The sequence below is a fragment of the Balaenoptera ricei genome, chromosome 9 (genome assembly GCF_028023285.1).
Source record: "Balaenoptera ricei isolate mBalRic1 chromosome 9, mBalRic1.hap2, whole genome shotgun sequence".
Lineage (NCBI taxonomy): Eukaryota > Metazoa > Chordata > Mammalia > Artiodactyla > Balaenopteridae > Balaenoptera > Balaenoptera ricei.
This window is the reverse complement of record NC_082647.1, coordinates 17506049-17650227: the sequence shown is the minus strand read 5'-3', so window position 1 is coordinate 17650227 and position 144179 is coordinate 17506049. Positions and strand designations below refer to the sequence as shown.

Sequence of the window (144179 nt, the reverse complement as noted above, 5' to 3'; positions counted from 1 at the left end):
TCACATATTTTATCTGCTGTGAGGTGAGTTCACAAAGTGTGGGCATACTGGTTAAGATCCTTCGTGTATTGTAATAAGAAAGGATCACAAGGAGACAGGTGTGCCGTTTAATTTTGCCCTAAAAATTAGTAAGAGTCAAGGGCCTTACTACATTACTTTTTTCCTCTTATGGGCACAAGTGTTTGGAATCAACCAGTTACTCTTCCATAGTGACTAAATAGTCTGAGGTTCGCTATGAACCAGTGTTTTCCAGATCATTCTGGGGGGGAGGGCTGTCAGCCATTCCTTCCCCTCGCCTCACCTCCCAGTCCGCTGATCCCGGCATCTCTCCAACCACAGCTCACTCCAGCTCTTTGTGTTTCACTTCCCACGTTACCACCAACTCCAAGCTCCACCCTCCCAAGCAAAAGTGGCAGAGTTGCATCTTTATGTACCTAAATGAGATGTAAGTTGGGAAACAAAACTACAGTGAAGTATTGTTTGTGATGAATGTCTGTGTGTACATGTGTGTTTTCTTAACATCACTGCTTTTGAAGTGTGAGGGGATGTTATGGATTCTGCCCACGTAGGGCAGATGCACCTGGACAGGATATGTAACTGTTGGTCCCCTCCCTCTGCTCACCCATTGGTGGCTTCTTAGCTTGTAGATACAAGCTGTTACCTGCAGGCCCTGTAGTCATTTGTGATTCTGCCTTTCAGACTTAAAGCAGAACTGGAACCTTTTCTTAACATTACCTTCTTTCTCAGCACTGCAGGATTACATAGATGTGTTTGTGGTTTTCAGCGTGTGGTGTTAAAAGTTTGACAACCAAGAATCAAATGGAACAAATGGCTTCAGATGTGATTCTTTTGAGTCCCGGGGGGCTATGTAAGAAGGTGGAAATATGATGGACTTTTGTGTTGCTCAAATCTTATTCATCCATCCATTAGCTGTGTGGCCTTGGACAAGGTCTGTGAGCTTAACCTCTGTGAGTTCGCTTGTAACAGGGCCCTTATACTGCATACCCCACAAGGTTAGTGCGAGCGTTAAATGTATGTCAAGCACCCAGCCTGTGCCTGGAGATGCTCAAGGTGTATTACTTTTCTTTCCTCCCTCCCCTGGTCTCTCAATAGCTAGATGTCAGCCCTCAGCAGTCATCCCATCCCCCGCACCTCGTCTTTCTAGGCGTCAATGTAAGACATGTGAACCCAGCAGCTTGACTACAATGATGTCCTTCTGTTTCCATAATGCTGCGGCTGCCATCCGACAGCTGTTGATCAGGCTATGTAGGCGGTCTGTCTGGTTTGTCCCCCTCCTCCCGGGGGAGCTAAGGAGCCATGCAGTTGTTTATGACTATTCTGATTAGGAGAAAAGAAGAGATCATTTTAAAAAGGCTTAAAGGGAAAAGGGGGTTGGGTTAGAACCTGTCAGCAGAGGGTGTGAAACTTGAAATTGCTGAACACAGCAATGGGGACATCCCTTCTCCACGCTAGAAGGCTGACTGAGCAAGCGAATCTCTGCTCTTGGAGAACTGGCTGGGAGGACGGGCGGGAGAGCCGGCTTGCTATGCTGGCACGTTTTCCCAGGTATAAACCCTGGGAAAACTACAGAAAAGTTGGATTCTGTCCTTGACACAATGCCCCCTCCTCGTTTTGTGTCCTTCCTCCCCTCCCCTTCATTCTGTACTCTGTGGTACCCCAATAGGCCTGGCTTCCTCAGTTCTCACAAAATTTACCTCTTCTTCCCTCAAATTAAGTATTCTCTCAGTACCCAATTGTCAGGCTTCCCACAGAGGAAGGAGATCTGAGAAATCAATTCCCAACTAGGTTCCTCTCTATAGTGTTATTTATAAACTCTTCCAGAGGCATTTACATATTTAAAGAACTGCTTCTTAATGGAATGTTATAGTTCACTGGGCTATTCCATACTAATTGTGAAAGGAATTAATAGTATGATGTGATTTACCTTAAGAAGGCTGCATTAATATAAACACAATGTGAAGCAGGAAAGAGGAGTAAATCCCAATCTAACTCCATGGGGATCAGACTTCTCTTGGAGTTGTTACATATGGTCTTGGACTCCTTGCTGTAAGAAACACCTAGACATAATGGGATATGTTTGGATCAGTGAAGAGTAGAGAGATTCAGCATGGCCTGGAGAACTGCCTTCCACTCTCATGAAGGATGGACCTGTTCAATAGCATGTTGCCAAGAGGTGGAACAAGGACCATTAGGTGAAACATACAGGGAGATGTGTTCCCCCACCCCCCAGTGTGAAGATGGCTGATTTTTGCATCAGAACTGCCCAAAGAGGCAATGGGCTGTGAGAAGGGTCAGGGAGGTCCCAGCCCAGATGAGTGATCTGACCCATTCATTCCCGGCTCTTCCAACCCAAATCATCAAGGCTCTCTTTGAGTGAGATCCTGGAGATCAGCATGTGGATGGCGTAAAGTTTTGGACTGGGGAAGATTCCTTCCCAGGGATATATGTCATTTTCTCCAGGCAAGTGCAAGGCTGAGCCTTGAACAGGGCTGGTGTTATCTAGAAGAGAGGAAAGAAGTGACTGCCAGGGGCAAGGATTTTATTTCCTGCATTCATATAACAACCCAGCTGTGGGAAAAGGACATTTCATTTATTTGCGTTGGTGGCAACTCTCTGTAGGCTGCTGAATGTTTATGAGTATGAATCATTTTTATTTCATCTCTGTGGACTGAGTCCCTAGCAAGATAAGAAGACATCTTGACAAATCTAGATGTGCTGTTTAGGTGATGGAATAAATTTAAATTTTTTGAGAATCGAGTTATTTTTACTTTTGACCCCAGACAAACTCTCTCTTCCAAAGAAAATTAATCTGAAAGATTTATATAAGGTATTCAAGGTTCTTTGGATCTTATGCAAGCCTGAGTCAGTCTTACCCAGGTGAGTTTGTAGGTATAGTAGAACTTTGAGAATTACATTTTCTGTGAATTAGCAAGAAATGAGAGGAAGCAGTACTTGATATGCACTTGGGACTCTCACAGTCCAGAAACTTAAAGCCAGTGTCGTTTTATGGGCAATATCTCAAGCTCTGTATATACAATTGTGTTCTTTTCATTTTTTCTCTCTTATTAGAATTCTTTCTTTCAAGAATTTAAATTGGTATTTAATAAACCATTATTTATCAGAATGAAGCTTTCTGAAGTGCTTATGACTCAAATTAACCAGATAATACATTACTTAAAATCACATAAAATCAAACATATAGATGTCGTTACAATTTAAAATTCCTACTTGACTTTTCTACTATCCCTAAGTCCTATAAATAATACTGACAATACTGAAAATTAAATATCTTTTATGAGTAACAGAAGTTCTTCCTAATAAAAATTTTTTATGATTTACTGATGGAAATTAAGAATATATAAGGATAAAACAATAGATGCATGAAATCAATATCCATCATAATGAAAACTCTTAGCAAACCAGGAACAGAAAGGAACTTCTTCAACCTATTAAAAACCTGTATACACATCTATCAAAAAACCTATAGCTAACATCATACTTAGTGATGAAAGACTGAACGCTTTCTCCTTAAGATAGGGAACCAGGCTGATATTTGCTCTCACCATTCCTATTTAACAACGTACTAGAGGTTCTAGTTGGTGCAGTATGGAAAGTAAAAGAAATAAAAGGCAGACAGATTAGATGAAGAAGTAAAATAGTCTTTACTCACAGGTAAAGTCATCTTTTATGTAGGAAACCCCAAGAATCTCCAAAAAAAGCTACTAGAACTAATATCTTGTATTTGCAGGATAGAAGACTGATAAAAAAGGTAATTATATTTCTATATTCTAGCAATTGGACACTGAAATTTTTTTAAAGTGTCATTAATAATAGCATCAGAAGTATAAAATATTTAGGAGCAAATTTGACACAAGATGTAAAAGACGGACACGCTGAAAACTATAAAACATTGCTGTGAAAAATTAAAGAACCCCTAAGTAAATGGAGAGAGATGTCATGTTTATGGATTAGTAGTACCAACATAGTTAAGATGTCGATTCTCCCAAATTGACTTATAGATCCAAAGCAAACCTAATTAAAATCCCAGCAGGCTTCTTTTTTGGGTAGAAATTGACAAGGCAATTCTAAAAATTATAAGGAAATTCAAAGAATATAGAATAGTCAAAACAACTTTCACAAGGAAGAACAAAGTTGGAGGACTAACACTACCTGATTTCAAGACTTATAAAGTATAATAATAAAGACAGTATGGAATTGGCATAAAATAGACATGTAGATCAATGCAACAGAATTGAGTCCAGAAATAGACCCACACATTTGTCAATACCATATGGTCAATTGATTTTCAACAAAAATGCCAAGACAATTCCATTGGGAAACAATAATCTTTTCAACAAATGGTGCTGGAAAAATTGGATAGCCATATGCAGAAAACCAAACCAAACAATCAAAAAGACACCTTAACCCCTACCTTATACAATCTGCAAAAAGTAACTTGACAGTCATCATAAACCCTAATATAAGAACTGAAACTATAACATTTCCAGAAGAAAACATATGTGAAAATTTTAGTGACTTTAAGTTTGGCAACGATTTCTCAAATAGGACACACATTAAAAAAATCAATTAATTGGACATACTCAAGATATGCTTATTTTTCAAAAGACACTGTTGTGAAAATAAAAAGGCTCATCATATATAGGGAGATATTTGCAAAACATATACAAAGAATATATATCTTATAAATCAATTATAAAGAGGCAAGTGACCCAATTTAAAAATAGAAAGTTTAAACAGACTCTTCACGAAAGAAGATGTACAGATGGCAAATAAGCACAAGAAAAAAACAACATCATTAGTTGCTATGGAAGTGCAAATTAAAATCACAAGGAGATTCCCTTATATACCCACTAGCATGGTTAAAATTAAGATTGAATATGCCTTGTGCTGGTGAGGATATGGAACAACTGAAACTCTCGTACATTGCTGGAGGCAATGGAAAATAGTATAGCTACTTTGGAAAACAGTTTAGCAGTTTCTTAAAAAGTTAAACATGTCTACCAAAATACATAGCTATATATTTCTTTTTACTCCTAGATATTTATTCAAGAGAAATGAAGGCGTATGTCCACCCAAAGACTTGTACACAAATGTTCATAATAGCTTTATTTGTTTTTTTAATTGAAGTATAGTTGATTTACATGTTAATTACTGCTGTACAGCAAAGTGACTCAGTTTTACATATATATATATATACATTCTTTTTTTATATTATTTTCCATTATGGTTCATCATAAGATATTGAATATAGTTCTTTGTGCTATACAGTAGGACCTTGTTGTTTATCCCTTCTATATATAAAAGCTTACATCTGCTAACCTCAACCTCCCACTCCATCCCGCCCCCAATCCCCTCCCCCTTGGCAACCACCAGTCTGTTCTCTATATCCCTGATTCTGTTTCTGTTTCATAGATAGGTTCATTTGTGTCATCTTTTAGATTCCACATATAAGTGATATCCTTTGGTATTTGTCTTTCTCTTTTTGACTTACTTCACTTAGTATGATAATCTCTAGGTCCATCCATTTTGCTGCACATGGCGTTATTTCATTCTTTTCATTATTTCATTCATTTCATTCTTTTTTATTTTCTCACAGATCTGGAGCCTAGACGTCCAGTATCAGGGTGTCAGCATAGTTGGGTTCTAATGAGGACTATTTTCCTGTCTTTCAGATGGCTGCCTTCTCTCTGTGTGCTCACATGACCTCTTCTTCATGTGTGTACATAGAGAGAGAGAGAACGAGCCCTCTGTAGTCTCTTTTTAGAAGGGCACTAACCCCATCAGACCAGGACCCCACCCTCATGACCTCATCTAACCCTAATTACCTCCCAAAGACCTTGTCTCCAGAGATTGTCACTTTTTGGGTTAGGGCCTCAACATACGAGTTTTGGGGAGGCACATTTAGTCTGTAGCACTTGGTATTCAGTAGTGCTCTTAAATTGAATATATACTGAGTAATGAAAACAGACTAAACATACCTTTAGGAAGACCTGTGTATAAGACAACTTATTCCATCTAAAGATATTGTTTGGTGCACAAATGGATTTTGAATAACTCCTTGGACCTAAGTCAAGCCCAGATGCTGGGAGCCACTACGGTCTTTGCCCCATTCCATCAGTGGAGCAGCACCAAGCTACTATGCACCTACTCATCATGGGTGCACTGAGAATTATGTACCAGAGACACAAAGGTGAATAGGCCATGGCTGTTGCCCTTAAAGAGTTCACATCCTGCACAGGGAGCCCCTGGAAGGCAGGTGTTGTACCTGGTTTATCTCTGTGCCTCGATAGAGCCTCAGCACAGAGCCTCACACAGCATCGCTGCTCTGTTGACATTTATTGAATGAATACATCTAAAATATGACAGTTCCTACTCTTTGACCAAGACCTCTTTCTCAAGCAAAGGAAAAACCTTCTCCCAATCTTTTGTGATTTCCTCACTGGCTTAAGGTTATATTTTGTGAGTCAAATAATCCAGAAAATTTGGGAATAAGGCTCAGAATCCAGGCAAGCATGTAAATGGGGAAATTTCCCTAACTTCCATTCTCCTTTTCTGTGTCTTATCCTGAAGAACTTTATTCATCTAAGGCGAGAGTCAGCAAGTATTTTCTGTAAACCGTTAGGTAGTAAATAAATTAGACTTTCTGGGCAATTGGACCTCCTTTGAAACTACTCCGCCCTGCTGCTATAGTGCCAAAGCAGCCATTGACACTACAGAAACAAAGGAACACGTCTGTGTGCCAGTAAACTCTATTTATAAGAACTAGCATTGGGCTGAATTTGGCCTACGAGCCATAGCTTGCTGACTTCTGCCCTAGGGTTTGAATCTATTAGCCAGCATTTGTTGAAGTCATGGAAGCTAGACTTTAGCCTTTAGGTAATAGAACTGATATTCAGTAAAGGCCATCTGGTTTTCTGAAGAAATTTCTTGAGACATATCTTGAATCATACATGAAAGTACATGATCCAGGTGGTTGGAAAGCCATGCTGGGACTGACTACACTGATACTCAGGACATACTTATGATACCCAACTCCCACAACTCATGTGTGTTGTTTGATACAGATGTCCACGGTAAGCACTGTTTCAGTGGAGTGGTATGAATGGAAGCTGGGTTGCATTTGGTAGCAGAGTAAATGGGAGGTGACACCAAAATGGGAGGCAGGTATAGACCATGTGTCAGGGGTCCCCAAGTCTTCCATGTTCAGAGGTATGTTAGAAGCACAGGCTGCCCGGACGTGACTTCTAGGCTCTTATTGCTCTTATGTTGCTGCTTGTATTAAAAAATCTAAACTATCTGTCTACTTCCTATTTTACTGAGGTCAAGGCCATGTTATTTTCTTAATCTCATTTACTTATCTCATTCCACCATTCCCTTCATCTCTCTTGACTCAGAATATAGCGACCCTCTTTCTGTGGAAGGTCGATGCCACTGCCTGTGTCCTAGATCCCATCATCTAACCCTCCCCTCCTCTCTAGGCTCTTGCTCCATCACTTAGCTCCCCTCTCCTATATTCAACCTCCCCTTCTTTACTGGCTTTTTTACCCTTAGCACACCAACATACTGTATTTAAGTCTTTCCCATCATTAAAAGCATGCTCAAACAAAACCTTCCTGTGACCTCTTTAGCTGCTGTTCTTTCTCCTTCCATTCTCATTCAAACTTCTTGAAAGACTTATTCTTTGATCATCTCCTCCTCATTATACCATTTTTTAATCATCTCCCCGATTCGATCTTCATTATACCACAATTTGACTTCTACTTACACAGTTCTATTGAATGTTAGGAGCCTATGAGCACCTAATTGCTAAATCCAACGGGTACTTTCCATTCATTATCTTCCTTGACCTCTCTGCTAAATCTAACACCATTAATCACTCCGGTTTCCTGGAAACTTTTATGTTCCCTTGGCTTCCCTGACATACAGAAAAATGTCCTGGTTCTCATCATCTCTATTTGGCTATCCCATTGTGGGCTCCACTTTCTTTACCTACTATCTAATTGGTGTACCCCAAGATTTTATCTGTTGTGCATTCATCTTCTTCTTATATGTATTCTCTCTGAGCAGTCTAACCACTATCTGGATACTGACAAATCCCCAATTTATATCCTCAGTACAGACATCTCTCCCAAGCTCCAGACCCATATATTCATCTCCATCTGGATATTCCAGAAGAACCTCAAATTCATCTTATCTATAACTGAACTCATCATTCTCTAGTTCTGGGATTCTCTACCTCATTTAGTGGCACTGCCACTCACTAATGCATAAGATAGAAGTCATCAAGTCATCTTTATTTTTTCCTTTGTTCACATGTTCCATCTCTCTTCAATCACCAAGTCCTATTGATTCTGCTTCCTAAATGTTTCTCAACCTATTATCTCTTCATCTCTGTTACCAATACCTTAGTTTAGGCTTCCTCTATTCTTGTCTGGATGATTCCAAAAGCTTTCTAATAGGTCTCCTTGGCACCCGTCTTACCTCCAGCAAATCCATTCAGTCAAAGCATTTATAGAGCACCTACCATATGTACTACTGGGGTTGGGGATTTACTGGTAAACAGAATAGAGCATGTGTTGGAGTGATATGTAAGTTACTATATAATTAAATCTATTATACATTAAATAAATCTACATTAAATAAGATAATTCCAGATACTAGTAAGTGCTCCAAAGACAAAATAATAGAATAGAAGCTAACTGATGGGTTGAATGAAATTTGGATATTCAGAGTAGCCTTGTCTGGGTGGGTAACATCTGAGCAGAGACCTGAATGATGAAAAAGAACCCGTCTCTGGAATACCTGAAGAATGAGGATTCTGGGTAGAGAGAACAGCAAGTAGAAGGGCTCTGAGGCAGGTCCATGTTTGGTGTGGCTGGAGGATGTCAGGTGAAGGGAAGAATAGTCTCGGATGAGGTAGGATCGTGTTGGGCCATATAGGCCATGGATAGGTTTGGGGATTTAGGATGCAAGGGGGATCCATTGGAGGATTTTCATCAGGAGAGTAGCCTGATCTGATTTACCTTCAAAGCAGATTACTCTAGCTGCTGCATGGAAATAGGTTATAGGAGCACAGTTAGAAGTAGTTAGGAGGTGATTGCATTATTCCAGGTAAGAAATGATGGCTGCCCTAAGGGACTAGCAGAGGAGATGGAAAGAAGTGGATGGAATTGAAATATAATTTGGATGCAGAATCAATAGGACTTGAAACGGAAAGAATCAAGGATGTCTCCTCCAACCTCCATCAGTGGCTCCAGAGTGATTTTCTAAACACAGCTTAAGCCATATGGCTTCCACAATGCAATAACGCTTAGGGTTTCCTTGCTGCTTATCAAAATAATTCTAAACACTGTAACCAGAGATATTGATACAAAGCCATCCCTGGTTTTTTCCTCCTTTTCTCTCCAGAAGACTTCCTTGGCATCCTTCCCTCCCTAGCTATTAGATGTCTCTTTTTGGTGCCCCAGAGTCTGGGTATTTGGTGTCTCTATTGTAGCACCAACATTGTATTGAAATTTCCTATGTGCCTGTTTATAATCCTAAGGTGCAAAGACTTTGTCTTTGTTGATCTTTTTATTTCTGTTGTCAGCTCTTTGCTGCTTGAAGTTTGGTCCTTGGACCAGTAGCATTGACATCATCTGGGAGCTTGTTTGAATCTGCATTTTAGCAAGGAGATGCCCAGGGGACTCATATGTACCTTACAGTTTGAGAAGCTGGCTGTTTCCTGGAAAGAGTAGGCACTCACTGAATGTTGAAATTAATGGAACCAGTGATGCAACGCAGACTCCTCAGAGCACGGCAATGACTTCCTTTCACTGAAATAGATCCAAGTCACACAGTTAACATCAATGAGGTGGATTAAGTCCTACTAGGTGCTATGGATGTATTGAAAATGTCTGTCATCACATGGCAGATAATATCTGTTTAAAGTAGCATGGGACCCGTGGTTACATTTACTTCAAGCAGAGGAACTAGAGTATCAGCCATTTTAGACTGCATTGACTTAAATGTACTTTTCTTATAAAATATTCTGTAATTTTTTGTAAAGTCACCCATATAATCTAACACCTAACTTTTTCCTTTGAATAGTTAATACTCTATTTAATTAAGTGTCGAGAACAAACTTCTAAGTACCAAAGGCAGGTACTCTGGTCCCATATGAACTATGAACAAACAATCCACAAGTGCTAATTAGCTCGTTAACACTTCACTGTTATTCTTTGAGATGCTCTCAATTATTTTCCAGCCTAAATAAATCCAGAAGGTCAGAAGTTCCCAGTTTTGCCTTGTCTTTCTTGTAAACTTGGAAAAGTTGTTGAACCTCCTCTGCCACAAACCACAAAATGGGACTCAGTCCATTCCCTACCCAGCTCCCCAAGCCCTCAGGGTGATGAAGATTTAGGGCCCTTACAGGCAGGGATTCTGATGTGCTTCCCAGGCTGCCAACGTGGGTGGCCTGAGGATAGTTGTGCCAGGTTAGCTTGTAGTAGAAGAAGAGGCAGGGACCTTATCTCCTCAGCATTATAGGGGCTCAGGGAATTTAGTACTGCTTGAACTCAGACGTGTCTCTTAGATATTAACTTTTAAGACTCCAGCAACCTGAACTAGCCCTGCAGTGGACTGAATGCTTATGCGTCATAAAACGTTCATATGTTGAAATCCCAACCCCCAGTGTGATGTATTTAGAGGTGGGGCCTTTAGGAGGTAATAAGGTAATGAGGGTGGAGCCCTCTTGAATGGGATTAGTGCCCTTATAAAAAGGACCCCAGAGAGCCCTCTTGTCCCATTTCCACCATGTGAGGACACAATGGGAAGTCAGCAGTCTGCAATATGGAAGAGGGTCCTCTCCAGAGCCTGATTGTGCTGGCACCCTGATCTCAGATTTCCAACCTCCAGAACCATAACAAACAAATGTCTGCTGTTTATAAGCCACCAAGTCTATGGTGCTGTGTCACAGCAGCCCGACTGACTAAGACCATTGCCTAGAGGCCAATGCTTCACCTGCTCAGAACAGCTCTCTCTCCCCATCTGAAAATCTCAAGTGAAGCAGGAAGTGGCTCTTTTCCATGAAATGCTTGGGAAATTCTTGACCCACCTACTGCTTAGCTTGAGGAAAGTCATGGTGAAAATCAAGTGTTCATTTTTAAGATGGGAAAATTTACTTCCTTAACAATGGAGTGAAAGCAATGACTGTCTTTTGCTTGTTTTTTTGGAGTCTGTTTGGGACTTTGCAAAGAATGGTGACCTGGAGATGAGGGATCTGGGTCTTGTCCTCTTTGTCTGTAACTGGCAGTGTGACATTCCTGTCACTTCTCTTGGCCACAATATTTTCACTAGGTGACCTCTAACGTCCCTTCCAATCCCAACATTTTAGGACTCTTTGTTTCTATCTTTGCTGGTCTTTTCTGGAGAGAATTTAAAAATAAAATAGCTCAAGCTTTGACCCTTTCTGAATGTCTATAAAATCCCAAGAATTCAGTAACAAGCGTGATGTGCCGGTGAATGTTTAAAAACTGGCACTGATCTGTCGTATCTGCCAATTTCTGTGGTGTAAATCATCTCACCATGGCTGATTTCCAGCTATCACGGTGATATCAACCTGCTCACAAAATTCTTGAAAATTTAACAGTCAGCTCTTATGAGCTGCACACCATTGTGAACAAGCCTCCTTGTCCATTATTCTGAGGGGAGCAGGACTTACACAGTAAGGGGCAGAGATCCTCACTCAATCTTGGCTGTATGCCTGGCTACTGGGAAAAGTCAGTGTGGACATCAGAAAATTATAGAAGATTGTCATTGAAATGTGTGGTCAAACACTGAAAATGGGAATGATTCCTATTTATCAGGATGTCTGACAATTCTCCTGGGGCCTTCTGCCAGAAAGTCATTGTGTCTTTATGCTTGTAGAAGGGCACACAATGACACTCAGAAATTGGATTGCCAATAAGAATTGTTCCAAGTTGAGAGATGGCATCTTTTCCCAAGTGCCGGGTGGAAGAAAGATTGGGAGTCAGGTGGGGCTCGATATTATGCTCCGTGGAGTCTCACTTATTTAGTCTTATACTCATAAACTGAAATCAACTTTTTATTCTGGGCTGGCATTTATTTTCCTATATATATGCATTCCTTTCTTGTTGCTATTTCTGAGGGCTGGTGCTCTAATTTTACTGTCTTTGTTAAAAAAAAAATTAGTTTCCAGGATATGCTCAGGGAAGGCCTCATATTTCCCTCTTATTTAACTGTAACCAGAAGCATAATGGAGGTCTTATTTCCAATTCAGCAGCCAGTGAGTTATACTGAGAACAACCTTGTCCCCTGGCCATGGATGTGATGTTTAACTGAAAGAACTTGAAGTAGAAAGGGTGTTCCATACATACTCTGTCTCCTAATGGGGACACCAGTGTCAGGTGGGGCCCTGTCCTCAGCAAACCAGAGCTTAGCAGACCTGTAATGTCAAGAAAGAGCTCAGTTTGCAGATGCTAAACACTGACGTGAATGTTTTTGTGACAACTGGGGAGGACGTCTTGTTTAATGCAGAGCCTGGCAGTTCTTTGTTCCCTTCCCAGGGTAACATGGAGCAACCATTAAGGTTCATGGTCAAGGCATACTGAAAACTGAGCAGGTGAATTATGAGTCCATATCTAGGTTGATTAGGAGGCAAGGAACAGGGACCCTAATCTGAAAACAAGAAAGCTTTGAAATAACATTGACCATCCATCTTATACATAAATGTTGTTGGTTTCAAGGAAGATATGGCAAGATGAGGTAAACTGGCTCAATGAGTCCCATCTTCTTACTGGACAGACAAACACACCCCTCAAACAGAAGTACTCTTTCTCTCTTTTCCAGACTATGGATGAGGACTCCAGGAATAATCTGTGTAGGAAGGATAGTACACTACTGAAGATTTGCCTGAAAGGTAGAGATGAAAATTAGCTTGTGTGTGAAGAAGTGTTTCAATGAGAAGGGGAGTTTACAAAATGGTGCCTGTGTTAGGATTATAATAATTGCAAATATTTACACACATGGATAAAATTTGGAAGAGGATGCAGAGAAATGAAAGTGAAGGTGGACTGGTAAGATTGAATATTTTACAACCTTTTCTTTCCTGATTTTGTCATGTTATTTGAATATATTTAAATCTTTTGTGAGAAGGATTTTCTATCTTCAGAGAGAAAAAATGAGCTGGAATTTCCCTGGAGAATTTGAAATCAGATGTAAGAAAAAATTTCTTTGTGGGATGTTTAGACCCTGGGAAGTACTTATAGGAGAGTTGAGAAACACCTTCAAGAATGGAATTCCTCCTTCACCTTGTGGAGACCGTGGTGGCCCCTGGCGTGGGGGATAAACCAGATTGCTGCTGGAGGATTCTCCCATCTGAGAGTCTTACATTATTCCCATTTCACAGATGGGGGTCCTGATATGTAGCGTTAACTGAGATGCAGATGTGACTTGGTGAATTGATGGCAGAGCTATTAACAAGCAAATTTATGAGCTAGGGAAAGACCGACTCTGATAACTGCTTTAGAGTTGCTCAAGCTGCATCCCCTATTCCTGTAAATGATCTAGATCCTCCCAGCAGCCACAGCAGTGAGGAACCAGATTAAGCAATCCCTCCCCACTAGGTCAGTCTAACATGAGAAATTTGCAGAGACTCTTGCAGTTATAAATATTTTAAACAACCTAAAGGGACACCTCTTCGGTGCAGGGAAAGACATTAGGAGCAGCTTTCTAGGGTGGGAAAGTTTTTTTTTCCACCACAGGGGGAGGGGGCTACCGCCTCTGTACCCTCCCACTCAGGCCATTCATCTGCTCCAAGTTCAGCGCTCCCCAGTATAAATAAACTCCTTGTTTTCCCAGATAGGAAAGTTGTTTTGTTGTTGTTGTTTTGGTAACTTGGATAGTACTATGGACATATCTGGTTAGAAACATGTTACTTTCCTGAGATATAAAGTTCCCTTGGAGATAAAGGGCACTTGTCTTCCCATAAGGCACATTTGTGTAACAAAAGTTCATGTCTGAGCTTCGGATATGACAGACTCGATTTGAAGCTGAGCCTCACCACTTGCAATCTCTCAGAGCCTCAGTTTTCTCGTTTGCAAAGTAAGGATATCAGTACCTACCACACAGGGTTATGGAGGTGAAGTGTGCGAATAAAGTGCCTGGCATGTAATAGGCTCTCACTAAATGTTAGTTTCTTGAATGCTGTAAGCGTCAACAGAGAGGAGATACACATTTGGTGCCCCTGCACTGCTTCCTGTACTCAATCATGACTCATTCTGAATATCCAGAAGGTGTCAAACAACAGACCTCACCAGCTCTAGAAAGTAACACATGTTTTGGGTGACTGGCACCCTTCACCATGACCCTTGGGTTTAACCACAGATATCACCAAAGTCTGTTTCAAATTCACTGTGGGGCCTCCTCCCCAAGAGCCCCTGTGAAATCCTGTGAATGCATCTGTTCCTGGTCCTCAGTCAGTCTCCACCAGGGCCCGGTGTTGGCTCTGAGTGCTTGGCACACCCTTGGGACAAGATGGCTATTTTAGACTTTCTGGGCCAGAGCTCGCCAGCCCTTGCGTGCTGGCGGATGAGGACCGGCAGCCTCAATGCTGCTTAACCCTGCGCAGGAGCCCAAGGTACGGACGCCGGTGAGCGGGAGAGAATGGGAGGCTGCATTTCTGAAGCTGAAGCTCACCTGGATCTTCTCTTTGTTGGGTTGGGAAGGACAAACGAGTCCATCAGAGCAGAATAGGCAAGGACAGCCCAAGAGGTTGACTATCCCAGATTGATGTAAGACCCCAAAATAGTCATCTTTCAGGAATAGTGGTTAAAACACAGGCTTTGACGCCAAATGGACTCCAGTTGAATACTTGGCCATTTCCTTGGTATGGGACCTTGAACAAGCTACTTAACCATTTAAACCATGAGACTGGATGATCTGACAAGGGAGAGAGGGTGAATGGAAAAGATGAGAGATTGTCTAAGGGTGAATTGCAGGGTTCGCCAACATTTATAGAAAAAAATCCAGATGAAAGAGGCCTTTAGGGGCCACGCTCCTTTGGGGCCTCCAAGTTACATGCTTTAGCTGAGCAGTTATTGTTGTTAGTCAGGCCAAGAGTAATTTTTAAAAAGTTTCTTGTTGACTTAACATAACCACAACTCCTAGAGCCTCTCCTTGGTGTCTTGACTACCAGACTCTGCTCGTACCTGTCTCATGGCTGGAGTGGGTCATGGGGGGCAGACAACGCAGGCCACATAGAGTCTTGCAGTCTGAGACCTGGCTTAGCTTTGCCAGAGAGTGTACTGAACACACGTAGTTATGAAGCCACCTGTCTCCGTCAGGGCCCAGTGAGTCTTCAAGTCTCTGGAGACCAGCCTCAGTGGTTGTGTGAATGCAGAGGGAAACTACAAGTATTGCTAGAGGCCCCAAGAGGCCCCTGAAGCCACCGTTTACACGTGGCCCAAACCCGTGGGGAGAGGCCTGCAGAGGCCACTCTGTGAAGTGGCAAACTGAGATGACTGAAGTCAACTTGGAGATGCGGGCGGGGGTTGGCTGCAGCAAGCTCTGGTTTTGGTCCCCAAGAGGAAACCTGCCCTTTTGCAGGAAGGGCCTCCTTTGGTTTCAGAGCTTTGAAGAACAGAAATAAAGAGTTTGAAACCAAAACAGGGTTTAGTGTTCTTGTCCAGTCTTAGGCCTGGTGGGGTCTAAAGGCGCTTAGTGCTTTTCTTTACATAGACACGGGCCACCTGGTTGTGCCGAAGACTTGCTGGCGAGAGGGATGCGGCCTCTGTGTCCTTTCGGTGTGACATTTTTAAGAGGAAGCTGGTAGAATGGTTGGGCGTGGGGTGGAGAAGGTGCACTGAGGTGGCATCATATAACCTTAACTCATGGAGACAATTAGTCCCTGCAGATCTCTTTCAGTCTTCTTGGTTACATCAAAAGAGTTATCAGGGCGCTGGTCTTTAACACCTCTCTATCTTTGCTAGTCTTCCTTCTTCATGCAGAGGAAGGCTCCAGGATCAGAGCCTTGGGAAGCCAACAGGAGCCATTCAGAACTTGAAATCATCGCTTTTGTTTTTTAAAATTATTTTATTTCATATTTGCCTTTTATTTTATCACAAAAGATAAAAGTAAGAAAAAGTGACTTAATTTAAGGAAGAAATGGATAAAAAACAGTACAAGCCGTTTGTGGTTGTGGCAAACCCGTGGCGGTAGAAGGTGGGTGACTGAACCCTGGTGGAGGAGAACAGCGCCGCAGTAAAATCTCACATCTGGGTGCGTGCGGCACAAGTGCCTTTAATAACAGAAAAGATTTCTAGGGCAGAAACCGTTGTCCCGAACTACTCTGAAGACATTACTCCATTGTCCACCGGCTTCCAGAGTTGCTGGGGAAAAGTCAGAAGTCACCCGGACTCCAGAGCCTTTGTATGTGATTTTGTGTTCCTCTCTTTGGAAGCTTGTAGGATCTCTGTCAGTCCACAGTGCTCTGAAGTTTCCATGATCATGTGCCTTGGTATGAGCCCAGCTCACCTGTGTCGGCCCTGGGATATTTTCTTTACTTTTTTAAAATTTGAGATTTATTTGCCATACAACATTGTGTAAGTTTAAGACATACGACTTACTGATTTGACACATTTATATTGCAATGTGATTGCCATTGTAACGTTAGCTAACACCTCTGTTGCATCACATAATTATCATTTCTTCTAGTGCTGGGAACAATTCAGATCTAGCCTCTTAGCAAGTTTAATGATTATAGTACAGTTTTATTCTCTCTAATCACTGTACTGTGTACAGATATTCCTTGACTTACGATGGGGTTGCCTCCTGATAAACCCATGGTAAATTGAAAATATCATTAGTCGAAAATTACTTTAATATATCTAACCTACTAAACAGCATAGTTTAGCCCAGCCTACCTTAGACGTACTCAGAACACTTACGTAAGCTGACAGTTGGGCAAAATGATCCAACACAAAGCCTATTTTATAATAAGGTGTTGAAAATCTCAGGTAATTTATCAAATACTGGGCTGAAAGTGAAAAGCAGAATGGTTGTCTGGGTACAGAATGGTTGTAATTGTATTGATTGTTTACCTTTGTGTTCACATGGCTGACTGGGAGCTGCGGCTACTGAATGCATATTGCTTTTGCACCATCATTAAGTCAAAAAATTGTAAGTCAAATCATCGTAAGTTGGGGACTATCTGTATAAGTTCTCCGGGATTTATTTATCTATTAGTTGCAAGTACGTACCCTAAACAACAGCTCTCCCATTTCCAGGTACCCCCCTCACCCTCCAGCCCCTGGTAACCACCATTTTACTCTCTGCTTTTACAATTTTAGGTTTTTTTTAGATTTCACGTATAAAAAATATCATAGAGTAGTTGTCTTTCTCTGACTTATCTCACTTAGCCTAATGTCCTCTAGGTCCATAGATGTTCTTGCAAATGGCAGGATTTTCTTCTTTCTTATGGCTGAATAATATTCCATTGTGTATATATATATACCATGTCATCTTTATCCATTCATCCACTGATAGACACTTAGGTTGTTTCCATATCTTGGCTGTTGGGAATAATGCTGCAACAACATGGGAGTGCATACCTGTCTCTTGGGTAACCTGTTTTCATTTCCTTTGGATATATACCCAGAGGTGGGATTGCTGGATCATATGGCAATTTTATTTTTAAGTTTTTGAGGAACCTCCATATGGTGCTTCATGGTGGCTGACCCAGTTTATAATCTCACCCACAGTGTGCAAGGGTTCTGGGAAATTTTCTTGATTGTAATAAAAATTTATTTTCTGTTATTATTTATGTTATTTTATTAATATTTTTGTTATTTTATTTTCTGTTTCCTCTCTCATCTATAGAGCTTCTGTTTGCTCAGATGCTACCTCTCCTCTTTAGGGTTTCTATTTTTATTCTCTTTCCCCCCTATTTTCATCTCTTTGTCTTTCTATTTTCTGGGTGATTTCCTCAACTTTTAAAATGTTTATTCATTGAGCATTTTATTTCTGTCCTTATACATTTATTTCCTAAGAACTACTTTTGTGTTCTCTCTGAAAATTCCATTTTTAGAGCATACTATTCATATTTTATAGACGCAGTGCCTTCTTTTCATCTTTCTTAGGATATTCACAGTTTTTTTGCTTTGTTTTCTTCTCTCTGGATAGTCTTTGTTTCCTCCAAGTTTCTTTTTTTTCTGTTTGTGTTTTGTCCCTCATTATAAATGCTTTCCTCAAATGTCTGGTGATCCTTGGTTGTCACTTCATGACTATGAAGAATTAAAAAGTGATTGGAATACCCAAAAGAATTGAAAAGAGGGACTCAGATGCTTGTATACCTGTGTTCACTGCAGCATTATTCATAATAGCCAAAAAGTGGAAACAGCCTAAGTGTCCATCAACAGATTAATGGATAAACAAAATGGGGTATGTACATACAATGGAATATTATTCAGCCATAAAAGGAATGAAATTCTGATACATGCTACAACATGGATGAAACTTGAAAACATTATACTAAGGGAAATAAGCCAGAAACAAAAGGACAAATATTGTATGACTCCACTTATATGAAATATTGAGACTAGGCAAATTCATAGAGACGGAAAGTAGAATAGAGGTTACTAGGGGCTGAGGGGGAGTGGGGAGTGGGAATTGTTGCTTGATGAGTGCAGTGTTTCTGTTTGGGGTGATGAAAATTGTGGAAATAGATGGTGGTGATTGCGTAACCTTGTGAATGTACTTAATGCCTGTAAACTTAAAGTTTACTGAACTGTAAACTTAAAACTGGTTAAAATGGCATATTTTATGTAATATATAATTTACCACGATAAGAAAAAAAAAGGTGATTGGCAGCCCTGAGCCCATTAGTAGGGTTTATTGACTGTCAGGGTCACTGTAACGGGTTCTGGCTGGGCCAGTTCCTGGGGGACCCTGAATTTCAGAATCCTTAGGTTGAGATTTGCCAGTGAAGCCTCTTTCAAGGTCTTGCCTGAAGCATACAAACCTGGCTACTGGCATTCTGAGAGTCCAGGAAGACCGCTAGGGCTGAGAGGAGAGAGTGTCAATATTCAGTATAAGTTTGACTGAATCTGCTGTTTTCGGTATTAAAACCTTCAGCCATGCCTAGTGTGCCCTGGGCCAGAGACCCACTGCCTTACTGTCTCCAGCAAATGCATGTCCATCCGGGCTGTTGGACAGGAGGAGATGGGAGGGGCGGTCACTGGCTGAGCAGAGGGAAGGTACCCTGAGGGCTACATGCTTCCTAAACCCACTTTCAGTCAATCCTCCTATTTGCAGACCTTTCTCCATCCTTGCTTCCTGGTTCCCATAATGTCTAGATCTTTTGGGAGTCCTGAAGTCAAAAATAGGCTGCTTCTCACTTTTTCCCCATTGCAGCTTAGGAATTAGATTTTGTGGATAAATATATAATCAGTTTGTTGTTTTAATGAGACTTAACTTTCTTTAACCCATGACTTATTTATGAGCACATTAGTTTAAAATAAGTTTCAACTATCTTTTTATGTTTTTTGGGATGATTTCGGATTTAATTGAGTTATGGTCAAAGATGTGATCTCTTTATAAGAGTCCCTGAAATTTTAGGGAATTTCTTTGTGATCTACTATGTGTTCACCTTTTATAAATGTTCTCTTAGGTAATAGATCCTTTGATGTAGGCAAGATGGAATTATTATCCCCTTCTTATAAGCAGGTAATCAGGGCCCAGAGAATTTTAAAGACTTGCGCAAAGTTCCTCAGTCAGGTTGGAGCAGAACTGAGGAATGTGAAGGAAGGGGAGCCTAACGGTTAAGCGCATGGACTCCATTCCATTTACCTGGGTTGCAATCCAGGCTCTGCTAGTTACTAGCCATCTGCCAACTGGGGATTATAATTGTTCTCGCTTCACAGGGTTCTTGGGAGGTTTACATACATGGCACACAGTAAACACTCAATAAAAGCTATTATTATTATTACTATTTTTTACTTTTTATCTAGGGTTCATGGTGCATCTTGTACAGAGGAGTCATTCCATTAAGGATCACATCTTTAGAAATGTTTACAGCTACTCCTCAGCGCAGCAATTTATTTTATAGTCTGGCCACTGTGCCTCAGAGATTATGGACAGAAATACCACAATGTCAGTAGAAAAGCTTTCTGGACGTTTTGCACCGAGGGCACGCAAGTCCTTTTTTGAGAGCCTACTATGTGTTGGTGCTCCATTCCTAGCCGAGAGGTATTTTCTATCTTCTGGGACTTCTTTATGCCTTAATCAAGGTAGGTACTCGAAAAAGGCTTTGTAAAATGAACAACAGCAACGACAGAAATGCTTAGAGGCACAGAGTTGAAAGATGGCGGGGAGAGTTGGGGATGGGGGAGGGGGTTGGCCACCCACTTTACGGCGGATTGTCCTAAATAAGCAGAATTATCTGGGCTTCCCAGACCGTCAGGTGCTAATCCCCACGATAATCAGGCTCGAAGCCCTCAGAGCCACAGAATCAACCAGCTGGGAGGGAAAGCGACCACAGGGCTGTTCACGTGGAAGCAGCGTCCCCTCTTTCTCTTTTGTGGACACAAACAGCTGACAGTCTTAAAATAAAGGCGCCTGGCCCGCCTCTGAGCTGGACACCTGGAAATAGGCCAGCGCTCAGCTCCCTTACTGCGGATTCTGTGTTCCACATCAGTCTCCATGAAATTAGCTTTTAAATCTGTCTTTCGCTTTGAATCTTTCCGTTTCTTGGCTCCCTCTCTCCTCCTGTTGGGTGGAAGAACTGTGCAGTTACTCCCTTCTGCACCATCGCCCCACCCCACTCCCCAAAGGAAACATGGTCGATGATTTAGTTCTCTATTCCTACCACTATTGCAAGGTATGGGATGTGAAGGGACATTTAGAGAAACTTTTTATTTTGAAATCGTATTAGACTTAGAGAAAAGTTGCAAAAAGAGCACAGAGCATTTCAGATATGCTTTACCCAGCTGCCCTAATGTTGACATCTTATCCAACCATAGGACAATGACCAAAACCAAGAAATTAACATTGATACAACACAAATAACATAAATATAGACTTTATTCAGATTTAACCCGTTTCTCTGTTACTGTCTTTTTCCTGTTACAGGATTCAATCCCAGATCCCATGTTGCACTGAAAGGTCCTCAAATCCTTCAACCTATGACAGTTCCTCAGTCTTTGTCTTTCATGACCTTGATGTGTTTGAAGAGTACTGTGTTTGAAGATGTGTTGTTTTACAGACAATGTGCATTTGTCTAATGTTTTTTCATGGATAGTTTGTGGTTATATGTTTTTGGAAAATGCTGTGGATGGAATTGTCTCCCCTCCAAATTCATATGTTGAAGCCATACCCACTGTGACTGTGTTTGGAGATAGGGCTTTTAGGAGGTAATTAAGGTTAAATGAGGTCAGAAGGGTGGGGCCCTGATCTGATGCCCCACCCTGGTGACATGACCTCAATAAATTTTATGACTAGTGCTTTTTCCTCAATCCCTGATTTAAGGCATGTCTGAAGGGTGTTTCCACTGTAAGGTTACTGTATTTCCTTTTGTAATTAATTAATGTCTTCGGGGGATACTTTTAGACTCTGCAAATATTGCTTATCTTAAGCTTTTGCCCAATAATTTTAGCACCCATTGGTGATTTTTTGCCTGCAGTAATTATTACTAATGGTGATTTTATATTTCCTTCTGCGTTTATTAATTGGAATTTTTTTTTGTAAGAGCTATACCTTATTGCCAATTTACTTATTTGTTCAATTATTTTAAAATATGAGAATAGACTCATGTATGTTTACTTTAGTCTATGGATTACAATTAAATATTGTTATTTATTTTATTGTTCAGAATGTGCCAGCTTTGGCCATTGGGAATACTTTCATGTTGGTTTCTATGCTCTTTCATCCTTTCTGAGCACATTCTTACCTTCTGGCACCACAAGATGCTCCAGGATCATCTCGTGTTTTTCTTGCCTAGACCTGGAATCAAGGTCCTTCTTCAAGGAGCCCTGGTTCCTTTTGTTGGAGAATCGTATTTAGAAACCAAGATCTGGGTGCTGGGTATGCTTGCTGCTACTGGGGTGTCAATGATAAAGAGACATTTTTTTTCTTCTAAAAATGTTTGTCTTTGTTCCCATTTGCCACAGTGCCTAGAATTCTGAGTCTTCTAGAAACCTGTGTGATTGAAAATAAGGTATCCTGCTATATTCCAGCTACCTTAGGGATGAACTATTGAGTCTGGAAGGTTCTTCAGTCCCCAGTTAAAATGCAAACATCCCTGGATTACAAGATGGTATGATGATGTAACACTAGGTGAAAGCAGATTCCTTGTGAAGGAGGCCCAGGAGTAGCCCATGGCTGAGGGCACCTGTGACACCAGGAGCAGGAGATGGATGTTGAAGAGGAAGTGTGTGTTCACCTTGAGCCATTACAGTTTATGCACTTCTGGAAGGCCAAATCTACTCTTCATCCCAGCTTTTCACGTTCCCAAAACAGAGAGTAGTTCTCCTTCACTCTTTTTTGGGAATGTGCAAATTATTTTGAGTATTTGTGGTCAGAAAGTTGCTGAGAACTAGCAAAAATATCTAGGGAACGCTTCGATAATGCTTTGAACTTATCTTTGTTCCTCTATAGGTATTTTTTTCCTCTGGCTTCTTTCAGAATTTTTTCTTTATCTTTGAATTTCTGCAATTTGAAAATGATATGCCTAGGTGCAGTCTTTTTTTTTTTTTTTTTTTTTTTTTGCATTTATCCTGCTTGGTGTTCATCCTCTGTGCTTCCTGAATTAGTGGTTTGATGTCTGATATTAATTTGGGGAATTCTCAGTCATTATTGTTTCAAATATGTCTTCTGTTCCTTTCTCTTTCTTCTTCTTCTGATATTCCCATTACGTGTGTATTACACCTTCTGTAGTTGTCCCCTAGTCCTTGGATATTCTGTTGTTGTTTTTTTTTTTTACTTTCAGTCTGTTTTTTTTCTTTCTGGTTTGAAGATTCGGTTGATATAGGCGCTAGCGCCAAGATTATTTTCTCAGCTGTGTCCAATCTACTAATGAGCCTATCAAAGGCATTGTTCATTTCTGTTACAGTGGTTTTTTATCTCTTGCATTTCTTTTCTGGTTCTTCCTTAGGATTTCCATCTCTCTGCTTACACTGACCATCTGTTCTTACATGCTGTCTGCTTGATCCATTAGGGCCCTTAGTGTAATAATTAGAGTTGTTTTAATTGCTAATTAAAACACTGCCTGATAATTCCAACACTCCTGCCATATCTGGTTCTGTTGCTTGCTCTGTCCCTTCAAATTGTGTTTTTTGCCTTTTGGTATGTCTTGTAATTCTTTCTTGATAGCTGGACATGATATACCAGGTAAAAGGAAGTACTGGAAATAGGCCTTCAGTAATGTGGTGGTGAGGTGTGGGGGAGGGGAAGCATTCTCTAGTCCTATAAGTAGGTCTCCGTGTTTTAGGGAGCCTGTGCCTCTGGACTGCGAACTTCACAAGTGTTTCTCAGTTTTATCCTCCCTTCTTAGGTGGGACATGAAGGCTAGAGTGGGCCGGACTTGGGCATTTCTGTTCTTCCACGTCGAAGCTAGAGCCAGCTGGAGCTGGGTGTTTCCCTTCCCCAGGTCAGTTAGGCTCTGATCATAATACCCCAGCGGGTCAGGCTCTGGTTAACTGGCTTCACCTGAGGGCAGGCCTTGTTGAGAAGAACAGCAGCTGCGGTCAATTTAAAAATGGTTCCTTTGCCCCTCCCTCTGCGGGAAGCTCACGGGAATTTTTCTCATATATTTGCTGCGGGAACTGGTGGAGCTCCTGGCGGGAAGTCTCCCCGTATGTTGTGGGCCCACCGTGACTTGGTCACCCTGAAGTTTTTAACTGTCAAGAGTTGTCCACACTGAGCCTCCAGCAACTCGTTCATTGCACGCTTCCTACCTGCGCACTGGTTCCTGCTGTTTCTTCTCCTGAGTCTCTGCTCTGGTAAGTTGTGACTCACCCGTCTCTCTAATAAGGGCAGTGGTTTGCCCTGTGTCCCCCGGTCTTGTACCGATTCAATAAGTATTGTTGATTTTTTTCAGTCTGTTCAGCGTTTTACTTGCTGTTAGGAGTGCTGACTTAAAAAATATTCACAACCTAAATGTTGAGAGTTACGTTTTATTCAGCGGGAGTTTTTCGGACTTCAAGCCTGGGAGGCAGCATCTCAGTAACCCTGAGAGAACTGCTCCCGAGGAGGTGAGGGGGGAGCCAGGTTATAGAGAAGTTTTGCAACAAAGGGCAGGTAGTCTGACCGTCAAAAGATGATTGTTAATTAAAGAAAACCAGATATCTCAAGTTAAGGAATTCAGCGCTTTTCTATGTATGGGAAGATGCAAGAGTCTGGGCTCACTGAAATCATACCTTTGACATGCACCTCAGCTCTCTGGGGCCAGTGTCCCTGTGTTTTCACATCCTGAGTTTCCTCAGGGCTCACTGGCTCACGTTGGAGGGCAGCAATCACTGATGACCATGACATCCTTTTTTTACTGATATGGCAGGTAATATTCCATTTCTCAGGATGGAGTGGTGACTTCTGAGCTCCTTACATATGGACCTGGAAACTGGAAGTTCCCCTCTTTCTTCTTTGGCTCCTAATTACTTTCCAAGGTTGGATTCGCCACACTGCACCTCTCCTCCCCCATCCTAACCCTCTAAACATCCAGTGGATGATCGGAGGATTTGTATCCTGAGGGTACTGCCCAGGAAATCGCTATCTCGCCGTCAGGGAGGCTAATTCACATGCTTTGGAGAATGTGGGTAGAAGAGGTGGTGGAAGAGGGGCAATGATAGACTGACAGAGTTGGAACAGCAGTAATGTTCCTCTGGGCGCCTTCCCTTGCTCTGACCCTCAGAGTCACATGGTGGACCCTGCAGGCTCTCTGCGTGTAGCATCTTGGAGGTCTGGACAACTTCCTTGCTGAGCAAAGGTCTCCCACCTGCAAAGCATTGGGCTGTTTGAAAAGCCCACTGCACAGCTCTATCACCTGAAGATTTGTGACACACGTTAGTCTGCCTGACTCTGTTGGAAGGAGTTGGCACTTTGAATTATCAAGCACCCCTATGAATAGGAGAGGACAGGAACTCCCCCACTTGGCATTTGTAGTGGCAAATCATGTCTTGGAAAGCTTTCAAGATTCTCAGCACTGGCAAAATCCTGGGGAAAGGAGATCAGTCAACTATCATTTATTTATGCTTTCAAAGGGCTCTGGAAACACAGGTAACAATGGGGTAGAAGAACAAGCCCTATCATGTATTATTAAACACGAAGCCTGATAGCAGTTAGGAAGACTCCCCTCTTGGATGGGTCATGGGGGACTAATAAGGCTCCCTGAGGCTCCGGGCTGGGGCCCTTCTAATGACTTCTTAGGCTACTGGAGAAAGAGAATGGCATTTCCCCCTCTTCAGCCACTTTTGTCTGAAGAACTTTAAGGTATTTCATTAGTAATTTCTTTAAAAGGAGGCAGATACTGCTTTACTTAGGATGGACCCAGAACAGATATACCTGGAGGCTGGATTTTTAAAATGAATTAAGTAAAATATTTATTGAAAGTTTATGAAATGCTGGACATGGTGTGAGGCATTGGGACACAAAGATGAACACAATGGTCCCCGGCATGTTGCTCATAGCCTACCTGTGTATCCCAGGTCAAGGGCAAAGCATGTGTAAAGGCTACTAGATCAATGAATCTATGAGTACTTTTAGAGTATCTGTATGCTCAGGGGAGGTTAAGAAACTTTCATAGCCCATTTCTCCAGGTGCTTCTGAATTGCTAGGGAAAACAGAATGAAATCTACTTGGTAGAGTAAAAGGATACTTTAGTGGAATCACGGGCAGCAGGACTTTGAAGAAGGGAGAAGTCAGTGTAGATTGGAGTTTAGAAAAGGCGAGGAAGAAATAGTGGGAGATACAGTTGTAAAGGGAGGATGACGTGGGAAAGGGCCTCAGGAGCCAGGCCAAAGAATCGCACTTGATGTAATGAAGGAATAGGAAGCCACTGAGGGTTTTAGAAGGGAAGGGGGTTGTATTAGTCTCCTAGGGCTGCTGTCACAAAGCAGAACAAACTGGTTCACTTAACACAACAGAAACTTATTGTCTCATAGTTCTGGCGGCTAGGAATCAAGGTGTCAGCAGGGCCATACTCCCTCTGAGACTCTGGGTAGAATCCTTCCTCGTCCCTTCCTAGCTTCAGGTGGCGGCCATCCATCCTTGAGGCTGCCTCACTCCAATCTCTGCCGCCATCTTCAAGTGGTGTCCTCCCCTCATAGCTAAGCATCTTGTAAGGGCACCAGTCATATTGGATTAAGGGACCATCCTACTCCAGTATGACCTCATCTTAGTTAATTACATCTGCAACCCTTTTGCCCAAGAAAGTCATATTCTGAGGTACTGGGGCTTAGGACTTCAGCATTTACCCTTTTGGGGAACACAATTCAATCCATAAGAGGGATGAATTGGTAGAAGTGGGATAATGAAAAAGTTAGTCTAAATGTAGTGTGTTAATTGATTGGAGAGGGAGGGCCTTTCTGCTGGGGGTTGTGACAGTATCCGGACCTTCAAGGGGAGGGGGCAGGGGCACTAATGTGAATGGAGAGTTAAGCTTGGCCATGGAGGGTTTTTAGGGAAGAAATGACTACAAGAGAAGCTGAAACTTAGGGTGTGTAATCAAGCAATTTTGATGAGGTTTTGAATCTACATGATTAAAAAAATGATATTGTGATATATATTCAATTGATTTTCATAAACGTATTTAGCAGGAATGAAATGTTTTCTTTTTGTGAGTGGGTGGGCAGTGAGGATCATAGGTTTAGTTGTGGATGTAGAAAGTAGTTGGAGGTCAGGGCCCAGAGCTTGGGTGAGATTTCAAGAAAGATGTGGATTTGGGAGTCATTCTCCTGGTGAGGGCACTCCTGGAGCTCTTGAGTTATTGTCTGTACCCCTGAGCTGGCTTTGGGGTTGCTGTTTCTTGTTTTGATATTAAACATCTGTGTAAGGAACTCTTCTAGTTGTGTACAACTTCTCTCTGCAACAGGGTGGAGAGTCCTGGCATAACAAATGAACGCTAGGTATCTTGGGTTGATGGTGTGCTGGGCTTTTTGTGGAGATGTCTCCTTGAGAATGAGATGAGATGTTAGGAGTTAGGACGCAGAAGGGCTCTATCAAGTTGGCCTGAAACTCTTGTTTCCAGGGTATTCTTGTTCATGCCTCCATGCTCCTGGAACCCTCCCTGTTGGGATTGGAAACAGGATGTTTTCAGATCTCCTAAAACCTCACACAACTGCTTTCTCAGAATACATTGTCTGTCTTTAAACGTCTTGAATCATTTCATAACCATTTTGTGCTGCAAAACTGGCATTCTATCAGAGCTCTCAGTGCCTTCTTCTTGCTTGATCACCCACACGTTTGACTTCATTAGTCAATCCAGTTTAAATCTGGCGGTACTGCTCATCAGCTGTTTACGTTAGTCCTTGGAGGCCTGGGGGTCTTTTTTTTTTTCTTTTTTAAATTAAAAAAAAATTTATTTTATTTATTTTTGGCTGCGTTGGGTCTTCTTTGCTGTGCACGGGCTTTCTCTAGTTGCGGCGAGTGGGGGCTACTCTTCGTTGCAGTGCGCGGGCTTCTCATTGCAGTGGCTTCTTTTGTTGCGGAGCACGGGCTCTAGGCGTGCAGGCTTCAGTAGTTGTGGCTTGCAGGCTCTAGAGTGCAGGCTCAGTAATTGTGGTGCACGGGCTTAGTTGCTCTGCGGCATGTGAGATCTTCCCAGACCAGGGCTAGAACCCGTGTCCCCTGCATTGGCAGGCGGATTCTTAACCACTGCGCCACCAGGGAAGCCCCAGCCTGGTGGTCTTAATGGATCCTTCTAAGACCCATTAAGCATCATCAAGGGAGGAAGCAGGATTGGGCAATGAGGACCTCTTAATTCAATTTTGGTTGGATGGATTTACTTATGGACACAAGGAACTTGGTTTGTCATTGGTGTGAGAACTGTGTCTGAGTTCCTGGGAATCACATTTCAGCTCAGCCGGGTGTTCAGCTCCTGGACAAGTTTATCTAGGATGCAAGTTCATCTGTATGTTAAGTCTCAACCTGTGCAGGAAAGGACAAAACACAGTATGAGCAAAGGAAGTGCTTCTCCACGGGGGTCTGCTTGAGTTCATCCTCAGGCAGCCCCTCATCCTATACCTGGAATCTGCTACTCTTTGACATGTCAGCCAATAGGCTTGTGAAAGCATATTTTTTCCTTCTTAACAAGAAGACAACAACATCAAAGAGAAAGACTGGGGCCAAAAGTATGGATGTGATTTTTGGCAAAAAAGATTGTCAAGTTAATTCATGACATGGCAAAGCTCCGAACATAATTCTTTCCTAAAATATGTCAGGAAGCACAAGGTAGTATAACTCAAATAACTGTGGCAGGAGAAAAATCATAATAAAGATATTTTCTCTTTGTTCAACACTCCACAATTTAGGAGGCATGTGAAGTCACTCTTGTATAGCAAAATGATTCAGTTATACCTACATTCTTTTTTTATATTCTTTTCCATTATGGTTGATGGTAGGATACTGAATATCGTTCTCTGTGCTATGCGGTAGGACCTTGTTGTTTATTCTGTATATAAAAGCTTACAACTGCTAATGCCAACCTCCCACGCCACCCCTCCCCCAACCCCCTCCCCCTTGGCAACTACAAGTCTGTTCTCTATAAGACCTCCTTTTAAAACACACACCTTTAATCTTAAATGAGGGAGTTTAAATTTTTAAGATAGAATCCACTGGGTCACACAACCAAAATATACGCAGTTGGTTTGCTTATCCTCAGGAAGAATTCCCTTTTTTCTTCCACGTCGTCAAACCTCAGCCATACCTCCTGGGTGAGTGGTTCGGTTGTCTGTGGCAACTGGGTGGCATATATCCAGGTTTTAACTGGGGTTTGTACTGATTCTTATCATCATGAAAAGAACTGCTGATAATGACATGAAACAAGATTTAAGCTCATAGTTACCGAAATGAGATGAACACAGGATTTATGTAATGGTTCATTCAAAATGAAAAGGGGGTAAGAAAAAGATGACAAGCAACTCTCTAGCATTTTGTGCTTAGTGTGAGGAGTAGATATTCGAAAGCACATCCTCCTTGAGGCGACAAAGCCTGGGGACCTCGTTCCTGTTTTGTAAAGCAAGCCAAGCGCTGGTCGACCTCTCCCTGGACTTGGAAGCATTAGTAGCCCCCTACAGAGAGCGCTGAGCTTCTGTCTCCCGCGTGGTCCCATTAGGACAATCGAGTTAGAGAGCTTGGGCAGGGCCCTGCTGCTGATGCTGTTTGATCAGCGAGCACACACAGCGCAGAGAGATGGCCTTGGAGAACTGCTTCAGGGCAGGCAGGGTCATTAGTGGGGTGCCAGGCGATCCCCCCCCGGAGGGCCTGCTCAACGTCTTGTCTGGTCTCAGCGCTGCTGCCATCCGCCACCTCCCTCCCGTGTCTTAGCCTGCATCAATGTTACCCGACAAAATAAACCGAAATGTGGAAAAAATCTAACCACGTGGAGCTTTACTTACCTGAGGCCCAAACATTTCCCTCGAAGGTATAAACACCTTGAACATCAGAAACCAGTAAGACGTAGGCGAGCCAGGAGGTCCTCCAGCACCCTATGGTGTGTACTGGTTTTATTTAGGGAGTAGCCCTTGTCTTTTCTCTCCTCCTAGGACGTAAGCCCTATCTGGGTAGGAGTCATGTCCGTAGTGTTGACTGTTATGGCTATAGTGCCCACCACGGGGCCTGACATATATAGATCCGCAATAAATATTTGTGGAATGAGCCAATGAGCTCACAATTTAGAGAAATGACTATCCTCACTACCTCCCTTTTTGCCCCTGTAACCCGAGGCATTTTTAGCTTCTGGAGCCACTGTGGCTGGTTTGGGTCTCAAGAAGGCTGCTTTGAAACGATTCCACAGGTCTTGACTGAGAGAGAGAGTGCTGGGAAGTGATAAACAATTAAGGGTGAGGGACGTTTTGCTGCTCTTGCCATTCTGGATGCAGCTCTCACGCCCACACCCTGATGGCCATGGTTGAGGGCCCCCTTGCCTTCATGTCTGGCAGGAAGGCCAGCACTGGCTCACCTGGCAGTTAGTGTGGGAATCACAGACGAGAGTCTTAGCCCCTGTGGCTCTTCTTTATTCCATGCCATGCTGCCCCCTTTTTCCACCCCCTCCCCATACTATTTAAGCTGTTACTTTGCCATAAAGCCACTAGCTTGGCATGGGTGTTTGGCTCATACCAGCAAATTCCCATTAGCCTTTGACTCCTCCAAGGGGCAAAAGGAAAAACCTACCAGGATGAGAGAGACTTTTTCTGTCTGGGCACATAGAAAGGGATAAAAAGGATTCTGTAGAAACACAAGAGTTTGTTATTTATAGCACTTAACCTTTCCTAGACAGAAAGCCAAAGGTTTTTGCTTTTAACCTATTTTTCTTTTCTTCAAGAGTCTGAAAGAACAGGAAATCCTGGGCCCTTAATTGTATTTGTTTGTATCTCGCAGGTGTGTGTATTTTAAAAATTCACTTTCTTTTTAATTAGACATGTCTTCTTGCCCCCAGGTAATGCTCCTGATCTCTCCTCAGTAGATTTCCTTCATCTAGGGTGTTGTATCAGTTGTCTCTTGCTGCATAAAAACACCCCAAAAGCTAGTGACTTAAAACAACCACTGTATATTTGTCCATGATTCTGCAGTTTGAGCTGGGTTCAGCTGGTGGTTCTTCGGATCTCACCTGGGGTCACTTGTGGCTGCAGTTATCTGGGGGCTAAGCTGGTGTTGGATAGTCCAAGATGGCTTCACGCACCTGTCTGGCGGGTAGCTGGGGCTGTGGACTGGGACACCTCAGTTCCTAATGTGGTCTCTCCTGAGGTATAACTCTGGACTTCTTTCCATGCTGAGACCTAAGGGGGCATGCCCCAACAAGGAAACACCTGTTCATGCTTCTGCTGTCCCATTTGGCCCTGGTAGGTCACATGGCCAAGCCCAAGAGTCAGTTTGGGAAGGGGTTGCACACGGGCCTGGATACCCAGGCATGATTCACTGGGGATCATTACTGTAACAATCTACCCTGGGTATGAAGAGAGGTGCATTATTTATAGGCTTGGCTTTTAATTTGCTTCAATTAACAGGTTACATTCTCCCATGACTTGCTAATCACTCTCTAATTAGGTCCTGGCCAATCCTACAGAGTTTTCCTCAACCTATCCCAACTAAACATCTATATCAGGAGTTGGCAAGCTTTTTCTGTGAAGGGCCAGAGAGTAAATATTTTAGGCTTTGTGAGCCATAAAGTCTCTGTTGCAACTACTCACCTCTGCTAATGAAGTGTAGAAGCCATAGATCATATGTAAGAGAATGGGTATAAGCTGTGTTCCAATAAAACTTTATTTATAAAAAACAGGTGGTAGGGCAGGTTAGAGCTGTGGGCCATAGTTTGCTGATTCTTGATCTATATCATAATAATTATAGACTGTCAAAAAAGTATATTACATTCAAGTATTGTTATTTCTCAAACTGAAAACTAAATTTCATCTCTGCAGAATTTGATTTCATCATAAGTGATTGATCAAGGCATGTTACATGATATTTTTCATCTAATTGCTTAAAATCATAAACAAACTCATAAAATTTTTGCTAAGTATCTTTTTAAGAACTTGGAAAACACTGCGTTTACTGAATAAAATGTCATAGGTTGGTTCAGTGAGAGTTGGAGAGGCAATATAAGGTGCAGAGAGCACAAACTTTAGAGTCAGACTGAGTTTAAATCCAGACTACCACTAACTGGCTGTGTGACCATATGCAAGTTACCTGACTTCTCTGAGCTTTAGTTTTCTCATTGGAAAATAGATAACAATAGTCCTACCTCATAGGGTTTTTATGAAGATTAAATGAGTCAGTTCACATGAAATACTTAGCATGATGCCCAGACCACAATAGATGATCAATTAAAATGGTGAAACAAACATCAAAACGTCATAAAACTCTAACTCCCTTAAATAGTAATTTTTGATAAGCCTGGGTATATGATAGGGTTTCCAGGTTCATAGTGTTACAGTTTAATTTCAAGAACTTAATTTTAATTTGTTAGAACTAATAGGCAATTTCAGTAAAGTCAAAGGACATGAAAATCAACCTACAAAAACGAGTTGCATTTCTATACACAAACAACTATCCAAAAAGGAAATTAAGGGGAATTCCATGGCGGTCCGGTGGTTAGGAATAAAATTAACCAAAATGGTGAAAGACTTGTACACTAAAACCTACAAAACACTGACAAAAGAAATAAAGACAGATGGAATGATGTCCCGTGTTCATGGATAGGAAGAATTAATATTGTTAAAATGTCCGTATTTACCAGAGTGATCTATAGATTCAGTGTAATCCTTATCAAAATCCCAATGACATTTTTACAGGAATAGAAAATCTTAAAAGTTCATTTGGAATCATAAAAGACCCTGAATAGCCAAAGCAATTCTGAGCAAGAAGAACAGAGCTGAAATGCTCCCTCATTTTAAAACGTATTACAAAGCTACTGTAATCAAAAACAGTATAGTACTAGCATAAAAACAGACAGACTATGAAACAGAATAAAAGAGACCAGAAATAAACCCTGGCATATACGTATGGTCAACTAATATTTGACAAGGGAGCCAAGAAGACTCAATGGGGAAAAGATAGTCTCTTCAATAAATGGTGTTGGGAAAACTGGATATCCACATGTAAAATAATAAAATTGGATTCTTATCTCACACCATATACAAAAATCAACTCAAAACGGATTAAAGACTTAAACACAAACCCTGAAACAATAAGACTCTTAGAAAACTTAGGGAAAAAGCTTCTGACATTGAACTGTACAATGATTTCTTTGATATGGCATCAAAAGCACAGGCAACAAAAGCAAAACAAGACAAGTGGGACTACATCAAACTAAAAAGCTCCTGCACAGCAAAAGAAACCATCAACAAAATGAAAAGGCAACCTACGCAATAGGAGAAAATATTTGCAGACCATGTATCTGACAAGGGGTTAATATTCAAATATATAAGGAACACCTATAACTCAATAGCAAAAAAAAATCCCAAAATAATCTGATTAAAAGATGGGCAAAGGGCCTGAATAGACGTTTCTCCAAAGAAGACATACAAATGGCCAACAGATGTATGAAAAGGAGCTCAGTGTCACTAATCATCAAGGAAATGCAAATCAAAAGCATGGGATACCACCTCACGCCTGTTAGGATGGCTATCATCAAAACAAAAACTCACAAAGGACAAATGTTGGCAAGGATGTGGAGAAAAGGGAACACTTGTACTTTGTTTGTGGGAATGTAAACTGGTGCAGCTACTATGGAAAACAATATGGAGGTTCCTCAATATGTTAAAAAAAGAATTACCATTTGATCCAGCGATCCCTTTTCTGGGTATATAGCCAACAGAAGTGAAATCTGGATCTCAAAGAGACAGCTGATAGTTGAACGCACTCCCACGTTCCTTGCAGCATTATTCATGATCACCAAGGCATGGAAACAAATGTCCACTGATATACAAATGGATAAAGAAAATGTAGTATGTACATAAGGTGTAATATTATTTAGCCTTGGAAAAAGAAGGGAATTCCGCCATTTGCAACAACATAGATGGACCTTGAGGGCATTATGCTAAGTGAAATAAGCCAGAAAAAGAAGTTATGTGTGGAATCTAGAATAGTCAAACTCATAGAAGCAGAGACAGAATGGGGATTGCCAAGGGCTGGGGGAGGGGAACATGGGGAGGTGTTGGTTAAAGGTTACCAAGTTTCAGTTATGCCAAATAAGTTCTGGAGATCTATTGCTAAGAGAGAAAAAAAAAAAAGGGCACCAGGGCTGAAGAGCCTGTTTGAGCTTTCTGCAAGGGAGTAGGTATGAGCATTGGTTTTGGATATATGGGTGAGAACAGCTTTTACTCTTCATTTAATTTGAAGGAATGTGGGCTCTAAAATCGGACAGAACTAAATTGTACCATTCATGAGCTGTTTACTGCAAGTTTTTTAACCTTAGTCTGTTTTTTTTTTTTTAACATATGATTATTGTAAAAATTGAATAACGTAATGTGGTAAAAAGTTCTCAGCACAATTAACTGTAATACAATAACTATTTAAAAAAATTTTAGTAGTAAAATTAATATAAATTAACTTAGATCTGAGTACTTTCAAGCCTACTGAAATTTGACTAGCAAATCACCAGCAGTGGCACATAGCTAGACTTGGTGGCCTGCCACAGGGGGTGTGCATAAACACATGGGACATTACTAGATATCCAGAGAAGGATATACAGATACATTCTCAGATTTGTTAGTAAAACACAGTTTCTTTAAAAAAAAAAAAAAATTATCTAGTAGTATCTTCAGTATCAGCATCCAGTTGCTAGGAATTGTCTATGCATTATTTTCCTTTGTGTGATAAGATGCTGTGGCCTGTCAATGTTGCCAGACATGTGACCCATCATTCTATCCAAATGGTGTGAATAAGACTACCCTTGCTGCTGCAGCTGCTGAATGCATAGAAGTTGCTGGGGTGACCAGACAGTCCTTTGTGTTGCTACTCTATTTACAGCTGTGCTTTAGTATATGCCACAAATAGCTCAGTGACCTGCATTTGACCCCATGGTCAGCGTTTCCTCAGTCAATCTTTGTGACTGTGATATTTGTCCCTACTTCATTGATTTGGGTTTGCAATTTCAGTAGTACTTTTGAGGCTGCTTGGCCAATATTTGAGTACAGTGACACTTAGGTTTAGCCCCATGGTCCCAAAAGCCAGTAATCCTTTAGCCAGGATTTACTAAAACAAAGCTTACCTCGCATTTGACTGTATAATGGTTTGACATTAGTTCAGAACAAATACAGTGAATGTCTGCCATGTATCAGGTGCCATTAAAGCTGCTGGTAAATTCTATTTTCAATCAGTAATTATATTTCAACGAAGTAAAAGCCTTGAAGAAAGATATCCTATGGCTGATGTGTGACGATCCGGTTAGTGTCTGGGGAAGATGGTAAATTTAAAACAGGAAATGGTTCGCTGGCACAAAGGTGGCTGTTTCTGAGCCGGTGGTGCACCCACTGCAGTGGAGAATCCATGGCACTAATGCCAGCCCAGGGGAGCAGAGGTGAAAGCAGCAACTGGTCTCCCAAAGGGCTCTCCTGCTGTAGGACTAGCTAGGCAGAAGCTGACAGGGGCACAGCTAAGTGATTAGAGCCCTGCCAGTGACCCACAATGTGCTCAGCATGAAATAAGGACATTCATGACATTATCTCCCCAATGTCCTTGCATGCTCCCCTCACTCCACTTTGGAATTCAAAGAAAGGACTTGGGCAAGGCTCAAGCCTCAGCAATTCAGCTATGGGGACTGTAATCCCAGAGCTGGGGACTATGGAAGTACTGTCCATGGCAGTTGATGGGACATCCTTCAGGGAAAAATCCCTAATAACAAAGGGTCATTCTTACCACTGTTACATTTTTGAAGCCACTGTTATATCTTAACCCGACTTCTTTTGCCCAGGACGTAGCTTTGAAGCTCATCTTAAGATTTTCTTGGGTGTCCAGAGTTTTGCTGTCTCATGTGTTACGGCTTCCATTTACTCTCTAGAAAGCCACCCTTGATGACATCCTATTTAGAAGCTTTTTGACTATTTTTTTCTCTTAATTGTCTCCTACAAATTTGTGTGCATCAGAATCACCTGGAGGGCTTATTACAACACGGATTGCTGGGCCCGGCCTGGGCTGGGCATTTCTATCAAGTTCCCTGGTCATGGTTGCTCGTCTAGAGACCACATTTTGAGAATCACTGGTCTTAAAAGGAAGAGGAAAAAAAAAATCTAACAGTCTGATATACTGTGCTACATGAAAGTTCTGCGATAGCTTAAATGAGCATATGAAAGGATTAAAGAGGTTTACTGTGACCCTGTTTTCTTTAACACCTATTAAGAACCTGACAATCTAGCATTTCCTAGCTACAGCTTGCTCCTAGTAACTAACTACTCAACATTTATTACAGGCAAACAATTTGTATCAGGAAACTGTGAGAAGAGCAAAACCTCTAGATGAGATAAGTAATATAGTTTATTTCTATTAAATCTTTCCTATGTCCTATTTTCTTTCCACTTATTTTTTTCCAGAAGTGGGATAGAGGAGGAAAATTCAGATTAATTAAAAGTTTGAGTCAAAGCACCGATACAGTTGTAGAGAAGACTGGAGGAGGAAGGCGATAGTAACGGAGTGAGGAAAACGCTGACACGTTGGCTGTAGCACAATTCAAGTTTATTCCATTTGTTCTTGCAACACAAAACTTCAACACAGTATTATTTAGCATTCTGATGTACATGAACTAGGATAATATGAGAAACTCAATTGTGTCAAATGCATTACATTGTGGAAAAAATGAACTCAAATATATCAAAATGCACAAAGCACTAGTCTTCCTCCATTACTGCTTAGAAAGATATGATTGTTTCTCCATTTACAAAATAGAATCAGGACAATTTAAATTTTTTAAAATTTTGCATGCAAAACACTGCAGTTGCTTATGCAGGAGGGCACTCTCACCAGCTTCTTCTATACACAATCGAGCATACAGTATTGCATGGAAGAAAACAGCAGCTCAGTTGAAGATTTAGGAAAAAAAAATCAAATAGGTACATATAGATTTGAAATCCATTATTTGGGGGAAAGAAATCAATGAATGAAGGGCCTACTTGCTGGCAGCTTCCACTCATTGCACCCACCTACCTCTCCTTCATGCCCCACTGGGTTTAGAAGGTGAGCTGTGAACTACTGCATCGATTCTGGTGCCGTAGCTCAACTGTAACTCTACAGATACCAGCCTGAAGCCACAAGGGGGAAGCTGTTAGTACACTAATGTAGACAGGTAAACCACCTGTTTTCACCTGATACAGTGCATACGATATGACTGACTTAATACAAAACTACAGAACATGCAAGATTTTTTCTGAGATGTTAAATATTACTTCAGTGGAGAACAAAACTTACTTAACCTTTTACTAATGCATGTAGTACCAAAAAGCAGACAAGGTTTTAGCTTCCTTTAGTCAAAATATGAACATTAAGTGTTGTGAATTTCTCTGCCAAGTGGTTCAGAAGTACATTATAAATAACCTAGTTAAAAAAAAGAAACTGTAAACCATCTTGGTCAGTCTATTCTATGTTTATCTGTTATTTTCTCAAGCAACTGCTTCATAATTATGGGGTTTACAAAATGGCTGAGAAAGAAGAGGGAAGGCAAAGTAGCCTCTACTGCATTACAAGGAACATGAGGATAAACTGTACAAAGAATCACGTGGTCTCTAGACCAGGTGACTGTGAAAGCAGACCAGGTTTAGGAATGACAGGACAATGCACTCTCTGCAGCAGCCAACTACAAAAAACACTTTGAGAGTAAAGGTAAAACTGCGTCGAGAGTAAAATCCAAGCCTTTTAAACAGCAGTATGCCAAGAAGTGGAAACAAAGGTATCAAAACATCTTGCCACTACGCTGACAGTTACAGTCTGATAGAGTGCCCTCCATCTTCAATGAGGATAGCTCTGTGTTTCAGTTCAGTGATGTTATGAAGTACTGATTACTGACTCTTAATCCAACTCTAATAGGCTGTATTAAGACAGCAGAATTAGCCAAATGTATCAAAGTATTTAAACCAGCATTTTGTGATTGTTTTCTTGGATGCAGGAAAATTACAGGGTTAGGCTAGTTTTAAGTGAAAAAGCCACAGGATAAAAAAAGGGTTCATGGGGAAAAATACACACACACAAACCCACACACCAACCAACCAATCAGCAAGTGGTCAATAAGACTTGTTGGCCAGGCTGACTGTTCTTGGTACTAGTTTAACCCTGCTGTAGAATGCTACATTGCCTTAAAAAATCATCATTAATTCTTTGTTATCCACAATCTGAATAGAAGTCCCTCACCCATCCTCCCCCCCTTTTAAAAATTTGAGGTACATTCAATTATTGCATGACATGGCTAAGGAAAAACCCTTATATTTTTAGTAAGCTTATATGGATGGCAAGTCAAAGGAATCTTAATATTTTATATGCAGGACAGCAAATTTAAGGGTATATGTTTTAATTAGCTGTACTGCTCATGAAATAAACATTAGAAAATGTGTCTAAATATTTTCTGCAGGTCCTAAGAACACCATTTTAGGGCACTGTATTTTAAGAACACAGAATATAATTTGAAGTTCTCACATTTTATGCAATGCATAATATAGAAAAGAAAAAAATATATATTATGCAGGTGGGTTGGCATACATTCAGCAGAAGCCTATCAACACCTCAGGGAAACTTGGTAACACGCATATTTTTAAGGGATGGGGTTAAATTTGTCCAAACAGTAAATCTCACCCCAGTGATAGCTTTGGTGCAATAAGTAATAAGCATCCAAGACGGGTCTGAGAGAGGCATTCCAAAGAATGTTCCTTGATTCTCCAAACGTAACTGAGGCCAATCCATTCAAATAGCAAATGAAGAAAATCCATAGGTACTAAGACAACAACTGTTCTCTCTTTATGATACTAACAGGCTTATGGCTATGATTCTATTTTTAAATCCCCTTTTACTACCAGCAGGAGTTTGGAAGTGTTTTCAATGTTCTATAAATGTCTGAATCTAGAGGAAAAAAAAATATGTATACTGGAATGATTTCTCCTTTAGACTTCCAAAATTTGAGACTTTTTATAAATAAAACTAGTCAGTTTTATCTAAAGATACATGAAATCCATGTGAAGGGGGAGAGGAAATCCAAAGTTCAGCCGCCCAGCAGTTTAGGAGTGTGCCCCTCCTCGCCTTAACTGAGCTTTCACATAAAGCTGGAAGTCACCGAGGGAAGATTTGGTCACCAACCACAGGCAGCGCTCTTAACTATGCCGGGAGATCCCCACGAGAGTGAATCTTAAGGCAGAAGGCTAGAGCTAATTGCTTATCTCAGCACCCTAAGTTACGTCACAGCAGCCGCTACTGCTCGCACAGATGGGGCTACCAAATGTATAGTTGGTCTTGGTACAGACAGACCCTCAATGCAATCTAATTAATAAATTAGCTAGGGAGCTGAAAAGGTCAAACGTTAATGGTGTATTTTGTCTTTGCTCTCCCATGGGTATAAGCTGTGTTTTTTTTTTTTTTTTTTACTGGAAATGGAAAAGAGGCTGACCTGATCAGGAATCCTAGTAAAAGCCTGATCTTGTTTTTCTCCTCTCCTCCCAAACATTGTTTTTTTTTCTGGTAGTCTGATTTATTATGAATTTCTCTCTCCCCTCACCCCTCTAGAAGTATTTTAGCTGAAGAAGCTGGCAGATAGAGAGTGACAGACAGACAGGCAGCAGTGTGAGGCCACAGGAGAGTCATTCTTCCAGAGCTGTTAGCCCATCCGTCCATCACTGAAGAAGGGCTTTGATTGCCTGGTTGTCAGTGGCTTCAAAGGCAGTCAGTCCATCTGGACCTTTCACAGTCTTATCAGCACCCTGGAAAAGAGGAAAGAGCCTTTATCATTAAACGAGGCCCATAACCAAGAGAAGAGAATGAAAGCCAGGTTGCTTGGCAAAGGCAAAACTCCTTTACTACCGGAGTCCATTCTATTGAAGGAAAAGCCCCAAACAGCTGGCAAGGTTAGAGATTAAGCTGTAAAAACACCAGATTATTTTTCAGGCACTAGAAATGTAAACTAGAAACACAACTTGCCAATAACATAGGCAATGACTGACTTTTATTTATACTATCATCATATATTTACTCAATTAAGCTTTAAAAAAGAAGATCCCTATGTAGTATAAAACGGAGGGTTGGGAAGGAAATCACTTTTGCTAAAGAAGAAAGTATTACTGCGACAAAATTATCTTTTTTTCTTCTTTGCAACACTTTTTGGGGAGTGCATAAGTAATACACACATATTTGTAAAATCTAGAACTTACAAACCTTTTATTTTAGACAAATTCCTAAAGAACATGTACAATATTGGTCATTATACTTACAAATACTTAGCAGTAAATGGCTGGGATGTGGGCTAGGAAAGGAGGGTCCCTGCTATACTCTAGGGAAATTCTCTCCAGCTTGCTCTCAATGCTTCATGCAGAGTGCTGTCATGGAACCTTTTACTTGCAACATGGCACTTTAGTTTTGAGAATGTGTATGCATACGTTTGTGTCTATTGTTTTTATCTGTCTTCCCTTACTAGAGTAAAAACTCAACGGGAGTAGAAATCTTGTTCATATTATCCACTGTTGTGTCCCCAGTATCTAAAAAAGTACCTAGTGCATGGTGGGTGAATTTGCTCCCAAACCAAGTCTGAACCTCTCTAACTTCCACAGATAGCAACACTCCACCATGGAAAGGTTCTCTGCTAGCTCCAGCCCATCCTGTATTTATTCACCAAATAACCTCTTGTGTCCTGTTCTCCTCCCATTGCCAAGTCTCACTCATTCTTCTGTTCCTGAGGCCTACAGAACTGTCTAAACTTGGCATACATGGTCCTGTAGAGACAAACTCTAGTCAAATTCACCAGTCTCTTTTCCCATTCATCTTTCAATGCTCTAATCCTCTGGAATGTCACCATTCCTCAATGTACCAGGTGCCATGACTTTACACTTGCTGGAATATGGAATGCCTTACCCCCTTTCTGCTGGCAAATCCATTCACTCATTCAACAAATATTTACTGAATGTTTGATGCATAGACACTGTGTGTAAGGGGCTGGAGAATCAAAGAAAAACAAGATAGAGCCTACCAGTTTGGCTGGTGTGAGAGACAGACAAATCAACCAGTATGACACAGTGGGATGAGAATAGCGTTATGCACAGTGATGAGTGGTCTGTAAACCAGAATGGGATGTGGTAGGAGACTGTAAGAAAGTCCTTCTGGATGAGGCAATGCTTGAGCTGAGCCTTGAGTAAGCACAAGTTGATTAGGTAAACCAGGAAGGAGATGACAGACATTCTAGCAAGTGTTAAATTATCACAAAGTCCTCCTCAATATGACTATATAAGTCTGTTTTCTCTTTTTCTAATTGAATTTAACTGCATTATGGAACACATGGAACTTACAGTTAAGTGAGAGAGAAATCTGTGAGTGAGAACTTCAGTGTGGTGAGCACTCCAACATAGGTTAAGTGACAATAATTGGGACCATTGTATCCAAAACAAATTTTAAAATTTATTTTTTATTGAATTACAATGTTGTGTTAATTATTGCTGTACAGCAAAAGTGACTCAGTTATACACATATACAGTATATATTCTTTTTCATATTCTTTTCCATTATGGTTTATCACAGGATACTGAATATAGTTCCCTGTGCTCTACAGTAGGACCTTGTTGTTTACCCATTCTATACATAATAGTTTACATCTGCTAATCCCACATTCCCACTCCTACCCTCTCCCACTGCTCCCCCCCACCCTCCTGCCCCGGGGCAACCACCAGTCTATTCTCTATGTCCCTGATTCTGTTTCATAGATAGGTTCATTTGTATCATATTTTAGATTCCACATATAAATCATATGGTATTTGTCCTTCTCCATCATACTAAGTGAAGTAAGTCAGAAAATCTCTAGGTCCATCCATGTTGCTGCAAATGGTATTATTTCGTTCTTTTTTTATGGCCGAGTAGTATTCCATTGTATATAGGTACCACAACTTCTTTATTCATTCATCTGTTGATGGACATTTAGGTTGTTTCCATGTCTTGGCTATTGTGAACAGTGCTACTATGAGCATAGGGGTGGCGTGTATCTTTTTGAATTATAGTTTTGTCTGGATATATGCCCAGGAGTGGGACTGCTGGATCATATGGTAATTCTATTTTTAGCAAAACAAATTATTTCTTATTCAATATTGATAACTGTTTTTATGACTAGCATTGTAAACTGTAATTCTGCATCAACAAAAAGTTAAATACCGTAGTGAATATCTGTTGCTTTTTAGCTGCCAGACTTCACTTCCCTTCTTTTGATAACAGCACCCTAATTTCATTCTGGGGAATCATTTGTCCCCATTGTGTGGACTCCTAGAACTGTAACTTAAGGTGCCATGTACTTTCCTTGCCAGGTATCAAAGCAGGACACTCACTTCTGGATTCTGAATCTTGATTAGAGAGAACAAAAGAAAGACAACAACAAGTCAGAGCTCATTTATTTCTGTGTTATCACCCAGAAGAGACAGTTGAGAAGTTCCTGCTATCTAGAGTCTTAGAGCTACCATAGCTCTGGCCTCTTCTGAGCCTGGTCCTTCAGCTTTCCTATTGATTCTATGACTAGTCCAACATCTTCAAAAATTCCTTTTCTACTTGTTAGAGTCAATTTCTGCTATTTGCAACCCCCAAAATCTGATAAAAGTATTAAAATTTTTATATAAATCATCTTTTTTTTCTAATTGTAATACAAACTAATCACAGAACTCAGAATACACACCAAAAAACTCCCTGTAAAACTCATAGTTCTATAAGCCAAATACAACTAATGTTAACATTTTAGTGTTTCTATCTATATTCTCTTGTCCTAAATATGTATGTGTACGTATCTCTTTTAAAAATAAATGAGTAACCAACCGTAAGAGAAATAGAGTGACTCTGTATCAGACAAAATAAACTTTAAGAAATATTACTAGAGACAAAGAGGGACATTTCATAATAATAAAAGGCTTAATATTCAAAATTTAAAAATAAAGCCAAGAAAAGAATTCCATTGATAATAGCATCAAAAAGAATAAAACGTTAGGAATAAATTTAATGAACTCAAACCAGTTCTTCTAAAAAAGATAAACCAATTTTGTCAACGTGGAAAAGGATATTAAAAGAAAATGATTTTTTGATACTTGATGCAGTTATTGGAGAACTTAAGTATATCTGGCCTCACCCCTTTCCTGAGGAAACCATTTTCAGTCGTTATTAGTTCTGGTGGTTCTTTCCATGGCTCTAAGTACTATACTCATGCCACTATTTGAGTTGTTAACGTCAGAGGTCACCTTCTGACTCCCTGCTGGGTGGGGGCTGCTCTAGCAGGGAGCACACCCCTTCCCCACATCCTCCCAATGTCTCACACTTCAAATATCAGCTTCTGTGTCTTTGTAAATTTTTTTGTATTTAAAACCTGTGTTTCTTGTTCCATCAATTTTGACAGTATTTTATTCCTCTACTTTATAAGATACTTTCTCTACCTTCCCATTACTCCCTCTACCTCTTAAATTGCCAGCTTTTCTATTTTGTCAAGATTAACTTTTATATTCGGTTCTGTAAAAACTGTTTTGTTTATTGGTTGATTCTTTCCCCCTATAGTCACCATACTGTACATTATATCCCCAGGACTTACTTATCTTATAAATGGAAGTTTCTACCTTTTGACCACCTTTACCCATTCCTTGCCCCCCCCCCCCATCTGTTTTCTGTTACCTGTGAATTTTGAGACTCTTCATATAAGTGAGATAATACAGTATTTGTCTTTCTCTGTCTGATTTATCTCACTTAGCATAATGCCCTCAAGGTCATCCATGTTGTTGCAAATGGCAGGATTTTCTTCTTTTTTTAATAGCTGAGTAATAATCCATTGCATTATGTGTGCGTATGTGTGTGTGTGTGTATACACACCCACACACCCACTCCATTTTCTTTATCCATGCATCTGTTGATAGACACTTAGGTTATTTTCCTGTCTTAGCTACAGTAAATAATGCTGCAATGAACACAAGGTGTAGATATCTTTCTGAGTTAGGATTTTTGTTTCCTTCAGATAAACCCCCAGAAGTAAAATTGCTGGATCACATGGCAGTCCTATTTTTAAGTTCTTGAGGAACCTCCATACTGTCTTCCACAGAGACTGCACCAATTTACATCCCCTTCAATAGTGCACAAGGGTTCCTTTTATTCCACATCCTTGCCAACACTTATTATTTCTTGTATCTTTGATAGCAGCCATTCTAATAGGTAAGAGGTGACAATTCATTGTGATTTTGATTTGTATTTGCCTGATGATTAGTGATGTTGAGGAACCTTTTTATGTATCTGTTGGCCATCTGTATATCTTCTTTGTATAAATAAATGTCTATTCAGATCCTCTGCCCATTTTAAAATCAGATTTTTTTTTCTATTGAGTTATATGAATTCATTATATATTTTGGGTATTATCCCCTTATCAGATACATGATTTGCAAATATTTTTCTCCCATTCTATAGGTGGGCTTTTCATTTTGTTGATGGTTTCCTTTGCCTTTAGTGTCAAATTCAAAAACTCATCACCAAGACGAATGTCAAAGAGCTTACTATGTTTTTTTCTAGGCGTTCCATGGTTTCAGGTCTTATTTTAAAGTCTTTAATTCATTTTGAGTCGATTTTTGTGTATGGTGTAAGGTAGTGGTCCAGTTTCATTCTTTTGCATGTGCCTGTCCACTTTTCTCAACACCATTTCCCTACTGTATATTCTTGGCTGCTTTGTGGTAAATTAAGTGTGTGTGTGTGTGTGTGTGTGTGTGTGTGTGTATGGGTTTATTTCTGGGTTCTCTACTCTGTTCCATTGATCTATGTACCTGTTTTCATGTCAATACTGTTTTGATTCCTACATATTTGTAATATCGTTTGGAATCAGGAAATGTGATGCTGCTAGCTTTGTTCTCTTTTCTCAGGATCCCTTTGGCTATTCAGGATCTGCTGTGGTTCCATAAAAATTTTAGCATTGTTTAATCTAGTTCTGTGAAAAATGCCACTGGAATTTTGATGGAAACTGCATTAAAGCTTGCTTTGGGCAGTATGGACATTTTAACAATATTAATTCTGCCAATCCATGAGCACAGAATATCTTTCCATTTATTAGTGTCTTTAATGTATTTCATCAGTGTCGTACGGTTGTCAGCATAAGAGTCTTTTGCCTCCTTGGTTAAATTTCTTTCTAGGTATTTTATTCTTTTTGATGCAATTTTAAGTAGAATTTTAAAAAATTCTCTTCTAATTTGTTATTAGTGTATAGGAACACAACTGATTTTTGTATATGGATTTTGTATCCTGCAAGTTTACTGAATTAGTTGAACAGTTCTAACAGTTTTTTAGTGGAGTCTTGAGGGTTTTCTATGTGGAGTATCCTGTCATCTGCAAACAAACAGAGAACATTTTACTTCTTCCCTTCCAGCTTGGATGTCTTTTATTTCTTTTCTTGCCTAACTGCTCTGGCTAGGGATTTCCAGTACTATGTTAAGTAAGTGGTGAGAGTGGGCAACCTCATCTTGTTCATTATGTTAGAGGAAAAACTTTCAGTTTTTCACCGCTGATTATGATGTATAGCTTGTGGCCATAATATGGCCTTCATTATGCTGAGGCATGTTCCCTCTACACCCACTTTGTTGAGTGTTTTTATTATGAATGAACATTAAATTATGTCAAATGCTTTTTCTGCATCTACTGAGATGATCATATGATTTTTATCCTTCATTTTGTTATTGTGGTGTTCACACTGATTGATCTGCAGATGCTGAATCATCCTTGTGTCCCCAGAATAAATCCCAGTTGATCATGGAGTATGATCCTTTTAATGTAGTGCTGAATTTGGTTTGCTAACATTTTGTTGAGGACTTTTGCATCTATGTTCATCAGGGATACTGGTCTGCAATTTTCTTGTGGCATCCTTGTCTGGTTTTGGTATAGGGGTAATGCTGGCCTTGTAAAATGAGTTTGGAAGTGGTCCCATCTGTACTGATGTTTTCGGGAAGACTTTGAGAAGGATTGGTATTAATTCTTCATTAAATGTTGGGTAGAACTCACCAGTAAAGCGATCTGGTCCTGGATATTGATAGATTTTTACAGTTAAAATATATAAACAATGCTTAAATTACTTCTGGGTAAACACTGCTCACTGTGGCACCTAGCAGACAACTATGATCAGTTTTATTTCTATTGTTCCAATATCAAAACCCTGTGCAACTCTCCCAAGTGATAGAATCGGGAGATCCACACCCAAGTTTTCCCCAGTCCTGTTCATTCATTTACAAATAACAACTTTTGACCCTATTTGTTACGGTTTGGCTAAACTGCTATAACAAAGAGAGGCTAAAACACAATGTATTAAACTAAGTTAATTTATTTCTCCCTCATAAAACAGTCTACTGCTAAGTGTGCTCACCTCCACATGTGCTTCCAGCCTGCTGGATGTGGGGGTGAAAGTCCCCAGCAAGTGGCTTCACATTTTAGGTGATGATCTAGAAGTGGCACACATCATTTGTGCACATCCCATCAGCCCAAACTTAGACACAAAGTCACATCCACTGCAAGGCAAACTGAGATACAAGGACTAGCTAGGCTGCGATGTATGCACCCAGTTAAAACCTGGGGTTCCCCTTCTAAAAGAAAGAGTAAAAAATGGACACAGAAGGCAATTTATAGCCTAATCTCCTGAACATGCTTTAGAATATTATCTCCAAATTCTGTCTGTCTAGCCTACCTCTCCTTCCTGCACCCACTACTTCCACTCCACCCTCCTCCCCTTTACTTTCTCTCTGTTTAAATGCTGGATTCTCCATGGTTCTGGGCTTTGGCACTCTTCACCACTGGCTCAATATGCTTTTTGCCTGATCTCATCCATGTTATGATTTAAGTTCCAACCTTTATACTCATTTTTAACATCTACCCTGATCTTTAAACCCATATATATATAAACATATATACATGCCACTGAGACTTATCTACTTTAAGTCCCAGAAATACCACAAACTCTACGATTCCTAAAGTGAATCCATGATCTTTTCCTACAAACTTGTTTCTTTTCCTGGAGTATTCACTATCAATCATGGTAAGAACCACCTTCCAGGAACTGTGGAGACACTATGCAGTTCTTGTTTACTTCACATGTTATCAGTCACCAAATCTTTAGACCATAATGTTCCTAACATTTTCCACCTGTCCTTGCTACCACTACTTTCTTAGTTCAAGATTTTCATATGAAAATTCTAATGCAAGCTAGCCTCATCCACCAGAGGGCAGAGAGTAGAAGCAAGAAGAACTACAATTCTGCAGCCTGTAAAACGAAAACCACATTAAAAGAAAGACAGACAGACAAAATGAAAAGGCAGAGGACTATGTACCAGATGAAGGAACAAGATAAAACCCCAGAAAAAACAACTAAAAGAAGTGGAGATAGATGATAGGCAACCTTCCAGAAAAAGAATTCAGAATAATGGTAGTGAATATGATCCAGGACCTCGGAAAAAGAATGGAGGCAAAGATTGAGAAGATGCAAGAAATGTTTAACAAAGACTTAGAAGAATTAAAGAACAAACACCTAGAAGAACTAAAGAACAAAGAAACAGAGATGAACAATACAATAACTGAAATGAAAAATACACAGAAGGAATCAATAGCAGAATAACTGAGGCAGAAGAACGGATAAGTGACCTGGAAGACAGAATGGCGGAATTCACTGCCATGGAGCAGAATAAAGAAAAAATAGTGAAAAGAAATGAAGACAGCCTAAGAGACCTCTGGGACAACATTAAATGCACCAACATTCGCATTATAGGGGTCCCAGAAGGAGAAGAGAGAAAGGACCAGAGAAAATATCTGAAGAGATTATAGTTGAAAACTTCCCTAACATGGGAAAGGAAATAGCTACCCAAGTCTAGAAAGCACAGAGTCCCAGTCAGGATAAACCGAAGGAGAAACACACTGAGACACAGAGTAATCAAACTGACGAAAATTAAAGACAAAGAAAAATTATAAAAAGCAACAAGGGGAAAATGACAAATAACATACAAGGGAACACCCATAAGGTTAACAGCTGATTTCTCAGCAGAAACTCTACAAACCAGAAGGGAATGGCACGATATATTTAAAGTGATGAAAGGGAAGAACCTACAACCAAGATTACTCTACCCAGCAAGGATCTCATTCAGATTCGATGGAGAAATCAAAAGCTTTACAGACAAGCAAAAGCTAAGAGAATTCAGCACCACCAAACCAGCTCTACAACAAATGCTAAAGGAACTTCTCTAAGTGGGAAACACAAGAGAAGAAAAGGACCTACAAAAACAAACCCAAAACAATTAAGAAAATGGTAATAGCAACATACATATCAATAATTATCTTAAATGTGAATGGATTAAATGCTCCAACCAAAAGACAGGCTAGCTGAACGGATACAAAATCAAGACCCATATATATGCTGTCTACAAGAGACCCACTTCAGACCTAGGGACACATACAGACTGAAAGTGAGGGGATGGAAAAAGATATTCCATGCAAATGGAAATCGAAAGAAAGCTGGAGTAGCCAATACTCATATCAGATAAAATAGACTTTAAAATAATGTTACAAGAGACAAGGAAGGACACTACATAATGATCAAGGGATCAACCCAAGAAGAAGATGTAACAATTATAAATATATATGTACCCAACATAGGAGCACCTCAATACATAAGGCAAATGCTAACAGCTATAAAAGAGGAAATCGACAGCAACACAATAATAGTGGGGGACTTTAACACCTCACTTACACCAATGGACAGATCATCCAAACAGAAAATTATTAAGGAAACAGAAGCTTTAAGTGACACAATAGACCAGATAGATTTAATTGATATTTATAGGACATTCCATTTGAAAACAGCAGATTACACTTTCTTTTCAAGTGCACATGGAACATTCTCTAGGATAGATCACATCTTGGGGCACAAATCAAGCCTCGGAAAATTTAAGAAAATTGCAATCGTATCAAGCATCCTTTCTGACCACAATGCTATGAGACTGGAAAGCAATTACAGGAAAAAAAAACTGTAAAAAACACAAATACATGGAGGCTAAATGGTGCACTACTAAATAACCAAGAGATCACTGAAGAAATCAAAGAAGAAATAAAAAAATACATAGAAACAAATGACAACAAAAACACAACAACCCAAAACCTCTGGGACGCAGCAAAAGCAGTTCTAAGAAGGAAGTTTATAGCAATACAATCTCACCTCAAGAAACAAGAAAAATCTCAAACAATCTAACCCTACACCTAAAGCAACTAGAGAAAGAAGAACAAAGAAAACCCAGTCAGTACAAGGAAAGAAATCATAAAGATCAGAGCAGAAATAAATGAAATAGAAACGAAGACAACAATAGCAAAGATCAATAAAACTAAAAGCTGGTTCTTTGAAAGCTGGTTCTTTCTTGCCTCTGTGACCTTCTCACATTGCTGCTTCTGCTTGGAAAGGTACTCCAGTTCTGTGTTAGATTCTTGGACACTGAGTTGCTAAGATTCAACTCAAGTGTCAACTGCTTTTTGAAGTTATATTTGTGGTACCTAAAGTTGTAATGACATCCTTGTTTATAACACACTATGCCCTTGACTCCCAGGACCACACGTGACCTCTTCTTCCTTTAGATCTCTGCTGTTACATATAAACTCCTGTCACAGCAATCACAACACTTTGTGCACTTGTTTTACATTTTACTAAATATGGTGATAGCAGTAACCAAGTTTATCAGTCTCTCAAATCACAAGGCCTTGCACAGTGTCAATAACAGGCTATCAAATGATATTACAAAAATTAAATGTTTTTTAAAATTAATTGATATAGACAGGGACTGTACACATACAATAAAGGACGAGGTCAGGACTAGGCTCACCTGCTTATAGTTACAGCATGGTTCAGGCTGTGATAGTTTCCTGGAGGAAGAAAAGGTTGCTACAGCCAAGTTAAGTGGCCCAAGTAGAGAGACAGGCCATTTGTCATTCTAGGGAGTAAAAAAGCTTTAAGGCCTCACCAGTAATTTCTTCACTTTCAAAGGTTACAGTTTTAGACAATCAAGTATTATTTGATAGTAAGTTGCAGAATATGGGGAATGTTTAAAAAAATTCATCATACTATCTCTGCCCTTGAATAGAATAGTTTACAATGTAGCTAGAAAGATAAGCTATACTGGCATGAAACAAGAGTGTATCTTTATCTACTTCTTACTTCAGATAGCCCAATTCTGCTTTACACCACCAGTTTTGCGTGTGTGTGTTTTTTTTTAAATTACCACCAGTTCTTAATCTGGACAAATAGGCCAGAAAACTGGATTAGTAACATTTTAAGAATGAAACTGTTAAACTTGTACTGAGGTTATCTGACATTATCTTGACAAAAGGCTTTTGTGGCAAAGATGATGATTATAATTATACTAATCAATTGTTAGAACACTAAGCAACTTTGTTTCAATGCAAAATTTATCAAATCAATTAAAAAATTAGCATTTAGATACACACATGACATCTTGGTGGACATTTCTGTATATGTTGCTAGATACTGTTTCACAACCTTAGAATATAACCACTATCTCAGAAATAAAAATTTAGCAACCATGGTTTGGTATATTCAACTCACTTTTGGAAAGAAAGTGGGTTAGAATCAAGTACAAAAGGAATGCCTGAATAAATATATCTGATATTAAATGTCCCACAAGGACTCTTAAAATATAAAGGAACAAAGCAATTCTTTGTGCTCTCCCTTTAACCATTTGATTAACTCTTATTCAGTTGTTTCCGTGAAGCCCTTCTGGAATTTCCAGGACAGTTGGCTCCCCCTCTTCCTGTATGCCCCCTGGCACGTTGCTGATCATATACTTCAAGGTGTATATTGGGTTGGTCAAAAACTTCGTTCGGTTTTAAGTAAAAATAAAACACACATTTTTCATTTTCACCAAGAACTTTTTTGAATGGATTCATTAACCAAATGAACTTTTTGGCCAACCCAATACTACAGCTTGGCTCATCCAAAGTCTAGCACAACCCCCTTTTTTCTGTGCTTTCCTCTCCTATAGAGGCTGAAAAGGCACTGAATCCCCAGACTCCCTTAAAGCTACAGGTGGCCATCTGGCACAAAATTGGCGCCTCTCGTGGATAGCTTTCCTTTTCCAATAGAGCCTCAGGGAGGAGAGTGTCCTTAACTCTTTCCCTTCTCCCTGCCCAGAACAGACACAATGCCTGGAGGTTCCACAGTCATCCTGCAACCGTAAGGAGTGGGGAAGACGGGAGAAGAGAGTGCGGGGCGCTGAGGACAAGCGGAGCCAGCTGCTCAGCCCGGGACTGCGTACCTGCAGGCATTTCATTAAAAGCCACTTGTTTCTTTCCTAAGTTGAGATATAATTGACATAGACCATTATATTAGTTTTAGGTGTACAACATGATGATTTTGATACATGTATATATTGCAAAATTTACCACAATAAGGTTAGTTAACATCCATCACTGTAGAGTTACAAAGTTTTTTTCCTTATGTGAGAGCTTTTAAGCCTTCCTGTCTTCACAGCTTTCAGATATATAATACAGTACTAAGGATAGCTACCGTGCTGTTGTTGCATCCCCAGGACTGACTCACCTGATAATTCTAAGTCTCTACCTTTTGACCCCACACACCCTCCACCTACCCGCCTGCCTCTGGCAACCATCAATCTAATCTGTTCTCTGTATCTGAGTTTGTTTTGTTTTTGTTGTAGATTCCATATATAAGTGAGATCATACGGTATTTTTCTCTGACTTATTTCATTTAGTGTAATGCCTTCAAGGTCCATCCATGTTGTCACCTGGAGATTATCATACTAAGTGAAGTCAAAGACAAATTTATGGTTTCACTTTTATGTGGAATCTAAAAAATAGTACAAATGAACTTATTTACAAAACAGAAACAGACTCACAGACATAGAAAACAAACTTATGGTTACCAAAGGGGAAGGGTGAGGAGGGATAAATTGGGAGTATGGGATTAACAGATGCACCTACCATATATAAAATAGATAAATAACAAGGATGTATGTATAGCACAGGGAACTATATTCAATATCTTGTAAGGGAAAAGAATTTTAAAAAGTATATAGATATACACACACATATATATGTATAACCAGATCACTTTGCTGTACACCTGAAACTAACACAATATTGTAAATCAACTATACTTCAATTTAAAAAACTTGTGAATCACTATATTGTACACCTGTAACTTATATAATACTGTACATCAACTACACTTCAAAAAAAGAAAAAGCAGGTGGTGTGGTTCAAGGACATACTGAACCTGGCCACCCAATTTTACCACAAATTAGCTGTGTAACTTTAGGCAAGTTCCTTAACCTCTCTGTGCTACTTTCTACAAATAAAATGGTAAACCCAACATGATTTCGGCAGAAACTCCTGGATCAAAAATTCTCTTAATCTTTCTTAAAAATAAGAACTAATTATACAATGGAATATTATTCAGCCATGAAAAAGAAGAGCCACTTTCTTGTTTAAATCTCTGTAGTAGGAGTTTTTGTTAGTTGAACCCTACTTCTCTTACAGCACTTGTCATAGTCCTTAATTATCTGTTAACTGTGCTTCATTGGCTATGAAACCATAGGACCAGGTGTTAAATCTTGCTTTTCTAACTTCAGTGCCACGCTCCTCATCTGCACCCCCTCTGCCTCTCTAAACAACGTGCTAACCATGCAACAGGGAATGACATGTATTCTACATTTCTCTTCATTTTATTCCTCATTTGGAGACAGCGACTACAGTTCATTTTCAGTTGCATATATAATGGTCTTAGATTTGTTCTTATGTTACCCCTTGTGAAAATATGACTTTTTAACATCTCCACGGCAGTCATAGCTAGCTAGCAAAAATAGAAAGATCATTTCAAGGTTTCAGAGAGAAATTCATCATGGAAATATAGGGATGGGAGAAAGTATAAATGAGCCTTCAAATTACTTCTCTCTGAAGACATTCAGATAGTGAGCCAATATATTACCTGTGATGTGGTACATTGTAAGTTTTGGATGAAAAAGTTTGTTTATATTTGAAACAGTCATTTTCATAAAACTTGTTTTTCAGGGAACCCTCATTCTTGCAGCAAGTATTCCCTTTTCTGAGAAATACATCAAAGTTATCTGCGTCAATCCTAACTGGTCTTAGTATTTACTGAGCATTTATGATGAGCTCAGTATTGCCGCCAATGACTTGCATACAGTATCTCTTCTAACTACTTGGCTACACTGAGAGGCAGTGTAATGTAGTGGTTACAGAAACAAGCTCTAGAGCCAAAGTGATGGGGTTTGAATCCTAACTCTCCTCCTATCGAGCTGTGTGATCCTGGGAAAGCTTCCTAATGCCCTGGGCCTCAGTTTCCCCAATGGTAAAATGGGGGATAAAAATCGTACCTACTTCATAGGATTACTGTGATGATTAAGTGAATTAATATATGTAAAGCACTTAAATGACATTTCCTATGTATAAGTACTATTTTAACTTTGAGCTAATTTACCTGCTCATCAACTCTATGTGATAAGTACTGGCCCCATGTTGCAGAAGAGGATGCTTAGACTGAGATGATAAGGAATTTATTCAAAGCCACAAAGCTATTAGGAAGGAGAACTCAGAACCAAACTTGGGGGTGTGTGATGCCACAACACACAGTTTATGTCACCAACAGAAACTATCTAAAATAATGATGCACTCCAGTCTAAAAGAGCTAAACAGATAAAAAAAACAATGAGCTTACAATGGGCATACTTGTGGATGAGATTTGTGAGATATATCAAAACAGTGTAACAACTGGTTTCTTCAGTTATTTAGGGGGGTAAGTTTTCTAGCTGTATCAATTCTGCTAGTCCTTTTCTAACGCAGTTTCTTAAACTAAGGCAATTCAGAAAGGCATTGCTCAGTTCTTTGCAGGTCATCTGTCCTAAAATTTTTTTGAAACCAAACCTGCCCATGTTATATGGAACAGAACTCTAGGGATTCCAAGTAATCATAAAATGCGTGCTTGAGAATGTCTAAAACTGTTTAGATTTTACTGGGAGTGGAATAGTGAGTAATTTGAGTAAAAAAATGTTTCTACCTACCAGCACACCTACTTATTTAGGCTGAAAAGGGTTGACTTCTAAGCCCTTATATCTTACACACTTGATTCTCAATTCAAGCAGCAAAATCTGTACCGTAGATACTTCTTGAGGATTTGACAATGCTGGTATTTGAGAGGGGTATTCAAATTTTATTATTAACTGGCCGCTTGATTGTTTTTTAAAGAACTCTTTTTTAAAAAATTAATTAATTAATTAATTTAATTTTGGTTGTGTTGGGTCTTCGTTTCTGTGTGAGGGTTTTCTCTAGTTGCGGCAAGCGGGGGTCACTCTTCATTGCGGTGTGCGGGCCTTTCACTGTCACGGCCTCTCTTGTTGCGGAGCACAGGCTCCAGACGCGCAGGCTCAGTAGTTGTGGCTCACGGGCCTAGCTGCTCCGCGGCATGTGGGATCTTCCCAGACCAGGGCTCGAACCCGTGTCCCCTGCATTGGCAGGCAGATTCTCAACCACTGCGCCACCAGGGAAGCCCAGGCTGCTTGATTTTTTAAAATACAGCACAGAAAATACATTGGGCAAAATCATCAATGTTATCAGATAAGGTGGTTTTCTGTATTTTCTTTTTTTTTTTTTTTTTTTTTTTTTAAATTAACAGGGGCAGGGATGCTATTTTTTTTATATTTATTTATTTATTTTTGGCTGTGTTGGGTCTTCGTTTCTGTGCGAGGGCTTTCTCTAGTTGCAGCGACCGGGGGCCACTCTTCATCACGGTGCGCGGGCCTCTCACTATCGCGGCCTCTCTTGTTGCGGAGCACAGGCTCCGGACGCGCAGGCTCAGTAGTTTTGGCTCACGGGCCCAGTTGCTCCGCGGCATGTGGGATCTTCCCAGACCAGGGCTCGAACCCATGTCCCCTGCATTGGCAGGCAGATTCTCAACCACTGTACCACCAGGGAAGCCCTGTATTTTCTTAACGGACTGATTTTTAGTACTTTTTATTCTCTACAGCAATTGTACATAAGACGTTAATCATTTTGACTTTCTTTTTATAAAAGGAAGGTTGTTGAGTAAATCTTTGTTTCTCACTCATTTATCCCACACAATGAATGTACAGAGTGGTCTGAAACAGCTGTGCGTCACTAACATCAGAGTTGCACAAGCATCAGTGGTTACATATTTCCGTCGTAAGGTTACAGCAGATATCCTAAGGAGGTAAATTCTTTGACACAGTATGAAGCAGAGAAATGATGGAAAACAAAAAAACAAAGTTTCTTTTGGACTTTTCTCTCTCAGATATAGCTTAGTATATCACTAACCACAAATGGGTTTATAATAACAAATGGGTTTATAATAAAAAGTATATTGTCAGTTTGTTTCTGTAATCTAAGAATAAAACAGTAATTATAAAATGTTTTAAAAACTTTCATTAAATTTTCAGTTCATGAGATTTGTGATTCTCATGCTGGGGTAATTTTTCTATTTATTTGTTTAAAAGAATTCTTGTTTTAATAGGCGGTTGACTGGTCATTTTTAATAGCAATATATAGTATATAAGGGACAGAGTATAAAATGCACTAGAGTAAATGACTGAAAGCTTACCTGTCTAAATTCTAAACGATAGCAAACTTAAAGGTTAACTTGTATTATCTTTTAAAGATGTTAAGTATTTCCCCTTTCCCCACAATATCCTTTAGTGGATTATTTAGAAACAGTTTTCCTTAGAAAATAAGGATACTTGACTTCTTAAAAGCCTATATTATCAAAGGAATTACATAGATTTAAAGAATTTTAATAAATATTATAGAAATTTAGTATATATTAAATACTATATACTATACTGTTAAAGGAAATGTCTAACATGATAGTGTATTAATGCTACAGGTAAACTATTCTCTTAGAGAATTGTTTCTTTAACTACACAGAAACTAGATGATGTCAAATTATATGTAACTGTGAAAAATAAATGAATTTTGGACTTACGAACATCCATTGGCTGTAATATTATAGCTCAAGAGTACCACTTCAAGATTAACTCTCTTCTAAATAATGTGTTCATGCAACGCTGCTATTATTCGGGCATTTGAGATTCTAATCAGGAAGATCAGTTCAGTAATATTTTTATATATCTTTTAAATATCTCTTTTATTCCAAAAATTTCCTGTTAAGATTTTTTTAGGGCAAAGAAGGAGGAACCTTATTCAACTGTGAGATAATTATGATTCAAAATGACAGGTGCTTACACAGTCTGACTGTTTTTGCTTTCATAACATCAGGCTGAAGTCTGTTAGGCTTGGCCTTTTTAATGACTGCTGTGCAGCTGCCACTTCTTCTGTTTCATACTCTCACTTGGGCTTCTTACTCCCTGGGACCACTCAATTCCCCAGGATGCTTCTCGAGCCTGCATTTTTTACCTGCTTCATCAGTTTCCTTTCACCAGTTTTACTGATGTTTCTCATGTACTCTGGATTTGGTGAGAATACCAGCAGCTTTGTTCATTTCCCTTGCTTCTTGTTATTATTTAACAGTTCTATAGTTTTAGCTTAATTAACTAATTAATCTATTTATTGGCTGCATTGGGGCTTCATTGCTGCGCGTGAGCTTTTCTCTAGTTGCGGCGAGCGGGTGCTACTCTGTTGCAGTGTGCGGGCTTCTCATTGTGGTGGTTTCTCTTGTTGCAGAGCATGGGCTTCAGTAGTTGTGGCATGCGGGCTTCAGTAGTTGTGGCTCGCGGGCTCTAGAGCGCAGGCTCAGTAGTTGTGGCGCACGGGCTTAGTTGCTCTGCGGCATGTGGGATCCTTCCGGACCAGGGCTTGAACCCGTATCCCTTGCATTGGCAGGTGGATTCTTAACTACTGCGCCACCAGGGAAGCCTGTTTTAGCTTATTTTAAACGTTGTTTGTTTTGTATTTCAATATTTGTTTAGATTTATTCACATACTGACTTCTTGCTTACCTCCTTCTTGCATCTCAGTCTGCACCTCTGGGTCTCATTTGTTTCTTCCTGAAAGCACATCCAACTCTTCACTCGTCTGTTGCTCAAGTGTACTGACCACTTCTGGGCTTCAAGCTGCCTTGGATCAACTCCTACCTTTCGCAACAGTCCTCTCTTGCTCGTGTTTGGGAACGTTTTCTTCTTCAACTTCATCCCACCTGCTTTCTGTCTCTCAAGGCTTCATTATAATTTCTTGTCTAACGAACTCTGCCGCCTTATGGTCTAAAACAGATGTTGATTCATTCATTTTAAAAACATCTTTTCTGTCATCAGAGGGCAAAAAGGGGATACCATGGCATGTGCTCAGACCTCAATCTTCAAGTGGAAGTCCCACAAGTGTTGTTCGCTACATTTTTTTCATTCACGAATGTATCAATTAAAAATCAGGCCAAATATCTTTTACCTGCAGAAATATAATCATTTCTCATAGCTGTCCCTGACAACAAGTCTGAAAGCCACTCTCAAGTAGTAGAAAGAACATGGGTTTTTGAGTCTTATAACTTGGAGCAAATCTTGATTTCATTATATTCTGTTAAGACTTCAGGTAGTTATTTAACCTCCTCAAGACAGATGGTCACCTCATCCATTAAATGGAGATGATTATACTTATTGTATTTGGAGATTATATAAACAAAGATTATATTAGATTTCCCACAGGTGTTACTTTCCTCTTTTGCTATATGGACAACAAAGAATTAAATGTTTTAAATTTTTACTTGTGTCATAAACTTCATCTTCCATTGCATTAAAATTTTAAAAAAAAGTCCAGTAAGTGATACAGCATATAGCATAGTTTGATTTTATACATTCTACCATTCTTTTGTTTTCTATTAGTTGTGATCATACTGAGTTTTAAAATTTATTATTTTGGCTTTTTTCCTATGCTAATGATATACCAGTGGAATAATGCAGTCGACCCTTGAACAGCGTGGGGGCGGGTTAAGGGCGCTGACCCTCTGTGCAGTTGAAAATCCACTTGTAACTTATAGTCGGCCTTTCATATCTGCAGTTCCTCCACATTTGTGGATTCAACCAACCATGCATCGTGCAGTATACGCAGCATTTACTACTGAATAAAATCTGTGTGTAAGTGGACTGGTTCAATACAAACCTTTGTTGTTCACGGATCAGTTGTATATTAGAGATGTCAACGAATCTGGAAAACTTCTAAACTACATACTTTTAAAATGAATTAATAGTAATTGATAAAGATTCTACTTTTGATAAAAGACAGAATAAACCAGATTTCATAATACAAACATTGACTGCACTTTAAAAAAGTGCACTGGAATAGCCTTATTTTAGCAATTAAGGATTTTTTAAAGAGCACAATTTCCCCCCTCAAAAATTTGGTTAACAGAACTACAGGGTACACATTAAAGGAGCTTATGCAAAAATAAAATCGAAGGAATTAATTTTGAAAAAAGAACTAAATTTTATGTTGCTTTCAAAAAGGTTAAAAAAAAAACTTTCATCTAAAATAAATAACAGCTCTACATGGTTACAAATGATCTGCCATCAATATAGCCATCTCTGAATGTCACTTGTTTAGCTACAAAAATTAAGGATCAGACACAAATGAAAGAATATTATGGGCACAAGTAAAATTTAAAAACTACTTAAAAGTCAGGAAACTCAACTTATAAGCAGTAATTCAGCAACACAGCACATATTTATAAAGACCCTTCTGGGATAACATATCAGGGGCCTAATGTACATTCAACTCAAGCCAGCTTTTCAGGAACTTATTTAATGTAGAAGATCCTTTCTTTAACAATGGAATCTTATAGCCACAAGGTCTCGGTGACCTAGAGCATCATGTTTTGGGAGTAAGAAATATGGAACAATGGTTTTGGCTCTCTCTATCATAAAAATAATTACATCTTGTTTTGTTTGTCCTAGGAGGAAAGAGACGCTTATCAGAAAGAAATACCGTTCTGATCTATAGTCTGAGTTCTGGCTAGGAGGGAGGAGCTTGCTGAGGGGCATCTCACTTAGTAAATGACCAGAGCCCTAAGCTAAAAAGGATCCCATGGAGGTTTTTATTTTCAGAGAAGAAAACCCTTGGCTAGATAGAAAACGTCAGGGAAAGAGGGAGAAAGAAGGGGAAGGAAGGAGCCATCCATTTCTTGTTTGTTTTTATTCTGACTTATGAATTTATTAATTTGTAACTGAGATATAGCTGACATATAATACTATTAGTTTAAGGTATACAACATAATGATTTGATATGTTTATATACTGTGAAATGATTACCACAATAAGTTTAATTAATATCACCTCACATAGTTTCAAATTTTTTTTCCTTCAATGAGAACTTTAAAGATCTACCCTCTTAGCAACTTTCAAATATATCAGTAATACAGTATTAACTGTTTCTTTTGCTCTACACTTAGCAGATAGATTGAGGCCAGGGGAATTAAGTCAACACTGAGGAAGACAGCTGAGAAATATACAAAAAGAAATCAGATGCTGGTCACGTGGCCTATGCCAATGGACAAGCTGTGCCTCGGCCGTAGACCTATGTGAGTCAACACGATCTCTTTAATGCTTAAGCCTGTCTGAGCTGGGTTTAGTTACTTGCAATACAGAGTCCTAACCAATAAAATATTGAAATTATAAAAATTTTTCATGAAATGTAAATTAATATCTGTAGCCTGCGACAACCAGTTTTTAACATAGTATGCAAAGATATTCCCCCAGGGATGAAATTATCCAGTAGTTTTCAAAGGTACTTTTTAATCTTTTCATGGGTGTTGGGGAGGAATAGACAGTAAGGAGAAAGACAGTGGCTGGAAATCTTTGTGAGTACATCCTTACCACAGATTCTGGATCCATTACAGTGGCAAAGAAAAATATCCCCCTTTATTTTGGCTTTTCATATCAGTATGGTGTATAATATGGAAAAACTCCTGTTGCTACATGCCAGAACTTCCCAACCCCTCCCCCTCCCCAAACTTTCAAAACCCACCACCACCACACATTTAAAGGAATCCGGTAGTTGTGTTTAACATGAAGGTATGGGTAAAACCCCTAGTTTTAGAGGACCTGAATTAACTGCTTTCAGACAGTATCTTTGAAAAGTTGTCAATAAAGTGTTGAGACAAATGTGCTACTTTCTTTCTCAATGTTCTCCAAATCTTACTGAAGTTGAATCTATGAAGCATAAAATCCTCTTTCGTCTTCGAAGTAATAAAAGCTACTATTTATTGAGTACTTATTATGTGTCAGATACTGTGGCAAAACGCTTCATATACATTTACTCATTTAATTTCTAATTCTTTCTTGCTTCTTTTAGCAGGGCTTATTTTTAAAATTCCAAATGAAATGTTATCAACAGCACTTTCCAGAGTATGGCCATGAGATGATAACCTTGGGATTGATACTGGTGCCTTATTTTATGAAGATTTCTTGTCTTCCAAGATTTGCAGGTCCCATCTCATACACCTAGAATGGCTGCAACTGATTGGTTAATTTCTGAGGCTGGACATTGAACTTCATCTAAGAGCTTGTAATAGCAAAGGCAAAACATTGGAAAACTCCAAATTTACCATGATCTCAATCACATCAAGAAACCAGATGACTTGGAAAGCCCTTACAGCAATCTGCCTCTAATAATCTTGCTCAGTACGTACTACAGAAAATGAAGTTTATACAAATTTCAAACCAGCGTTACTCAAAGCGTGGTATGTGAATATGGTACCAGTCTGCAAACTGTTACTAGCATGGGACAGCATTTTCTATATTACTAATTATTAACTACAATGCCTAGATTGGCTAACTTTTTTTAAATAGCAAGATATTCTTGATGAAGGAGACTGTGTTGACTTATATTCTAGCCCAACCTCTTTACCCACCATGAACTGGTTAACAAACAGCTTGTGGACCAGCTGTTTTGAGCAACATTGCTCTAGACCTCAATTTTGGTATTACCTCTAGTTTTTCTGTCCCTGATGCCACACAAAATTTAAGTAAATTAACAACCAAATACTTAGCTTAAACAGTTACATAGTAATGGAAAAAGCAATAAAAATCAGCAATTGACCTCACCTTTGACAGAAGCAATTTCACACAGGAAACATGACCTTCATAGACGGCAGACAGAAGAGGTGTAATATGATGTTTATCTGGAGCCTATGAAATAATAGAGAGATAGATCACCTCATCCATTTTTCATTTATTCCTTCTTTCTAGATCTAATTAGGGAATACTCATAAATATTTCAAAATCAATGTTTACCCATTTTTAGCCTCTTAGGAGCTGCTAGAGGCCTGAGGCCACAAGAAGTTTCTCATTGGGAGTCAGCCTAGTGAAACAGATGGAGCAGGGCTTTGACCCCATCTCAAATCTGGGCTCTGCCACTTACTGCATGACTAATTACTTAACCTCTCTGAGCCTCAACTCCGCATTACTGTAGACGTGCCAATGAGGTGCAGGAAGGGAATCTCGAGAGGGGTGGAACATAGCCAATGAAGAGGTAAAAGATTGCCACAATTGGGCCACGTGACATGGTATTCCCTGAGATGTGAAAAGTTCATCTCACTTGCTGTCATGGTTACTTAAACATTTTTCTAAAACTCTGAAATGCAGTAGCTACAAAAGGCAAGAGTCAAGAGATGACTGCTGTCTGACTTTTGTCCAAAAATCCAGTTTAGATTTCTCATACGACTGCAGAGTCCTATGCTCCATTGGGTGATAGCTATTTGCCACCTACAGATAGTGCTAACTCTCATATTGCTTTAGAACTTGAAAAGGAAACATCTACCCCCCAGTTTTATCAGTTAAAAAAAAAAATCAATTTGTTCTGCTTATTAAAAAAAAAAATCACAACTATGTATTTCTAAGTTACAGAAATTTGGTATAATTTCAGACTATATTCTTACTTCATATGAGGTTTCCACCAGTAACTATTTTACAAATCTACAGAAAACAATTACCCAAAAGCATACAACAAGAATTTTTTCTAGAATGACAATGTTTTTTACATACATTAATATCTGCTCCTTTCAGCAGCAGAAATTCCAGGATTTCAAGCTGCCCACAATCTGCTGCATAATGAAGAGGCTTCCTTCCACCATCTAGTGTCCGGTTGACATCTTCTCCCTTATAAAAGAAGCCAAATGAAAACAATATTCATAAGGATGGTAGACTGAAGAAGGGAAATGAGGCACCTGCTATTTTTACTTTCTTAAAGCTGCAAGGGTTTCATGAAAGAATTACATTTCTTGCAAAGTGAAATAAGTAACCAAGAACTTTAAATTCTGCACAAATAGCACACAGCATGACAGCAATTCAAATCATGATTAGTCAAGCTGAAAACAATAAAAAAATGCTAAATGTAATGAAATCTATTATTGTGCTCTATTTCTAAGGAGTTCAATCAGCACGATGTCAAGATGTGGCCACCAAAGACTGATGAGCTCAAATACTTAGATTTTACACAGATCATATGACATGTATTTTAATACTTCAGAGAAAGCATCACTACTTTGATGGAGGCAGACATCATCATCACAAGGTAATGAGTATTAGCATTAAGAATTCATTTCATTCATTCAGCATTTAAGCACTACTGTATGGCCGGCTCTCTGCACAGAGGGGACAATAGTGAGCAAAATCAGAAACGGCTGCTGACGGCATGGAGCTTACCATCCAGTGTGGGAGGCAGATTTTAATCAAATAATCACATGACTAAACATAATGGAGATAACAATACCTACATCTAATGGAGTTGTGGTGAGGGTTAAACTAGATGATCCATGTAGAGCACTTAAGATATTATAGCTAATATTAATAGAAATATGATTAGCTATTATTATGTTATCTATGTACATATAAGATATACTCAAATACTGAATGAAATCCATTACTCAGTCTTTTTAATGTTAAGGGTCACTATAAAGATAATGCATCAGTTTTTCAAACAATGAAGTTATTAAATTCAAACAATTTGAAATCTTTAAATATATAGAGGTATTTTTTTTTCCGTTAAGGAAAATGTTTAACTCCAGGGTTTTATATCCTTCAGTAAGTATCAGAGTGAGCTTTATCATCTTACTTATTATTCAAGGGCTGGTACTTAAAAAAAGAGCATTCCAAGAGGTGAGATCACCTGCCTGTCACAACAATCAGTGGAGGCATCAGAGCTTTAAGTCAGGAAACGAAATTACACAGAGTGTTCCCGAGTTCCAGGCCAGATGTATATTTCAAATATATTGTCTCTGTGGAGGATCGAGAATTTCATCAAAAATAATTGTCCTCTTTTGAATTACTCAATGATAAAACAACCCTTTTCTGTTAAGAGTACTTGAGTAATTCACAGCAGTAACTTCTAATGGGTTGTTTATTCAAGTCAACATGTGATATTTACAGTAAAATAGGGCCTCTTATAAAGTATATGAATATAGAAGGAAGGTGTATAACATGCTTAAGATCAACGAAGGCTGGGTTAGAGCTCCAATTCTACCAGTCAGTTGTAGGACCTTAGACTAGTTACCTTCTAAATCTTTGTTTTCTTATCTGTAAAATGGGACTAAAAATAAACCTCACTGGGTTTTAGTGTATCATCAAATGAGATAATCCATGTAAAGTATCTAACACAGTACCTCACAGGGTAATATGTTTAATAGAGGTTAAGTATTATTGTTGTGGATTCCTAATGTTGGTTTATACTGGTTCTAAAAGATTATCCAACATTAGGTTAATGCAGCTTTCTGCATAATGGTTGAAATACAAAGATATGATTTATTATAATATACTTTATATTCAGAAACAAATTGAAACGTAAGGGAGACTTGGTGTACCACCTTAGTCTTTATTCACAACCGCAGAAATGTGAGGCTTTGAGGCAAAGAGGTACTGCTTCAAATGATGTGGATAAAACTAGTTTTCCTTTCATTATTATTTCCTTTCCATTAGTTACATTAACTGGAGAGGATTAACTGGATAGGTCTTTTCAGTGAAACAAAGTAAAGAAATAACTGCAGCAAGTATTCAATAAGATAGCTTTGTCAAAAAGATATTCTCCTGAGTCAAAATATGCAATATCTTCCTTCCTTACTTAGTACAAGATGCAAAATGCATATGAAAAGGAAATATTGTGAGTTTAAACTTTCTCCTTTATCCCTGCAGACGCTGCCTTACAATTCTTATTTTAGCAGACAAAAATGATAATACTGGAAAGGCTTTGTGTGAATGACAGGAAAGAAAGAATTTTCTTCTGCAGGCCTTTGCAAAAGCAGTACTTACTGAGAAATTTATAGTACTAAATGCCTGTATTGGAAAAGTAGAAAGGTCTCAAATTAACAATCTTTGTACTTCTACCTTAAGAAACTAGGGGGAGAAATGACATATGGAAATCTCTGTACCTTGCTCAGTTTTGCTGTGAACCTAAAAAATGCTCTAAAAAATAAAGTCTATTAAAAAATTAAATTCAAAATAAGCAGAAATCAATGAAATGAAAACAGAAAAATAACAGAAATCAAAAGCTGATTCTCTGAGATCAATACAACTGATAAATCTCTAGCCAGAAAGATCAGAAAAAAAATGAAGACAGAAAGTGCTAATATCAGACTTAACAGACTATCTTCCCACAAGGAAACTCCCATGCCCCAGATGGCTACACTGGTAAGTTTTTACCAAACATTTACGAAAAAAAGAGTAATACCAATTCTACATACTCTTCCAGAAAACAGAAAGCACCCAAACTCATTCTATGGGGTGACCATTACTCTGATTCTAAAACGAGACAAAGACTTACAAGAAAAGAACACCACAGGCTAATGTCCCTCACGAACACCAATTCTAAACAAAATTTGAGCAAACTGAATCCAACAATATATAAAAAGTATAACAGACCATGACCAAGTAGTGTTTACCCCAGGAATACAAGGTTGGTTGAATATTTGAAAAAGTCAGTCAACATAATTCATTATTTTAACATCTATACAAAGAAAAATCATATAATCATCTCAAAAAGTATCTGACAAAATCCAACATCCTTTACTGATAAAAACTCAGTAAACTAGGAAAAGAAGGGCATTTCCCTGGCCTAATAAGGGGCTTCTACAAAAAAGGTACAATTAACATCATACTTAATTTGTGACAGATTGAATGCTCTTCTCCTAAAATCAGGAATGAGACAAGATGTCTGTTCCTACCTTCTATTCCACACTGTACTGGAAGTTCTAACCAGTGCAACTAGGGAACAAACAAACAAACCCCATCTCTTTTGAAAAGGAAGCAGTATAATTGTCTTTATTTGCAGATGGTGTGACTGTCTATGTAGAAAGTCCAATGGAATCTACCAAAAAGCTATTAGAACTAATAAGTAATTTTAGCAATGCTGAAGGACAAGAGATCAATATACCAAATCAACTGCATTTTTATATAGCACTAGCAATTAATAATTACAAATCAAAACTAAAACCAATATTATTTACAATAGCATACAAATTTATGAAATAATAAGTCTAACAAAAAATGTACAATATCTATATACTGAAAACTACCAAACGCTGTTGAGAGAAATTAGAGGATCTAAATAAATAAATGGAGAGTTACACAGCATGTTCACGGGTTGGGAGACTCAATACTGTAAAGATGCCAATTTTCCACAGACTGATGTATAGATTCAATGCAATACCAGTTAAAACCTTAGCAGGCTTTTTAAAAAGAAATTGACAAACTGACCCTAAATTCATATGGAAATACAAACAATCTATAACAACCAAAACAACTTTGAAAAGAAAGAACAATTTGGAGGGCTAACACTACCTGATTTCAAGAATTATTAAAAACTGCAGTAATCAAGAAAGCATGGTATTGGCATAAAATTATAAAATATGCAAACATATATACTGATAGAAAGCAGATTAGTGGTTGCTTATTTGGGGGTAACAGAAGGGAGGGACTACGAAGGGGCACTTGAGGGTAATGAAATCTACCAGTCATTATCTTGACTGTGGTGATGGTTTCATGATTGTATACGTGTCAAAACTTATCAAATTGCACTCTTTAAGTATCTGCAGTTTCCTGCATTTCAATTACACCTCAGTAACATAGATTTTCCTAAATCAAGTCTCTGTGGCTCTAATTCTTGTAAAATGAGATGCTAACAAATCAATATTTGAAGAAGAATAGGGGTAGGAATGACTAACAGTCCCTTCATGGGAGACTTAAAGAGCAAAAGCTATTTGAGGTCAGGTTCCTTCATTGTTAGTGCTGAATGAAAAGCTCCTGACCTCTGTAACTCAACAAACTACATGGAACAAGAAGTTTTAAAGTGGGATAAGAGCAGATCGATATGACTCCTACTAGCTGGGTGGGCTTCAGAGATCAAAACAATTGTCTGGATCGCTGAAAAAAACCTCTTACTCGGCACCCCCAACTTCCAGCCCCATTATGCCTACTCCATCCTTTACTCTGCGGCTACAGGAATCTTGCTAAACACACAATGTGGTCACATTATTTCCCTTTTAAAAGTACTCTGATGACCACCCATTGCTCCTAGAGAATAGGTCTAAACAACTAAACACAGTTTACAAGACTTGGAGTGATCTATGTCCAGTGATTACCTTTCCAGCTTCCATTCTCACAAGCATTCCTCCCCACTGTCCTTTGTTCAGTTAATTCCTACTAATTCTTTAGAATCAAGCTATAATCAAACTTCTTCCGGAAAGTCATCTTTTAACTACTGCAACTTTGAGTCATACTACCTTCACAGGGGTACCCAAAGCACCTTGTATTTCCCTGTCACATTCTACTTAATCTGCCTCTGTCTGTATCCTCTGTGAACACAGGTCAGGTATCATGTCACTATTATTTACTTTTGCAGCTCCAGTGCCTAGTATACTTTTTGACACATACTAAATTTTACATAATAGACGCTTTCAGACTGAACAAATGGTGAAATTGCTCAAGCAACAGACTTGGAAGTAAGTCATCTTCTATTTCAAAGCAAATACTGATAATGCATTAGTTATCCAGTAACAGCAGCAGTTACTTGAGATCAGTGGTATGTTTACGGATGTAGGGGTTTGAATGACAATTTCACCAGCTTTCCAGCAGTCTGGATAGGTGGTAACTTCAGTAGTGGTGGTGAAATAGGGAAGGAAGATAGTGCTCTATCTAGTTCATTTCTCCTCACCCTTGGCATTAGTGAGTTACATCAGAAGAGAGGACGTTGGACACCTATTCTGTAATCTTCATTCTAACTTCATGAAACATTACCAGCTACAGAGAAAAATTTAACCCTAATTTTGTCTCCCAGATTCTGGGGATAGAAGAGAGAGATGCACAATTTCAACAGGTCCCTTAGCATTACCTGGCAATCTTACCATGTTCCTTTTTATCTTGCTTTTCTACCTTCCACAGCTACTATTTTAAATCTCTTTCATTTTTCATAAGCCTCCTGCTTCCTTTTCATTCTCAGCAGATAACCTCATATCCTTCTTCAAACAGAAAACTGTCTTGGGACGTGAACTTCCTCCCGAGCTTCTCTCTACCACACCTTCCTGCAACTGACAAATCCTTTCCTATCGAAAGCCAATCCCTCACCTAAGTTTTGGATATCATCCTTTCTTGTTTTCTTAAACTTATTTCTTTATTTATCCCTTTTCTTGCCTGTGTTTTCAACCTCTCCTGCTGTACTGGCTCCTTCTCATCAGAATATGCCATTCGCAACTCTTCGGCTAAAAACGCAAACAGCAACACAAAAACCTATCCTTAGACCTGATATTCACCTTTTAGTTACTATTCTCTTTCCTCCCTTTCATGGTTGAACTTGCCAAAAGCATTGTCTACATTTGCTATCTCCAGTTCCTCACTTGTTGTAATCTGGCTTCCACCCTCAATACTATACCACAGCCATTTTTGCTGAGGTCAAAGACCTCCACGTTGCGAAATGCAAAGGTTATCTCTTAGTCCTCACCTTAACTGACCTCCCAGCAGTGGCAAAGTTGATCACTCCTTCCTTTTTTAAACACTCTCTCTTCCCTTGACTGCAGGGACACCACATTATTGTAGTTTTCCTCCTACTCTCTGACTATTCCTTCGTTGTTTCCTCTTCTGACTTGTCCACTTCTACTAGATGTTTAAAACAAATTTTTGAGATCCTGGTTTTGAATTCAGATTATCATCATATATTTATAATTCAAACAGTTGCTAAAAATGGGTTAGCCTTATAGTCTTGTAATAGTATCTTTATAGGAATACCTTGATTACAGAATTTGGGGGGATTTCCTTAGTGACAAAGTTTATGTGTTTTTAAAGACATCATCATGCAGTAATATCACGTGTCACAGAGCTGGGCAGCAATAAATTCTCACCATGATATGGGTGTAAATAACCAGGCAGGTGACAAATAACTCTGCACACAGCTTCCATTTGCTATATACAGTTCAAGTAAAGCAGGCTGACAAATCTAACTTGTCATCACATCCAGGCTTGTCTAGCTTCACCTTTCCCTTTTTAGCAAGAATAATTTAACCAGTTTCATTTTACTCTCCTTCCTGTCATTGCAATATGAAGCCTGTTGGTTGTTAAATATACAACAGATTTTTATTACATTAAAATTGTAGGGCTTCCCTGGTGGCGCAGTGGTTGAGAGTCTGCCTGCCAATGCAGGGGACACGGATTCGGGCCCTGGTCCGGGAAGATCCCTCATGCCGCGGAGCAACTGGACCCGTGAGCCACAACTACTGAGCCTGCGCGTCTGGAGTCTGTGCTCCGCAACGAGAGGCCGCGATACAGAGAGGCCCGCGCACCGCGATGAAGAGTGGCCCCCACTTGCCGCAGCTAGAGAAAGCCCTCGCACAGAAACGAAGACCCAACACAGCCAAAAATAAATAAATAAATTAAAAAAAAAAAATTGTACTTTTTACCATATTTTTCTTGTACCAAGAAAGTTGTTTTGACGCTATTTTAATTTTTTTCTAAGTATGATATATTCCAGATATGTTATATATGTATATATAACATATATATGTAATATTGGAGATATGAAATAATACTGTTTCATGATATTTTCTGGTGAGTAGTTTAAATTAATATACTCTATCCAGAACCACTATAGTGACCATGAATGAATGCTTTAGGATGTGTTGATTCCTGATGCTCCTCAATAATGACATTATTGGCATTTGAGAAAGCTGGTCATGTTTTTTTTACTTCTCAAGTACCATTGCTCTAAATAACCATGAGCCTCAGCTATACTGATAAATTCTCTTATCTGACTAGAAATGTATTGGTACAGTGATCTAGTTCTATTTTAATATCAATAAATCAACTAGCATTTACTGAGAAACCATGTTCCTAGCCTTGTGCTAGGCATGCTAAGGGTACAAGAAAGTGGAATTGTGGGTCTCTGCCCATAAGAACTTTACTCTTCACTGATTAACTAATTTGACAAAATATGTATGAATTCCTATCTATGATCTATCTATCTATCTAATACACTCACAAAAATATAAAATAACCTGCCCTACTAACTCTCTACCCAGTACTTTTCAAACTTTTTCATTGAAGTACTCCAAATAGCAAAGGATAGAAAATATATGCTTCTCTGAGTCTGAAAGCAGAATCCTAAACAAATTAAAAATTCATTCAAATATATCTGCACAAATATGCATGTATCATATATACATATGTATGTTTTGTTTGTTTTAATATAAAAGCCACAGCTCAAAACCCATAGCTACTGCTATGGGTTTTGCCCAAGGATGCTCAGGAATTTGGGCCATGTGTACTCTATGGCTTAGAGTAACTCCTTGGAAGACCATAAGCTGACTATTGAAGAGCACAGTACAATTTAATTCAGTCTCATCTATTTCTGATGCCATGAATATAGTATGCTAATTTGTGTACCTTTCCTCTTGAGATCTACAGACCACTAGGCAATCAGTGAACAGACTTTCAAAAAGCTTACTAATTCTTCGTGTGTGCATAAATTTTCTAGGTAAAGAGTCCATGCCACTTTTCATCAGATTCTCAAAGGGGGCCATGACCCTTGAGAGGTTAGGAACCCCTTCCTCTACCGTTCACTGCCTAGTTTTCTACTTTATGAAGAGAAGTAGTATTAAACGGTGGAAAGAACACCAGACAGAAGCCCTCGGCTCTAAGTTACCTCTGCTACTGCCCACAATGGGAAAGTAAGAAGCTTGGAAGACCTTAGTTTCCTCACTGAAAAATCTGTGGCTGGAGGAGATGACCTCTAAAGTCTTTTATAGTTAGCTTACTTTTATGGTTAAATGCATCTGGGAATAATTGTTCCCCCCGCCCCCTCTTATATTCTAGACCAGAGAAATAGGTGTTTCTGTACTTCTGGCCATGAAAACAAAGTAGTTCAAGAGACTGGATGCTAAAAATGGTTGCTACAGTAGGTACATTTAACTTTCCACAAAAGTTGGATCAAGAAAGAAGATTTAATACAACAACATGAACAATGTAAAAAATATATACATACATTTCAAAGTTAAAAACTTTTTCTTTCAAATCTATTATTACTTTAAGTTGTTTTACTAACAAAAGTAGGCATGGATCTAAAAAAGATGAAATACGGTATTTGAAAAAGATATACTATTTACAATTAATTTAATTCAACAAATACTTACCGAGCCTACCATAAGTTAGGCACTGTGCTGCTACTTGCTTGGGATAAAATAGAAAGGCCCAGCTCTGACTCAAAGAATTTGCTGCCTTCTTGGGAAGCTAGCATGCAAATAAATGAATGCCATTTAGTTGAGTACTACAAAATACAGAAGGGCCTTAATGAAGAGAATTTTCGATAACTTAGTGTTAGTGTGTGGGCAATTCATCTTTTACTGCCATTTAGTTTTTCATGTATTTATATCTTGTGTTGTTAATTAGATTTTAAAGGTCCTTAGGGGTCAGAAACTACATCTTACACTTTTTCATTTCTACCATAATTCCAAATATGGTATTTTTAAACCTCAATAAAAATTTGTTTTGATTGCTGATTATAATAGCATAGTATAAAATGCTAAATTAAGAAATAACTGTATTCAACAGGGTGTCTACTGATTTGAAGAGTGTGGAGGTATGCATATGCGAGAATGGTGCCTGGAGAAATTAATTGATATATTATGGTGTATGGAATTCTCACAGGCCAACTGGAAATCCAAGAGGTGCTCATTTGGAAAGCATCTACTATACAGTGCTGTTTTGAGGCTTCACTGAAATAACATAATGTACCTGTACAGTAAGCACTCAATAAATGTCAACCAATATTGTTATCATTAGAGGCCTCAACAGTTCTCATTTGAATAGTTTTCCAATTTTTTGACCTTCAACAATTCAACAAATGTAAATCAAGTAAATTAAAGTTCCTAAAGAGTAACACTGATCACAACTCTTCCTCATGCAAAAAAATTTCAACTGCTCCCTTCTGTTGAATAGAAAATCCTCACCACGATTCTCAACTCATCTTCAATTCAACACCAACTTACTACTCTGGCTTTTTTACTCTCAAACATTGCGCTCCCAACACGCCAGCGCTTTCCCACATATGGAAAACTTCATGATGTCGCCTTTCTTTGCCATGGTCACCCCACTTCCACTCATGTCTTGGTGTACTGAAATTCCACTTACCCTTCAAGATCTATTTTCTCTCTAAAACTTTTACCTGATACTCTGCCTGCCCCCTGCCCACTATACTCTTGATATATAATTCCCTCCTTTTAATCCTCATAGTTCTTATTTATATGTCTCTTACTACATTTACATTTATTTAATTAGGTATTTGTTATTTATGTATTTCAATGATATAACTCCATTAAAGAAAGGACAATGCCTTACTTATTTATATATATTGTCTACAATGTCTGTGGGTGACTTGTGCATAAAAGTCCAATTTAAAGAATTAGTGTAATCATTTATACCATCTTTGTCATATTATGTAACCTGTTGTTTACCAAAACATATATACAAAACAAATATAAAGAGGTATTTAAAAAACATTGTTAAGAGTGTCTGAAAGCCACATAATCTCATTGTTGGAAAGGATTCTGTCATCTAATTCAACCACCCATATTGCGTTTGAATTCCTGCTTGTGTATGCCCAATACATAACTGAATCTCTCTAATGAAAGGCAATTCAAGACCTTACAAATCAGTCTATTCCTTATTTAAATGCTGGAAAATTCACTGTTTACAGGTTCTGATCCTATCCTCTGGGGACACACAGAACAAGCAGTCCCTATTTTCATGTTAGATTATTAATTGTTTAGCAGTCAGATGACATGGTAACTAAAATGAAATCTTTTCTATACGACTTGCTGTTATCCTGAACTTGAATTACTGACTTTTTGAGTATACATGGAGGGCCATTACATTAACTGCTACTAAATTGCATCTTAAAATGGTCATCTTATTTTTCCAGGCTGCCAAGTTCTTTCTAGAGTCTTATTAAAAGGAATTTGTTAGTCCTCATCTGCCCCTCCCTCCAGTTGCATCTCACCTATCTTCATTATGGTCACCTAAAGACATTAAAATTAAATAAGACTAGGGAATGAGCCCCACCAGTGTCAGGAAACTTCCTTCAGTTTGCTACATAAAGAGATAGGTAGTGTATTTGTTTGGGTACTACTGTTCAAGCAGTCTTAAATCTAGTTCATCACACTCTCATCTAACTATCCTTTCCCATATGCCCCCAAGCATATCATTAAAACATCCAAATTTCAATGAAATGCTTGAGAGTTCCTTTATCTAACAGTCTAGGAACTGCAAAAATGGAAATTAGTATGGCAGGACTTAGGTCTAAATGATCTCTTTGTAAGTGTTACAAACAACCCTACCGCTAACATACACACACACTTAAAAAGTAACATGATCAATAAATAAAATTTGAAAAATAAGAGATGTTTCTTCTAGTGAATCCTGCAATCCAAAATATGACCATTATTACTACCTTGCTGTACTTATGTTTAATTTTTTTCTATGAAAGTAGTTGCTTGAAAAAGTTATAATCACACTATTATTTAATATATGAAATATCTTGCTATCATTCTTGAAAGCCACATAATATTCTGTCAAATAGATGTGCCAGTTTACTTAAATATTCTCCTAATTCTGGACATGTAGGTTAATACCAAATACTCTATAATATTAAAGTTCTTATTTTACAGAACATAACAATATCATATTTCATAAATCCCAAAGCACATATTTTCCTGTATTTTTAACATGTCTGAAATCAGGTCACAAAATAGAAAATAAAGTCTTACTACTTTGCCTTGGTGAGTGGGGAAAGGGATTATGGGTTGATTATATGCTTTGTAAAAACACTAACAGTCATTGCCTATGCCTGGCTTTGCTACAGAAACTAACAAACGACTGGATCAAGATGCTAAAATGTGAAGTACAGAATTAAATTATGCTGGATTTGGAGAACATAAAATGGTGAAATTCATGGAAAGTAGGACCTGTTGATATTATTCTTATGAAATTTGGGTGAGTGTGCCATCAATTAATTTTAGTTCAAAAATTAAATAGAATTTTCATACTTTAAATGTTATTTTATATGGTTTTTATATAATGAAATATTAAATAAGTTAAACCCTAATGCTAATACTAAATGTTTGGAAGTTCTGACATCATCTGAATTTTATGTTCACAGACTTAAAAGGAAAGCAAACTGAACTCTAGTATAAATAATATATTCTCAGGGAAACATTCCCTGATACGCCTGTCCTAACTTCTGTGAAAACAGACAGAAAAAGACTACCCTAAAAAGCTCAGAAAACCAAGCATATTGGCCAACTACTTGCATATTCATTCTTACCTGCAGGGTCTGCTCTGGTCAGAGGGAAAAAAAGTGACCCACTATTTCTCTACCCACAAAGGATCATCTTAAGCAGAGACAGAGTCAGAGAGACAGAGGCACATTCCTGCCTTAAGACAGAATTTTTTACATAGTGTATTAGAAGCAGGCAATAGAGAGTATAGAAGATCTCACATCAGGCCAACAAAGACACCCCATACTAGAATTCTTCTAGCACATACGCAGGTGATAAGTATGGTCAGAAGCAATCCTCATATCCTATCTGTTCACAACCCTGAATCTGGATAGCTTTCCCTCTTTAATAGGTGAGTAACTGGGACTTTCCTGGCAGTCCAGTGGTTAATACTCTGCGCTTCCACTGCGGCGGGTGGGGGGAAGGGTTCAATCCCTGGTTGAGGAACTAAGATTCCACATGCCGCATGGCGTGGCCCAAAAAAAAAAGTAAGTACCAGAAGAAAAACAATATGGGGTTGTATGAAAGCTAATCATATAGCAAAAGAAAAGGAATATCATACTGAAAACTCAAGAAACAATTTTAGAAAGCACTTACAGAGTTACCAAAATGGATTCCAAAAGACATGGTTTCTATGAAAAAGGTATTTTAAGAAGAAAACAGGCAAATATACAAAGTGAACAACTGAGATGCCAGCTGATAGGAAAAGGAAGCTGGCTGAGAGAGTAAAATATAGCAAGGAAATTAAAATTGCAATTGCAAAATTAAAATCTGTACCAAAGTCAGTAGAGCTGGGCAGCACTACTCAAATTAAGAAAATTTAATTAAATAAAGAATTGAGAACAAGCCTAAGAAAATTTCCCAGAATATGGAGCTGATAAACAAAGAAATAAAAATAATTTAAAAAAGAAGATGAATGGTGTAACTAAAGTTCAAACCTATAAATAATACAGAACCAGAACAAAGGGAACTGAACTAGTTATAAAAGTAAATTTTTTTTGAGCTCAAGAAAGACCTGAGCCTACAGATCATAAAAGCTCATTAGATTACAGACAAAATTGAATAGATCCCCTCCATTAATACAGCTTTACAATTTCTCTTTTATAAGAATAAAACAAAAACTAACAAAAAGTAAAAAATACATTAACAGGAAAGAAAATTAAATTAGCCTGATCTCTTATTTTTGACCTCCCTACAACACTGAATTCTAAAGAAGAGGGAGAAACTATCTACAATAATATCTGGAGGAGGCTTGGGTATCAGGTATAATCCCCTGAGGAGAGTTACTGACACTTATACTAATGGGAAATGTGTGAGGTGTTGGACTAGGCAGAAGGTTGAGAATTTCTGATTTGCAGTTTGGAAAGAATAAATTATGCAAATCAATATTCATGTGTAAAGGCAGTCTTGGGTATTAGCAAATCAGCAGGTATGTCACCCGTGCTCCCTTGAGAGAGGGAGGCAAACGTGAGGCGAACCTTAGACTTCTAGTGCAGTTAATTCTCCAACATTATAGTCTCAGGATCCCAGGGTTTTCTTTTTTTAAAAATATGGGTTATACCTATAGGTACTGATCCAATTTGAAATTAGAAAGCCTTTTAAGTGTTTATTAATTCATTCAGAAATAACAAAAGACATTACATGTTAACAAATGAAATTTTAATAAAAAATAACTATACTTCCCCCATCCCAAAATTGAGGAGGATGGCACTGTATTATATTGGGTTGGCCAAAAAGTTCGTTTGGTTAGCGAACACGTTGTTCAATAAAGTTCTCTGAGAAAATGAAAAATATGCCTTTATTTTTACTTAAAACTGAATGAACTTTTTGGCCGACCCAATTTTTTTGGTAAATTTTTAAAATGTTCGCTTCAATAGAAGACAACTGAATTCTAATATCTGCTTCCACATTCAATTTGTTTTGACATACTGTTTTGGCTGAAATATATGAAGAAAATTTGGCCTCCCACAGATATGTAGTTGAACAAGTAAAAAAAATTTTAAGTCTTTTCAGTCAATTATGGATATTCTTCTTTGACACTATATTAAAAACTCAACAAGTGGTAGTTTGTTAAAGGTTATTTACAATGTGGAATTTGAAACTGTATCAACGAACTTCATACTCTGTTACATTAAAATGTAACATACTCTGTATTTATTTATTTAATGTATTTATTCATACTCATAAATACATTAAATGTATTTAATGTAACATACTCTGTTACATTAAAATCCATCCATCTACTTACACTCTGAATAGCTCTTTTATCCATGCAGCATGATTCTGTTATCTCATGCATTGGTAATTTAGAATATATTGGTTTACTGAGTTATGCAGATCTTCCAAATGTTGACAAATTTCTTTATATAATATCAAAACATCACATTCATTGATATCATTTCAGATCTCACTGGAAAAGTCTTTAAATACTGGGAAGCTGTCAAACTCAAAATGGCAGATATAAATGTTCCAAATTTGAATTTTCTCTTAAAGCTTGAATTTTGTCTTTGGCAATAAAAATTATCAGCTGTTTTCCTTGAACTGACAGTCTCACTAAATTCATTTTCAAGACAATATCTGCCAAATACCCAAGTCTGAATAACTGAATTTATAATGTGTCAGTGGGTTTTTTTTTTAAAATGGTGTTTCATAAAAAAAGCAGCTAGTGCAAGCTGTAACTCCAATGAATGTAGAAGTACTTTATGAACACTTTCCATTTCTTCACACAGAATACTAAAGAAGTGTACTCCACAATCAATATTTAGTAGAAGTGAATTATTATTAATCTTCATCAAGGGGATATTTTTAAACTACACGTGTGTAGGTAAAGTTCACAATGACTAGCAGTTATACAGTTTGGTGCCGCTGCCTTGATTCACACAGCAGTTTTACTCGCCTTTGCTTTTGCACCATCAGTAAAAGTATGATCACAATCAAAAGAAAAAATAAAGTCTTAATAGTATTATGAAAAGAGTTGTGACCTCATTGAAAAGGTCTCTGGGGCCCCTGGAGATCTACAATACTCTGAGAACTGTTGCTCCAGTGAAACAAAAGAGAGGAATTCAAAATTAGAACACAAGAATGGGGAGTTCTGGCATAAAAGAATTAATAATGAAAAGTAAAATTAAGTGAGCCTTTACTTAAGCATATATGATTAAAAAATAAGTCTTGAGAGAGCAGATATACAATTTAACAAGTATAAACAATCACACATTTATATAAAGTAGAAAGTAGGTGAGGAAATAAAAAGCCTACTAGATTGTCAGACACAAGGTCTTATTAAGTGACACACTGACAACTAAATGCTGTACATGGGAGGCTTTTAAATAAATGATGGCATAACCTCCATGAAATACTATGCGGAATCATTCAAAATGAAAATGAAGAGTGGCTTATACTCCTTGAATGCTTACCATGTGGCATGCACTGTTACAAGTACTTTTCAGGTATTAATTCACTTAATTATCACAAAAGCCTTAGGAAGCTAGTACTACTGTTCTTGTACAAGGAAACTAAGGCACAGAGAAGGTAACTCACACAAGTTCTGTATTGTTGAAATGCAAGATGACCATGCTATTGAGTCAGTAAAGCAGGTACGATCCTATTTATTTCAAAACTCAGAAAAATATGCTTATACATAATCATAAAATTTCAGAGAATACGTACAACAAATTTATTAGTAGTTACCTTTAGAGAAGAGGATTATGAGAATATTCAGACTTTCTTATTTTAGTAGTATTACATTTTTTTAAAATGAGCATGCATTACTTTTATAATAGATTAAAGCAAGATAGATATTTTTGTTTTGAAAAACTAAAATCAAAGGCTACTGCTTAGCAAAATCTAGACCTAAACATTTTTTTGTTTCCGATGAAATTTAAGTTCTAGTAACTTTTTGGAAGAAAAAGAAGAAAATAAATTCTGACAGCTAAAAAAGGCAAAATGAAAGCAAGTTTAAACAAAGTGAATTCAAAGTCTAAAAAGCAGAAAATTTAAACTGATCAGTTATATCAATAAATGTGAATAGGTTTATCTATCAAAGATAAAGAATGAATCTTGGATTTTGTTAAATGACAAAAAAAAGAAAAGCAAACAAAAAATCCAACTAGAAGCTGTTATTGAGCAACACACCTAAGAAACAAAGTAATATGAGAAAATGTGAAAAATATAAAAGAATGGGCAAAAATATATCAGGCACATATATCTAAAAAACTAAGAAGAGTAATATTAATATACGACAGAGTAGAATTAAAGGCAAAGAAAAGTAAATGGGAAAAAGATGTTCATTTTACATTTTTAAAAATGTAGACGTTAGTCATGAATTTTTATCTGAAGAATATCAAGAAAACGACTGACAAAAATAGTGTTGTACACAACTCAACATTAAAAAAAAAACAAAACAAAGAAAAACCCCAACCCAATTAAAAACGGGGCAGAAGAACCAAATAGACATTTTTCCAAAGAGGAAATGCAGATGGCCAACAGGCACATGAAAAGATTCTAAACACATCACTAATCATCAGGGAAATGCAAATCAAAACCACTACGAGATTGCACCTCACACCTGTCAGAATGGCTATCATCAAAAAGAATGTAAATAACAAATGTTGGTGAGGATGTGGAAAAAAGGGAACCCTCGTACACTGTTGGTGGGAATGTAAATTGGTGTAGCCACCATGGAAAACAGTATGGAGGCTTCTCAATAAAAACAGAACTACCATATAACCCAGCAATTCCACTCCTGGGTATATATCCAAAAAAAACCAAGTACACTAATTTGAAAGGACACATGTACCCCAGTGTTCATAGCAGCACTATTTACAATAGCCAAGACATGTAAACAACCTAAATGTCCAATGACAGATGAATGGATAAAGAAGATGTGGCGTGTATGTATATGTGTACACACACACACACACACACAATAGAATACTACACAGCCATAAAAAAGACTGAAATTTTGCCATCTGCAGCATCATGGATAGACCTGCAGGGCATTATGCTAAGTAAAATAAGCCAGACAGAAAAAGACAAATACTCTATGATATCACTTATATGTGGAATCTAAAAAATACAACAAACTAGTGAGTATAACAAAAGAGAAGCACACTCACAGACATAGAGAACAAACTAATGGTTACCAGTGGGAAGAGGGAAGGGGGGAGGGGCAATACAGGGGTAGGGAATTCAGAGGTACAAACTATTATGTATAAAATAAGCTACAAGGATAACTGTACAACATGGGGAATATAGCCAATATTTTATAATAACTATAAATAGAGTATAACCTTTAAAATTGTGACTCACTATATTGTACATCTGTAACTTACATAACATTGTACAGCAACTATACTTCAAAAAAAAAGTCTATCAATCTCCTATAACCATTGCTGAGGAAAGAGGAAGAAAGAATCAACAAAATGAAGTATACATTAAAAAAACAGCACTGGAGTGAGGGACTATCATAATAATCTCAGTCTTTGGCACGTAAGAATATAGCCAGGCTTGATTAATAATTAATGAGATTGAATTAATATATATCAAACTCTCGACTCTATGGAAACTACAATTCTATTTCCACTGAATATTAACAAAACTCATTTATAATAGACCGAAGAAAACCTCAATACATTCCCAAGTTTAGGAGCTTATAGAACCCATTCTCTAATCCCAATGCAATAAAACTAAAAATTAGTACCAAAAGCTTTAGCACAAACACAAAACAGAACAAAAAAACCAAGGGAACAAACAACAAAAATAACACACAAAACAACACACAAACACACACACACAACCAAACCAACACTTAATGTCCTAAATTACTGATGGAGTAAAGAGGAACTCAATACTAGAATTACAGACTATTTTGAAAATAAGGTAAAAATGTTAATTATATTAAAGAATATTACTTATAGACAGAACCAAAACTGTGAAAAACCAAGTGAGCTTTTGTGAGATGGTTAGTTAAATTAAAAGTATGGATTTTTAAAGTCTGCCACAATTCTTTTCCTTCACATTAGATTTTGAAAACATTTATAATTCTGCTTAACTCTTGAAACAACAACAGAAATTTTAAGTACACTAATTGTGATAACTTTTCATATTAGCTGAAAGGTAATGGCAATCTTTACAAATTTAAAAGTCCATAAAAAAGTCTGTATAGAAACACCATTCAATCCATCTTGCTTCCTAAGAAAATTAACCTCAGAACATCTGACTTCAAAGATCTATCCTTCTGGGCTTCCCTGGTGGCGCAGTGGTTAAGAATCCGCCTGTCAATGCAGGGGACATGGGTTCGAGCCCTGGTCCGGGAAGATCCCACATGCCGTGGAGCAACTAAGCCCGTGTGCCACAACTACTGAGCCTGTGCTCTAGAGCCCGCGAACCACAACTATTGAGTCCACGTGCCACAACTACTGAAGCCCGCACGCCTAAAGCCCGTGCTCCGCAATGAGAGAAGCCACCACAATGAGAAGCCCACACACTGCAACCAAGAGTAGTCCCCGCTCGCCGCACCTAGAAAAAGCCCACGCACAGCCACGAAGACACAGTGCAGCCAAAAATAAACAAATTAAATAAATTAAAAAAAAAAAAGATCTATCCTTCTAGTTTTGTAAAAATCAGTGTTAATAAGAGTTCATTAGAGTTCCTAATGCTTGAGAAACCCCCCAATATTTATATATATTTATAAATATATATATACATATATTATATATCCATCAATATTTCCTTTAGAATAATTGTTCCCAAACCTGACACTGTTCAAAATATATATATCCTTATAAAAATGAACATTCAGAACAGAAGCAAGAAAAGAATTAAGAACAATATACAGCAATTACAGCACTAACTGCAGAAAATCTCCAAGCTAATTAAAAAAAAAAAAGTCTTAATATTTTGAATCAGTCTAGGAGCCAAAGTACTTGCTGAATTCATCTTTCATTTTAAACAAAACTGGCAAACTAATACCTGGCTTTGGTGGTCTTGTGTAGCAATTTGACTGTTTCCTCTTGAATAACAAATTAGGGGGAAAACATGAGCAACATTCTGTGCCAAAGGTAAAGAAGTCTTACAAGGACTTAAATTAATATTTAATTATGAAGCTTGAAATGCTGAACCACTTTTTTACATGATTAAGTCAAAGCGGCCTGGTATCTTTTTTATTTGATCTCCTTGTCCTTTGTCTTACTTACACCTTAGAAGTAGTTAAAAGTATCAGAGAACACAGAATCCCCCTAATGCACTGGGTGACAAGAGTTAAATCCTGTAAGGATGTTACTCCCCCCGCCCCTCCCTATTCAGACACCCTATCTGCCAGTTTGCTAACGTCAAGAAGGAGGTGAATTGGTTCACTTGGACTCTGCTAATGCCCTCTTTCCTATTCAGACTTTGGATGCTCTTCTTTTCCTGTCATTTAGACTCTAAATTTTACCAATGACTTTCACCTTGACCTGATACTCCTTAATCTGATCTTGATTTTGCCTTCTGGATAGAGAATAGCGGCAAGCTCTTTCTACATAAACTCCTCTTACCCTGGTATACACAGCTCTAGATCTTTCATCAGACCCTGAAGCTTTAAAGAGTTTTTCATTCACTAGTCATTTATTTAGTCATTCATTCATTCATTCAACAAATATTTATGAGCTCCCACTATGAGCTATACATTATTCTAAGTGGTAGAAATACAGAAGTGAACAAAAAAGGCAAAGTTCATCAGGTCAAGTAATGGCCTGTAACCTGCTCAGCATGAGCTGGACTATGGTCACTGTGGTTCTAAAAGTTTCTCTTTTGACAGCAGTTTGTGCTAAGTCAAACAAAAATTCAAACTCCATTCCTCCTCTCCCTCCTTAATTAAAAATAATAATAATACTCATGTTCCTGTAATGGAACAAGAGTGCTTTCTGGAATCTAACAGATCCAGAAATAAATTCTGGCTCTGCCATTTACTAGCTTGGTTACCCTGGGCAAGTTACTTGAATTTCTTCAAGTCTCCTTTACCTCATCTGCAAAAAGAGTCTTTTATGGTCTTTTTTAAAACAAAATTTTCTGACAATTAAACAAAAAAATGTAGACCAAGCACTCAGTAAACAACCTCACATTAAACAGTGGCCATTGGGATACTGTGATTATTGTTATTTCATAGCACAGTGCAAAAATTAGGTCTCTAGTCATAGAAAACAAACTTACGGTTACCAAAGGGGAAGGGGGGTTAGGGATAAATTAGGAGTATGGGATTAACATATTCACACTACCATATATAAAATAAACAACAAGGATTTACTGTATAGCACAAGGAACTATATTCAATATCTTATAATAACCTATAATGGAAAAGAATTGAAAAAAAATTTATATATATATATATAAAAAAAAGAATCACTTTGCTGTACACCTGAAGCTAAAACAACATTGTAAATCAACTATACTTCAATAAAAAAGAAAAAAAAATTAGGTCTCTGGTTTGCTTTATCCGTGTTCTAGGGATATTACTAGTCGAATTACTTATATGGTCCAGAGAGTAAATTTTCTTCTGGTAGGCTGCTGTTACTACTTCATTGCAAGCGCAGCTACTAGAAGTTTAAGGCAAACAAAGGGTAATCGGTTAGGTACACCAGTAAAGAAATTTCAAGGGGCTTTATGATAGGAAGTGTTCTATCTCTAACACCCACAATCCAAATACAGAGTAAATCAGGAAGAGTATAGTTTACTTAGTATTCCTATTTTTTTAGATGTCTAACTCTTCCTTTCACTAGATTTCCTCTAGTTTTTCTCAATCGTTGCCTTCCCCACTCTTCTACATGGCTTTAATATGGAATAAAAACATATCTTTAATAGTTTCAGATTTCCTATCCTTAATAGCAACGTTTTTAAAATGCATCTCAAAAGTGTAGTTTGGTGGAGATAGTTAGTATAGATCCAGTACTTCTTATAGGCCTCTACTACACAGGATGAGGTTCATTTGAATAATAAACATTCAGATGGGATACTGTTCTTTAAAATATTTCTAAATGAAATGGTTATCTGGCTCCTGCAGAGAACTACTATTTTAGGCTTTTCCTACTTTTTTAGGCTTTTCTTCAGGTGAAAAGAAACAAACAATTCTCTTCCTTTGATCCCTAAGATATGAACACGTTGCTGCAACTGAGCTCTAAGGCATAAGTACATACTCTACTGTCACAAGAAACCAGTGTCCTCAAAAGCTACTTAACAAAGAGTAGATTAAATTAGCATACATGTGACCATTTTGTAGTGCAGCATGTAAATTAATACTGGACACCTGACTGTAGAATGCAGCAAAACTATTAAATTTAACAAATTCTATACAGTTGAGTCAATGTCCCCAATAATTCAGTTACAGCTAAGTATTAACTGTCCCCACTTAGAATTTAGAAGACTGTAAGACTGGGGTGTTTAGTATTTTTATGATGACAGATCCTTTTGGGAACTGGATGAATGCTATGGACCTTCCTTTCCTACGACCCTCCCTCTGTCCTCTTCCCCCCGCTGCCACTCAAGGTTAAAAGTCCTTACCTTAGGATATTACTTTGCCAAGAAAAATCATATATTACTGCATTGGTGACATTAGTGGGTAAAACCAGTACCAGAGTTATAAATACCAGTACCAGAGTTGCATATAATATTATATGAAACTTTACGATACAGAAAAAAGATAGATGGCACAACAGAAAGGTAGAAAGTCTGAGAAGAGTGTAAAATAAAATCAGCTTGCTCTTAGTCTACATAGTTTCTACAAAGTTAACAGTAAAGTTCTGTCACACCAAATGCATCAAACTCTCAATGTTATAAATATGAACTCATTTCAAAGTAATGAACAATGATACCCATAACAAATAATCATTTAATGAGCATCTGTTTAATAAATGTAATATATGAAGATACAGCTTCATAAAACACTTTAAAATGTTTTAAACAATAGTTTCTTATTACTAGTTAAAAATCCATACTAGGCTGATCCTGACCAAAGTGATCACCTTCTAATATCCAACAGATCAGTCACCTCAGATATGTTCCCAAATGAGGGTTATTTTCACTGACAAAATTACTATGAGTGATAGTAATTCTGACACACTTCAATGGTTGTGATGGCTGAGAATCTGGCCAAAAAGAAAAAAATTGTTTGCAGTAAAAAACAAACACAACACATATACCTTGTTTAAGGATGAGAGCTACAAAATAAAATGAAGTCCTGTGTTTTTAACACCATTTTACAAATAATTATGTATCTCTGTCTCTGGGACTCTTAACCTAGGACTATTCAAGGTTCTGAAAGTATGTATTCAAATTATAGGTTCATTTTCATTAATTTACTTATTAGCAGAATCACACAGAACTAACAGAAGGCAAAGAAATAAAATGTGCACAAGAAAACATGTTAAGTACAAATGTGTAAGTCTTTATAAGTATTTTTAATCCATTAAAGTGTTAAGCATCTATCTTTCTTACTAACAAAAAAACCGCTTAAAGTGGAATCCTGCAATAATTAAGGTCCCAAATCTTATGGTATGTTACCATATATACCATCTATACATCTATATGGAACTTTCAAGTTGTTTTTTTTCTTTCAAAATGACTACTTCAGGCATTTAAATTAGTTTTATATAGTTGATTTACTTATTAAAAGCACACTTTTTTTCTTTGAAAGGTTTAAAAGCAATTAGACATTTTCTAATTGAAAATAGTGAAGCATTAAAATTTTTACTGGTGGTATAAAATTACAATTTTAACAAAATACATATTTCTATATGAAAACTACCAAAATTAAGAAAATCCATCCAAAACATTATAGCAGTATCTCAATGTGGAAAAAAGATTAGTATGATCAAAAAGTAGCTTCAACTTCAAGAAACTAATTCATGGCTCCATAATTGGAATAAATTCCTAAAAATATTATGTAGCCTGGGAAATCCCTTGTATTCTGTTCCAATGGTTTATATTCTTAAAGACTGTATCTGTAAATAATCCCATGATAAGGAGAGAGAGGGAGAAAGGGAGGAAAGGAGGGGGCAAGAGAGAAGGGAAGAGAAAGAAAAATTCAGTCCCTAAAATTTCAGGCATGACCTCTGTAGAAATCTGCTGAGTGGGAAGGGGGTTATATATTTTCTTAAGATTGTTTTTTTGTCGCCATCATACATGAATGACAACTTAAATATATTTCTTCATATCTTTTATTCCTGACATAACTGCTTATTTCACTGTTTTCCAGTACCATCATAGAAAATAACCTAAGGTAAGATGATTTTTTTTTAACCCCTTGGAAATTGTTATTTTGCTCAGAAGCTTATAGACTAAAAAAAAAAAAAATTCATAGTTAATCATTTTAGCCAGCATGTATCTTGCTCTTCATTTGGGTTTATTAATTTTGAATAGAAGTGTAGGGACCGTCTATTTCCAATCTGGGGTCTTTTTTCTGAAAACCTGTATTTCTATTTATCCGTTCAAACTTGTATGTTCTTCCCTATCTTCTGCTGGTTTGATCTCAGTGTTTTACCTACTGTAATACTTAATCTTCATTTTTTTCCATCTAGTATTTCACATGTAGTTCTGAAACATTTCATTGCAAATGATGCGGAAAGAATACTCTTCTAGAACGAGTCAGATCAAATCCAATCCTTCCACTCATTAGTTGTAGGATTGCAGGCAAGTTACTTAATTTCCATTTCCCTAACTATAAAACGGAGATAAGGCCTACCTGGGTAGATGTGAGGATTACATTTCATACATATCTGTATGTATATTTATTTATTACGTGGGACCATACCTGGCATAGAGTACTCAGAGAAAGCGTTCTGTTCTCATTATCTTCCATTTTGAATGTGATGTTCTATAGCGTTCACTCTCCTCTATATTGCAACCAAATATGACTTCTTGGCTCTTATAGCAGTCTATTCTTTTTATACAGTTGTATGTTTTCTTAACACGTTTGTATAGTTGCTTTCTAAGTTCTTTTCATATGTCACGTATTAAATAGAGAAATAATTTATTGAGAACCCATACAATTATCTATCTTATTTGTTGTTTGTCCTGTACACCCTTTTATCTGAACCTACCAAAGAAAACTCATCCTCAGAAGACTTACTGAATACACTGTAGGTCTCAAATGATATTTGATGAATGAACTGTGAATGAACCAGTGAGAACTGTGCTAACTAGCCTTCTCTTTCACTCCTAGAGTTGGAAATCAAGCCAGGTCACGCGACTGGCACTAGGGACGGAAAGAGAAGAATCCCGGCATGTTTTTTGTGATGGATGACCTTTGATAGCTGAGAAGATTTTGTAAAATTCCCTGTCACAGTTTAAAGATCTAAATTAGTTTCTCTTTGCATGTTTATAAGTAATGATTCCTAATTTTCAGAATAATTTTAGGCCTCTTGCCTAAAGGTTCAAATTTACTGTAGAAACACTATACTTTTTCTTTTAAAGAATTTCATTCAGCCTCTCTTCTCTCTTCCTCCTATCTGTACATGGCTTTCCATGCCTTGCTCTTCCTTACAGTTCAATACCTTTAAACCATAAAGATCATATTTTTGGAAAGGCTGATCCCCAAAATAAGTTTTTTTTTAAATAAATTTATTTATTTATTTATTTATTTATTTTTGGCTGTGTTGGGTCTTCGTTTCTGTAAGAGGGCTTTCTCCAGTTGCGGCGAGGGGGGCCACTCTTCATCGCGGTGCGCGGGCCTCTCACTGTCACAGCCTCTCCCGTTGCGGAGCACAGGCTCCAGACGCGCAGGCTCAGTAGTTGTGGTGCACGGGCTTAGTTGCTTCGTGGCATGTGGGGTCTTCCCAGACCAGGGCTCGAACCCGTGTCCCCTGCATTGGCAGGCAGATTCCCAACCACTGCGCCACCAGGGAAGCCCCCAAAATAAGTTTTATATTTGATCATATATTTTAATTATTTTAGATTTCAAAAACTCAAGGGGAAAGAAATGAAATTTAGTTTATCGGACAACCTGGTTTTTGTAACTTCAATGTTATGCAGGAGTGAGCAAACTATGACCAGTGGGGCCAAACCTCGTCTGCTGCCTATTTTTGTAAATAAAGTTTTACTGGAACACAGACATGCTCATTTGTTTACATATCATCTGTGACTGCTTTTAACAACAGCAGAGATGTTGTTAGATGTGATAGAGACTGTATGGCTTACAAAGTCCAAGCTGTAAGAGAGCCTTGATGTCTCTAAGCCTCCTCTTAGGAAAGGGTCTAAATAAAACAACACAAATAGCAAATATTTACTAAACAGTTACAATATCTTAGGCACTGCTTTGTTAAATTTTACATTAACTATCTCTTTTAAAAATCGGGTAAAATTTTTGCATAAAATTTATGGCTAAAACATGTGAATTGGGTACTATTGTAATCCCTATTTTCAGATGAGAAAGCTGAAGTTTTTTTTTTTTTAATTTATTTATTTTTGGCTGCGTTGGGTCTTCATTGCTGTGCGCGGGCTTTCTCTAGTTGCGGCGAGCGGGGGCTCCTCTTCATTGTGGTGCGCAGGCTTCTCATTGCGGTGGCTTCTCTTGTTGCGGAGCATGGGCTCTACATGGGCTCTAGGCGCGCGGGCTTCAGTAGTTGTGGCACGCAGGCTCAGTAGCTGTGGCTCACGGGCTCAAGAGCGCAGGCTCAGTAGTTGTGGCTCGCAGGCTTAGCTGCTCTGTGGCATGTGGGATCTTCCCGGACCAGGGATCAAACCCAGGTCCCCTGCATTGGCAGGTGGATTCTTAACTACTGCATCCCCAGGGAAGTCCTCTTTTTTTTTTTTTTAACAATTTAAGTTATATTGGGATTAAATGACAATTTAAGGCAATTATTAATATATATAGTAAATAAAACAGAAATACTGGGGCTTCCCTGGTGGCGCAGTGGTTGAGAATCTGCTTGCCAATGCAGGGGACACGGGTTCGAGCCCTGGTCTGGGAAGATCCCACATGCCGCGGAGCAACTAGGCCCATGAGCCACAACTACTGAGCCTGCGCGTCTGGAGCCTGTGCTCCGCAACAAGAGAGGCTGCGAGAGTGAGAGGCCCGCGCACCGCGATGAGGAGTGGCCCCCGCTCGCCACAACTAGAGAAAGCCCTTGCACAGAAACGAAGACCCAACACAGCCAAAAATAAATAAATAAATAAATTTAAAAAAAAACAAAACAACTATGTCTCACATTTAAAAAAAAAACAGAAATACTTACATTGAAGACATTTATAGATTTTAGTATTTTCCTCAACGAGTAACAGTATTTTCACATGTCTTTATTCAAAACACTTTTCATATATGTAATCTTATTTTTTTTTAATTGAAGTATAAATGACCTACAACACTATGTTAGTTCCAGGTACACATCATAGTGATTTGATATTTCTATACATTTCAAAATGGTCACCATAATAGTTACCATCTGTCACCATACAAAGTTATTACAATATTATTAACTATATTCCCCACACTGTACATTTCATTCCTGTGACTCATTTATTTTGTAACTGGAAGTTTATAACTCTTAATGTCCTATTTCACTCACTCCTCCCATTCTCCTCCCCGCTGGCAACCACCTGTTTGTTCTCTGCATCTATGCATCCATTTGTTTTGTTATGTTTGTTCACTTATTTTGGTTTTTAGATTCCACATCTACGTGAAAATCATACAGTATTTGTCTTTCTCTGACTTATTTCACTTATCATAATATCCTTGATGCCCATCCATGTAGCAAATGACAAGATTTCATTCTCTTTTATGGCTGAGTAATATTCTACTGTATATACATATACCACATCTTTATCCATTCATCTACTGATGGACATTTAGGTTGCTTCCATATCTTGGCTACTGTAAATACTGCTGCAATGAAATTAAGAATTTAAAAATTCTTAACTGAAATTCTAAAATGATGGCCACGAGAGGTTACAAGTGGAAGTTTGTGTTATATTTATACAACTGCTATCACTATTACTGTATTTCACAACTATTACAGTAGTGCAGAAAAAGTGAACAGAGTAAGTTTGAAAACTGAGCTATTTTTAAGTGAGGAAATGAAGGAATATCATTTACACTAAGAACACCTGTTTTAAAGAGGTATGTGGTAAAACAACTTTGAAAACAACAAAGCAAGGAAGGGTTAATTCCTAGAGAGATGGCTTCAACTCAAATTTAACTAAACTATAGGTGGATAAGAGACAATGTGATAAAGATTGGGAATACAAAGATACCTTCCAAAAAATTCATAGCTCAACAGGGGACAGGCAGGTAAAAATTAATATGGAGTTCTTAATTGCAAGCAACAGAAACCAATTCATACTGATCAACAGAAATGTAATGCATTAAACAGGTATTAAAAGTAGCTCTCAGAATTGCTGGGAAGTTTGAAGAACCACACTCAGTAAATGGGCAGGAACTGAGCGAGAAGGCTTAAAAGCAAGAAATAAAAATCAAAATCTGTGACATGAACCACCTGGGTACAGAAGAGATGTCACGATGGGCACATCACTACTTCTCCTTTTGGGAACTGGATGCTTTATTGCTGCCACTACATCTTTTACTGTGCCCACACAGGTTCCAGATAAAAGCATCCAATTAGCCATGTTTGGGTTATGGGCCAATTTCCTAAAGTTTGGGCACGAGAAAGCAATTTATTTGTCCTTTTTTGCTTTTGTGTAGTGGGAGCCAGGGCTTGCACTTCACCAAGATTCACACTATATAGCAGGGAACTCCTCAAACACAGGAAGGGGCTTCAAAGGCTGCGAAGCCCCACCCCCAAGAAAACAACCCCCAGGGCTTCCCTGGTGGCGCAGTGGTTGAGAATCTGCCTGCTAATGCAGGGGACACGGGTTCGAGCCCTGGTCTGGGAAGATCCCACATGCCACGGAGTAGCTGGGCCCGTGAGCCACAACTACTGAGCCTGCGCGTCTGGAGCCTGTGCCCCGCAACGGGAGGGGCCGCGATAGTGAAAGGCCCGCGCACCGCGATGAAGAGCGGTCCCCGCACCGCGATGAAGAGTGGCCCCCGCTTGCCGCAACTGGAGAAAGCCCTCGCACGAACCGAAGACCCAACACAGCCAATAAATAAATAAATAAATAAATAAATAAAGTAGTTATAAAATTAAAAAAAAAAAAAAAAAAACAACCCCCGCCTCTACAAACACTATCTTAAATCAAGATTTGCAGAAATATTTTGAGGGGGAGTCTCTGTGTGCCCAAATACCTATTCAAATACTTAAATAATAACAAGTGATATACTCCTATACTTCACCTTTGTTTTTTTAACCAGTCATTAAGACAAAACTCTTTTTGAACATTCAAAACTTAAAGACATATTTCACAGAGTAAGATTTGAGTTTCTTAAGCCACTCAGTTTTTCAAACTCAAGTCCAGGGACTTGTCAGTCAAGTCAGGAGCCCATAGCTCTCAAGTTTAAGAAACTCTACACTAAAACATAATATAATAAGAAAGCTCTATATTAGATACCATGTTGGCATAAACGAAGGATTAACTACAGTCACGGAATGCTATGCAGAATAAAAACTTTAAAATAACCAGAAATTTACCAAGCAAATAGGGTGGGGCAAAAAAAGAACACTCCAATAGAGGAAACAGCTAGTATAAAGCACTTCATTAGAAAACACTGTAGTGTAGTGAAAAAGGCACCTGTTCAGGTCAGGAAAAGTGAATTAAACTCTTAATCCTAATTAGCAGTATAATCTGGGTCAAGCCCTTTAACATCTAATTTTTCCTCATCTACAAAATAAGGGAGGTGGACTAGATGATCTTTAAGTAGTTTTGCTTCTAAACAAATTTCTGGCTATTATTATTAATCACAATGGTTAACATTTATTGGCACTCACCATATGGCAGGGAAAACAGTATACAGTTTACATATATTAAGCAGGTATCATTATCCCCATTTTCCCCCATTGAGGAAACTCAAGTTCTGAGCAGTTAACTAACTCATTCAAAGTGATCCAGTTAGTAAGAGAGCCAGAGGTGGAGGATTTAATTGCAAAGTCAATACGTTCAATCATAGTTAAACCAATAACAAAATTCCAAATTTCCTAAGGACAAGGAATTTGCTACTATGGCTTTTATTATGCTATGGGTAATATGTTTATTATCTACCTTTTTCTGATATCTAAATTTTTCAGAGGGCCAAGAATTTAGACCCAAGTATCAAAATATTCATTACTTTATACGGTCAAATAGAAATCTTTCCAAAATATACCATACACGTCTCTGTTTAAATAAGAGAAAAATAGATCAAATTTTTACTTTTCTTGAAGCTCAAGGTTACATTTACACATATTAATTATTGTACGGGTCTGTGGAACTTTAAGGTAATGTGACTTTTTTCTCTTCATTTTCTTGGGTCAGCTTATGTTTTTGTTTCTTCTCTCACTGCTTTCATTAGTCACAGGTCCTCTACACCCTTATAATGGTTTCTGGACTAAAAAAATAAATCAAGTTGCAAAAAAATTACTTTCAGCCATATTTCTCATTACAAGGTGGCTTTTGATGTAGTACCATAAAGTAATTCTTAATTATCAATTCAGCTGTGATTTGATGACTTAAGCACAACTTTACTGTTTCAAATACTTTGACACAGAATATTGCCGTACTGTACCATATCCTCCTATCTTAAGATACTTCATAAAGAATTAAAATCTAAAGCATGTCTTCACATGCTGCCAGCGAGCCAGAAAAAAAAAAAAAGTTTAATGTTTATGAAGTCATATGGGTTAAATGTGAGGTAGGTTCCAAAAATGCTCATTGTTTCCTTGAAATGATAGAAAAAAGGAAAAATCCTTATAGGAACCCTCCTGCAAAAATTCTAAAGAGAATATAAGAGAGAAAGTGGCTCTATCCCATACTAAAACATATTATGAAACTACCATTAAAACAGTTTAGTATGGATAGAAAAAGAGCAAAAAATCCAAACACACATTGGAATTTTCTTTATGATAAATAGCTCAGATTAGTAGGTAAAGAGGAATTACAATAAATGTAGAAACTGTTAAAAAAAATTACAAACTATATTATTTCAGGCCTTACTTCAAAATAAGTAACAGAAGGATCAAATGCCTAAAATGCAAAAAAATGAAAAATAGAAGTTCTGGAAGATAGACCAAATTTATTCACAATCTGATAGAGGAGAAGAAACAGGTCTCTTTAAATAGGACACAAAATCCAAGTCACAAAAGGGGGGAAAAGGGATATATTTAATCACATAAAAAGTAAAGACTGTTGTAAAACAACAACCAAAAAAATGAAGCCAAGAGACAAACTGGAAAAACTATTTGCAAAACATATGATAAAAAAAACTAACTTCCTGGACTTCCCTGGTGGCGCAGTGGTTAAGAATCCGCCTGCCAATGCAGTGGACACAGACTTGAGCTCTGGTCCGGGAAGATCCCACATGCCGCGGAGCAACTAAGCCTGTGCGCCACAACTAATGAGCCTGCGCTCTAGAGCCCACGAGCCACAACTACTGAGCCTACATGCTGCAACTACTGAAGCCCGCGTGCCTAGAGCCCGTGCTCCGCAGTAAGAGAACCCACTGCAATGAGAAGCATGCACACCGCAATGAAGAGTAGCCCCCGCTTCCCGTAACTAGAGAAAGCCCACACGCAGCAACGAAGACCCAACACAGCCATAAATAAATAAACAAACAAGCCCAAAAAACTAACTTCCTTAATTTATAAAGGGCTCATACAAATCAATAAAAAACAGACCAATTGCCTACTAGAAAAATGAACAAAAGATATAAACAAGAAATCTGAGGAAATGAATACAAATACTAATAAAGTTCTGATGTTTGATTCCCTCATTAAAGAAATGCAAATCACCTATTCAAATGGCAAAAATGCAATGTCGTTAGGGAATGATCAGTCTCAAGTGCTACTGATGTGTGTCTAAGTTGATAAAATTCATCAGGAGCATCATCCAGATGTAGCCTGAGAAGCTGTCAAGGATATGTACAAAGGTAATCATGATAACATACACTGGAAAAAGATGTTTATCATGGAGCATTAGTTAAATAAATTATGGTATATCCATAAAACGGAGGTATGCACCACTTAAAAAGGCGGGGGGGGGGGGATGAATAAATTTCAATGTAGAATCTAAAATAAACTATTAAGGAATTAAAAAAAGCAAAGTGCAGAAGTGTGTATAGAATTTTTTTTAAGTGGGGAAATGGATGAGTAAGCGGGTTTTCCAATGTTTCTCTGGAATTAATTATGTGAATCTGTTAAGAATGGCTAACTTTGTTCACAGGGACTGGGGCAGAGAGCCACAGGTCTCACATTTTCTAATCTGTTCCCGAGTTAATGTCACTTTTTAAAGTTAATAGGAATTATCTACAGAGTAGAATTGTGGGCCAATTTTTGCCTTTTTTTATACATTTCTGTCTTAAAAATACCTAATAAAATCTATATTTTAAATTTAAAAAAACCACCTGGGTAGGGATAATGGGCAATGGGACACTTTGTTGCACTTTATTCTATCAATACAGCTTTCTCTCTGAAATAATAAGCATATATCATTTTAAAATTTAAATCAGCTTTAATTTATTACACTTTCAATTGTTTGCCCTAGTTTGATAATGTTTAAAATCTCAAAGCAAAACACTACATATGGACATCTGAGTGAAAACTTGTCTTCCAATGTTAAAAAGATCTTGCATTATTTTAAATTCAAAGTAAAAGACTAATAGCAAAGTATCTATACTAAACTTTCTGTATCTACTGAGGGCACCTTTTTATACAAGCTGACCTACTGGCTTTCTGACTGGGTCACAAGCCCTGCTGCAGAAAGGGCATAACACAGTGACAAATTTTTATAAGAAAGAAACTGATAATTTAAAAAAGAAGCAAACAAACAAAAAGAAACAACAAAAAAGGAAACTGCATAAAACTGATACATGTAAGATAGTGTGAATCAGGACCTCTTTTCAATTGCCTATTTTATTAGGAAAGTGAAAAGTGATCCCAATAAGTCATGCAATTTCTAAATATTAGAGTTGATACTTTTCTCTCAGGTTCAAGAGATCATTTTCTCTCACAAGGTGAACAACTGTTGCCTTTCAAATGTACCAGAGTGTCAAAGGCAGGTGTAATTAGATTGGGGGCTGGAGAGGGAAAGGAAACCACCGAGAAAGGGAAGTTAGAGGCCTGATGTATAGTATTTCACAGCAAGTGAAACAGAAGCACATGTAAACAGAGTATATATATCAGACCTACTGGAGATTCTAAGGTACTACTTATCAATATAACTCACAAGCATTCACCTCTAAGAGAGCTGGATCTTCAAAACTAATCACAAAGCTCACCTCTAAGTAGTCTCAATGGATAATTACCATCCTGCTGTGATTATTTTTAATACTTAAATACTCAATAATACAGTACTCCCTGAGTTATCTAGCATTATTGAGAAATGAAAGTCAATGGTATGCTGACATAAATAGCAAGGAACTTTGAAGTCAGAGAGACCAAGTTCAAATCTCAGCTTCATTACTCAAGAGCTTTATGACCTTGGGCAAGTTATTTAATCTTTGCCTCTTTTTCTTCATCTCTAAAATCTCTAAAATTGGGTTAACAATATTAACTATGTTCATGGGTTGATGTGATAAATAAATGAAATTATACCTGTACATGGCATCACAATACTCAAATATATAAAGTTTTAAGAACATACCTTTTGAAAAAAGTGCCGTTTGTTTAATTTAAACCATTGTGAATAGAAGTCTCAATACTTCAGTTAACTTTTGTTTCTTCTTAAGGCAAACAGACACAATTTAACTTTTCCTGTACTGTACAGGATCGTAATTATTAATACAAATTATAAGATTACGCATGACTACACATACAAAAAATTTCCACAAGCTTTCAATCAATCAGTTTTTTTACACTTTGAGAAAGACAGCACCTGACAAGACTTAAAGTTTATAGAGATGTCTCCATGCTAATTATTTCCAAATGTAACAATTTTACAATTAAACAGTTAAAAATTTTAAAAACTGTAGCCCTTTTACTATGTCCTTATTCACAGAGATAACTTGTGCTTGCCTCTTGCAAGCCCCATTCTCATTTTCTTAATGTGCTCATACTAAGCAACTGTGAGCTAAGAAGCCAGATAACCATTTCAAGGCAGACTGATCTGGTGAAAAATATATGGGCTGTAGATTCAGACAGCTCTGGGTTTAAATCCCAGTTGTGCTACTTATTTTGTGATCTTGTTAAATTACTTAACTTCTCTAAGCTTCAATTTCCTCATCTTTAAAATGGGAATACTATTACCTATATTGAAAGGCTGTGGTAAAAGGCAAATGACAATTTATGTAAAAATCTTACAGAGTGCTTTCTAGTACCTGGCAATATAAGTCATCCTGTCAATGGTAATTATTGTTATGTAACTAATGCAAGATGTTGAAACTATAGTGAAGTTAAGAATAAAAAGAATTTCTTACTTGGAACATATGCTTTTAATGTGTGAAATTCCTTGGCACTATACTGGAGATACAAAGATGAAAAAGGATATATTATCTATCCTCCAGAGGCTCACAGCCTTTAATTAAAGACAGACATATAAACAAAATCACAGCAATTTGATAAGTGAAACAGTAAAAGAAGCAGCACTCCATTTGAAGTCAAAATGCTTCTCTGGAAGAGATGATATTTAAGCTAAGAGGAAAAATAGCTCACCAGGTTGGGAGTTAGGGACTGAGGTGAGCTGACTTGGTCAAGGAGGATGAAAGAGCCCATGTGAAGATACACAAGTAAGAAACAGCCTAGCAGGGTCTGGAGCAGAGAGCGTGTAGAGAGTGTTTAAAAAGGCAAGCATAAGCCAGATTTGCACGATTTAGTATGCCAAACCAAGGAGGAGTTGGCCCTTTTTAAAATAAATAATGGGGAATCACAAAAGTATAAGGGCAGTGAAGAACGTTGGCTGAAAAAGGTAAGATGCTCAGATTCGTATTAGAGAGAGATCCCTCCAGCTGAGATGTTCAAGTTGACCAGGAGAGAGGGGGAAACTACAGTCAAGGAAAATACAGTCCAGTCAGTTAAGCAGCAGCAACTAATCTAAAGTAGTGATGATAAGAATGTAGAGTAAGGAATGGATGAGAGAGACTAAGAAAGGGAGTCTTGATAACACTCAGAAATTTGGGAAAATTCCCCAATTTCTAGTTTGGGCAAATGATTGGGTCATGATGTCATCAGTCAAAATGGGGACAAGAGAAATAGAAACAATTTTTGAGAAGAAAATGTGAGCTCAATTTGGAATTTATCTGAATGGCGCTATCCATTAGGCAGTCTGGAGCTCAAGTTAGGGCCGAATTAACTCCAATGGGAGAAATTAACATAAAGGCAGAAATGGAAGGCAAAAATAAGGCACCAAGAGGAATCATACAGATTGAAAATGGGTGAATATCTACTACTACTGCTCATGAATATCTTACTTTGCGACTCTCTCTTGTTTTCCAATTGGAGAAACTGCTTACGTAAGTGAGATGTTACTTTTACTTTGCATGCTACTTTAAAAGCATGAACGCTTTTCCACATAGGTCTGCTGAACATAGACATTTGAGTTTTCTGAGCATTGTGTCCAACTTCTTCACTATTATGCCAGGCTTAGAAAAGTGCTGGGGGCCTGAAAGGTGCCCAAGAAAAATGGATGAATTAAGTAAATGTGGTCTTTTGGTCAGTCAAGAAACCAGTTTGTTTCAGATACTGTTTTAACAACACAGATGAATACTTAATATGGAGTAATCTAAGTTTTTCTTTATATGCTTCTTTTTCCATTTAGGAACATACAATTTTCAATGGTTTTGGAACTCAACTTATTTTTCAGAATTCAAGAAGTTACCCCAAACCAACAATTTATGCCTATCCATACTCCAGATTTCTGTAGAGAAGTCAGAAGCAGATAGAAAAATACAATTATTGTTTTTTAAAATATTAATTTTAAAAAAGGGAAATACTAAAATGCTTCACCCACAGGTCCATTCTTAAATGTTAGCAATGTGAGAGAGATTCACAGGAGTACTCAGAAGAGTATTTTAAAGATTTCACCCCTTAGAAGGAAAACTAGACAAGTCCAAATGTTTCTTTACGTACTTTCTTTGTACACACTCAGATAAATGCACATTACGTAAACTTAGAGAATAATAATGTGTGCATAAATTGGTGGATGAAAAAGGTAAATCAGTGAATAAGCAGGGAAGATAGAGTCTGAGCAGAAGAAACCATGTTATGAGGGCTTGAAATGTGAAAAGGCACAATAAGGGAGCTCAGTCAGAAAAAAATGGAGTGCTAGTTTTTGGTTGTTCTGTTTTTTATTATTTTTCATTAACAAAGCAAAAGATATTTGAAGAGACTCAAGTTACCCAATAAAAACTAAGAAAGGAAAAAGCTCAACGGTCTGTTCATAGAATTTCTTTAGAGTCAAACCTTTTTGGATAAACTAGTCCTTAACACTTTCTTTTACTTTGCTTTGTCTCTCCTTCCCTCTCATGCACATCTTTTTTGTTAACGAGAGTAAGCAGTATGGTAGTAATAGGGAAAAAATCAAAATCAAACTGAATAGAATGGCCTTATTTAAAAACTAACTGAAAATAAATTAATCCATTGGTATTGGCACATATTTTTACAAAAATGTTTTTGTGTGATTGAAAACTATGCATAATCTGCCTGGATGTGGACCTTGGGAATGTCCTGCTAGAAATCTTGATATCATAAATTTTCACAATTACAGTTTAGATTGTGAGAGACTGCATGGAGCAGTTAAGGAGTCTAAGTTTGGGAGTCAGCAGTTTCGTTCTGCCTTCGTTTGTTCTCTCTATAACTTTGGATTTTTTTTTTTCTCTTAAGTACCCTGCATCTCAGTAATCTTATCTGTAAAATGGGACTAATAAAAGGACTTACTTTACAAGACTCACAGGATACTAAATAATACAACAGGAAGACACTACCTAAACTGTTATTTTTGTAGCTGCAAGCTCAGTACTTAAGAACTTTTCATATCTCAAGAATATCAAATAACCTAGGTTCCACCATTAACAGAAAAACAAAAGCCCACTCACTTCCAGAGTACTTCAGTGTCCCACCACTGGAACCATACCATGGATTGAAGTGTTACAAGTAATTTCCTTCCTTTAATCTTAAGGGAAACATCCAAAAAGTCCGATTTCAGACTATGCGAAAAGTCTAAATTGTAATGGTACTAAACAGAGTAAAAACTATCAGTAGTTTGCCTTGCACAATCCTGTAAGTTTTAAGAAACTCTGCTTCTGGTTACTTGTTTCTAACAGAACTCTGAAGCAAAAACATAGCAACATACCAGTGGTCATATCCTCTGAAGAACTAAAATCTGGATTGGCTTCTTACACTTTTAGAAGGTGAGCAAGATGCCCTCCCTGATCATGTCATAATGCTATACTCTTTAGAAGCAAGATGTGCTCCATGCTTAGGTAATAAAGTCATACTTTTGTTTTGGAAGATTTCTTTTTAGATCATCACCATATTAAAATCACATGTAAGCTCTCTCCTAATTACACAATGCACAATTTCAGGGTCCAAAGGCAGGCCAGCTTGGAATTTTAAGTTTACCACTTGATCACAACGTGGATTCACATCTGGGTTTAGGTTTGAGATTAGCTTTCTTCATCATGATTTTACCCCCCAGAGTACTGTGACTAAACTGCCTTACTATTTATCACACATGTAAGCATTTCTGATGGAATCAAGGAGAAAGACAGAGTAACCAAAGTTCACACGCTTGTTTGAAAACTGCTCAGATAACTTAAAGACGCCCAGATGCTAAATGACAACCTTACCACTGGAAGCAAAGAAGTTATTTGTTTTAGCGGGGGAGAGGGAAAAGGCCACACCCAAAGTTAAGACTTCACAGTGAAGTGATACCAAGTTTCAGAATTTTAACTATTGCTATTTTCGGTACTCTTTTTCACGGTCAATGAATACTTTAAATTCATAACAGGCCCAAAGTTAAAGAAAACGTTCCTCTGATCCTAATCACTTGTTACTTCATTCAGTTGTGGGCAGGTCCAAGATGGAGAATTACCTCGCCCAGAAAAAGATTTAAGTGTAACTCTGGCGTAGAAGAGGGCCGAACTCAAGTCATCAGGGCTCATAAGTGACTCTAAAAGAGCGGGTCACCACTCTCCCCTCACCCAAGAGGTCGGGAAGGCAAGAGCCTGACTGTGCCACCACGGCAGTTACCTGACACAGAACGCGACCGCGTTGCGTGGACCCATCTTTCAGTTTGGACGCTCCTTGCCTCCCGGCTCTCTCGGTGCCGCCTCCAACCGGGAGGTCTCCCCCACCCCCGCCCCCGCCAGCCCAGCTCCCAGCAGCTTCCTCAGCCTCTCCTCCACCCCACTTCCGTGCTCTCGCCGACTCCACTCATCCCCACGTACCTTGGCCACATAGTCTTTCACCTCATCCAGGTCTCCGTTTTTCAGGGCCCACATGAACTCCTTGTCGCACATCACTGCAGCGGGGCGGGCCGGGTAGCCGGGCAGAAAACGAGGAGGCGGTGGCAGCAGCAAGCGGATACCGCCGGGCGAGCGGGAGACAGGGCCGCGCGGAGCCGGAGCGAAGAGAAGGCGGGGTGGGCTGGCAGGCGAGCGAGGCAGTTGGCCGCGGCGACTGTCGGGGCGGGAGTAAGAAAGTTTTCTGCGGCCACCGGGCCCAGCAGAGCAGGTTCCGCCTGGCCGAAGAGAAGCTGGAGCGCTTGCACTTCCGGTTCACTCCCAGCTAGGGCCCTCCCCCAACTTCCTCTTCCTCTTCCCCTCGGCGGAACGCCCCGCTCGGGACCCCGCCCCGAAGGCCCGCGGCCGAGCGCCGCGCGTGCGCAGGCGCAGTGGCTGGGACGGCTGGCGAAGATTGCTGGGGGAGGAGTGGGCGGGTCTGGGAGGCCAAACAAGGGGGTCGGAGGTCAGGAAGGGTAGAAACCACCGTGTGGCGGAAGATTTAGGGTATTCCAGAGGGGATCAGGACGTTTCTGCGCCCCATAAACGGGAAAAACTTTAAAAAACCCCACAACCTTGGAGGGCATGTTGCTCACCTTCGTAGTGTTCAGTAGGAATGTTTGATTTGAATTCCTTGCCTTCTCTTTTCTTTCCCTCCTTCCCTCCTTTTCTTTCTCCTTCCCTCGCTTTCTTGCTCCTTCCCTTACTTCCTGTACTGTCAAGCATCCTTTAGGCTCCTACTGCATGTCAGACTCTGCTAGGCACAGAGGCTATAGTAAAAAAGATGGCGTAAACCAATTCTTGTCCTCTAGGAACGCTTCCATACTCATGACAACAATGTGAATTCAGTGTGCCAACACTACGTGTAATGTTCTGTGGAGGGAAAAACTCTACTCATCTCCCCGACTAGCAAATGATGTCCAGAGACTAGGAATTCAGTTTGATGCCATAGGGCAGAGCAAACTTAACTGACCGATACAATTTGTGTTTTTTAAATTTTTTTGTTCGTTTGTTTTTAATGCTTTGAAGCTTCAGGACCGTTCTAGTGAAACCGGTTCTACTCTTCCTAGAGTTTGGCTGTAATACCCTGGGGCACAGCCACCAAGTGAATTGTGCCTCAACCCTAGTGACCCAGGCGTGCACACATGAACATAGAGCCAATATAAATTCTTATTGGAACTATTATATATATATATGTATAGTCCATTATTTATGACCCACTAAATGGATAAATGATAAACCAAACTACTTTACTAGGCTTGCCATATAGAATAGGGGTTCAGAACACAGACTGGAACCAGAATACTTAGTTTTGAATACAGGACCCAACCTTTATTAATTTGTGTCACCTCAAGCAAGTTATTTAACCCTGCCCTGTTCAGTTTTCCATATCTGTTAAGGGGATATGACAGTAGTGTTCAATAAACGCATATATATATATATATATATATATATATATATATATATATATATATATATATATATATGCCTGTGATTTAGAACTAGCAAATAGAGATCGGATTCAAATCAAAAGAAAAATCTCCAAATATTTAATAGCTACCTTGATTGTTATTCTGTTAATTTTACTTTCTGACAGAAATACAACTTCACATACCTAATGATGATACATTTCTGGGAACAAATCTCAAGGATGAATTTGCTAGGTAAATACTGGAGTTCCTATCTCTTTTCTAATTCCCACCTGTGTGATCCTTGAGTTACATCCTGCTGACAGCTCTTGGTTTATGTCTCTAGCCCAGACTTCTCTAACGTGATCCATTCTGATATTTAACTTCTTACCCATTTGAATGTCTCAAACTTAACATGTCCAAAATAGGATTTGGTCTCTTCTAGATTCTAAACCTAGTTGTTCCCTGGACCACCCCTTCTCTGTGAATGACATCACCAACTACCCTGTCACTAAAACCAAATTCTAGCCAGGCCTCTGTGAGCCCTCTTGACTAGGCCTCAACCTTCGTCTATAACGACTTGAACAAACATGAACATAGGCCCTATCAGCTCAAGGCCACATCCTACAATAACGCCAGTCCCCCTTAAAGTGCCTGCATGAGAAAATTCAAGGCTGCCAAGGCCCCTGTTTGTTCCAGTCAACACCTGAGGGTGGGACCTCTCTCTCCCAGTCTGTGTAGGAGGGTAGAACCCTAACTTCAATGATTGCCACTAGCAGACACAGCTGGCCTAATTGCATTTACACTGACTAATCTTTTGTAATTTTTTACTTCCCTGACTCTACAGAGCCCCCACTCCACCACCCCTCCCTCATTCTCCCTTTAAAACACGTATTCATCTCTATGCAAATGGAAGTTTTGTTCAGTTCACGTTGGACTCTTTTCCCCTATAGCAATATTTCTTACTGATAAAAATCTGTCCTTACCACTTTAACTAGTGTCCTGCTTTGTTCATCCTTGACAATGGGAGTCATATATAACCCCTGCTGCTCCCAACCTTTCTCTTATTCCATCCATCAGTAAATCCTTCAAAATATGTCTTAAATTGTTCACTTCTCACCATCTTCCCGGCTTGCTAGCCCCCCAAGACCCTTCCCAGCCCTGTCATCTCTGCACTGATACAGTTGCCTCCAACTGGTCTCCCCATTTTCACTCTCACCCTTTTCCAATTAATTCACCACATAGCCAGTTACCTTTTTAAAACGTAAATCAAACATGCATTTCTTATCTTAAGACCTTTCAATGGCTTCCTATTGCATTTTAGGATAAAATTCTAAATTATTTGCTATGGCCTTCAGGGCCCTCTGTGATCTGACCCGATGGTCTCTCCCATCTCATGACACTCCCCTCCCACCCCATTGCTTCTTTGTTTCCCATAGATCTCATCTTCTGTCAGTTACAGAAAAAAACAAGCTTATTCCACCCTAGGGCTGTTGTGCTTGTTGCTTCTTGTCTGGAATGTTCTTTTAATTCTTGCTCACTCCTGAGGTCTCAGTGCAAATGTTACCTCTTCAGAGAGGCCTCTCAGACCATCCACTTTAAACAGGTCCCTCAATCATGTCTACCATATACTCCACTTTTTTTGTTTTTAACCTCTTTAAGTTCACTTATCATAAATATTTTCACTATTGTTTTTTGTTGTTGTTACCTATTTTGGGAGGTATCCAACAAATATTTCCCTTTGTCTGCCATCCTAGGCATAAGAGAGAATTGCTCTTCCTGGCTTCCTTGTGGTTGGATAATGTCATGTAACTAATTTTGTCCTATTAGTTATGAGCAGAAGTAACATGAGTCACTTCCAGGCTTGCCAAAGCAAGACCCTTCAGAGTGCTTTATTCCCTCTCCCACAGCAGCCAGCAATATTCAAAACAGTGGCTGCGGTCAGCCTGGGTTCCTGAGCAACTTACAATGAGCAGAACTCCTCTTCCATCCCATAGTGGATATCCAGTAAAATAATAATTAAACTTTTGTTGTTTCAAGCCACTGAGATTGTGGTGTTTATTACTGCAGCAACACTGAGTCAATCTTGACTGACACAGAAATTATTGTCAGAAGTGAGCTGTTACTCGAACAAAAACCTTAAATAGATGGCATTGGTTTAGGGGCTAGGTAGTACACAACAAAGGAAGTGATATTGGAAGCCCTATGGATAGTGAGTCATGTTCACAGGAGTGAAACATTTGGCAAAACAGTCTCCTGTGATAGCATGGTGATGCATGGAAGACAGATAATGTACCCTGTAAACTTGTAGCTCTAGTGGAAGAGGCTGGGAAATGGAAAGCTGGTGGCATGTGTTGGGAGCTATTTTTGTGTGTTGCCTGGGGTGGAGGGGAAGGGGAGGGGGAGGGCAGGCATGTTTTTATTTACTTTCTTTCCAGTTTTACTGTGATATAATTGACATATAACATTGTATGAGTGTAAGATATACCACATGGTGATTTGATATGTGTATGTATTGCAAAATTATTACCTCAACAAGGATAGTTATCACATCCATCACCTCAAAGTTACTTTTTTTTTTTTCTTTTGGTGAGAACTTTTAAGATTTACTCTTTTAGCATCTTTCAAGTATACAATGCAGTGTTGTTAAGTATAGTCACCATGCTGTACATTAGAGTCCCCAGAACTTATTCATCTTGTAAATGGAATTTTGTACCCTTTGACCACCTTCACCCATTTCCCCCACCTCTGCAGCCCCTAGTAACCACCAATCTATTCTCTGTTTCTGTGAGTTTGGGTTTTTTTAGATTCCACATGTAAATGAGATCATACAGTGTTTGTCTTCGTCTGACTTATTTCACTTAGCATAATGCCCTCAAGGTTCATCCATGTTATCACAAATGACAGGATTTCCTTCTTTTTTTTATGGTCCACTGTATACGTATGTCACATTTTCTTAATCCATTCATCTGTTGGTGGACACTTAGGTTGATTCTATGTCTTGGCTATTGTAAATAATGCGGCAATGAACATGGGAATGCAGACATCTCTGATATCCTGTTTGAATTTTATCATGAAAGGATGTTAAATTTTTTCAAATGCTTCATCTGTGTCTATTGAGATGATCATATGATTTTTATCTTTCATTCTATTAATGTGATTTTTCACATTTATTGATTTGTGTATGTTGAGCCACCCTTGCATCCCAGGGATAAATACCACTTGACCATAGTGTATGATCCTTTCAATGTGTTGTTGAATCAGTTTGCTAATATTTTGTTGAGAATTTTTGCATCTATATTCATCAAGGATATTGGCCTGTAGTTTTCTTTTCTTGTAGTGCCCTTATCTGGCTTTGGTATCTGGGTAATGCTGGCCTTATAAAATGAGTTTGGGAGTGTTCCCTCTTCTTTTTTTTATTCTTTTTTTGGGAGTGTGTATGTGATGGCGCATTTGTGGGGTCTGTGATGGGAGGTCTCTAGAGTCAGTGAAAGGGGAATCTGTAGGGTGAATGATGGCGATATTTGGAGTGATGGGAGGGTCTGTAGGGTGTGTGATGGGGGGCGGGTCTCTGGAGTCAGTATTGGGTGAGATTGAGTGTTGGGAGGTTTATGAAGTCTGTGACAGGGTGGTGCTGTTGAAATGATGGGGATCTGTGGGAAAAACAAATGTTCTTTCCCATTTTTCTTGGCTACAGCATGGCCATTTTACCAGCTGGCATTTATGCATTTCTAGCCTGATGATTTGGTGAACTTTCTTTTTCTTTTTCTTTTTTGAATTTTTGAATTTTATTTATTTTTTTATACAGCAGGTTCTAATTAGTTATCCATTTTATACATATTAGTGTATATATGTCAATCCCAATCTCCCAATTCATCACACCACCCACCCCCACCACCACCACTTTCCCCCGTTGTGTTCCCTCTTTTTCAATTTTTGGTAAGAGTTTGAAAGGACTGGTATTAATTCTTCTTTAAATGTTTGGTGGAATTTGCCATTGAAACCATCTGGTCCTAGACTTTTCTTTGTTGGGAGATTTTTGATTACTGATTCAATTTCCTTACTTCCTTACTTGTTATTGGTCTACTTAGATTTTTTATTTCTTCATGATTTGGTCTTGGTAGGTTATATGTTTCTAGGAACATATCTATTTCTTTTAGGTTGTCTAGAACAACCTAGGCATATAATTGCTCATAGCAGTCTCTTATGATCCTTTATATTTCCATGGCATCTACTGTAATGTCTCCTCATTCATTTCTATTTTATTTGAGTCCTCTCTCTTTTTTTGCTTGAGTCTAGCTAAGGTTTGTCAATATTGTTTATCTTTTCAAATATCCAACTCTTATTTTCTTAAACTTTTCTATTGTTTTCCTATTCTCTAAGTTTATTTATGCTCTAATCTTTATTATTTCTTTCCTTCTGCTAACTTTGGGCTTATTTTATTCTTTTCTAGTTCCTTGAGGTATAATGCTAGTTTGTTTGAGATCTTCCTTTTTTCATGATGTATGGGTTTATATCTGTAAACATTCCCACTATAACTGCTTTTGATATATCCCATAAGTTGTGGTATGTTGTGTTCCACTTTCATTTGTCTCAAGATATTTTTAAATTTCCCTTTTGATTTCTTCTTTGACCCATTGGTTGTTCAGAATTGTTTTGTTTAATTTCCACATATTTGTGAATTTTCCAGCTTTCCTCCTGTTACTAGTTTCATGCCACTGTGGTTGGAAAAGATACTTGATATAATTTATATCTTCATGAATTTGTTGAGGTTTGTTTTACTGCCTAACATATGATCTATCCTAAAAAATGTTCCATGCATACTTGAGAAGAATGCATATTTTGCTGCTATTGAATGGAAAGTTCTGTATATGTTTGTTAGGTACATTTGGATGTTGGTAATTATTGATTACATAAGCTATTATAGGAAAAGATGAATCAGAAAATAGTTGTTGATCTTGCAACTAGAAATGGAGGAGATTACAGAGAGTCCAGAGGTTTGGAGACTTGCACTGTTGGAAGATACAAATAATTCTCATCTTTAACTGAGATGAGCAACAAAGGCTGATTAGAACTCATCCATGTGTCAAGGATCAAATCAAGGATATGACTGTCATACTCATGACTAAAACCTCTGAGTGGATTAAAGTGGTTCCCAGTAAGTTGGGTTTTTTTTTAATTTTTTCATTTTATTTTATTATTTTTTTTACACAGCAGGTTCTTATTAGTCATCAATTTTATACACATCCGTGTATACATGTCAATCCCAATCACCCAATTCATCACACCACCACCCCTACCCCCCCGTGGCTTTCCCCCCTTGGTGTCCATACGTTTGTTCTCTACATTTGTGTCTCAATTGCTGCCCTGCAAACCGGTTCATCTGTACCATTTTTCTAGGTTCCACATATATGCGTTAATATACAATATTTGTTTTTCTCTTTCTGACTTACTTCACCCTGTATGACAGTCTCTAGATCCATCCATGTCTCAACAAATGACCCAATTTCGTTCCTTTTTATGGCTGAGTAACATTCCATTGTCTATATGTACCACATCTTCTTTACCATTCATCTGTCGATGGGCATTTAGATTGCTTCCGTGACCTGGCTATTGTAAATAGTGCTGCAGTGAACATTGCGGTGAATGTGTCTTTTTGAATTATGGTTTTCTCTAGGTATATGCCCAGAAGTGGGATTGCTGGATCATATGGTAGTTCTATTTTTAGTTTTTTAAGGAACCTCCATACTGTTCTCCATAGTGGCTGTATCAGTTGACATTCCCACCAACAGTGCAAGATGATTCCCTTTTCTCCACACCCTCTCTAGCATTTGTTGTTTATAGATTTTCTGATGATGCCCATTCTAACTGGTGTGAGGTGATACCTCACTGTAGTTTTGATTTCCATTTCTATAATAATTAGTGATGTTGAGCAGCTTTTAATGTGCTTCTTGTCCATCTGTCTGTCTTCTTTGGAGAAATGTCTATTTAGGTCTTCTGCACATTTTTGGATTGGGTTGTTTGTTACATTAATATTGAGCTGAATGAGCTGTTTATATATTTTGGAGAGTAATCCTTTGTCCGTTGATTCATTTGCAAATATTTTCTCCCATTCTGAGGGTTGTCTTTTCGTCTTGTTTATGGTTTCCTTTGCTGTGCAAAAGCTTTGAAGTTTCATTAGGTCCCATTTGTTTATTTTTGTTTTTATTTCCATTACTCTAGGAGGTGGATCAAAAAAGATCTTGCTGTGATTTATGTCAAAGAGTGTTCTTCCTATGTTTTCCTCTAAGAGTTTTATAGTGTCCGGTCTTACATTTAGGTCTCGAATCCATTTTGAGTTTATTTTTGTGTATGGTGTTAGGGAGTGTTCTAATTTCATTCTTTTACATGTAGCTGTCCAGTTTTCCCAGCACCACTTATTGAAGAGACCATCTTTTCTCCATTGTATATCCTTACCTCCTTTGTCATAGATTAGTTGACCATAGGTGCGTGGGTTTATCTCTGGGCTTTCTATCTTGTTCCATTGATCTATGTTTCCGTTTTTGTGCCAGTACCATATTGTCTTGATTACTGTAGCTTTGTAATATAGTCTGAAGTCAGGGAGTCTGATTCCTCCAGCTCCGTTTTTTTCCCCTCAAGACTGCTTTGGCTATTCGGGGTCTTTTGTGTCTCCATACAAATTTTAAGATTTTTTGTTCTAGTTCCATAAAAAATGCCATTGGTAATTTGATAGGGATTGCATTGAATCTGTAGATTGCTTTGGGTAGTATAGTCATTTTCACAATATTGATTCTTCCAATCCAAGAACATGATATAGCTCTCCATTTGTTGGTATCATCTTTAATTTCTTTCATCAGTGTCTTATAGCTTTCTGCATACAGGTCTTTTGTCTCCCTAGGTAGCTTTATTCCTAGGTATTTTGTTCTTTTTGTTGCAATGGTAAATCGGAGTGTTTCCTTAATTTCTCTTTCAGATTTTTCATCATTAGTGTATAGAAATGCAATAGATTTCTGTGCATTAATTTTGTATCCTGCAACTTTACCAAATTCATTGATTAGCTCTAGTAGTTTTCTGGTGGCATCTTTAGGATTCTCTATGTATAGTATCATGTCATCTGCAAACAGTGACAGTTGTACTTCTTCTTTTCCAGTTTGTATTCCTTTTATTTCTTTTTCTTCTCTGAGTGCCATGCCTAGAACTTCCAAAATTGTGTTGAATAATAGTGGTGACAGTGGACATCCTTGTCTTGTTCCTGATCTTAGAGGAAATGCTTTCAGTTTTTCACCATTGAGAATGATGTTGCCTGTGAGTTTGTCGTATATGGCCTTTATTATGGTGAGGTAGGTTCCCTCTATGCCCACTTTCTGGAGAGTTTTTATCATAAATGGGTGTTGAATTTTGTCAAAAGCTTTTTCTGCATCTATTGAGATGATCATATGGTTTTTCTTCTTCAATTTGTTAATATGGTGTATCACATTGATTGATTTGCGAAAACTGAAGAATCCTTGCATTCCTGGGATAAACCGCACTTGATCATGGTGTATGATCCTTTTAATGTGTTGTTGGATTCTGTTTGCTAGTATTTTGTTGAGGATTTTTGCATCTATATTCATCAGTGATATCGGTCTGTAATTTTCTTTTTTTGTACTATCTTTGTCTGGTTTTGGTATCAGGGTGATGGTGGCCTCATAGAATGAGTTTGGGAGTGTTCCTTCCTCTGCAATTTTTTGGAAGAGTTTGAGAAGGATGGGTGTTAGTTAGGGTGTGAAGCCATCTGGTCCTGGACTTTTGTTTGTTGGAAGATTTTTAATCACAGTTTCAATTTCATTACTTGTGATTGGTCTGTTCATATTTTCTATTTCTTCCTGCTTCAGTCTTGGAAGGTTATACCTTTCTAAGAATTTGTCCATTTCTTCCAGGTTGTCCATTTTATTGGCATGGAGTTGCTTGTAGCAGTTTCTTAGGATGCTTTGTATTTCTGCAGTGTCTGTTGTAACTTCTTTTTCGTTTCTAATTTTATTGATTTGAGTCCTCTCTCTTTTTTTCTTGATGAGTCTGGCTAATGGTTTATCAATTTTGTTTATCTTCTCAAAGAACCAGCTTTTAGTTTTATTGATCTTTGCTATTGTTTTCTTTGTTTCTATTTCATTTATTTCTGCTCTGATCTTTATGATTTCTTTCCTTCTGCTAACTTTGGGTTTTGATTGTTCTTCTTTCTCTAGTTCATTTTGGTGTAAGGTTAGATTGTTTATTTGAGATTTTTCTTGTTTCTTGAGGTAGGCTTTTATAGCTATAAACTTCCCTCTTAGAACTACTTTTGCTGCATCCCATAGGTTTTGGATCATCATGTTTTCATTGTCATTTGTCTCTAGGTATTTTTTGATTTCCTCTTTGATTTCTTCAGTGATCTCTTAGTTATTTAGTAACATATTGTTTAGCCTCCATGTGTTTGTGTTTTTTATGTTTTTTCCCTGTAATTCATTTCTAATCTCATAGCATTGTGGTCTGACAAGATGCTTGATATGATTTCAATTTTCTTAAATTTACTGAGGCTTGATTTGTGACCCAAGATGTGATCTGTCCTGGAGAATGTTCCGTGCGCACTTGAGAAGAAAGTGTAATCGGCTGTTTTTGGATGGAATGTCCTATAAATATCAATTAAATCTATCTGGTCTATTGTGTCATTTAAAGCTTCTGTTTCCTTATTTATTTTCATTTTGGATGATCTGTCCATTGGTGTAAGTGAGGTGTTAAAGTCCCCTACTATTATTGTGTTACTGTCAATTTCCCCTTTTGTTAGCAGTTGCGTTATGTATAGAGGTGCTCCTATGTTGGGTGCATATATATTTATAATTGTTATATTTTCTTCTTGGATTGATCCCTTGATCATTATGTAGTGTCCTCCCTTGTTTCTTGTAACATTCTTTATTTTAAAGTCTATTATATCTGATATGAGTATTGCTACTCCAGCTTTCTTTTGATTTCCATTTGCATGGAATATCTTTTTCCATCCCCTCACTTTCAGTCTGTATGTGTTCCTAGGTCTGAAGTGGGTCTCTTGTAGACAGCATATATATGGGTCTTGTTTTTGTATCCATTCAGCAAGCCTGTGCCTTTTGGTTGGAGCATTTAATCCATTCACGTTTAAGGTAATTATCGATATGTATGTTCCAATGACCATTTTCTTAATTGTTTTGGGTTTGTTTTTGTAGGTCCTTCTCTTCTCTTGTGTTTCCCACTTAGAGAAGTTCCTTTAGCATTTGTTGTAGTGCTGGTTTGGTGGTGCTGAATTCTCTTAGCTTTTGCTTGTCTGTAAAGCTTTTGATTTCTCCATCAAATCTAAATGAGATCCTTGCCGGGTAGAGTAATCTTGGTTGTAGGTTCTTGCCTTTCATCACTTGAAGTATATCATGCCACTCCCTTCTGGCTTGTAGAGTTTCTGCTGAGAAATCAGCTGTTAGCCTTATGGGAGTTCCCTTGTATGTTATTTGTCATTTTACCCTTGCTGCTTTCAATAATTTTTCTTTGTCTTTAATTTTTGCCAATTTGATTACTATGTGTCTTGACATGTTTCTCCTTGGGTTTATCCTATATGGGACTCGCTGCACTTCCTGGACGTGGGTGGCTATTTTCTTTCCCATGTTAGGGAAGTTTTCGACTATAATCTTTTCAAGTATTTTCTCAGGCCCTTTCTCTCCCTCTTCTCCTTCTGGGACCCCATAATGCGAATGTTGTTGCGTTTAATGTTGTCCCAGAGGTCTCTTAGGCTGTCTTCATTTCTTTTCATTCTTTTTTCTTTATTCTGTTCTGCAGCAGTGAATTCCACCATTCTGTCTTCCAGGTCACTTATCCGTTCTTCTGCCTCAGTTATTCTGCTATTGATTCCTTCTAGTGCAGTTTTCATTTCAGTTATTGTATTGTTCATATCTGTTTGTTCTTTAATTCTTTTAGGTCTTTGTTAAACATTTCTTGCATCTTCTCAATGTTTGCCTCCATTCTTTTTCCAAGGTCCTGGATCATCTTCACTATCATTATTCTGAATTCTTTTTCTGGAAGGTTGCCTATCTCTACTTCATTTAGTTGTTTATTGGGGGTTTTATCTTGTTCCTTCATCTGGTACATAGCCCTCTGCCTTTTCATCTTGTCTATCTTTCTGTGAATGTGCTTTTTGTTCCACAGGCTGCCAGATTGTAGTTCTTGCTTCTGCTGTCTGCCCTCTGGTGGATGAGGCTATCTTAGAGACTTGTGCAAGTTTCCTGATGGGAGGGACTGATGGTGGGTAGAGCTGGGTGTTGCTCTGGTGGGCAGAGCTCAGTAAAACTTTAATCTGCTTGACTGCTGATGGGTGGGGCTGTGTTCCCTCCCTGTTGGTTGTTTGGCCTGAGGCAAACCAACACTGGAGCCTACTTGGGCTCTTTGGTGGAGCTAATGGCAGACTCTGGGAGGACTCACACCAAGGAGTACTTCCCAGAACTTCTGCTGCCAGTGTCCTTGTCCCCTCGGTGAGCCACAGGCACCCCCTGCCTCTGCAGGAGACCCTCCAACACTAGCAGTAGGTCTGGTTCAGTCTCCCCTGGGGTCACTGCTCCTTCCCCTGGGTCCCAACGTGCACACTACTTTGTTTGTGCCCTCCAAGAGTGGAGTCTCTGTTTCCCCCAGTCCTGTCGAAGTCCTGCAATCAAATCCCACCAGGCTTCAAAGTCTGATTCTCTAGGAATTCCTCCTCCCATTGCCAGACCCCCAGGTTGGGAAGCCTGACATGGGGCTCAGAACCTTCACTCCAGTGGGTGGGCTTCTGTGGTATAAGTGTTCTCCACTCTGTTAGTCACCCACCCAGCAGTTATGGGATTTTATTTTACTGTGATTGCGCTCCTCCTACCGTCTCAATGTGGCTTCTGCTTTGTCTTTGGATGTGGGGTGTCTTTTTTGGTGAGTTCCAGTGTCTTCCTATCGATTATTGTCCAGCAGCTAGTTGTGATTCTGGTTTTCTCACAAGAGGGAGTGAGAGCACGTCCTTCTACTCCGTCATCTTGGTTCAGGGCCAGTTCCCAGTAAGTTGGATAAAATGGTCCAGGTCTTCCCATTAACAAAGCCTGATGGGCTCAAGTTACCCACAGAAAGAAATAAAAGAAAAAATTTGTGTCTCAGAAAATATAGTGGCTGTGACTATGGCACATGGGACTGACTTGAATCAAATATAGAAGATGACTAAATTTTTAGGGTAGTGCCAAAATATCTACCAGTAAGTGCTACAGGCAACTGTGAATGAGACTTAAAATGACCCTTGGGCCTCAGCTTTCTGTGGTCAGGAAGCAGTCTGAGAAAGCTGCTCAAAATCTAAGGAGGACTTATTCTTTCTGCTCACTTAGTATAAGGACATGGGGGGATGATGGAAAAGAACTTCCCTAGAAGGTGGAAGGTCAGCCTAAGGATCACAGAAAAACAATGCAAGGGCGGAGGGGAGCCTACCATGGATCAGGACTGGGACCTAATCAAGGAACATTCCCCACATTAGTGGAGAGGATCCTTGCAACGTCTGCCTGGTAGGATTCCACAATTGCCATAGACTAGTGATTGCTATCTCTATCCCATTCTTCACCATTTCAAATGGGAGCGTTTATGTCAGTTATCCTGTTCCTACTCTGCCATTATCTATTAGGTATGGGGTGTGGCACAGATTTTTTTTTACCTCATACGTCTCCAGATCAAGAGACGATACAACTAGGCCTGACTACTGTGACATCCTGGACTTTGAGCTTGATACTGTGATAGGATAAAACTTTTTGTGTTATTTCTCTAGAAGAGAATATGCATATATTTTGCATGTGGGAAGAAAAGTAACCCTAATATCTGATGATCAGGGCGGATTGTGGTGGTCACTAGTCTTGCCTGCTCATGCTCCCCCTTTTGGAGCACTTTCTGGCCCCCTAGTGATTGGGTAGGGCTATGTGACTAGTTCTGGCAAATGAGTCATGAACATAAGTGATATATCACTTCTGGGCCAGAACTTTTTTTTTTTTTTTCACCATGCAGTGCAGTGCGGCTTGCGGGATCTTAGTTCCCCAACCAGGGATTGAACCCAGGCAACAGCAGGGAAAGTGCGCTGAGTCCTAACCACTGGACAGCCAGGGAATTCCCCAGAACATTTAAACATTTAATTGGCATTGTGAGTTCCTCCAATATACTTTTTCAATAGGGTGGCAACCCTCAGCCTGAGTTCCTGAGTAACTATGAGAAGCAGATTCCCCTGCCAACCTGTGATAGACATGTAGTATCAATGAGAAATAAGTCTTTTGTTTTAAGTCACTACAATTTTGGTGATTGTATATTACTGCAGAATAATCTAGCCTATCCTGAATAATATCTATTTATTGTCTGCCATTTGCATTATAAAGTAGGCCTAATGAGGACAAGAATCTTGTCTATCTTGCTGTAAGTTATATACCAGATATTTATCACTACACTGGCTTATAGTAGGTGCTCAATAAATATTTCTTGAATTAATACATGGGTGAATTCTCTTAGCATAATTAGGGACCTTAATTTTAATTAACCAAGATTTGTGCCTGAAGAGTCACCTCACTTTTGCATGATGATGAGCCAAGATAATGCCAGCAAACAGGGCCTAAAGAGTTTTCAAAACAAATTTTGAGGTTGCTTCAAAATACACACAGTAAGAATAATCTTAAGTAGGGCCATGACAATTTTACCTAAGGCCATGTTCTTTAATTTCCATTTAAAAAGCACTACATGAATGCACGCTTATTTTTTAAATTTTAAGAAAACATCACTGTACCTAGAGTAAAAAAGTGAAAATACCCCTTCTTGCAGTCTCTGACCTCCCTCTTACATCATTCCACGTACTTTCCCATAGGTAAGCACTGACAGAGTTCAGCAGAACTGGTGAACTATGGTATGCACTTTAAATTTGAGATAGTAAAGCATATAAAAATGGATTTATAAGATTATTGTGATACTGTGATTTATAATTAGAAATATATATTTGGTCTTTGTCTCTGACACAGAGCTCCTGAAACCTTTGGAATTTCCTGAGTGGTGAGAGCTATAAAGGTGAATTATATTATGTTAATGAGATGACTTTGGGACCCCACCTAAGGATGGGGGCTGGTTGCCAGGAGAACCAACCATGTGATTAGAGGGTTGGAACTTTCAACCCCACTCCTTGACCTCAGAGGAGGAAAGTGGGAGCTGGGGGTTGAATCAATTGCCAATGGCCAATGATTTAATCAATCATGACTCTATAATGAAGCCTCCATAAGAACCAAAAGGATTAGGTTCAGAGAGCTTCTGGGCTGGTGAATGTGTGGAGGTACTGGGAGAGTAACCTACCTGGAGTGGGCTTTGAAGCTCCATGCCCTTTCCCTATACCTTGCCATATGCATATCTTCCATCTGGCTGTTCCTGAGTTATATCTTTTTATAATAACCTGGTAATAAGGTAAGTAAAATGTTTCTCTGAGCTCTGTGAGCTGCTCTGGCAAAGTAACTGAACCTAAGGAGAGGGTCAAGGCACCCCTAATTTATAGCCAGTCAGTCAGAAGCACAGATAACAACCTGGGCTTTCTACTGACTTCTGAAACTGAGGGGGGCCGGGCAGTCTTGTAGGACTGAACCCTTAACCTCTGGAATCTGATGCTATCTCCTGGTAGATAGTGTCATAATTAGGTTGAACTGTAGGACACCCAGCTGGTATCTGAACATTTCTTGTTGGTGTGGAGAACCCCTCTCTCACCCTCCCCCCACCTCCTCCCCATATACAATGGAATTGGATACAGAACCCTTAATTGTGTGTGTGTTAATTATGCCATTCTCTGAGTTATGGGAGTTTGGTTGATTTCTTGCTTTCTTCCCTATACTTTCCTGTATTTTCTAAGTTTTCTATCAGCAAATATTAATTTAAGAATCAGAAAAGTAAAATTACTTTTATTAAGTCATATATCTAGGTAGAGCAGAACTTATGTCCAATTCAATTAAATGAGTTGCAGTCATTGTGATAAAACAAAAGTGTATAAAGTGAGGTGACAAGAAAGAGTAATGAGGTGGACATAGCTTTATCAGATATTCAAAGATAATATGAATTTACAACTAATAATTAATTCAATAAATATGCCTGACACTGTTTGGCGAATTGAGAAGAAAGTCGTGACTAAAACAGATAAGATATCTGTTCTCAGGGAGATAAATAGTCTAGTGGAGGATAATAAACAAGTAAATTAGTAAGATAATTTAGGTAGTACTTAGTGCTATGAAGAAACTAGAGAAAAGTGTTATAATAGTGAATGTTGTTGGAGGGGGGCGACGTTAGCTAGATAAGGTGGTGAAAGGTAGTTTCTTTGAGAGCAGAATATTTGAGCTGAGCCTTGGATGAGAAGGAGTGAACCACTCAAGCTTCTGCAGGGAGAGCATTCTAGGCAGAAGGAACCGCAATTGCAAAGGCCAAGACAGGTATAGGCTTGGCAGAATCAGGGATTGGGTGTGCTCAGCTAGTAGGTACATGTAAGTGAACAGTCAGGGCAAGTCCTAACAGTAATGTGGACTTGCTGAATGTGTTGTAGGGATTTTCTTGGAGGAGAAGAAAGTCTGACCTACAGAATATTACTGACAAACCTTTCCACTGTGGTAAGGACAGTGCAGTGCTGAAATGCCACTAACATCACCTAGAAAGTCTAATGAGTATAAAATTCAGTTTCCTATTTCTCTTGCTTCCTTCAAGTTCTTATTTAGGTTATATGCCTCAGGTAGATTCCACGTCATGAAGAGTTAAGATCCTTATAGTTAAACAGTTTCAAGATGAGGATTCAAGGATCCCCGTTCTTCCCCATGCCCTGATCAAGTGCTCTAAGATTAACACATGGTATCAGCAATGAGTTCCAGGCAGCAGGTGCTGATAACTGATAGTCCAAGACCAAAGTTGGGCGGGGGGGCAGCATACCGACCATGTTGTGTGTGCTTATGTGTGGGTGAACGGGATGGCCATGAATCTGGGAGGTCATAACGTTTGGGCTGGGCACACAACTCGAGTTATCAATATGGTGCTAGAGCTGTCTAGGTGTCTCCACTTCAAAGGATCTAGATTCATTTTTAGAATGGGAGTCATCTGAACTTAAACAGCCTCAACCATTTTAGGAAGATGGTGAGTTAACTTGACCAAACAGATGTTTAGTTTAGAGACGAGGGAAGATCCTGACTTACTGCAGATGTTTATTTGTGAGAATTTACTGAGATATTTAAAATGTTTCTTTGTTCTGAATTATGTTTCACTTTGTATTTAATTATTAAAGGATAATTTATTGTTACTGCCTTGGTTTATAGAAACAAATATATTGTTATAAAGAAAATATAATCAGTTGGAAAGTATGCTGTTTTTCCTTTTATTAATTCATACTTACGTGGATCCTAGTGCCAGGCACTACTACTCGCCTTTGGCAGTACTTGAATTTTCAGGCACATCCCTGGGTTGAGATGAATAGTCTCTGAGGTGTTAATTTTGCAATCCTGAACCTAAGATAGAAAAGGCAAATGTCATGCTGCCACAAGTGACAGCAATTGCTGAAATGGACCCTTAGGGAACTAGACGAGACAGGATGGATTAAGAAACAGAGATTTAGCATGCAAAGTCTGCCACATTGAGTTGAGTTCATGACACAACTAATGACCTCTTAAAGGAAGAGCTGAAATCTCACTGGACTATTAAACAACAATCTGCCTTCAAGAACAGCATCAGTAAATGGCCAGTGCCGATTTCGGTAACAATATGGAGACACAGTATAAAGTCTGATCATATGCATCAAGAATAATTTCCAGAAACAGGCTTGTAGCTGCAGGGAAGTGAATTTTCCATTCAAGACACACACATCAAAATATCTGCATTTATAATGTTCCTGACTAATAATCCTGAAATATCTTCTTCGTATATACTTACTAAAGAATACATATAGGGGAGAAGGAATCAAATTTTATAAAATTGAAAGTGGGTTTACTAGGAGATACAGACAAATAGATACTAAGGTATGTAACTGGATAGTTGACCCCCATGATTCACTTTGTTGTGGATAGACTCACTCAGTCTCTGGAGTACTGTTTCATGCTGCTGTCTCTGGGCAGTAACTCGGGAGAGCAACATGATGAGGGGAGAGGATGGGTTTCCATGACCCGCTGCTCAAAAGGCTCTGTCATCAACAGTTGACTCATTAATACCTTCCAATATTTACAGCCAAAGGACTGGGATTGTCCTTTATGCCACTCATTTCTTTATAGCTCTCCTTATGTGGCTGGTTTTCCCATCCAATAGTGGAGGACAGAGGCAATGGGGAACTCAAGTTCTTTGGGAAAGCTTCAAATGCTTAGATACTGCAGTGACTCAAGGCCCTCCAAGGTAAATGGATTATTTCTGCTAAGTTTAGAGAAACTTACTAAGGGAAAAGGAAGACGGTAATTCAAACTTTCATGAGCTGTGTTTTCATAACATAAACTATCCAAGTCATCAATAAAAAAGTTTTATGAACGTTAAGACTAACACAAATATTATGCATCAATCTGAATGACACATTTATGTTTACTTTCTATTGGTTGGGGTAAATTTCTGTTTCAAAGATTATAGAATTTTGTTTATTGTTTGTTCTTTCTTAGATTTATTTGATGCCATTTCCCCCCCCAAACCACAAATCATAAGATTGTTCCTAAGAGAAAATATAGTATTTTGTGGTGATTCATTTTATTTTCTTTTTTTTTTTTTTTTTTTTTTTAAAAACTTAGACAAACAGGCTAAGGATAGAGTTACTTGCCCTGTCTTTTTATTTATTTATTTATTTTTGGCTGTGTTGGGTCTTCGTTTCTGTGCGAGGGCTCTCTCCAGTTGCGGCAAGTGGGGGCCACTCCTCATCGCGGTGCGCGGGCCTCTCACTGTCGCGGCCTCTCCCGTTGCGGAGCACAGGCTCCAGACGCGCAGGCTCAGTAGTTGTGGCTCACGGGCCCAGTTGCTCTGCGGCACGTGGGATCCTCCCAGACCAGGGCTCGAACCCGTGTCCCCTGCATTAGCAGGCAGATTCTCAACCACTGTGCCACCAGGGAAGCCCCCATTTTATTTTCTATACCCAGGTATCTTATAGTAAAAATCCTGAACCATCTATAATTTTTTTTTCTACTAGGTTTGGGGAGGGTGCAATTGCAGTGTCATCCATTCTCTGCTCTTCAAAACATGATGTAGATTCACTGCCGATGTGGGTAGAAACAAGGGTAACAAAAAAGCATGTTACAGATATGCTGATTTTGTTGCTAAAAGCAAATGTTTAACTGGCATGCTGTGTGACATCCTTATCAAGGAGGTCTACACAGATTAACCACAGGGGAGTAGGGTATGGAAAAGAGCTGGCGAGGAAAAGAATAATAATGGCAACAACATTCTACTGTTTCATAGATTATTAAATGCTTTTACTTTATCTGAGCATCAAACTACCTTGTGAAGTTACTTTTATTAAATTATCTTGTAGGTGTGGAAATGAAGTAGGGAGAGCTTGTATGACTTTCCAAGGCCACATGAGCTTTAGGTGGAGAAGCAGGATGCCCATAGAGGACTATACTGTTCAGAGAAACAGGGGGGCAGTTGTGCACCTTTGGTGAGAACAGGAGTTAAGTGTGTTAAATCTCAGGTTCAAATACACATAATTGAGTGTTTCAGAAAAGGCTCAAAACCAAGGAGTATTTACTGAGGTAAATTTGTTCAAAGAATTTTCAGAATGGAAGAGCAGGGTGTAGCATCATTTACTACAGTTCAAGCTTGAGGATGAGCTCTGGGGTGACCACTCAGAAAGAATCTTGCTTCTTCAAAGACCTGAGAGACGGAAGAGATCTCTAGCCAGGAAGAGAAAGGACTAGGGAGTGAAGAAGGATAACTGGAAATGCCTATGAAAGTCACTGTGTTCACATTAGGATTTCTCAACCTGGGCATTATTGACATCTTGGGTGGAATGATTTTTTGTCTGTCGTAGGGAGCTGTCTTGTTCATTGTAGGGTGTTAAGCAACATCCCTGGTCCCTACCCACTAGATGTCAGTAGCATTGCCCCTCCCTATCCCCAGCTGTGACAAACAGAATATCTCCAGACATTACCAAATGTCCCCCAAGGGGCAAAGTCGCCCTGATTGAACCATTATTTAAGATGAGTAAAGCTGGGACTTCCCTGGTGGTGCAGTGGTTAAGAATCTGCCTGTCAATGCAGGGGACACAGGTTCGAGCCCTGGTCTGGGAGGATCCCACATGCCACGGAGCAACTAAGCTCGTGCGCCACAGTTACTGAGCCTGCGCTCTAGAGCCCGTGAGCCACAACTACTGAGCCCGCGTGCCACAACTACTCAAGCCCGTGTGCCTAGAGCCCGTGCTCCATTACAAGAGAAGCCACTGCAATGAGAAGCCTGTGCACTGCAACAAAGAGTAGCCCCAGCTCACCGCAACTAGAGAAAGCCCGTGAGCAGCAATGAAGACCCAACACAGCCAAAAATAAAAATAAATAAATAAATAGATTTATTTAAAACAAAAAGATGAGTCAAGCTGAATTAGATAATGAAGATTTAAACTTCAATTTTACCAACCTGCACATGAATCGTATCTCAGCATTTTTTTCATACTATTGTAAAGTTGTTTTTCTTTTTTAATAAATCTATTTATTTATTTTTATTTTTGGCTATGTTGGGTCTTTGTTGCTATGCGCGGGCTTTTCTAGTTGCAGCGAGCGGGAGCTACTGTTCATTGTGGTGCGTGGTCTTCTCATTGCGGTGGCTTGTCTTTGTTGCAGAGCACGGGCTCTAGAGCACAGGCTCAGTAGTTGTGGCACACGGGCTTAGTTGCTCCGTGGCATGTCGGATCTTCCTGGACCAGGGCTTGAACCCGTGTCCCCTGCATTGGCAGGCCGATTCTTAACCACTGCGCCACCAGGGAAGTCTTGTAAAGCACTTTTTAAAGCAACGTAATCAACTTGCAAAATGTGTGCTTTCTGGGTAACCCTCTATAGATGGGTAGGATCAGGTAAAAATAAAAGGGGAAATTATGGTCTCAAGGTAAAAGACTAGAGAAAAAGTCCAGATTCTTGAGATAATGGCAGTAGAATATTACCTGGAACAGAAATATTCTGTCTTCTTCTTTTACATCAAATGTAAGCTGTTGGTAGGTATATAAAATGACCTTGACCTTGGAGTCAGGGGCTCCTTCTTTAATGTTTGGAGAGCCTCTACTACATATCAGGCTCACTGGTGCTGAATCACAAGGGCCCAGAGGCATACATTCTGAAGTTTCCAATGAGACAAAGTCTCATGACTGTCTCCTAGAAAAATAAAATTAAAATACCATAAGCAATAAGATTTTGAACTTCTTCCAAGGAGGTCATGGATAGAAACCACTTAATTTTTAAAGGGCAAGAGGCTTGTAATATCACAGCATCTGAGTGCAGAAAGAACACAAGGATTGCTGGAGAAATATAATATGCAATTAATGATTTCCTGGTGAAGGAAAATCCACTGGTGAAAAAATGGTAACGCAAATACATCAGTCAAACAATTAGTATTTTGATCAACCTTTCATTTGAGCGCCAAGACTACCATTATGACTTTGAAAGGAATATAATGAGGGATGTAAATCCTTGAGAGAACTTCCAGGCAGGAACTTCCTGAATTTTTAATACATGGATTAAAAAATCATGCTCATCATGGAGAAATCATTAATGACCACTTTAATGGACATTCTCCTTTAAAAATTATTTTGGCAGTCCAGCAATGGAATGCTCATCTTATGTTTTAGAAATTCCCCTTCTAACGAATCTTGGAAGGAGGAAGGGTTAGCCACAACCATAGAAGAAGAAGATGCTATATCCTTGCTATTCTGGCATCTCTCTGAGACCTAGCCTCCATCAGTCAGATGGTGCCAGCTGAGAACCCAAGCCAGCCACGTGGGGGCTATGAGACTTGAATTCTGTGGTGGTGACAGCCGAAGGAAGACCAAGTTCCTCAGGGCAGTTAGCTGTGTGCAGCATCTGGAACTGGGGCTGCCAGTGGTGCAAGCCATAATGTCTGAGGTTCAGCGGTGACAGTGGTGTAGTGAGAAAAAAGGGAAAAGGGGGTCTCACCTGACAGGTTCTGCCTCATAATTTGGGGTGTTGTTATCGACTGCACAGCCCCACGCCAGTTCTTTAGTTCTCCCAGGGATTCTGGGAGTCGCTCCCTATGTCTTTAATAAATCACACTTCCTGCTTAAGTCAGCTGGAGTTGGCTTTTTTTGCCTGCAACTAAGAACGCGAGTGATATGATTATTAACTTATAAGAACCTCATTAACAGCAACAAAAGCAGAAAATTTATTTTCAACAAAAAATTCAGTAGTAGTAGCAGTATTAATAACAGTAATAACTTCTTGAGTGCTTATTCTCTGCCAGGTACTGTTCTAAATTCACCATATCTATTAACTCATTGAATCCTGACAACCATTCTATGAGCAAACTGAGTCACAGAGAACTTATGGACACAACTGGGAAAATGCAGAGTTGGGCTTTGAACCTGAGCAATTTGATGTGAGGGCCCATGCTCTTAACGGTTATCAAGTAGAGACCTGCCTAATTTGGTAAGAAGTTTACTTTTCCATTGCTCCTTTAATTTTTCATATTTCTTCAGGGAAGGATCCCCTTATCTTTTCTTTGATCACTTCAAGAGACTTTACCCTGCACAGTGAGAAATAAAGGTGCTACACCTGGCAAAACCACTCAGCCAGAATAGAGTCTTCATTTATTCACTCATTCATCCAAAGAACATTTAATAACCACCTGTGGCAGGCAGACCCCCTCAAGTGGCCCCTAATGATCTCTGCCTCCTGGTATTCACACACTTGAGTAATCCTCTCTCATTGATTGTAGGCTGGCCTAGTGACTTGCTTCTAACCAACAGAATGCAGCAAACGTCATGAGATGTCACTTCCATGATCAATTCACGTAAGATTGCAACTTCTCTCTTGCTAGCACAATCTCTTCATTTCCTTCTTGGCTTGAATATTTGATAAAGTAAGCTGGGATGGAATAAGCTGCCATGTTGGGGAGGCCTACATAGCCAGGGACTGAAGGCAGCTTCCAGGCAACAGCCAGCTAGAAGAAGACTCTCCTTCTAACAGCCCTTAAAGAACTGAACTCTGCCAACAACGATATGAGCTTGGAAGCAGATCCTTCCCCGGTCAAGCTTTCAGGTGAGATCCCAGCCCTGGTCAACACCTTGACTGCAGACCTGTGAGAGACACTGGAGCAGAGCATCCTGGTTAAGCCATGCCCAGGGTCCCTGACTCACAGAAGCTGTGACATAAATGAGAGTTGTTTTAAGCTGCTGAGATTGTGGTAATTTGTTATGCAGAAATAGATAACCAATACCGTACCTTTTTTGGGTCCAGCACTTTTTCTAGGTAGACCGGATCCCTGCCCTCATGGAACTTATGAAAGAAATGAACATAACTTCAGGTAGTTATTAGTGCGCTGAGAAAAAGAAAATATGGTGATGTTATAGAGCTGTACATGGGACTGTTCATATTAACATACATAAAAATTAAATAAAATGAAAAATTCAGTTCCTTAGCTCAATAGCCACATGTGGCTTGGCTCTTGGCTACCATATTGATCAGCACTGGTTTTAGGACATTTCCAACATTTCCATCCCAGGAAGTCCTGTTAGGCAGTGCTATTGTAGAAAATGACTGGGAGAATGAGGGACTTCGTTAAAATGAGAAGCTAGAGAAGGCTGCTCTGAGAGAGAAGTATTGAGGCATGACGTGAGGATGTATAGAGAGCAAAAGAACAGCCATCTTGAGTGGCCTGACCATACAGGTGTGTTTGAAGACAGTGTGGTGGGAGCTTAGCAATACAGGAGGAGAGGAGTAGTAGGAGTCGTAGGTAAGGCAGGAGAGGGAAGCTAAGGGACCAGTAAGGCCTCATGTCCAGAGTCAGGAGCTTGGATTGTATTCTAAGTGCAGTTGGAAGCACCGGAAGTCTTAAGTAGGGGAGTAATATGGTATGATTTGTGTTAATGTTCTCAATAGATCACTTTGGCTGGTGCGTGGAGAATTGATTGTCAGGGATAACAATCAACAAATGACTGATGGGGGAAATAGGTAGGTCATTTAGGAGACTACTGCAGTAGCCCAGGTAGTCCAAGTGATTACAGACTGACCAGGGGAGAGGGATGGCTGTTGAGATAGAGAAATAGATAAGGGATCTACTTTAGAAGTACTGTTGTTTTTTTAAAAAATAAATTTAATAAATTTAATAAATAAATAAATAAATTTATTTTAATAAATTTAAATAAATAATTTAAATAAATTTAATAAATAAAATTTATTTTTTGGCTGCGTTGGGTCTTTGTTGCTGTGCGCAGGCTTTCTCTAGTTGCAGTGAGTGGGGGCTACTCTTCGTTGTGGTGCACAGGCTTCTCATTGTGGTGGCTTCTCTTGTTGCGGAGCACGGGCTCTAGGTGCATGGGCTTCAGTAGTTGTGGCACGTGGGCTTCAGTAGTTGTGGCATGCAGGCTCAGTAGTTGTGGCTCATGGTCTCTAGAGCGCAAGCTCAGTAGTTGTGGCGCACGGGCTTAGCTGCTCCGTGGCATGTGGGATCTTCCAGGACCAGACCCTGAACCCGGGTCCCCTGCATTGGCAGGCAGATTCCCAACTACTGTGTCACCAGGGCAGTCCCTAGATGTACTGTTGATAGGACTTGATGGATTAGATGGGGGAGGGCATGAGAAAGGGTCAAGGACTTTATCTGCAATTTTTATTTGAATAAAAGGTTGGATGGTGGTAAAGATAAGAAAGATGGGGAAGAACAGGTTTGGAGGGCAAAGATGAAAGTCTCTCTTCTGGTCACATTAAATTTGAGATGCCTATTGAACACCCAAGTAGTGAGGTAGAGCGGACCCTTTGTTAGATATGCTTCTGGAGCTCTGGGAGGTCAGAGCTGGCTATATAAACTGGAGTCACTGCCATATCAATGCTACAGAAAGCCACGGAACTGAAGGAGATTACGAGGGAAAGCATGGATGTAGGACTGAACCCTCAGGGCACACCACCATTTGAAGAGAAGGAAGAAAACAGAAGAACATTATGTATATCACACTGTCCAGCTCTCCTTTTCCCTTCTTTATTCCATAAGGAACTGGATTAGTAGTAACAAGATTAATTCCTAAAGATTAATTCCTAAAATGGAGATCAACTAGACTTTTGTGTAACAATACCTAGCTGTTATTTAGGGGACAAAACTGGGGCCTAGAAGTGGTAGTAGGAGGGAAAGAAATTAACTTACAAGAAAGAGCCAAACCATTTCTCATGTAGGTCTAGAAGGTCTACTCTCCAATCTCATTTTGTGACACACCACCCGTGGCTCACCAAGCTCTAGCCGCTGTGGTCTTTCAGACCCTCAAACTTGCTAATCTTTCCCACCTCTGGGATATTTGCTCCTTCCTCCTTCCTCTGGCTGCCTCTGGTTTCTTGACCACTCTACCTATAGTAAGGTCCCTATGTTTTTCTACCTCACCAATAGTACTCATTACAGTTGACATTATTTTACTTTTTAATTGCCTCTCCTGATAGAATATAATCTTCACAAACGAAGAGACCAATTTATGTCTTTTTTTTACCTTTGTATCCTCAGTGCTTGGGGATAAGTACTTGTTGGATAAATATCCTCAGTGCCTGGGGATAAATATTTGTATGAACGAATTTAGTTATTGAATGTTAGACCCTAAAAGTTGTTTAAGAGATAAAGCTGCTCAGGTCTACGGTGTAGATATTTTTATTCTTGTTTTACAGATGAGATTACAAAAGCTGAGAAAAGCTGAGTAACTTGGTAAAACTCACACGGTAACAAATGGTAGAGGCAGCACTTGAAGCCAGATCCCGGTATCCTAAAACGTGTGCAGTAGAAGGTTGCAGGAAGATGGGCAACATGGAGCAGTACGCAAACAGTGAGGCCGCACTGCCATCTGAGTGGCAGAACCCAGGAGGGCTGCTGGCTTAAATAGAATCAGGGCCTGGGCTGAGTTTCAAAGGGGCAGCTCTGAGATGGAGGAAGCATGAGATATGGGTTCTACTGCTGAATAGGGCTGTTCCAAAACAAGATGGGGAGGAGTGGGAACCAGGCCTTTTCTTGGAAATAAGGCACAAAGGAATCAGATAAGCAAGCCATTACTAGTTCGCTAGTCAGTAACCAAGCAGACTCCTCCTGTCACCTGGAAAAAATAGAGGAACTGCAGGTACTAAGAACTGTGGTAGATAGACTCATGATTTTTAGGGGGGCAGTCATCCCTCATGCATTTATATCATGTTTATTATTATATATTTGTGAGATTATTTGATTTGTGTTTGTCTCTCTGTAGGTTCCATGAGGGCTGTTTCTTGTTTGCTTTGCTCAGGGTTGTATTATAATGCCTAGAGTAACAGCACTAGCAGAGACCAGTAAATATTTAATGAGTGAATAATAACAAAAAATGATAGTAATACTAATAGGAACACATTGGGCATATGCTATGCAGGCACTCTTCAAGTATTTCACGCATATTAACTCAATTACATCTCGCAACAACTCTATGAGATAGGTACAATTACTTCCCACATTTTATAGGTGAGGAAACTGAGTCACAGAGAGGTTAAGTCACCCAAGGTCACAGCTAATAAGTGGCAGAGTTGGGAATGGAAGTTGTTCTAGAGATGGTGCTTTTGCCACTTTGTTACATCATCTCTAAAGGAATGAACTTATGCACAAATGATTGTTCTAAGGACCACCTGGCACCTCTACTTTTGGACAGGGAGCATGCTAAGGCTATTTTTGAAGTCGGATTTTTCTTTTGAGGATGAAGATATCCTGTCTACCTGGTCTTTCATTAGTTCCATGAAGGGAGCAGTTTGGCCTGCAGATAACTAGATGCACAAAGCAAACAGCTGGATGCAGCTAGAATAGGATAGGGCCTGGCAGGAGGGGCATGCTGCAAATAACAGCAGACGTTGAGTAAGGAAATTCTGAGAATTTAGTTTAGGAATAGTGTGAAGTCAGAGGAAATCGGGGTGGGTCACCCAAACATGTGGGTCAGAAGGACCCTACAGGTATACATTGAACAGCATTTCCTAAATATGATTTTTTTTAAAAGCATGAAGATACAGGATGAAAGAAATTATAAGTTAGCATCAAGATGAACACATACACATTTATTTCTTGGTTATAAAAAAGAAAACCTTGGATTAAAATCTACACTTAAAAATGTTATAATAACAGAGTACAACTAACTGTAGGTAGGAATATTATATAATCACTGTGTGGTCTTCTTGTGGTTTATGGAATAATGGTAGAGCTTAAGGTCCAATGCTTTTAAAGTTTATTTTTCTTTTTTCTATGACTATGCTTCTATTTCCTAATCTATTACTGATCCTGAAAGTTTTACCTGACAAACAACCATTTAAAATAATATAATTTAGTCTTCCACATTACTCTGAAACCAAATAAAATGAAAACAATTGTTTCTTAAAAAGCAATTGCATATATCTGTGCTTATTACTTGCTCCACATATATTATAAAAGTTGAGTGCTTTATGTTAGAGAAGTTAATCTGAAATCATTCTTAGCTAAATTCATTGTTCTCTGTACTTGTTAGAACATGTAAAATAAAATGGTAGGAACATTAAAGTTGGAGCATTTTTTTGTATGCTTGGCAAACTATGAAAATTAACATTTGAAAATTACTTCACTATGTTGACATTTTGTTATTGTTTAGCCATAATAAAGGTGGAAATATGAAAATATTCCAGATGGTTATAGCTTACGAATAAAGGAGAAAATCATATAAACGCAAAGCATAATAATAATGTTCGTGTAGGATTTTGAGAAATATTTTTCACATATATTATTCTTATTGAATACATATAACAACTCTAGAAAGTTGATAACATTATTATTTTCATTTTAGGTTTGAGGGAATAGATTCCAAGGAATAACTTACCCACAGTAGTAGATGGGGAAGGTGGAATTAGAATGTAGTTTTCTGACTTCCAATTCTGTATAATTTTCATTCCATGAAGCTGCCTCTGTGTGGAAGAGCAAACAGATTTGGATCTCAACAATGAGTTTAAGGTGATTTTAGGATTTTCAAAAATAAGTGTTTTGTAAGCGGGTATAGATATTTGGTTTGCTGTCTAGGGAAACTGTCAAAAGTGGAAGTGAGTCCTTCCCAGCCCAGGTACTTTTTACTCTTCCCAGGTAGAAGACACAGAGCCACAGGCAGATGCTCTCTTCCTTAATGAAAAGCATACTTTGTGAAGTGTGGTACTTTGCATAAACTCTGGAGGCAGACCTGGGATCCAATTCTCAGTTCTGTCACCTCCTAGCTAAGCGACCTTGGACAAGTGAATTCACTCTTCTAAAACTCAGTTTTCTCATCTGCAGAATGTGGATGAATAAAGTACCTAAATGAAAATTTTTTTTTTTAAATATATTTTGAAACTAGCTCTACTTTTTTTTTTTTTTAATTAATTAATTAATTAATTTATGTTTTTTGACTGTGTTGGGTCTTCGGCGAGCGGGGGCCACTCTTCATCGCGGTGCGCGGGCCGCTCACTGTCGCGGCCGCTCTTCTTGCGGAGCACAGGCTCCAGACGCGCAGGCTCAGTAGTTGTGGCTCACGGGCCTAGTTGCTCCGCGGCATGTGGGATCTTCCCAGACCAGGGCTCAAACCCGTGTCCCCTGCATTAGCAGGCAGATTCTCAACCACTGCGCCACCAGGGAAGCCCCCTGAAAATATTTTTTATGAAGGAAAAATGAAATAGTTTAAGTAAGGGACCCAACAAATCACATTAGGTATATTATTAGCTACTATCTTAATGTCCCACGTTTGGGGGTTAAAATGCTCCCAAAGAAAGTAAATTGAGTGCATGCAATATTTTGATAGTTTACCCATTAAGACATGATCTCAGCAAATTGAACAAGTCCAAGTCCAAATGTGGATGAGCATTAGTCGTGTGACTTCTAAATTTTCTGAGGATACTAATTCAAATATTTTGTCCCATTGTTCCCATAAGTCAACTTTTTTTTGACTCAGTGGATATGGTCACTATAAGTCTCTGAAAGGAAACTCTCCCCTGACACACAGACAAGAAGGTGAACACGAGGCTGGCTTCTGGCTGAAAAGGTGCAGAGGACAAAACGTATAAGCTGTTGGGGGCTAGTGTGAAATTTGAGCAACTTCCAATATTGACTTTCTGGCCTTAAGCTGGGACTATTTTGAGTAACTGCTGATTCGCTCAAAGTATCATAAGGAGTTTCAGCAAGATTGAGGACAATGGATTTGTTTTTACTATGGTTAATTAGCTAAAACAAGTTTTAGGAACTGGATATTATTTGGAAAATGTTGCAATGGGTATTTTTTACTCACTGATTTGCATATACATATCAATATATTATTTATTAATAGAAGCAATTTGCACTGTTGACTCCTTGGTGGTTTTTTTTTTTTTAGTATGCTTATTATTTGAATCAAAAGACCCCTTATAGTTATATCCCTAGATACTGGAGAATATGTGTTTCAGGACAATGAAATATATCCCCAATAGAGCACTGAATCTCTAGGCACTCATTGATCCATTTGGACACAGTTAACCCTGAGCTCAGGCCCTGGGATTTTGGGGTGGAGAGAGTGGCGTTTGGAATTTCTGGGTTGATTTATATTGCTATCATATTGATGAAATGTCTTGATTTTTCTTTTCCAAATAAACTCATTCTTTAGATTGGAGAACTGGCTAAACTGAAAAAGCCTTCCATAGATTGAAATGGCATGAAAGGCAGTTTTTCTTTTAGTTGTTCAGAGTGATTATTCTTTATTCTCTCATCTATAGATAAAATGCTTTCTGGGGAGCTTAAAAGCTTTTGCACAGCAAAGGAAACCATAAACAAGACCAAAAGAGAACCCTCAGAATGGGAGAAAATATTTGCAAATGAAGCAACTGACAAAGGATTAATCTCCAAGATTTACAAGCAGCTCATGCAGCTCAATAACAAAAAAACAAACAACCCAATCCAAAAATGGGCAGAAGATCTAAATAGACATTTCTCCAAAGAAGATATACAGATTGCCAACAAACACATGAAAGAATGCTCAACATCATTAATCATTAGAGAAATGCAAATCAAAACTACAATGAGATATCATCTCACACTGGTCAGAATAGCCATCATCAAAAAATCTAGAAACAATAAATGCTGGAGAGGGTGTGGAGAAAAGGGAACACTCTTGCACTGTTGGTGGGAATGTAAATTGATACAGCCACTATGGAGAACAGTATGGAGGTTCCTTAAAAAACTAAAAATAGAACTACCATACGACCCAGCAATCCCAATACTGGGCATATACCCTGAGAAAACCATAATTCCAAAAGAGTCATGTACCAAAATGTTCATTGCAGCTCTATTTACAATAGCCAGGACATGGAAGCAACCTAAGTGTCCATCATCGGATGAATGGATAAAGAAGATGTGGCACATATATACAATGGAATATTACTCAGCCATAAAAAGAAACAAAATGGAGTTATTTGTATTGAGGTGGATAGAGTTAGAGTCTGTCATACAGAGTGAAGTAAGTCAGAAAGAGAAAAACAAATACAGTATGCTAACACATATATATGGAATCTAAGGAAAAAAAAAAAAAAGGTCATGAAGAACCTAGTGGCAAGATGGGAATAAAGACACAGACCTACTAGAGAAGACTTGAGGATATGGGGAGGGGGAAGGGTAAGATGTGACAAAGTGAGAGAGTGTCATGGACATATATACACTACCAAACGTAAAATAGATAGCTAGTGGGAAGCAACCACATAGCACAGGGAGATCAGCTCTGTGCTTTGTGACCACCTAGAGGGCTGGGATAGGGAGGGTGGGAGGGAGGGAGATGCAAGAGGGAAGAGATATGGGAACATATGTATATGTATAACTGATTCACTTTGTTATAAAGCAGAAACTAACACACCATTGTAAAGCAATTATACTCCAATAAAGATGTAAAAAAAAATACTTTCTGGGAAATGGACATATTTTGTATCTGCATACATCCCACTCACTGCTTTGTCCTCACTGCTTGTCAGATTCATCTGAAATAACTTCACATTAGACACCGCATTTTAGGATCTGGGTGGGATTTGAGGAGAAACTATGACATATGGAAAATGGCTGAAAAATTGAGGGTGTTTAACTTGGAAAAGAGAACTGAAGTTATGATCTTTGTTCTTAAATAATTGCAGTGCAACCCTTTATACAGAAGTAGAAAACAAAACTAGAAACAATGAGAAGTTGTCTTTGGGCCCAATGTGTGATTTTATACGATGGGAATTCTCAGGATGGAGTGGGTCCCTCTGAGGGGTGGAATCTGGACAGTTAGCATTCTGTCACTGCTTAAACGATGTGTTTTCAGAGGGGCTCCTGAAATGGCTTTCGCTTTGGGCAGGATGGATTGGTTTTAAGATGTGTTTTAACTCGCAGAATCTCTGATTTCACAATCTTTAAGAACTCATCCTGCAAAAAGATGCCCTGAGAACTCACTGCGTGACGTGGACAAGTCCTGACTCCTCGCTGGCCTCTAGATCCCTAATCTGCAAAATGAGATGGTTGGACACAGGATCAAGGTACATTCCGTGGCCCTGAAGCTGTGCCCAGCCTGAAATGTTAAGTAGAAAGATTAGAAGCTGCCACCATGTTTTACCCTTCACATATGTTCTCATGTTAATGTTTTACTGGTTCATAAAACAGTACCAATCTTCTCACTCACATGTAAAAAATGTATTAAAGTGGATAATCCAAGTTGTAGGAATGGTTTCCTCCCATAAGAAGCAATGATGTCATTATCATTTGGAAGGAAGACAAAAATGTAATCTCAAAAATCTTGATTTTTCTTGATTTGTTCCTTGTATAAAACCATTTGACGACTGTTGTACTAGATGATGTTTATGATCTCTGCATCTTGAATATTGTTTCTAATTCCCCCATTGCTCTTAGAATAATAGATTCTAAGACTAGAAACTTGAAATTGTTGGCACAGGAAGATTCTACCTCTAGATCAGTCATTTCCTCTCAGAATCCAGCATTGGCTGGATCTCAGGAGAGGCTGTCGAAGGAACAGAGGCAATTTCTCTTCTAGTTGCGGGAGGGAATACATCTCTCAGAGTACAGAGGAGAACGAAATCAAATTGAATGTGTACTCCAAGTCTTTTCAAAGTACTTACTTTCTCAGCAACCAGAATCATCCCTTCCCCAAATGAATGTCCTAGTAATAACAGCTTTTACATAGGAAACAGTGATTATTTCCAGTAGAGGTAGCTAAAAATTAGAAATCAGATTCTAAGTTCCCTGAGAACAAAGGCCTCCCTACCTTATTCCTGGAAAGTAACATAATTTGGCAGTTAGTAGGAACTCAATGATATTTTGGTGAATGAGCAAATGAATGAATGAATGAATGAACAATGGAGTGAATAATTTTAAATAACTTTTCCCATCTATACTTCTAATGATGAGAGAGCCCCCTGCTGGAAGAATGGATATTCTATACACTATCTATAGCTATGTGCAGTGTACTGAAAATATTTCAGTTAATCAGTCCTGTTTCTAGACCAGGTCACAGAGAAAGGGTGGCACCTTATCAGACAGAATATTGTAAAAAGCTCTGTGAAGAATCACTAGATAGAATAGGACTCAGTTTGCACTAACTGGATATGTTGTAGGTCAAACAATGGATTTCAAAACTGAACCTCATATACCAAAACTTCTGATATGATGTTACAAACCTATAACCTGTAATATGCATAATACAAGGAGCTGTAAGCAGCATTGTCAAATGAAATTTATAATGTGATATATACACACATATATTTATGCAGCACAAAATTATATATAATATATACAAAATATTCATGCTGCATAATGATTATGCAAATAATAATTCATGAAAATCACTTGGTATTACTTTTTATGGAATCAAGACGAGATGTTACAGTTTTTCTTCCCGTTAGTTATTCAAAAGGAAAACCGCTAGTACTTTTTACACATGCAGTTTAAAACACACACACACGCACACACACTCCATCTGGAACTAACCTCTCGATTCTTTTGGGGCTTAGGCAGCTGTCTTCTTCCTGTGTTTCATTCCATGTCCTCACTTCCACCCTCTGAGTGTTTCTGGTGCTGCTCTGCTCTGGGTGTCTTGGATGTTGGAAGCCTAAAAGAGAGACTGGGCCGAGGAAGTGGGAATGACCTTTCCAGAAAGCAAAGCACTGTCGCCACACTTTGGGAGTGGGCTAGGATGGGGTAGAAGAGATTTAGGCAGCAGCTTCTATCATGAAGCAGGGGGAGAGCTCAGTGAGATGGTGGACTGGATCCTGGTAGCTTGGAGGCTCGGGTCCAAAGGAGGACACAGAAGCCCTTGGAGATAGTGACTAGGACAGGGTGGCTTTCACCGGAGAATGGAGGAAATAGTCAGGGTTGAAAAGGATCTGGAAGTAGGTGGCAGCCAACTGGGAGAGCTGCAGGTCCCTTAACCTATTAGGAACATGTCTTTAATCAAACACCAATAGGAAGAGGCCTTCACTAATCACCAAGTACCTACACTATGGGTTTTCAAACTTGGCTGCATATTGGAGTCACCTGAGGAACATTAAAGACTCCTGATGTTTCCCATGTTCAGAGATTCTGATTTAATTGGCATAGGGTGTGAACTGGTTATTGGGAGGTTTTAAAACTTTTTAGGTGATTGTAATGTGTAGCTAAGGCTGAGAATCACTGGTTTGTCCTCTGGTGAAACAAGGAGTTTCTAACCTCAGATGCATGGAGTTAACAGACACATTGTTATCTCTATTGTTAATTTATCTTTCTTTTGCTCTATTTTATTCTTTCCCCCTCGTCACTATGGTAGGCAATCTAATCGCACCTTCCCCCTCAAAGATGTCCATGCCCTAATCCTTGGAACCAGAGAATATGTTACCTTATATGGCAAAAGGGATTTTGCAGATGTGATTAAAGGTTTTGAGATGAAGAGGTTATCCTGGATTATCCAGGTAGCCCAAAGTGTAATCGCGAGGGTCCTTACAAATGAAAGGAGGAGGGAGGAGAGTCAGAATCAGAGAAGGAGATGTGATGACAGAAGCAGAGGTCAGTGGTAATGAAATTGCTGGCTTTGGAGATGGAAGGTGAACATGAGCCAAGGAACGCTGACCAATTCTAGAAACAGGAAAAGACAATGAACGAGTTCTCCCTAGAACCTCCAGAAAGAACACAGCCTGGCCAACACCAGGATTTCAGCCAAGTGAGACCCATTTTGGCCTTCTGACCTCCAGAACTAGAAGAAAATAAACTTGTGCTGTTTTAAGCTACTAAATTTTTGGTAATTTGTTGCAGCAGCAATAGGAAACGAATACAATCACCAATCCCATTTTTCTGTACTTACTTCTACCACCTTAAGCAAGCGCTTGTAAGGAGTTTACGATATACGCTTGGATACGCATGTGTCCTTAAAGAACGTATGCATTTTACCTAAAGGGAACGACCTAGTGTGACTACGGAGGGTTTCCCTAAGCTTCCCAAAGCCCTTAATAGGAAACAAAGCCCTTCTCTTCTTTATTTTTATAAAAGTTTAAATGACAAATGCTTGCAATGAGCCTTGGATCATTTTTACTAATGTGTACCAGACAGGTGTGAGTGAATGATGCTGAGTGACTTCTGGTTTGGGGCGGAGGGAGTGGGACAGAGGAAGCATGAAGGGCTGTAAGGCAGGGAGTAAGAAAAGGAATAAGAAAAGGGGGCCAGGGAACCCCCAGACAAACTTCCACTCCTTCACAGTTAACTATCTTCAGTTGGATGCTGAAGATAAAGATGCAGTTCCATAATCAGAAGCTGTGTCCAAAAGTCTTCCGCCGAGCACAGCTGCACATGCACAGAATTTAGCAAGAATATTGGTTTGTACAGCATAATTACCCTCCTATTCAACATTTCATTTTTCTTTGGTCTGCCTATTTCACTAAATATAAGATCATTTCAATAAAAATTGTTTGTGCACTTAATGGGGTGGGAAATTGTTGACTATATGCGGTAGAAGAGAGTTTAGATTTAGTGCAAAGGACAAGAATTGTTTAAATATAATACTAGCTATAAATCAATAAGTGACAACAGGTTGGGTAAAATAGAGGACTCCTTTAAAATGTCATTTCTTTACATTGAAAAAATTGTATATATAAACACCAGAATCAAAAGAAGATTACTGATTTAGAAATTAAAAGTTAGGGACTTCTCTGGTGACGCAGTAGTTAAGAATCCGCCTGCCAATGCAGGGGACACAGGTTCAAGCCCTGGTCCGGGAAGATCCCACATGCGGCAGAGCAAATAAGCCCGTGCGCCACAACTACTGAACCTGCACCCTAGAGCCTGTGAGCCACAACTACTGAGCCCATGCACCACAACTACTGAAGCCCATGTGCCTAGAGCCCATGCTCCACAACAAGAGAAGCCACCGCAATGAGAAGCCCACGTACTGCAACGAAGAGTAGCCCCCGCTCGCCACAGCTAGAGCAAACACGCACACAGCAACGAAGACCCAACGCAGGCAAAACTAAAATAAATAAATAAAATTTAAAAGAACGAAATTAAAAGTTAATCAGATCCCTGTCCCTCTCTGCCCTTTCTTTCTTTTAATAAATGTAAATACAATAGCTATCTGAAAAAGTTTTGGTGTAATGAGTTATATAGTCTTGGAACCCTCTCTCTCTCATTGAAATTTTTATTGACATTACTGTAGATTCACAGGCAGTTGTAATAAATAATATAGACATTCCTTGCACACTTCACCCATTTCCCCCCAATGGTAACATTTTGAAAGCCTACAGTATGATACTACAACCAGGATATTGATACTCATACAATCCATCAGTCTTAATCAGATTTCCCCAGTATTGCTTACGTGTGTGTGTGTGTGTGTGTGTGTGTGTGTGTGTGTGCTTATTTTTAAATGACTAGTCTATTGACTCAATACCCTGGTTCTTCTTTTACTGAGGGATTTGCAATGCCTTTTCATCAGACAATAAATTCCTTTGTATATTTTGAACTCTGTTTTCCCTCCACTGACCTGTTTTTCCCAATATTTTGTGATGCATTTGAATAGCTGGTATATTAGAACTCTGCTCATTACGTTCTTCTTTAAGAAATTTACTGACTGTTTATTCTTCCGGGTTAGCTTTAAAATAATTTTGTCAAGTTCCATTTTGAATGAGATTACTTAGAACTTAGAGGACAAATTGGGAAGAATTTATATTTCTCCAGTGTTGTCTCCCTACCAAAAATCTAAGTATGTCTTTTTATTTATTTAATGTTATGTTTCTACATATGTTGTTTTTATATGTTACTATTTAGAATCAATTTTTAAAATATAGATTCTTATGTTTATTTTCCGTATTTATTTTGTAATTTTACTAAACCCTCCTTTTAAAAAATAGACTTTACTTTTTAGAGCGGTTTTAGGTTCACAGCAAAATTGAGTGGAAGGTACAGATTTTCTATTTACTTCTCTGCTCCCACCATAGCCTCCCCCATTATCAACATCCCCACCAGAACGGTACATTTGTTACAACTGATGAACCTACATTGACACATCACTGTCAGCCAAAGTTCATACTTTACATTAGGATTCACTCTTGGTGTTGTACATTCTATGAGTTTTGACAAATGTAAATAGTTTTACTGCCCTAAAATTCCCTCATGCTCTATTCATTATTCCCTCTCCCCTAACTCCCAGAAACCACGGAATTTTTATTCTCTCCATAGTTTCATCTTTTCTGGAATGTCATATAGTTGGGATCTTATAGTATGTAGCCTTTTCAAATTGGCTTGTCCCAGTTAGCAATATGCATTTAGGTTTCTTCCATGTCGTTTCATGGCTTAATCATCTCTTTTTAGCAGTGAATAATATTTCATTGTCTGGATGTGCTATAATTTATTTACCCATTCACCTTCTGAAGGACATCTTGGTTGCTTCCAAGGTTTGGCAATTATGAATAAAGCTGCTATAAACATCTATGTGCAGAGTTTTGCATGGACATAAATTTTCAACTCATTTGGATAAATACCAAGGAGTGCAATGGCTGGATTGTAAGGTAAGAGTATGTTTAGTTTTGTAAGGAACTGCCAAACTGTCTTCCAAAGTGGCTGTAGCATTTTGCATTCCCACCAGCAGTGAATGAGAGTTCCTGTTGCTCCACATCCTCGCCAGCATTTCGTGTTGTCCGTGTTCTGGATTTTGGCTGTTCTAATAGGTGTGTAGTGGTATCTCATTGTTGTTTCAATTTGCATTTCCCTAATGACCTGTGATGTAGAGCATCTTTTCATATGCTTATTTGTCATCAGTATATCTTCTTTAGTGAGGTGTCTGTTCAGGTCTCTGGCCCATTTTTAAATGGGGTTGTTCATTTTCTTATTGGTGAGTTTTGAATTCTCTGTATATTTCAGATAACAGTCCTTTGTCAGATGTGTCTTTTGCATATATTGTCTCCCAGTCTGTGGCTTGTCTTCTCATTCTCTTGACACTGTCTTTTGCTGAGCAGAAGTTTTAAATTTTAATGAAGTCTAGCTTATCAATTATTTCCTTCATACATCGTGCTTTTGGAGTCATCACCAAACCCAATGTCATCTAAATTTTCTCCTATATTATTTTCTAGGAGTTTTACAGTTTTGTATTTTGCATTATGGTCTACAATCCATTTTGAGTTAATTTTTGTGAAGGGTGTAAGGTCTGTATTTAAATTCTTTTTTTCCTCACATATGGATGTCTGGTTATTACAGTACCATTTGTTGAGAAAACTGTCTTTTCTCCATTGTATTGCCCTGGCTCCTTTGTCAAAGATCAGTTGACTATTTTGTATTGGTCTATTTCTGGGCTCTTTATTCTGTTCCAATGATCTATTTACCTAATCGTTCACTCTTACCACATTGTCATGGTTACTGTATCTTTATAGTAAGTCTTGAAGCTGGGTTTAGTGTCAGTCCTCCAACTAAATACCCATTTTAAAAGAACTTTTTATCTCATTTTTGGGGGCTCTATAAGTATACAATCATATCATTTGCAAATATTTGTCCCTTACTTTTCTAAATTTATAGCTCTTATTTAATGTTTTTAGTTATTGTAGCTCTGTAATATGTTTTAACATCTAATAAAGCTGTTTTCTTTCAATTACTCTAGTTTCAAAATTATCTTAGCTGTTCTAACTCATTACCACCCTTTCACACCCCCCATTCCTTTGGGATTTCTACAGAAACTAGAGGTGAGTTATTATTATTATTTTCAGTATTCCACAGCAAGATAATTGTCTTGTATTTTTAAAAAATTTTACTCCATGAAAATATTTTTAAAGACCTTTTTATATATTAAGGTAATGAGACTTCTGTGTGTTCCAAATGGTTTTTTTCAGTTTCTTTTGACTTCTAAAAATTTTTAGATTTTATATTGGACCATAGTTGATTTACAATGTTGTATAAGTTTCAGATGTACAGCAAAGTGATTTAGTTATACATATACATATATCTATTCTTTTTCAGATTCCTTTCCCATATAGGTTGTTACAGAGTATTGAGTAGAGTTCCTTGTGCTATACAGTAGGACCTTGTTGATTTTATAGCAGTTTTTTCATGTAAATAGGGAATGGAAAGGGGAGGGAGGATATCCTAGTCCAAGGGAGCAACAAAGGCAAAGGCCTTAGGGCCAGAGGACTGGAAACCTGTGATGGAAAGAAGAGTCTGGTGTGAGTTGAGGTTGGATGATTGAGTGGGAGTCCTACCAGGGAGGGATTTGTTGGCTGTGGTGAAGAGAAGGGCTTAGACTTTATGCTACTTTCAAAGGGAAGCCATTGGAGGACTTTAAGTAGAGGAGTGACAAGACGTGGTTAATGCTTAAAATAATCATTCTGGCTGCTGAGTGGAGAATGGGCTGTGGAGTGGGGGATACAAGTAGAGTGAAAGCAGGGAGGCCTGCCAGGAGGCAGCTACAATGGTCCAGGTTAGAAATGATGGTGGCTTGCACTAGGACAGTGGGAGTAGAGATAGGAAGGAATAAATTTCAAAGATATTTTGGGGGTACAATCAAAAGGACTAGATGAGAGAAAGGGAAGAATCAAGAATAATTCAGCTTTTGACTTAAGCAACTGAGTGGGTTGTTGGTGGTATTTACTGAGACAAAGTGTGAGGTGAGTAACAGGTTTGGGGGCAGAGAGAATAGAGTTCTATTTTGGACACGGTAGTTTTGAGATGCCTATTTGACGAGCAAGTGGAGATGTCATTAAGGTAGTTGGATATGAGGAAGGAGCTTGGGAAAGAGGCCCAGGTTGGCTCTTTTAAGTTAGGATTTTATAGATGGACCAGATGAGATTACATGAACAAGGGTTTAGATAAAGAGAAACTCTGAGGCATCTCCAATTTGTAGATGTCAGATTAAAGAGGTATAGACAGCAAAGGACTATAGTGAAGGAGAGGCAGGAGTGTATGGTAGTATTAGAAGCCACAGGAAAAAAGTGGAAAGAGAGATAAGCTGCGTTGACTGCATTTAATAAGTTCAGTAAAATGAGAATATAGAAGTGTTAAGTTTATTTCATGTAACTAAAAAATTACAGTATGTGTGTGTTGTATCAACCAATGCAGGCCTAACTCCTAATGATGAAAAGTATTTCAAGTAAAAATAAAAAAGGAGACAATGATGAAACCTCACCATTATTATTTAATTTTTTTCTGAAAGAATTAGCCAATAAAATTATACAAACGGAAAAAAAATGCAATTACACAAGGTTAAAAGCCTTTCCAGTATTTTTACTTGGATCTTATTAAATTTATAGACTAATCTAAATGGAATTGAAATCTTTACAAGTTTAAGCTTTTTATCCCAAGAACAAGGTATGTGATTTATTTAAATCTTCTTTTATGGATCTCAGTAGAGATATAACATTTTCCTCAGGAAGGTTCTGCTCATTTCTAGTTAAATTTATTCCAAGGTATTTTTAAAATTTTTATTTTGTATTGGAGTAGAGTTGTGTTAGTTTCAGGTGTAGAGCAAAGTGATTCAGTTATACGTATGCATGTATCTGTTCTTTTTCAAATTCTTTTCCCATTTAGGTTATTACAGAATACTGAGCAGAGTTCCCTGTGCTATACAGTAGGTCCTTGTTTGTTATCTATTTTAAATATAGCAGTGTGTACATGTCAATCCCAAAGTATTTAAAAAAAACTTCTGTTGCTACTGTTAACATATCTGTATCTATATATTTATCGATATCTATATTGATATCGATATACAGATGATCTTTAAAATATATAATATATATTTAAAAGATTATGCACAAAAAGGCTAAACTAGAAATGAGCAGAATCTTCCTGAAGAAAGCACATGCTCTCTGTCTCCACATGTATATATAAGGTATAATCATCCATATAGATGTATATAGATATATGGCTTATGGTATATATATGCATATACATATACATACTATATATGTATATATATATATATCTACACACACACACACACACACACACACACACACAGCCTCTCTGGGCAATATTTAAACCTATCTCTGGGTGAGTTTTTTTTCTCTGTCTGGTGCTAGAATCTTTGTCTTTTTCCCTTTCCTAACTGTAACATGTTATATCTTAATTTCTTGAGATGCCCACACTCTTAAAGAAGGGGTGAAGACAGTCTTCTCTCATAGTCTCTCCAAATGAAGGGCCTGAGCAGGAGGGAAGCTTGCGATGGGTTGCCGAGGGGAGAAGACTGTGGTCATCAGAATACTCCTATCATATTTTCAGTCATGACTAAAACTTGAGCTGAAGTCTTAAGAATCTTATGAACTGAGACATTAAATTACATTTTAATCTTAACTCAAAGTTCCTTTGAAATTCCATTTCTTCAGTAACATCTTGTTTTCTCCTCTCTCTTTAATAAAACCTCATTTCCAGAACAACTAAACTGCTATAGCCCTTCAAATGATTCCCTTCAAAAGCCTTGTGGGGAATGTTTTTAATACATACTAAAAAGTATTGTTCTATTTTTAAGCTTTTACCTCAGGTGTCTGAACAGTTCCTATGAGCTTTCTACTGCTCTGCTTAGTCTAATTCAATACAAAACAGGAAATCAATTATATAAACCCTTTCCTAAAAAAGTATAAAACAGATGTTTGATTTAAAGTACAGGTAAACATTAACATATTTGATAATATTTGGATAATTTATTAAACAATAGTCAACATATTAAAATAGCATTTGACATATACATTTTGATAGTGTTATATATTAAAATAGTTGGCTGCTTCTTTTCTGTACAAAACCAATTACTGCATGTGTTTTGAGTTACAAACAGTGGTGGGATTAAATATTTTCCTCTTCTGGAAATTTGACTTAATAAGTTAATTCTCTGAAAGAATAAACACGTAGATAGGAGGCAGGGTGAACACAGTATACCAAAACAGGATCAATAGTGAGATTTGATGTCTTCAGAATATTGCTATAAGCCAGTTTGTTAAACTACAGGATTAAAATTATATTGAGAAACTCAATAGCAAATAAATTTATGAATTATGCTTGTTGGAAGACTCAAAAGTTCAAATGATTTATGGAAAAACAAATGAGAGAAGAACCCAACTTAACTTGAGATGCAGTCATTAGGGCTTAATTTCCAAGTGATCACATGCTTGTCAAGAGTTCCCTAAAGGAAGAGGGAGAAGTAGAAATGGGACTAGGGGTTGTAGATTTGATAAACTTCAATGAGGGAGAGCAAAATGAATGTGTCCAGAGACTTTATCCTTCACCTTTGTACTACTTGGTTTGGTTCTTGTGTCTGATGTAATTCTCATTAAGTTTCTTAGGCAAATTCAATGTTGGTGTCATAAAGGGGGACTGAGACTGCTTGATTCCATAAGGAAACTCAAGGGAATATTTTCAGTCCTCCAGTAAGGATGGAGTATTTTAGAATATTCCCTTCCTATATTCCAGGTGAATCTTAAATTTTGATAAGGTCAGATTTTGCGCAAGTAGTTTAAGGCCAAGAAAAATTCTATACCAAGGGATTCTCCCATCAACCTCTAGGAGAACCAAGTGAGAAAGTGTGACTCAGTACAACTCATGACTGCAGAGGGAAAGTCAGCCCAAAGTACATTTTCTAATACTGAGGAGTGAGTAACATCCTCCTCATTCAGGCTTCCTCATACCCAAATGTTCAGGATGGTACTTAGGTAATAGTCACCGTAGTACTACAGAAACTTATTTTTACCAGGATGCACCCTCTTAGGTAGTTCTTTCCATGGGAAAACAAAAATGTGCTAATCACAGCTCATACAACTCAATAACAACAAAAAAAACAACCCAATCAAAAAATGGGCAGAAGACCTAGATACGTATTTCTACAAAGAAGACATACAGATGGCCAACAGGCACATGAAAAGCTGCTCAGCATTGCTAATTATTAGAGAAATGCACATCAAAACTACAATGAGGTACCACCTCACTCAGGTCAGAATGGTCATCATTAAAAAGTCTACAAATAACAAACACTGGAGAGGGCGTGGAGAAAAGGGAACCATCCTACACTGTTGGTGGGAATGTAGATTGGTACAGCCACTATGGAAAACAATATGCAGGTTCCTCAAAAAACTAAACATAGTGTTGCCATATGATCCAGCAATCCCACTCCTGGGCATATATTCAGACAAAACTACAATTCAAGAAGATACTTGCACCCTTATGTTCATAGCAGCACTATTCACAGTAGCCAAGACATGGAAGCAACCTAAATGTTCATTGACAGATGAATGAATAAAGAAGATGTGGTATATGTATATATATGTATATACACATATACATACAATGCAATACTACTCAGCCATAAAAAGGAATGAAATAATGCCATTTGTAGCAACATGGATGGGCCTAGATATTATCATACTAAGTGAAGTAAGTCAGACATAGAAAGACAAATACCATATGATATGTTATATGTGGAATCTAAACTATGACACAAGTGAACTTATGAAACAGAAACAGACACACAGACATAAAGAACAGACTTGTGGTTGCCAAGGGGGAGGGGGTGGGGGGAAGGGTGTGTTGGGAAAGTGGGATTAGCAGATGCAAGCTAGTATATATAGAATGGATAAACAATGAGGTTGTTTGTATATATAGAATGGATATATACAGAATGGATAAACAACAAGGTCCTACGGTATAGCACAGGGAACTATATTCAATAACCTGTGATAAACCATAATGGAAAAGAATATGAAAAATAATATATATATGTATAACTGAATCACTTTGCTATACACCAGAAACTAACACAACATTGTAAATCAACTATACTTCAATAAAAAATACATTTAAAAAAATGTGCTTGTCAAAGTCTTGGAGATACTGAACTGAGCCTGAGCAGAGCCCAGAACTCACAAACATAACAATGTCTTCCAACCTCAAGTGTGATTTAAATTATTTTGTTAAAATATTGATTAAATACAGGCATACCTCAGAGATATTTCAGGTTTGGTTCCAGACTACTGCAATAAAGCGAATATCACAATAAAGAGAGTCACATGAATTTGGGGGTTTCCCAGTGCATACAAAGGTTATGTTTACACTATACTGTAGTCTATTAAGTGTGCAATAGCATTACGTCTAAAAAATGTATATACCTTAATAAAAAACACATTATTACTATGCTATCATCTGAGACTTCAGTGAGTGTAACCTTTTTGCTGGTGGGGTCTCTTGCCTCCATGTTGACGGCTACTGACTGGTGAGGGCGGTGGTCGCTGAAGGTTGGGATTAGCTGCAGCAATTTCTTAAAATAAGACATGTGTAACTTTGAAATTGACACCTCACCATCAAGATGGGAAAACTAGCAAATTTGGCCAAGAAAATTCCTCTAATTTTATCAATCAAGTTTCTTGGGCCAACCTGCCTACTTATATGGGCACAATTTGCAATGACCCCAATCAATTACAATAGTAACATCAGAGATCACTGATCACAGATCACTATAAGAAATACAATAATAATGAAAATGTTGGAATTTTGAGAATTCCAAAATGTGACACAGAGACATGAAGAGAGCAAATGCTGTTGGAAAAATGGTGCTGATAGACTCTGTCGACACAGGGTTGTCACAAACCTTTAATTTGTAAACAAAACATAACAAAAAAATGCAGTATCTGCAAAGCACAATAAAATGAGGTATGCCCATATGAGTAAATCTAGAACCAGATACAACACTTTATGCTTATAGCTCTTATATAACTATAATAAAAATCAAATTTACAAACTAGTTATATACAACCTATAAGACCAATAGAACCCAAATCTACAACACTGATTTAATGATGGTTTGTTAAAAACTAAATTACCTTTCATTACGTGAATGGGTACTTTGTAGCTCTCACCTTTTATTGAAGATAGGTCCTTTCATGATCACTATCTGTCTTGCGGATGGGCTCAAAAATAATCTCACAATGCCAGACAGAATGAACAGGGAATAGGTCTTATTAGGGGTAACTTCCAAGGTAAGAGTGTGAGAAGAAAGACATATGGTTGTCCATGGAGGAAAAGGTGTCGGAGTTAGCAAGCCTTGCTGGACACGCTGTGGATGTACGTTTGAGTGAAGGTTCTTTGCCCCCTACTGCTTTACCTTTTTATGAATACAACAAAGTAGCCATGTTAGAAGTGAGACAAATAGACTACTCAACCCCTTGGGATATCTGAATTTTGGATTCCAGTGTTAAAAAAGTTGTCTGGGAAAACCAGCTACTTGGAGGCATTAGGGTCCCACGTGGAGTTGGGTTTGGGTACAGACTTTCCTGCTGGGGGAAGGTAGCCACCTGTCTTGTAATTCAGGTGACCCAGAGTGAGTTCTTAGGACAATTTTCAGAAAATTCTGCTCATTGTGTCTTAGTGCTAGATGCTATGATACAGGCTCACTTGAATTTGGTATATTTAAATCATCATAAGTCAAGTGAAGATTCAATTCTCCCACCATTTTTTCCATTTGAACTATTGCAAAATTTTATTTCCTATATTATGTCATGACATCACTTAATATTCACGTGGAAAAAAGCCTCCTTTGTGTATTTGCTTAGATGGTATTAACTTCATGGCAAATCCGAAAGCAGGCTGTAAAATTTTGGAGCAGTATTCATTTATAAAGTGATAAGATGACATGCTATATCATTCTGAACATGGTTTCTTTTAGATTATCAGAAAAACATAACCACAGAACTAAAAAAACAAACTACTGTACAGAGGATTCCGACCCCCGTGAATTTGGGAAACACTGGAAAGATCACGGATGTTGGGGCTTGGCAACCTTGGACTTGAGTCTTAGCTCTAGCACATTAGCATGTGGCCTTGGGGAAGTCATCAGACCTCTCTGGACCTCAAGTTCTGTAATTGTAAAGTGGATGACCTTCACTCATTCAACATATAGTAACTAAGCTGGCACTGTCCTAAGTGCTAAGGAAGTAGCTATGAGCAAACTAAGTACCTGCCTTTATAGA

General features: G+C 38.5%; 1 protein-coding gene across 1 annotated transcript; it reads right to left on the bottom strand.

The window, feature by feature from the left end:
- Nucleotides 1-36981: 36981 nt before the first annotated feature.
- MTPN (myotrophin) lies at nt 36982-99453 on the bottom strand. The gene is made up of 4 exons (XM_059933297.1): nt 99110-99453; nt 61919-62032; nt 60980-61063; nt 36982-39635 (listed from the first exon to the last, which is right to left on the bottom strand). Exons 1-4 carry the CDS (start codon nt 99179-99181, stop codon nt 39549-39551), a joined length of 357 nt encoding a protein of 118 aa, XP_059789280.1. The 5' UTR covers nt 99182-99453; the 3' UTR covers nt 36982-39548.
- Between the last annotated feature and the right edge of the window lie 44726 nt (nt 99454-144179).

What these genes read in the sequence shown, in the direction of transcription:
- MTPN (XM_059933297.1), bottom strand. Translation starts at nt 99,181, where the DNA reads ATGTGCGACAAGGAGTTCATGTGGGCCCTGAAAAACGGAGACCTGGAT. An exon ending in TGAAAGGAGCAGATATTAAT is followed by an intron (nt 61,064 to 61,918) that starts GTATGTAAAAAA and finishes ATTATTTCATAG; the next exon opens with GCTCCAGATAAACATCATAT. An exon ending in TGAAATTGCTTCTGTCAAAG is followed by an intron (nt 39,636 to 60,979) that starts GTGAGGTCAATT and finishes CCTCTTTTCCAG; the next exon opens with GGTGCTGATAAGACTGTGAA.